General features: G+C 39.9%; 2 long non-coding RNA genes and 1 other non-coding gene across 3 annotated transcripts; 2 read left to right on the top strand and 1 right to left on the bottom strand.

The window, feature by feature from the left end:
- Nucleotides 1-51,052: 51,052 nt before the first annotated feature.
- Nucleotides 51,053-113,983, bottom strand: LOC128097596 (uncharacterized). Its single transcript, XR_008213909.1, has 7 exons — nucleotides 113,870-113,983; nucleotides 112,621-112,764; nucleotides 98,239-98,325; nucleotides 69,432-69,483; nucleotides 65,174-65,421; nucleotides 56,410-56,602; nucleotides 51,053-52,787 (listed from the first exon to the last, which is right to left on the bottom strand). It is a non-coding gene; the product is annotated as an uncharacterized LOC128097596 (long non-coding RNA).
- On the top strand, nucleotides 98,927-110,024 carry LOC128097597 (uncharacterized). The gene is made up of 3 exons (XR_008213910.1): nucleotides 98,927-99,036; nucleotides 109,291-109,323; nucleotides 109,696-110,024. It is a non-coding gene; the product is annotated as an uncharacterized LOC128097597 (long non-coding RNA).
- Nucleotides 113,984-126,688: 12,705 nt separating the features above from the next.
- Trnak-cuu (transfer RNA lysine (anticodon CUU)) lies at nucleotides 126,689-126,761 on the top strand. Its single transcript has one exon. It is a non-coding gene; the product is annotated as a tRNA-Lys (tRNA).
- Nucleotides 126,762-144,179: the final 17,418 nt, after the last annotated feature.

The raw sequence follows: 144,179 nt of genomic DNA on the forward strand, positions 1-144,179 counted from the left end.
GTGACAACAGTGTTTTGGTGCTGTTAAAGGACAGACACTGAGCATGGATGTGGATTCTCAGGAAATTGGCTGATTTGGGTACATTATCTTTTCAGTGCAAAATGGCTCCTGTGCTTGGGCACTTAGCCCACAACTGGCTGTGCTGTTTTGGGAAACTGAAGAACCGTCTGGACATGGGGCCTACCTGACAGATGTAGAGTTGTAGGGGCAGGACTAGAGGATCGTGGACAGAGCTGCTAGGTACAGGTGTGGGTGATAGAATGTGGCCTTTGCTTCCTGATCTGCAGAAATGTAACAGGCCAAGCTGCAGGCTTTGCTACTACAGAAATCCCCCAGATGCTATGCCTCACCTGCCTTTACTCTGTGAGCTAATGTAAATCCTTCTTCCTTAAGTTGCTTCTGTCAGGTCCTTTATGAGGAGAAAAATAACTACCAATATGGATACATAAATGAGTTGAGAGACATTTTAATGAAAATTCCAGCATTTTAAAAGACCCTGGACACAGGGAAAATACTTGGCATTCACTCTGGAGGGAAGAGATTGGAGGAACAGGCTCATTAAAAGCTATTTTAAAGAATTCTCAGCAATGAAAGTTACTTTAATTCATTCATTCATTAATTAAGTTATTCATTCATTCATTGCAGAGTGGGGAATGAAACAGGGTCTGGTACACAACAGACAAGCCATCCACCACTACTGAGTCACAGCCTCATCCACAAAACAAATTATATTTAAATCATCCCCCTGATCTCTACTGTACATTCTGATTTTCTCAAAGGATCAACCTCCTTACTAGAAAATGAGAACATGGTTCATTATAGAACCACATTGCTTCACTGTGAAACTCTCTTCATGATTTGCCATTTAGGGAGAACAGACATGAATTATATCCCCCTTGGTCATCATCTATTTCTTTAACCATGTAATAAGAACCATCTATGTATTTGGAACCCTAAGACACTGCAACATCTTGAACAATACCTTTCAGGGACGTGACATAATGTCAACAGGAGTTAATAGTAAAGTAGTCTGTTCTAATGGGAGGCATCAATAAATGTGTACATAAATCAGGTAAAAAATATAAGGTACGGTGGATTTGATCTTAGGACACACAGTAAAAGCAGTTTCAGAATCAAGGATGTGCATCTGAATGGCATCACAGATTACATATGAAGTGTCCTCTTCTCCGAATTTTTTTGTGTTAAAAGTTTGGTTGCTGGGTATGGGCTTTGAGGGGGTGATTAGAACATAAGGACACTAGCTTTATCTATAGGTAGACCCCACAGAACTCATCAAGTTCATGACTGAATAGGAGATTAAGAGGTAGAACATTTTGGAGGAATCAGGTCACCAGGTGGCATGCTCTTTAAGAGTATGATCTCCCTTCCCCCATCTCCTCACCCCCATCAGTCCTCCCATCTCTTTCCATACACTCTTACCACAGAGAGATTTTGCCTCTCCTCAGGCCCTTTGCTATGGAACCAGCAGTCCATGGATTGGAATCTCTGAAACCATGAGTCAAAATATATCTCTCCCTCATTTAAGCTATTTCCTCAAATATTTTGTTATGGTAACAGAATTTGACTAGCACAAATTGAAGCTGCATTTTCTAGAGAGTACCTCCTCTGGTTGTCTGACCTTATAGGTGTCATTTTATAGTTCTGTAAGATGTGGGCAAGAGCCATGTCTTAGTTTCCAGAAGCCTCTGTAGTTATCCAAAGAAATGTGTTCCCTACTGCTACCAGAAGCCAGCTGTCTGAAACAGAGGTCTCAGCGGGACTGTGATTCTGATGAAGGCTCTCAGAGATGCTATTTTTCTTGCTTTTCACAGCTTTGGGTGGGTTTAGGCGTTTGTCAGCTCTTGGATGCATCGTTTCCACTCCTGCATCTGCAGCTCCATCATCTCTCCCAACTCAGCTGTGACCATGGAGTCTCTCTTATGTGTCTCTGGTAAGCCTCCTGCCGTTGATTCAAGACCCTAAGAATCTATAATGATCTCATAATCCCAAAACCATTGGCTCAATTACTTCTTTTTATTGGTATCATTTTACATACCATCACAGATCCCCTTCTCTTCCCTCCTCCTGCCCACCCCTAGCTCCCCCCCCAAACACCCCCTCCCATTCCCTTCTCTGAAAAGGTCATACAGTGGGGAGTCAGCAGAGCCTGGTTGAGGCAGGTTCAAGCCCCTCCCCCTGCATCTAGGCTGTGCAAGGTGTTCCACCATAGGTAATGGGCTCCAAAAAGCCAACTCATGCACCAGGGTTGGATTCTGATCCTACTGCCAGGGGGCCCCTTAAGTAGATCAAGCTACACAACTGTCTCACTCATGCAGAAATCCTTTTCTTAAGAAGTTGACACTCACAGGTCTAGGAAATATGACAAGGGCATATCTTTTGAGATCAACTACTCAAAGCATTATAATGCAAAGATGTTTGGTCAATTATTTATTTATTCTCTTTGCCCATTAGAGTATAAGTCCCATAGTAACAGGTATTTTTATAAACTTTTTCACTAATGTATTTCTATTGCTGAAAAGTGCTCAATGACATTATGATGACAATTTTTAATGAATGAACCCTCTAGGTTGTTTTATATGTAAAAACACATGGTGAGAGTGAATACACTGAAGCCAGGGTAAAAACCTTGGTGGCTATGAATGGCCATGCCAATATAAACTCATCTTAGTTCATCTGAATGCGTTAGAAGTTGTTTTGGCTGCAAAGACTACTAATGTTTACTTCAGGCTAAAAGGTGATGTTGATGAGTTTCACTTTCAGATCGTAGAAATCCATAAATAAAAAGAACTTAGTGTCAAATCAAGAAATGTAACCCACAGTCTTGGTGACAAATCATTCTTATTTTGAGGGTATTTTCCATGTATTCTCACTATCGAATTATATAAATACATATTCAGATATTTCCCTTGTTACTTAAACTAAAAATTTATTGGGGACAATATTAAAATTACAACCAGAGACTGTCATCTATCCCATCCACAATTTCAAATCAGTTCCAATCTTGGCTAAGCCTCCTCTGATCTACCCATGTGTTGTCCAGCCTGAAGATGGCCATGCTAAACTCACTGCAATTGTGTTTACAAGTTGATACATTTTCATAAACAGCCAAAACTGGGATTGGTGCATCTGGAACTACCCCCTGCTGTGATGCTTTGTCAAATGCAGCACAGAGTAGAGTGGAATAGGTAGCCAAGCTCCTACTTGCCTTGCTCAGAGAGACAGCACAGGCTCAGGGTGTCCCTTGCTGGGGACAGACTCCACTCCCTCTCTCTAATCTGAATCAATGCCTCGACTCTCTGTAGTCAAGGCTACCATGACGCAGTGTGAGGCCAGGGAGGAATACACTCAGCCCTGAAGTTGCTAGAGATAATAGAGATTCATGGGACACAAATTAGTCTACAGAACATGTTATATAATTGGTTGTAAAAAACAAAAAAAACCCTGATTTTATATTTCCGTAACTCAGACCCAAATTATCTTGTGGTTTCAAGCCAAACTTCTTTCTATCTCAAAAAATTGGGTACTCATGGAAGGATAGGCTTTCTAAATATTCATATGGCATTCAAATAGTTTTCAGCAGAAAAATGTAGGGGATAGTCACACTTCAAAGAATATAAAACTATTTCTGTCTTTATAAAACTCATCAAGAATTTATTTCCTTACTGGGCTACCAAATGAATTGAGACTGGGTGGAATAGCAGCCAAGAGACCTTCAAGTGTTTTGTTTCTATGGACTAGGCTGAACTAGGGCTACTCCTGGAGGAATAGCTGTTAGAGCTAGCAAACACTTCTTTTAATTGGTTGAAAACATTATCATAAATTGATCTTAGTTAACAGTGCTTATCTCTGAGCACTGGCCCAAGGTTGCCTTATTAAACAAGGAGTGCTTACTGCTGTCAGAGAGACCCTTAGAGAAATATCTCATACTACTTCGTTACTGTTTTTCATCACACACACACACACACACACACACACACACACACACACACACACAGGAAATGAAGTGACCTTGAGGTTAGGGGACAGAAGTCCTAAATGAAACTGAAACAAGAAACATGAAACTAGGGGAATAGATCAGAAAGAATTGAAATACATTAGCTAATCAACTAGCAAATTTGCAGTTTCCACCCTAGGGATGAGTCTCTGGCTGCTACACATGAGCCAGGGGAAGAGTTCCTGCAGACACAGATGTAAGAACACAAAGATGGCTGAGTTTTTAACACTCGTATATACGAACACAAGCTAGTCTGTAGTCTCCCCTGACAGGTGGGTGCAGGGGTAAATAGGAAGTGTTTCCTGAACCCACAAGAGGATCTGCTTTTCACTAAAATGTTTTTAAATCACAGGAGTAGATTTTTGTTGGAGCCAGCAATGGTGATGAAGGAGTTCCTTTTCTTCTAACACAAGGCAGGCCTGCAGCAGTATTTCTTCTTCTATTCCTCAATGCTGTAAGATATTGGCTTTTAAGGAAATATGACAAGGGCATATCTTTTGAGATCAACTACTCAAAGCATTATAATGCAAAGATGTTTGGTCAATTATTTATTTATTCTCTTTGCCCATTAGAGTGTAAGTCCCATAGTAACAGGTATTTTCATAAACTTTTTCACTAATGTATTTTAAGGAAATTAGTCACACAATTTCTAAGCAAAAAATTGCCCTGTTTTCATGCTTTTTCCCCAAACTTCATGTTGGCTATCAATTTAGAGCAACTCGATGAAGTTTTTAAAAACTTATACTCAGTAAATTTCACCATTTGAGGCAAACATTTCTATAAGTTTTGACAAATGCAGAGAGCTCTAGAATGAGGAGGCCTGTTCCATCATAAACCACACCAGTCTCCAGAGAGTGAAGTCTCTGCCAGTATCTTCAAAAACTAAAGGAGGTCCATGTACTTTCTTAAAATGGAAATAAGTTGAAAATGTCATCCTCATCAGGTCCTGTACACTCGTTATGCTGAGAGTTAATTATTTCAGTAATGAAATACATGAGAGTAGTGTGAAATTGAGACTGTAAGTCTGCTCTTACCCATGAGTTCAGGCAAGCTCATGTCTGGAAGTAAAGGAATTATTGATTCTAAAGAGACTCTGAGCTGTGGCTACCTCTAAAAAGCAACTTGTCATCACTCTCTGAAGGGGGTCTCTTTCTTATTGGCTCTGGTTGAGTCTGGGTGGCACATCTGTAGACGATGTGGCCCATTTGGATTGGATCTGCTCCTGTGGCTTTCTGGAGAGTTTCCAGGATGCACAGACAAATTTGAGACCTCTGAATACCTTCCAAAAACCTTGAAGTAGGTTTGGCTAAAAGCCTCACCATTTTTCCCTCACAGCAAGCTCTTTTGGCAGAAAGACTTTTTTGTTTACTTGGCCAGATTGTCAGTATTGCTGAGAGATTGAAGATGATGCATGGAAGAAAAAAGTACAGGCTAAAATGCTCTTCAGAATCTGTGGGTTCAGTCCACAACACTGATGTGAGAAAGCAGCAGTATGGGTAATATTTACTGTTCTATTGTAGACATTTGTTAAGACTTGGAAATATTATATTAAAATCTTTTTTAAGGATGTCTCTGGCTAGACCTGGCTCCCGAGAGGACTCCAGCAACACCCCTGCCCCACACCATGCGGCTGGTACTGTGGAACTCCTACAGCTGCTGCTGGGGCCCATGTCTGGGTTCAGGTTTTGATGTAGCCGAAGTCTCTGTTGATGTCTGTGGCTCCTGATACCACCAAAGGCAGAGGGCATGGGGCTGTATAGAGTTGATCCCACCCCTCACTGGCTCCAATACTAGGGAGAACTGGTCCTGCCCCTCACTGGCAGAAACACTAAGGAGAGAGGTTCCTACACCTCCCCTGGATAGCACAATAGAGCTGATCATGACCCTGTTCGAAGGGGCATGGGTGAATTAGCCCTGAAAACATCAGAATGGGAGAGCAGGTCATGTCCCTCTCTTGTGCCATGGGGTGGCATGGGTGAAGGAAAGATTCCCTCCTCTGCTCACCTCTCAACACCTACTGCTGGTAGGGGACCTGACCCAACCCCTCACCAGCTGCAGCACTCTGAAGAGCAGACCCTGTACTTCGCCTGGGAAGCACAATAGAGCCAGTCTTGTTGGTCGAGTTGTGAGTGAGCCAGCTCTGAGGTTGTGAGCATGGGAGAGCTGTCCCCATTACTAACCTGTCATGTGGCTGCATGGGCAAAGGAGATATGCTCCCTCCCCATCAACGCCTGAGGCAAGCAGAAGAGCTGGCCCTGAGGTTATAACAGCAGGAGAGCTGTCCCTGCCCCTCATCAGCTGCAGCACTGGGAAGAGTAGCCCCTACACCTTCCCTGGGCAGCACAGTAGAGCCCGCCCTGATGGTCCATGTGTGGGAGAACTGAGGATGTGAAAGCGAGAGAACTGGCCCCGCCCCTTGCTCATGGCTGCAAGGGGTGAACTAGCCAGGACAATGCTGGAGAGCTCACCCTGATGGCGAAGACAAGGGAGAGCTGGCAGTCTGACCAACCCTCAGACTCCCTAGGCCCAGAGCCAGGGTTATGTGTTGCCTATCCCAATACCCACCCCATCTGTGATTTGCTGGTGCAAAGGAGGTGTTGGGAGTCAGTCCCGTGGACTCAGGGCTGCAGGATCTCCACGACATAGGGCAGCAATGAGGTGTCCAGGAAGAGTCCGAGTGAGGGTCCAGCATCTATGGTGCAGCAGACAGACCAGGGACAGAGAACCAGACCAATGATTCTTTTCGATAAACACCTGCATGTAAAAATGTATGGATAAAGGGATTTACTGCATGACTCACTGTGTCACACTGACGCTTCCATAACAAGGTTTCCCCTTCTTCCTTTTTTTCTTTTTCTCTTAAATTTTATTTTTTTTGGGGGGGGAGAAAGGTAGGATTGGGAGGCATGATGTAAAAGACATAAAGAATAAATCTTAAAAAAAACTTATAGAAAAGAAGATGTCCTGAATCCATTAATATTTGGGGATTATAAGTGCATATAAATTATTTAAATTCATGCAGTAAGACAATATCTTGAAAAATTAATGTTAGCTTGATTTCCTCTGTTTATTTATGCATGATCTTTCTTCTATATTAACTCAAGGTGTAGAATTAGGGTCTGAGAACTTAGTTCATGGTATAATGTATGCTTAGCCTATAGTACCCTTCCAATCCTATCAACTCTCCACCTACAGGGAGAGAGAGAGAGAGAGAGAGAGAGAGACAGAGAGACAGAGACAGAGAGACAGAGAGACAGAGAGACAGAGACAGAGACAGAGAGAGACAGAGACAGAGATAGAGAGACAGATACAGAGACAGGCAGAGAGAGGAATAAGATGTTTTATGGGAACAAAAGTTCAAGAAATAGTTATCCCTTCCCCTCCCCTCTCCCTCTTTTTCTCTCTCTCCTCCCCTCTCCCTTCCGTCTGCCTCCCTGTCCACTCCCATTTCCCTTTCTAGTTTTCTAAGCCACAGTCTTGATATTCAAGTTGGGAGAAAGCTTCCAACTACTCTGAATTAACACTTGATCTGAAGATGAATAGGGGACCCAGGCCATCCCACTCACTGTCTTCCCATTGAAGGTTGGAAGCTGGGCTTCTAGAAAGGATGAGGGTTTACAGGGAAATCAGGAACTTCTTTTAAGATCATCTCTAAAGGGGCAGAGGAGGAGAGAATGAGCTCTTCCTAGCCAATGTGAATAACAGGGCATAGCACGGTGGCCCAGAGGACCCTGTAGAAAGGATGTCTTCTTGCAGTGAGAAGGCACCAGGCCTGGCCCCAGGGACTTTGTGAGCACTATACATAGTTTCAATCTCCCAAGACAAATTTAGAATAAATTTAGGACAAAAATAGAGGTTGGGCATCTTTGGTGCCAGAAATGGAATCAGAAAGTATAAAGTACCAATCCTGAGGCTTGACTGACACTGGCTAACACTGACACTAAGAAAGGATGGGAGGTAATCATGCAGCTTTTAAAAATAAGCAGCATAATTAAAATAATTGATAGGTAAGTGACTGAGTATGGGCATCACTAAAGCAACTAGAATCCGAAGGTCATCTCTGGGGCATGCAGCATCCTCCAAATGTGCATTCTCCATGAGGCCTGCCCCTCCACAAATCCAACTCACAACTAGAAGGGACGACTGACCCCTTGCAAAGAGGTCAGCTGAGTCATTTGCATTTGTATAAGGAGCCACTTAGAGACCAAAAACTTTCCTTGACACAAAAAGGATATCTCATGGTGAAATGAAAAGCTTGGGAGGGTTCCTTGAGAAAATTTGACAGAACAAAAGGAACATAATTAGTACACACAACAAGAACAGGTCAAACACAATAATGCTGAGTGAAAAGAGTTAGTTAGAAATGTGTCCACACATTATACAGATGTTAGGAACAGCAGTGAACCCGCAGCAGGGAAGTGCTGATCTGCTGGCTGCTTTGAGATGGAAGAGGCAGGTGAGAGAACACAGAGGAGTGCAGAAAAAAAAAAACCCAAAACATCAGGGTGATGAATGTGCTCAGCATCATAACTATGCAGATAGTTACATTGTTACCAAAGATTAAAATGTACATGTGAAATATGTGCAGTTTACTGTTTATGAGTTACACAGCATCCTTCAGGATCTGAGGGTGTTTTGTTTCAGACATACCATTCATCCCTACATCTACAGATGCTCAAGTTTCGTATATAAAATGCAAATCTGCTCATTTCATAATCGTATCTGGAATAGTGCCAATATACAATACAATGCAAATCTATTTAAATCACTGTTATTTAGAAGGAGAAGAAGATGGGAAGAAGAGTGTTCATATTCAATACAGTTGCCATTTTTTAGAGCAAACATTTTCAATATTTATTACTTTTTAATTTTTAAAATTTATTTTATGTGTATGAGTGTTTTGCCTTCATGTATATCTGGACACCACTTGTTTGCCTGGTGCCTATAAAGATCAGAAGAAAGTGTCCAATTCCCTGGAATTGGAGTTACAAGTGGTTGTAGGCTGCCATGTGGGTGCTGGGAATTAAACCTGGATCCTCTGGAAGAGCAACCCATGCTCTTAATCTCTGAGTCATCTTTCCAGCTACTCAGTTTTTATTTAAATAAGGAACAAAAGGGTATAGTGGGCCAGCTATGTTTAAGTTGCTTAAAAGAAAACAGCAACAACAAACTTGAAGGGATGAGAAACTGGGACTTCCTCCTTTGAAGTAGAGCAGCCCTTTGCCTGCTCCACCCATAAGTCACCCAGAAAGCTTCAGGGTCAAGAGGGGAAGTGTTCCACAAAGGACCATGTGGCTGGAGTGGCATCCTCTCCTGTGTTACCCACAAAGCTGCAGTGCTGAGAGATGCTTCGCTGCACAGCATGTCCAGAGAGCCAGGGCTTCTCCAGCAGTCCTTCCCAGAAGGAAGGAGCCTCAGTCCCTACTGCAATAGAGGTGACTGACTGCTGTTATTGCAATAAGACACTTCCATTTCCTCAGAACACAGCCTCTGATGAAGTAGTAGGTCCTGCTGATTTGTTTTTCATTTCTCTCCTCTTAATCCTGTTTCTGAGCTATTAAATAGGCATCGCTATTTAGCATTGAAGAAAAAATAAAGTTTCCTAACCATGATTTTATGTGTATTTTTATAACTTTGGGACCTTGTTTAAAATGTCAAATTCCCTCACAGATAGTAAAACTTCTTCAGAGCATTTGGGCTTTGGTGATAACACTTCTCTTTTTTTTTTTTTTTTTTTTTTTTGGTTTTTCGAGACAGGGTTTCTCTGTGTAGCTTTGCGCCTTCCCTGGAACTCACTTGGTAGTCCAGGCTGGCCTCGAACTCACAGAGATCCTCCTGGCTCTGCCTCCCGAGTGCTGGGATTAAAGGCGTGCGCCACCACCGCCCGGCCACTTCTCTTTGATATGTTTGCATTTCAAAACTCTAAACATGCCAGTCTGTCATCCGGCCCTTTGTAAGAAAGTATACAGACAAATGATACATAGTAACATTTTGGACAATAATAGACTAAAGATTCTGTAAGGTGGTAATTGAGCTAAAACATTCCTAGACCTAGGGATACTCTAGCTCTCCAAATGTCACATTGCCACTCAAGACTCATGTGTCTATCTATGTATCATCTGAGGTACACAAATGTACTGTGCTGTCAGTCCTATAAAAGTGCAGCACATACAATTATTCATTGTATATAATAATTGAGAGTAAGAAGAAATAACCACGTTACTCTCTTAGGTACTTACTATACTTGTTATTTTAGAATGGACTTCTATTTGTTATTGTAAAAAACATGACTCTAACCTCAAAGGGAATAATAGATGGTCTATTCTAGAAGAAAATACAAATGGCCTATAAGCACAGATTTAAGTTACCACAAAAAAACCATGTTCCATCATGGCGATGTTTTCATGGAGTTTTTACAGTAGCAGGGCAAATCATGTCATAAACCAAAATTCTTTTTTTAAAATACATTAGTAGACACATCATGTAGGCAAGTTAGAGCAAAGCATGAAATCTCTGATGGTGGCCTCAGATGCTGTCTAATGACATTCTTAGCTTTTAAGTTGGTAGACAGTAGAGGTTTCTTGGTACATTCAAAAAGCATTTACCTAAGAGTCATAGGATAGCTTTCAGATTACACACAGATTTGGGCAACAAATGTCTATTTAAGGAGCTAAATGCCCAAGATGATTTGACTCTGTCCCTACAGCGTTAAAACTCTCCACAGTCACTCAAGTTCTAATCAGTTAATCAGCCCTGTTCAATGTTGATGAGACTTCTTTCTGGGAACTTTGGTTAACATACTTATGAAAAAAGGTTTACTGTAAAACAGTGTGCATATCAGACCAGCAACCTCAAACACCTCCTGTACTGCCTCTGTGGATCACATCAGGAGGCCACGTGGAGTGATTGGTCTACACCATCTAGACTTATTAAATATATTCTGTGATAGCCTCATAATGACAAGGTTGGTCAGGAAAACATTTGTCAGGCACAGTCCCATTGTAATGACAGAGTTACTTACGATAAAGCCTATAGGCCAGTAAGTAGAGAGACCAATAGAGAATTAGGCCAGAGAATACACTGCCCAGCACTTTTTCCACCCAGAAACTGCATAGGAAGATGGGAATGGCTTTCAGGGAGAGTCTGGGAGCAAAACACCCTCCCCACAGCCTTCTCCCACCCGTTCCCTGGTGTTAGAGTTTGCTGTCTCTACAAACAAGTCCTTATTTTAAATATTTAGTGTTTCAATATTGTGTCAAACATTCTCTCATTCCATGTATAAATTATGAATTTGGACTGCTTAGGATATTTTTCATTAGCGTTTCCCCATCACTAAGGAATTACTGTATCTTGAGCTGGACTCACAGGGGATGTGTTTTTTCTCCTAGCGATGAGCTCAAAAGGTTCAGTTTATGTAAAAAAAAATAGTTCATTAAATAGAATTTAAATAACTAGAAAAAATTCTACTATCTTTACTTCACAGAAGAGATGAGTCATTTTTCTCCTCATCCCTATATATCTATAGAGAGGGGTGTGTGTGTGTGTGTGTGTGTGTGTCTGTGTGTGTGTGTGTGTGTGTGTGTATAATTCCATCATTGTCTGAGGTACCCTCTTAAGTCTAAGCTCCTAGGCAATTCATTTCTCTCTCTTTTAAATTAATCCACACATGGCTGAAAACATGACCACATGTGTGTTTGTTTTGTTTTGTTCTGCTTACTTTTGTCCCATCTAATCTCTCACTGCCTGTCTGTGTTAATCCTGCTTAGAGTCCTTAACTCTCTGAAGTCAGGCATGGATGTGGCACAGCTCACATTTAAAGTGAGCTGAGATTGTAAAACAACCTAAATCCATTTTAATTATATTTTAATGTGCGTCCTCTCCATTTTACTTATTTATTATTAATTTGAATATGCATTTTGCCTCTCTGTTCCCTGAGGAGAACAAAAGAATTCATTCTGAGGTGACTACACAATCTCATAGAACCCACACAGTCCCAGGGATTGAGGGTGAGTCTTTTGAGGGCCTCTCAGCTTCTGGTGTAGCTGTGCTACAGGTAGGGGATGCTGACTCTTCCAGCTTTGAGTTTCAATCCTCAGAGCAGGGAGCTCTTTTAGAAATGGGAACTTATTCTCCTAAAATGAAAGTCTGGGTGGTATAAGAAATGGGTGACAGACTGTCTTAAGGCAGCCATCTGGGGCAGCTTTGTTGTAGCCCTGGAAACCTGGAGGTGGAAGGAGGATTTAGCTGACATATCCTATAATCCTGGTTACCATGGAGTCAATCAGATAGGGTTTGTGTGTGTGTGTGTGTGTGTGTGTGTGTGTGTGTGTGTGTGTGTGTGTGTGTGTGTATGTCTTTGTGTCTTTTTATTGAGACCGGTAAGATTGATGCTTTGATTTTCAGAGTAAATAGATCACTTTCATCCACTCAGATATGTAATGTTCTGCTTATTATTTATACTAAATATATATTTCACGGGTAAGGCAAATATCCTCTTTGTGTTGCGTGCCAAAGCAAACAATCTGTGAGCTGAGCAGTCAGCTAAGCGTGTTGCCTTTCACAGTGGTGATAGCCAGGCAGTTCACTCCACTATTGCAAAGGGACAGGGCCCTCCAGCCTCAAGCAAGAACAGAAGTAGTTGTAACACCAGCACAATCACCCATTAATAACAAGGACCTCAGCCCCTACCAGTTGAGCCTTGCTGCCCTCATAAAAGAATAGTAAGAAAAAGAAAACATTAAGGTGGTCAACATGTCATAGAAGACATTTCTTAAGCAAGTATTTTAAAAAGTAAGCAAAAGAAGAAAAAAACTCTTATGGTTCATGAGAGTTATTGATAACTGTATTTTAGTAGATTTCATAGCTGAAAGCTTGCTGTGTGTAAAGCCATGGAGAATGCTATAGAACCTAAACACAGGCAAAGTTTTATCAGCTTTCCTAACTCTACCCTTTATGATGAATTTTAGACTTCTCTGACACATTTAATTTCTCTTTTTCTCACTGTCAAAACACTCTCTTTAGTGTTCATGGAAGAAATAATAATTCTCTCAGGAACTTTCATGGCAGAGATTTAGGAAACCAGAAGAATTGCTTAAGATCCTGATGAATGAGTTATGAAAATTCAGATGACAAATGGATAAATTCAGTTTGGAACTATGAGCTGTCCCACTGAGCTAAATCCCCAACCCTTAACTAATTTTCTTGGGTAGGATTTCCAGTACTGTGCGAAACAAAACTGAAAGCTGGCAAAATTGTCTTATTCTAGATCACAGTGTGAATGTTGACAATCTAGAAGCTGAGTATTGTTGAGAAGATTGTGTTGCTTATGCATTCATTATTCATTCATTTCTTCTTTTGAATTCATCAACTGTTTATGGCATGTTTAGTATTTTCCTAGGCATTGTGGTAGGCACTAGAGAAAGACTAGGATTAGGATTTAAACAGATTATAGATATAGCCATGTTGATGTTTTAAAACTCCTAGTTCTGATTAGTCATTGCCTCTCTTGTATTGATGGTTAAATATTGTATCATTTTTGATTGTAAAGGTATGTTTTTGTTTTTTGTTTTTTTTTCAAGACAGAGTTTCTCTGTGTAGCTTTGCGCCTTTCCTGGATCTCGCTCTGTAGCCCAGGCTGGCCTCGAACTCACAGAGATCTGCCTGCCTCTGCCTCCCGAGTGCTGGGATTAAAGGCGTGCGCCACCACCGCCCGGCGATTGTAAAGGTATGTAAGCTGAGTTCTAGGCCATAAGCAGTTTACAATGTGACAGAAAAACTAGTCACAAAAACAAATGGATATGATGATAAAATAACTGCTCTTCTCTGAATGACTGAGTTTTAGTCTGGACTTTAAATTTTGTTTGTTGTTATTTATTTATTGACAGATTTTTGGTGATACTGGGAATTGAATGTAGGACCTTGTGGATATTAGGCAAGCAGCTTACTGCTGGATACTGAAACCAGTGCCTTGTACATCATAAGCAACTGCTTTATTATTGAGCGATGTTCCCAGACCTACATCTCTAATTTTAATTGTTAAAAAATGAATCCATCCAGAAAGAAAACAAAAGTCTACTTGTTGTATGACCAGGACTGGCTAGAGCTCTCTGACCTACAAAAATTTCTTGCTCTAATAAATTCTTGGAAATGATTTCTTTTCCCAGGGCTTCTATATTCCCACATGCTTGACTGAGTAATGAGAAAGAGAAAATGGTAAATGCCTGGATAGGTTTCTTTACTTTTCCAACTATCTACTATAATAAGTTTCCCTGCAACTCTCAAAACAAATGTCTTCTAAGAACCCACTGAGTGCCAGACAAAGTAGAGGCTAGAAATGTAAGAATTACACAGATGTGGGTCCTTTCCAAAAGCACAGAGAGCAAGCATGACTGAGCACAGAGAATGTGGGTTGAGAAATCTGAGTCTTAGTGAACTCCTTACCTCATCAGATTTTCAATGAATCTTTTAGGAGTTTGTTCTCAAAGTGTTATGAGAAAAAGAACATAGCACAGATACTTTAATTTCCCCTCACCTGGCATTTAATTGACACCCTTGCTGATCTGGATTTTTCCAGAAGATAAGGCTGAAATAAGTGATACTCCGTGCAAATCAGTCTCTTTAAATATGATTTTTTTGGTCAGTTAACAAATGAAAGAGGAGGAGGAGAAGGATGAGAAGGAGAAGAAGGAGCTGGGGAGAATGGCGTAAAAAGAAAGATACAGAAAGAGGAAGTAACAGCATTTCTTTGGCCTGCTTTGTTAGATTATTGAATATTTACTTCTCATTTTTTTCACTAACGGTCTTGACTATTCCATATTGCATATGCTTTTCACTACTTAATTAGTTCCATGTTTATTTTATAGGCAACAGTAGCTATAAGCCACCCTGAACATTCTGCACAGGTCCTGCACATTTTTAAGGAGCTTCCAATTCTGTTAGTGTGCACATCAATGAGCACATGAAAGCTACTTAGCAGTCCTGGTGGCCAGATGACAAGCAAAATTGCAAGTGGTGATGTCTGAACAGGAGTTTGGAGGTGACTTTTTCCCATCTCAGACACTCTTGTGAAAGATCGCTTGGGGGACACTGGATTTCTAGTTAAGCCATTTAAAAGAGAAACAGCAGTCCACTGATCACAGGTCGTAAAATGCTTGCAATGAAGTTCCAGGTTAATAGGTTCAGTTTCAAGCACCACAGAAAACTGATTACTGTAAGATCTTTCTTCTATCTCATTCCTAGCCCAGGACTAAAATGCCTGTCTCCGTGATGATAGATGAAGGTAATTGGTGACTTCCCCCAAATGAAACATCTAGAGGCATATCTGCATTGAACAAATAACAAACATTATTGGGTGTACTCATTTAAGTAAATATTTTATATTAACTACTTTCTCTCATAATATATATTACTGATATGAACTAGTGACAGGCAAAATAAACAGGTAACTGTGGCAATGCATTATGATATAAAGATAATCGTACACTCTAAGAGACTAGAATTTTGCTGGACCTCATAGCCAGAGTTAATATTACACCTTGATGTCACTTAAGACTTAAGACTGATGTCCTACTATGTCCTCAGCCTGTTAACAGAACAATGTGACAACCACCATTACTTGTCTTGGATTTCCAGTATAATCAGATTTTACAATCTAAGATAATGTATAGCTGTAACCTTACAATATATAGTCTTTCATGTACCTGAAACAGAGAGCATTGCATGTACATTATATTAATCATTTGCTGGAAACAGAACATAGGCTAAAAGTGGCCTTATAAAATGAATATCCACCATAAATGCTGAAACAGTGTTCAGGTATTGCTTGATTAGTGTTTGTTTCTTATCTGGGTCAGTCGGAGACAATGACTTAATCCCTTGTAAAACTCTGTTAAAGATTTCTGTAAAGTCTCCCTCGTTCCTTCCTCATGCCATGCTTTCTGTGCTGTTCATTAAGAGAGCACAGCCTTTGGTTAGGGGTACTCACACAGAGAGTCACACAGCCACAGCCACAGGGACAGGTTCTCAAGCCAGCATTCAGGCAGGCACAGATTCTGACTCATATAACAGAGAGGTGGGGACAACAGAAGACTCAGGGGGAGGAATTGGAACATTCAAACCGGGACCTGCTCTTGTTTTAAAAAACACCAAGAGGAAGGGCTTTTATTTCTGACCTCAATGTGACACACACACATTATTGGTGATTGGGTTTATTCTTAGTGCAGGATATTATAATGTCAACATGCTCATATTTTAAGTAGACATGAGCAAAAGGCCTTAAGAGCCTATAAAATTACCCTATATCAGTTACTAGAATCCTTCTTGTTTTATCAGCTTCGTTCCTTTAGAATGAAACTTGACAGGTATTTATTTGAAAGCCAGTCACTTTATCCTTAGCTCCTACATGGTCTGATTCAGGCTCCAGCCACCTCGGTTGAGGAGTATTAGTATCTTACATGACCAATGTTCAGCTTCCCATGGACTAGTCACTAATGTTTTATTTGCATTCTTATGCCATGGAGAAAGCTTCTTGCTTGCTTTCATAAGTAACACTTGAGTTCTGCACCCAAAGACTTCCAATGCACCCATGACACAGATTTTTCCAACTCTCTCTATTCCTCAAATTGAACGTGAACAGCCTGCTTTGTCCCCTCACATCCACATCACTCCACCTAGTGTTTTGACATTCTCGGTCAATAAGTACCTGATTCAGGCAGTGAATGAAATTCTGTGGAACTCATACTTGATTTTACTGAAAACAGGTATTTAAAACCCAAGTGATACCAAAGGATTCCAACCGTGAATGTCTAGAAGGGTACTTGTTTCACCCTTGCTCTCAGTGAGTAGGGTGGCTGCATGAAAGGCAGGGAGGCAGACCCCTTGTTCCACTTGTCTCTAGTAGTGTTTTAAGGAAACAACGACACTCACATGTCTGATTCTTAGAAGGTACACTTTCAGCTCTCACAAAGTTTTGAAAATCTTCTCCCTCATTCCTAATGTTTACTACCCAGGTATCTAATGGGTCCTTCAGCCTGAATCTTAGACCCTCAAGTTTTAGGAAGTGTTCCTATGTATTTAAATTATTTGGTAATTTCTTTACATCTCACTTCCTCTTTTCTTGAAGAGCTGGGAAGGAAGGACAATTTGACCTCTCCATCAGGTTATACAACTTTGTCTTTGAGTCCTCCTGTAGAATATTTTAATACATATTTATTTTAAATATTTTAAATTTTTAAATGTTTTCATATATATTTTTAAATTATATATTTAATATAGATACTATTTTCTGAGTTTCTTAGAAACATTTTTTCCCCCTGGTTCAGTATCCAAAATCCCTGTGAGGTCATGCATTTGAACAATGTATCATGGTGTTTCAGTGCCTACATCTAAATGATATGTCTGATGAAGAGCGGATAAACCAAATCACTGGAAATACTAACAATTGTTTAAAACCATCATTAGGCCTTTCTGAGTTGGAGAAAGGAATTTGCAAAGCTAGCATAAGTGTCTGCTTATAGAAGAGAGAGTTTGCTGTCTATAAGGACAGACATGCTGTACTAGCAAGCTGTGGCTTAGAGAGCATGGCAATGTCATGATCTGTCTCAGTCTCTCCTTTGATGAGAATGTGCCTGATGAGCTACATCAGAGATTCATGAGCTTCTGCTTGATTACACAGGTAGGGTTCAGTCCTGCTGCGAATCACTGCATATTGTTAGTGACAAGCTTCCATTTGTAGATAAGATGAAACACAGCTTTGGAGCACTCTGTGAGTTTACCATGGGGCCCACATCAAAGGAAGGTTCATTTGAAAGTGCTTGTCACTGTGACTGTGCAGATAACAGAATGCACCCTGTTCCAGTCTTTGACTTTTTTTCTTTTAAATGATCTGTTATCTCCTAGGACATCTGTATACTTCATTTGCTCAAAGAAACATGCTTTTGTCTGTAAAACGCTTTATATTCCAAATATGGGTGTATTAAAAATGTTTGTTTTAAAAAATTTAACAAAGTTTAGTTAAATGCCTTCTTCTGTATTAATAAAGATCTGCATAAAGATCATCACTTAGTGACTCATCGGATACCTTTGATTTGATTGATTTGTTTGTTTGCACATGCATGTGGAGGTAAAAGGCTGGAGTCTGAAGTCTTCTTTGCTCACTGCCTACATTGTTCATTGAGCAGCATCTTACAGTGAACCCAGACCTTGCCATTGTAGCTAGCCTTGCTAGTCAGCTTGCTTCAGGGACTCTTGTCTCTGCCTTAGGAGTGCTGCAATTACAGGGGAGCCACCATGCCCACCTATCACTTGGATGGCTGCTGGGGATCTGAACCCCACTCATCGTGCTTGGGCAGCACACACTTTACCACTGAGCCTTCTACCTAGTCTTAGGATACTCTGGTTTTTTTTTTTTTTAGCTCCATCTCCCAATATGTAATTTTTTTATTACACATTAACTACTTACTCCATCAAGAATAGCTATTTATATTTTATTCTTGCTTCATTTTAATGGCAAATTTCTTTGCAGATAATTTTATTCTTTTTATTGCTATTTTTTTTTTACTAAACTAAAAAAACCTGAACTGGTCATTTCTCGTTTTGCATGGCTTAAAAACTTTTGTATGTATTTTTTTCTTAATTTTTAAGGCTTACATTTTCTTAAGACAAAATGAATATTCCCTTCACAGCCACACCTGTATTAGTGGCCATTTTGTAGACATATCATATTTCAGAAATGAGGAGGGTATTAGTGGCTACAGCTGGGTGAGTTTGGGAAGGCGGGTACATGTTGGTCATCGATATATAGCCAGAGCTCGTGTTGATCACTAAGTCTCCCGAATGGTATCTTTAGATTAAGATTGCTTCTGAATAGAGTTACATTGTCCATGGCTCTTATGTTTCTCTTTCCATTGAGGTACAAAAGAAATCTGAGCATGAATCTAAGCTGTTTATGAGCATGTCTATAAAATAAAGACATTTATACCTTATGATAATGAGGAGACCCTCTGAAGTGATGTGTTGTGCAAAGTATTTAATACAGCAACCAGAGCATGCATACATTCCCAACAGATGCTCAAAGGTCACATAAGCTTCTTCTAAGCTACTTTTTGGGTACAGCACAACATTGATGAAGAATTTACCATGGTTCCTCATGATGGCGTTCAGAACAGGGAAGGTGTTGATCTGGGTTGTCAGACTGCCAGCTGAAAACTGTCTCTTCTTGGGAAAAAAAAATACAAAATGGAAACAACAAAAATCCTCATTGAGAAATTTTCGTTCTCCATCTCTAGAGCATTCCAAACTTGTTTTCCTCATCTGTCACTAGCAGATCCTTTCACGGGTGTCACATTCACATGACTGATATTCAGCTGACTGGATCCTCATTGTTCAGACAAAGTTAGCTTCTGACCAAATGACCCAGAGTAGCCTTCAGTACTGGTCCGTTCTTTCACTGGTTTGTTGTGTGTTTATGCATCTGTTTCCCTCACCAGACTGTGCCTTCCCTAGAGCAGGGACTTTTTATGCCTCCATAAGTTACATACTTAAATATTTAGTACAGAACAGCATTAAAAATATTTGTTGAGTGTCTATTTAAATGGACAGACTATTCCCTATTTGTGGTTGGAAAACATATTCAATAAAAAATTTTGAGTAAATGAAAGAGCAAAAACCTCATTTAGTGTATGGTTGAGAATAGTCACAAACAATGAGTCTGTGGTTTAGGAAATATTTTCCAACATCAGCTCCAGGATAAGGCAAAATAGAGTGATCAGAAGATATAAGAACCTCCCATACCCAGTGGTTCACTATTAAACGATTACATGTTGCCCTGAAACCTGGATGCCATCTATCAGGACACAGAATTCTTCTAGTCTCTCCTTCTGTCCATCAAATCTGTACTTCTTTCTTGAAAAGACTTGCTCAATTCATTGCTTCCAACAATGATGGATGTGTGCTTCTCAAGAAACCAGTAATTAAAAAAAACCCAACTTATTTTAGTATCTTCTTCCCTGTCCAGATAAAGAGTTGTTAACTTGAACAAGACAGAGCAGCAAAAATCTAAACAGTAGTTCTGTGATTGATCCAGAATAGAACCCCTTAACACTTGAAAGGGAAGCTGGCAGAAATTGAGTCTTCCACCAACTGCTCTTCATGATGGCTGAATCACTAGTAGATTCAGGCCCATATTCGCTCTGGGACTTCCCCAGAGAGTGTGTAAATTCTCTCCTTCCTGGAGCACTCATAGCTAGTAACAGGCCCCAGCTACTAGTTGAACAATTTCTGCTTTTTACTTTGGCTGGATGGAAGAAGAGGGTTACACATTTTAGACATGTTTGTTTCATAACCATCAACGTGCCTAAACAGGTATTATAGTATTGTCAAAGACTTTTAATTCGTGTTTTCTAATTAAAAAAAAAAAAAAAAAAAGACAGTTTCACAGGAAGCCAGATCAGAAACCTTAGGAAATTTTTACCAAAGTTCATTAATCTAGTTATAGGAAGGAGAAGCAGAATTTTGATCCCAACTCAGCTAACTGCATGGTCTGAACAATTAACCCCTGAGGTGCTCTGTTACCAGCAGACCCCAAACTCAATAGGTATTGTCTCCAAATTTTTTAGCTAGAATATGAGACCCAAGAACTGACCTTCCCCTTGTCATAGATAGTCCAGTTGGTAAATGTGGATGGTAAATAAGTCCTTCAAAGTCATAAAATGTACGACAGTTTAATGTTTTAGAAGAATTGGTGCATTTCATCAAGTGGATTTTCGAGGTGAATGCTCTGCTCAGGTCTCCAGGAAGTGCTAGCGTGTTCATTTCCACTTGTTGCCACTAGATGGCGAGTCGGTTATGCAAACACCCTGTGTCCGAGAGGGATTACGAACAGACAGTAAACCGGAATTGGTATTTCATTGAAAGCATGCACAACAGTTATTCACTGTCGGAGACTGACTTTCTAGTCCTGTCCTTTCTTCTTTCAGAGTAAACAGTGATAGCTACCTATCCAAACTAGAGAAAATTTGAGTAATAGACAAAGTCTCAAAAAGTTTGTTTTCTCAGAAATTGTATTATATGTAATTGGAGTTTTAAAACAACACCAAAGAGTAAATAATAAACTCAACAGCTACTTCCTCTAATTGTAAAACATTTTCTCCACCCAACTAGAATCTGAAATGGTTAATTCTTCTTAATTTTCTTCAATTAATCTGTAGTAATCAACTGGCTTTAAATTGCCAGTTACTATCTTCTGTCTATCATTTGATCAGCTAATATCAAGATGTTCTAAAATTCAACAAAGTTCAGTGAACCAGTACAACTCTAAACTATCACATTGTTCAAACCAAGGAGAACCACCAAGTTTTCATGTCCTAGAGAAATCTACAGAGTTGGATTGTGATATCCCAGATAGAGTATGTAATAGAAAAAGGACACTATATAAAAATGAAAAAGAACAAAATTAACCCTAATATAGTAATACTAATGTAATCCATATTGATTTATTAATGATATGAAATGTACCATAATTGTATGTACAATTATACAAGATGTCTAAAATAAAAGATGAATATACAGAAACTAAAACAAAACAAAAAAGAAAGTTTAGTGCATAAAACTAAACAATTCCTGGAAATCCCATGAAAATAAAATTTGAAAAATCAGTAGTTTGGAAACCTAAATTTCTTCTGAAACAAAATAAATTTGAGTCCCTCCAAGACTCTTGGAGGCAACTCTGTGACATCCAAAGAAGAGAACATATGTATACCACACACTGCCTTGTTTGGTGTTAAAAGACTTAGTTAGACTCTGTATTTAAAGTAAAAAGTATCTGGAAACATTGCCTTTGCTGAAGGGGTAAGAAGGGCAGAACTACATTTACGCAAACGGCCTCAGTGACAACTAGAGCAGGTATTAGAACCAGAGTCCAGAAGTAGACTAGCAGAACATTCTTCCTCCCTCCCTCCCTCCCTCCCTCCCTCCCTCCCTCCCTCCCTCCCTCTCTCCTTCCCTCTCTCTCTCTCCCTCCCTCCCTCCCCCCTCCCCCTTTCTTCATTAGGTGGATATATTTGGTAACTTGTAGGCACCAAAACTTAACAAATACCCAGTTACCGGTTTTACCTTGGACTAGGCCCAGATAAAAGGTTCAGGAAACAAAAAGCAGAAGCGGCCATGACACAGACACAAACGTGGATAAAATAAGTAACTTCCACAAGAACAGTCGGGTTCTGGGCGCTCCTTTCCCGGCACAGGTGGAACATTGGGGAGATGGGCACTTATAACCATCCGGAGGGTCTGCTCTGCTTTCTCCTCCCCTCATGTCTTCCTTGTCATGCCCTCAGCGGTTCCACAGCCCTCTGCAGAAGAGGCCTGAGGACAAGGGCCCTGAGCTGAAACAGGACGCCACTAGCCTCTGCATAGATAGAGCTGGAGCCCTTTGAGAAATCCTCTCTACCTCTCTGAAGGGCATTGGAGTCCAAGGGCCTGTCTGTAGATACATCCCTTTTTGGAGTAGGGGTGGGGGGTAAATTTTAAGACCAAATTTGCTTAATCCCTGCTGGATTTTACAGTTGTTACAGGTACTATTTCACTGAGTGTTGGCCTTCTATCTTCCTGATGATTAGGTGTCAGCCACAGTATGTAAAAGTGAAGATCTTGGGAGCTGTTTAAAACAAGCCACCTTCTAAGTGATACAGACTAAGGGTGGGATATAAAGTCCAGTGAGTAGAAATTAATAGGCCATCCTTTTCTCTGAAGTTGTCAGATGTATATAATCACCATCAATTTATGTTCAGCAACTTCAAAGATCCGATAGAGCTACTCACTATTTAGGTAATTATCACTCTCATCTCTCATCTAATTCCATCCAGAAATAGGACAAGAAATGTCCTAACCCCAAATTATACTGAATTATTGGAAGTTTAGTACAGAACATAATGTACATTCCCTACAAATGTTTAAGACATGTTAATGAATGCAGAGCTCATTATGCAGTTCCATGAAAAGTTTTATTCTTAAAAGGAATACATTCTTAGTTGAAAATATAAAGACTAATTGAAGTTTAATTAGTTTCTTGATATCAGATTACAAGACTTCATTTCCAAGACAATGAGCAATGGAAAGGACTGGTTATTTCTTCAAAATAATTTTTCAGGTGATTTTTTTGTTGTTGTTTGTTTCAATTTTTAAAATATTGACACAAAGTTTCAGAGTTAGGAATAGTTTAGTGCCAGTCACCTTGGCATTACAGATAAGAGGCAATGGGAAAGGAGGATCTTTGGATGTTCTCTCAAGTCACTTTTTTTTTATCTTAAATCTTCAAGGAATGCACTTAATCTATAAGTGAAAAACAAATATCCTAGGAGTCTTTGTCAGTTATCCAGCACTCCCTGGCTGTGCTGAAAAAGCCTCTTTTTTGAGGACAAATCCCTGCTAGGTTTTCCAACACGACTAAACACGGTAACGGTTTCTTATGCTTACCTTCTCTTGTAACACCTGACTCTAGTCAAGGCATATCCCACACTCAGTGCAAAAGATTCCTCCCAGTCTGTAGTGCTGATAAGAAGCCTGCAATAGGCTCACCCCAACCTTGACCACCTTTCTGCAGTGTGATGCCTAAGCATTAACACACAAGAGTGATGACAAATAAAACTTACAAGACTCCTAGCAATAGAGGATATGGAGCCTGAACCAGCCATCTCCTGTAACCAGGGAAGTGTTCCAAGAGAGGGACTGGGACATCAACCCAGCCACAAACCCTTCCACCTACAATTCCTCCTGCCTCCAAGATGAGCTGGGGTAAAGGTGGAGAAGAAATTGTGGGAGTGACCAAGTGAGGACCGGCACAGCTGGAGACCCATACCTCTAGAGGGAGCTCAATTCTGAGGGCCAGGACCCAGAGCGGGATAGCCCAGAGACTTAGGGTAGAACCAAAACAAACATGAATGGAAAAAAAAGGTCAATGAAATGATTCCTAATGATAGCCTGCTGTACTCATAGATTGAGACCTATTCCAGCTGTCATCAGAGAGCCTTCACACAGCAACTGATGGAAACAGATGCCGAGACCCACAGCCAAACCTTAGACAGAGCTCAGGGAATCCTGCAGAAGACGGGGAGGGAGGATTGTAGGAGGCAGAGGGGACAAGGACACAACAAGAAAACCCAAAGAATCAACTAACAAGGGCTCACAGGGGTTCACAGAGACTGAAGCTGCTACCAGGGAGCCTGCATGGGACTGACCTAGGCCCTCTTCCTATATAGCTGTGTAGCTTGGGCTTCTTGTGGGGACTCCTAACAGTGGGAGCAGGGGCTGTCTCGGACTCCATTGTCTGCTTTGGGACCCATTCCTCATACAGGATTGCCTTGCCCAGTGTTAATAGAAGAGGAGGTGCTTAGTGTCACTGCAACTTGATATAGCATGGCTGGCTGGTTTCCATGGGAGGCCTGCCTGTATCTGAAAAGAAACAGTGGAGGAGTGGATGGGGAGGGGGGCAGGAGAAGTAGGGGAGAGGAACTGGGAAGAGGGGAGGGAAGGGAAACTTTGGTTAGGATGAAAAAACAAAAACATAAATAAATATACAATACCAAAAATCTCATATATATATATATATATATATATATATATATATATATATATATATATATGAGGAAAATGTGGCATTAATAAGAAAACAAACAGCCAGAGTATTGCCTAGTAAGTCAAGGAAAGTTGAGAGTAAACTCTGGTTACCTGAGACTGGGAGAGCAGGGTTGCAGAAGAGGCTGCTCCTGGTGCTAAAGCAGTTAAGAGCACGGAGTTCATTCCCTGGTGTGACTGCACAGTACTAAGCAGTAATGTATTCCATATTTACAACAGGTAGAAAAGGGATAGTTAGCATTTTTATTACAAATGATAAATGTTAGGAGACAGATTTTTCACCTGATTTAAATTTATATATCAGTGCATATATTGAAACATCACGATAGCTCCCTGAAATGCATTTTATGCACTCGAGTAGCAGTTAAAACAGACTTCATTTTCATGAAAAAGAAAAAGGAAACATTTTAAAGTCATAGGTAAAATTGTAAGTAAGGAAAGGCAGAACATATATATATATATATGTGTGTGTGTGTGTGTGTGTGTGTAAAAAGTCTCAAATCTAGAAACCTTGCTAGCTTTCTTCACAATTAAGGATGTATTTAGCAAGCAACAGAAAGCATAGCAGACAGACAGCAGCGGTTTCCTCCCTCCCTCCAGATGCCGTGGACCAGAGTGTTAATTGTGCAATGGAAGTAGATGTCAGCTCTAGGATTATAGTCATTCACAACTTTGCTTTTCTATTTTCTCTCTGTTAAGGAATTTCCAGAAAGTTCTTTCTTTGTTAATTATCCACTGTGCTCACTGTTTGTTTGAGTATCCTGTACGTTCTTATTGCATGCTTCCTCTCTAAAATGTAGTCTGATGGTCTCCCATCCAGAGATTTCCAGTGGAAAGTTATACATAGAATTCCTTTGAATATTTGTATTAAAAATGTGCTTTATTTATGGGTTGATGATAGTAATGTTTCCCTGGATAGAAAACTTCAAGCAGTTATTTTCCTTTGCCACTTTGATATCTATTTAGCAAATATAAGTCTAAGAATAATCTAGTTATTGTCAATGTCTTTTAGTTATTTGGGAGAATTAAAAGTTGTGCTTATTCTTGATATCAGCCTAATCACTGAACATATGGAACTATAGGTCTATAGACTGACTTTCACTGAAGAATGAATGTCATTTGGCTTTAGCTAACGAGCTATAAGGACCGTTTGAGGATGCCATCCTGCTCTGTTGCCGTCTTTCCCGGTGATCCTGTTTCTGGCAAGGCTGCTCTCTCCTTCACTCCTCTTTCAACCCGAGTGTTTCCTATGATTGCGCTTGTGTTTTACCTCAAGCAATAATCAGTATCAGAGAGCTTACTTTAAATGCAAACAACTGTGTGCATATTACCACTTACTAATTAAATATGCAAATGACTCTATTGCAGGTTTTAGAATGATCTGGAATGTGCCACAGAAATTAATTAAATTTCTTTCACCATAACAAACTACATGATTCGTAAACTCTTACTGGTGATAAATTCTAAATGATTGCTTAAAGAGAAGACCACAAGATCATGTTAAAAATTCAAATGACAAAATTAATGGTGTCTATAATTATTTTGAAATGATTAGTTTGACTGTGACCTTATTTGATTCTATTACTTCTATGAAACTCTTTCCTTGAGAAATCAGATGCAGATGTTTCAACAGAAACTGCAAAGAGACAAAACAGCTTCACTTTTCCAGCATTAATGAAATGAAGTGAATATCCTAGAAGAAAGCCAGCAAAGATGAATATGTTCAGCAACAATGTTCTGAGCATCGTTCAGGATCTAAACTATGATAATGACATGTGTTCAATGAGCTGTGCTTGTGGGTCAGGTTGGAGTCTACCTGCCATGCTGGAGGGTCTGGGTTCAGTCCTCAGGACTTTAGTTTCTCTCACTTACATGGACACACATGAGATGCTTCTAAATAAAAAGAGGGATGATATCCTACTTTCTCACATCCTTCTTACAGCTTAAAAGGCTTCAAAACTTCTGGAATGAAGTCTGTTCATTCAATTATATATGTTTTCATGGGAAAATTTTGGAAAACATGGACTTGAAAGTACATTCAGAAGAAAACGTGCTGGGATGGGATTTTTTTTTTACATGCATGATTTTAATAACATAGGATTAGATATAAATGCATGTTATGTATTACATCTAAAATACAAGTTGAGAAAACATTTAGACCAAATAAGATAAAGAACAATAATTTAGCCGGGCAGTGGTGGCACACGCCTTTAATCCCAGCACTCGGGAGGCAGAGCCAGGCGGATCTTTGTGAGTTCGAGGCCAGCCTGGTCTACAGAGCGAGATCCAGGAAAGGCGCAAAGCTACACAGAGAAACCCTGTCTCAAAAAACCAAAATAAATAAATAAATAAATAAATAATTTAATGATAAGCATTAGAAAAGAACGAGAAAAATGCATAAAGCCAAGTATTATTTTAGCTATATGATTTTAAAAATAAGAATTTATTTTCCAGTTAATATCACTTTGACAAGGGTAATTTCTTAACTTTCTCATTATTTGTATTTATTTTCTCTCCTATTTTTGTCAGTGAACAAAAAATATTTTTAATGTATTTAAAACATTTAAGTTAATCACCCCATATTAGAGCAATGGATGAATCGTGTAAAGCTTGTATTTCCCCCAGTTTAGACATTCCTGTCATAAGAGGTTTGCCACGTAAGAGAAACCGTCTTCATTGACCACTTTCGGTCTTCAATAGTGAACTGACTAAATGAGATTATGTGAATGCAGCCCTTCTTGAGGCAAGTGCTATTAACACTCTTCTGGCTGTATTTGGTCATTTTTACAGTTCTACACAGCGGCATCAGAATGATTCTCTTGTTTCATCTTCCAGAGGTATTCCTGTATCAGCAGAACAAACTAAAGCCCGGACAAACTTTACCTGAGACAAACAAGTGGCAGAGGAGAACATGAGGATTTCCTTCACAGGTTATGTGACGTGGTAGAACTTGCAGGCTAAGCATAAGACACAGTTTCTTCCTTAAAGGAACCTGAACTTTAGTTGGGATGGTGATTGACACTACAAACACAACTTGTGTATGTGTTAGATGGCACGTAGTCTTGGGGTCAAATGGGCTTTGCCACTCAAAAAGCCTGCTTTCTTGAGTTGACTAAAGATGGATGCAATGCCTACAAGAAAAAAATCTTTTGACTGATCAAAGTAGCTGTCACAGACATCTGTTGTCAGATGATGTAAGAGAATTTGACATAGACACCATCTTGTAGTTCGGTGTCTCAGTACAAACACATCACATCCACAGCACAACTGCAAAATGGAAGCAGGCTATGCCCTCTGAGGAATGTATCCAGTTTACCTTGGTGCTGGGTCTCCTAAAGGACCTACTGGATGATGCATCTAAGGCACACAGGCTGACCATGCTGTTCCCAGTGACCTCAAGCTCTATCCTATGTAAAGCCACTACCAGTGATTAATATTCAGCTGGTTTATTAACTAGAGCACTAAACCAGGAGCAGGGTTTGCAATCTGTTAATGTTTTCTTAAAATCTTATTAAGTAAGAATGAAAGCCATCATTAATAGGAGCAATATAAATTAGGCAGTGTAATTAGCATGCAAATGTCTACCTGTGTAAAGGTTATCTTTCACCTCTTGTTCTTTCATTAACATAATTGGGTGCATTAGGTAAACATAGCCAAGGGGGAAAAATTGGAACCTGCACTGTACTACTCCTGACAAGGCACTGTGCTATCAGTTAGAACAGTGCTGGGAGGTAAAGTGGAAAGAGAGAGGCAGATCAAAAGCACGCTGTTGTACCTTGCCCTTGTACATGTAAAGGACCTGGCACATAGTGGGTACTGTAAAACATGCCAACTCCAATGGGAGTAGCAAATGTGATAATGAGAGAAGGTAAACCACCTACACGGCTTCTCTCCTAAGCCCCTTATTCTTCCTGAATCCCCTCCCCTGCTCTATTCCAACCTTGCTTTCCTTAGTCTTCCCCCACTCCCACCCCAGGCTACTAATCTTTTCTACTGGATCCCTGTCAGGGGGCCATAACAAGTGTCAGAATGTGTCTGTTAAAGTCCAAACATTTCGTTTACTCTTTTTAGTAAGTTTCTTATTGACCACCTAATTTTAGTAAATAAGGTGTTAAAATTCAATCTACTTGGAATTGCCTTAAGTTTTATTATCAGAATACTTGGACTCCCCAGGACTTTGCAGCCTAGTGTCCACTGATCCAGTCAGCAGTTACACACCACAGACTCTCTCCTTGTTAACTGTCTAATTATTTCCTTTTGTCCTGTGCCCTCCACCAGTGCCTTCTTTCTGACTCATGAACAACTGCTTTCACTCTGGTCTCTCTGTCTTTATGGCGTTCACGTCTACTACAGTTCACATTTCATACTGAACTCAGGGGCCAGCTTTCATTACAGCCTGACCCAGACATTATCCTTCATTCATTCTGGTCCCTGAAGCTTTTACAGTCAAGCTGAAACTCCCTTTTTCTTCCCAACCCTGGCTGGACAGCCTGCTCCTTTCCCTGCCTGATAGCCCATGATCTTTCCTCCTGCCCTCTTCCCTCACTAAATTCATTTCATTGTGCAAACTAGATTCCAGTTTTGTCTCCACTGGAAGAATACTCTGGTCTCCCTGATAACATGGTTGATCTTCCTCTGGAGTTGTTGCATTCTCATTGGCTCTCAGCATCACCTGTGACAGACACTCCCTACTGTACATACACCGACAGGGTATGCAAAAGACAGCTGCAATTCCTTTCCAAACAAGATAACCTGCTTTAATCCAAGCAGACAGTCTTGGATAGCCCATAATACCTATGACAAACTAGCATGTAGTGTAACTTTACTGAGTGAATGCCCACCTGCTTCTCTGACAAGTCACTTGTTGATGCTCTGGTATTGTTGTGCTTATGACCAGTGAGCAACAGTCACTGGTAAGAGCATTTTCATGTTTCTAGGTTCTCATGCAATCAACGTGTGCTAACTGTACAAGTTGACTTGCTTTGCCGGGATGATTCCATGAACACATTTATCTTGTCTCCCTTCTTGTCCCTATTGCGCCTCTCCAGGGCCTAACAACCCCTCTTCTGTTGTTCAGTCATGTGTCTTAAGTATCACGTGAGAGGAAGCATGATAGTTGTCTTTGTGTATCTACTTATTTCACTCGACGTGATGCCTTGCAATCCCATTATCTTAAAAACAGTGGGATTCTATTCTTATTTATATTTGAGCAATATTCTAATATGACACGTTATGAGTTATATACATATACATGTATATATTCCCTTTATCAATGCAACTGTTAGCAGACATCTAGGCTAACTTCATATCTTGCCTTTGCTGTTTGGTTATTTGGTTTTGCTTTTGTTCATTTTGATTTTTGTATGTGGATTTCATTTCCTTCACATATGGATCCACTGCTGGTATAGGTGGTTACTAGGTAGCTCTATTTTTACTGTTTCTCATAGTCACTGCATTAATTTACATTACCACCTACAATGCATGAATTTTTCCCTCTACATTCACACCTACCTGTCATTTTTCATTCTTTACAATAGCCATACTAACTTGGCTGAGATAGAATCTGGATGTAGGTTTTATTTGCATTTCCCTGATGTAAATGCAGGTTTATTCCTGGCTCATATTCAATGTAATTCAGAAACCGAGTGAATAAGCATATAAAAGCACAAATACATTATTTTCTATCTTAAATTGATTTTGTTGAGTTTTCAGTAGCTAAATAAGCATGTTTATTAAGTAAATGTAGCATATAAACAACGAGATACTAATTTAACAGATTGTGCTCACATGAACTGTAACTGCAGGGCGACTACCATACTGTTGCCTTTGGTCACCTGCCGTCTCCCCTTTACCCACTTTCTTATTGCTCTCAGCAGAATCATTCAATGGCATTTTCATCATTCTCCCACAGTCCTTTGTAGCTAGCCACCTGATGGCTCCAACATAATTTTATACTTTATAAAAAATATGCTGTGTGTATTTTATATGATTAGATATTTTTATTCAACATGACATTCTTTTGATATAATCACATTATCTTTATAATCACATTATATTTCAATGATTTTACTTGTATAGCATGAATTATTATTTTAATATACCACTATTAAGAAAAATGCTTCTGATGGTTGATATGACTCTAGTTTTGTGTTTCTAACTTCTGCTGTTATGAGATGATACTGTGGACATTCTCATATACCTCCTGGCACTGAAGGAGAAGTCCTTATTTTTCACATATGTCACAACTGTATAGAAAATAACACCACTCTGAAGTAAACAATTACCGCCTAAAAACTGTAGTTACATAATGATTATTCATAATTTGGAATTACTCTATAGTTAGAATTTAACTGACCATGTAAGTTGGCATAGCTTCCATGTGTTTCTGATTGCCTTCACAGACAATACATACATAACAAGAGCTGAACAGTGCATCACAACAACTTGTTTCTAGACTGAATGTGTGAAGCTCAGTGACTTTCACATCTTTATCTGCTTCTTTTCTAGTGTCTACATCATAAGAGGTATTTAATAAATATACTTGAGAGAGCAGTTTTTAGGTACATCACAAATGTTGAGTGATGACCACACAAGCAGTGTTTATCAGGTGATATCTATCCTGTATTGATTTACTGGATTTACAATGAATGTTCTATATCTATACCCTCTTCACGTTGCTCCTTCAGAAGATGAGCTAATGAAAACTGGACTCTGCATGAACTTACCTACTTCATTACAGCATTGGAAACAGTATGAATGTGGTGACTTTCTCCCCTGACAATCTGAGAATACAAGCGCAATGCAACAGTTATTTAACAGAAATCAAAACTGAGAATTTTATACATATGCAAATATTCCCTTATTCTATTGTGTTGTGTAGTCTTCTCCAGAATTGAGACATTCCATCCTGCAGGGAAGCTCTTTTTTTTTTTTTTTTTTTTTTTTTTTTGGTTTTTTGAGACAGGGTTTCTCTGTATAGCTTTGCGCCTTTCCTGGAACTCACTTGGTAGCCCAGGCTGGCCTCGAACTCACAGAGATCCGCCGGCCTCTGCCTCCCGAGTGCTGGGATTAAAGGCGTGCGCCACCACCGCCCGGCTAGGGAAGCTCTTTATGACAGGAGATAAACAACTTGAAATAGATTCAGGAAGTCCCTGAACCTGAGCAGATTCATTAAGCCCCTGTCTCCTCAAGAATATATAAGCAGTGAAGACTGCTGAGAGGCATTCTCAGACAAGCCTATTAGCCTGGCAGAAGCCTAGTCCAACTGAGCTGTCTGGAAGAAGCTCAGACCAACTGATCTACCTGGGAAGGACATGCTAACTTGCTGAGCCGTCTTTAGTCTGTGCAATGTGCTCCACGTTTCTAGTTTTTTGAGCTATCTCCAATGCTGGGTGGGCCTTGGTAAAGGGCTCTAGCAGGACCTGAATTGGCCTGGCCCTTCCCTCTCCCCTCCCCCTTGTAAATCATAGATTACAGCCCTAAAGTTAGTCACCAAGGTCTATTTCCTTATTTGGATACTTTCTTAGGCCAGCCTCATTCCTGAGACTGACTGGCAAGGTCCAGCTATCAAAGTATTGAAGTCCAGCGGGCAGAAGCCCACTTTGGCTCACCTAATTAACATGCCCCTTCAAAACATACCACTGCACCCTAATCTATTCTAACACAAGGCTCTCCTTTCTTCCTTTTAAAAACCACACCTACAAGGTCATTTGCCGCTGTTTTCTGCCTGAATTCTGAGTTCTAAATCAGCCACCTTAATTTTCTTTTCTGATAAAGACTCTTTCTGTGAATATAGGTGTTTGGGTGTGGCTTTTGCCTCAACCAGTGTCCAGGAGGGAGTACTCCCCTGTGTATGAGTCCCTTCACTTGGTGATGCAGCTGTCTTTTGAGTCATTTCTATCCCTGTAAGTAACCTCTCACCCATATTCCTGTAAGCAACCCCAAGAAAACACATTGGTTCACCAAGATGGATTTTGGTGGTATCTGGACTTCGATCTGTCATGGGATCCCTCGCCAGGGTGAATAGATGTTTGTTCACAACCCTCCGAGAACAGTATCACATTACAAATGGCTTATGTCATTTTTTTTTCACCAAGATTTTCTACTTCTCGTGGACTTTAATCATCTCCCCCTCTTCTTGGCAATACTTCTAGACTCTACGAAATACAGCTTAACCTATGAGATAGCATTTCTTTGAAGCCTCTCAGATCTTCTTTGATCTTCTTAGATAAAATAACATACTGAAAAGTTCTCACGTGGGAATATTATGAACCATCCCCAGAGTTACTTAGCCATGAATCTGCTTTCCTGGTGCTCAGCCCATCTCCATCTGGATCACTCTGAAGTTTTTGACTCTGATTGACCTGCTGAGTCAGCCTTCCTGAGATCAGGAACCAGAAATCTGCGAATCCAATATGTTCCTCTGGTTGTTCTCACAGCCTTCAAATTCTGAGACCTTACTTACATCTCAGTACGAGTAATAAATCCTGTGGGTGGCACAGGGCAACACATTCTTGAGGAATTTGAGAACAAACATATTTTGTAGATTTGGAATACTCAAAATATGCTGATTTAACCATAGATTTAAGCATAAACTTTGAAACAAATGTATGATAATCTTTATTAGCATGTCACAGTTTGACAGATCGTTTTCTCTCCTGGCAGAATCCCCCCTTTTTAAACTTTCTTGTTCTTACCAGGCTTCCATTGGCACTTTTCTTGGTATCTGATCTCACTTTTTATTTAACCAGAACATTTAGGATCCCAAGAAAGCAGATTCAGCTTCTCCTTTGCCCTGTGACTTTTGTTAGCAGCTTACTCCCTTCCTCTTCTAGCCTTCCTCAGAAGGGAAGCAAACTCTCCACTTGAGTCAATCCCCGCTCAGTGCTTCTGATTGCCATCACTACTGAGGTCAAGCTCCATCAGTCTTCCCTTCCCCTTTGTTTTTCCTGCCCACAGAGACATCTTTGTGTCTTTGTTATACTTCTTACTTCAGAAAATGGAAAGAAAACAAAATACCTGTCTGCTATGCCCATCTTGGTCGGCTTAGCTTATTCCTGAACACTTTTCTTAGCTGTCTATTATTTAAGACAAGAAGTTCCACAGGTTCTGGCCACATCCACCCTGCTGTCCACTCACATCCAACCTGAATTCTTCTGCCCTTTCTAACACACTCAAGACCTGATCCAGCTTCTAACTTGCCTTGCAAACCAGCAACCACCTTCTAGGCCCAAGCTCAGCTGGGTTCCCGGCAGCTGCTGTTTCGTTTGTGCTTTGATGGCATTGCTGGGTGTCCTTTACCTTGGAAGTTTATCCCCTCCTTGTTTTCCAGGATGTGTTCCCCAGTTTTGCTCTTCTGGGTCTTCACTTGTAATGTCTGTACTACCTTCCAAGTTTCCCTTTCAAATATTAGTGCTGTCTGGGCTTCAGACTTTCACTCCTCCTGTATTCAGTATAATTTTTGAGTTCTTACTGTGTGTTAGTGTGAAGAGTTTAGATGTGTTGGCACCTGGCTGTAATCCTAGAACTTGAGAAGATTACAAGTTTGAGTTAAGCCTCAGCTACCTACCATGACTCTGACTTTTAAACTGAAATCAGAAGTAAACAAGAGTTTACATTTCGCTCTGAGTAATGTGAGAATCTGTTAAGAAAAGTTAAGATAGAGTAAAGTGATTTGAATTCATTTTCAAAGGCTCACTCTTGGGTGTTGGATAGATGGTAAACTAGAAGACATTAGCTATGAAAGCAGATGCGCACCTACAAGCTTTTTTTTTTTTTTTTTTTTTGGTTTTTCGAGACAGGGTTTCTCTGTGCAGCTTTGCGCCTTTCCTGGAACTCACTTGGTAGACCAGGCTGGCCTCGAACTCACAGAGATCCGCCTGGCTCTGCCTCCCGAGTGCTGGGATTAAAGGCGTGCGCCACCACCGCCCGGCACCTACAAGCTTTTGAGAAGTCCACATGGGAGGGGATGAATGACTTTGATCCTTGAGAAGAATTATGAGGTTGGCCTAGCCTAGCTGCCTTGAGAGGCATGCGTCATAGGTTTTTCAGGTTAGACTTCATGGCTCCTGAGTATCTTTCAGTTCCTGAGAAACTGAGTCACTTCCTCAAGCAGTGAAGCATTCAGGTTACTTTGTGTTTCTCCATATGTTCTCTAGAAGTCAGTGAGGCATATAGAAGATTGAGATAGGGCAATTGGTCTTAGACATTAATCTTGTGTATCCTACACTGCTCTGCAAACATCATCGTATCCTGGCAACCACAACTGTATTGACCCTGATAATTGCCACTATGTTCTGTTCCTAATAAGGATATAAAAAGTCTGATTGCTTTCAATAAACTTGTCACAGCCTCAGTGGCCTCTTGCTGTGGCCCCTCCAACCTATGCCTGGTTTAATTCCTTGACTGGCCATATCAAGTGATCAGGTAAATTTAGCTGGGTAAATAAGTGCGGGTGCTGACAAATCCTGGTACTGTTTGGAATCAGGATGGTGAGAAAAGGTTATAGTGAGGTATGCTGTACGTTTCGAGCTGCCCTACACATCAAAGGCTCCTTGCCAGTTGGGTCTCACTTGGCATGCAATAGCTACAGGAGACATACTTGTTCAAAAATTAGTGGAGAAATGACTTCAATAGTTGAGACTATGAAGTTTTCCTCATAAAATTAAAAATTACTGAAATCTGGAGATTTGTGAAAATGACTGATGCTCAGGGTCATGGTGGTAAAATCAATAACAAAAAAAATAAAAAATTTAAAAGGCACACGGGGTGTCTAGCATTCAGCTTTATTTCTCACAGGCACATGCACCAGACGTCCTAACCTCCCAACAACCCCCATATTCTGCTTGAAGAAGAGAAGAGCCAAAACAACACGATCCACAGGAAATTTTCAGTGACATGAAAGAATATTGTGAAAGTGGGTATACAGCTGGCGAGATGAACGGGAAACAAACGCAGTGATTTAATATCAACTGTCACTTGCATCTACAGAAGGAAAACATTGTACAGGTGTTCACCAAAAATGCTGTGGCCTATTGGGACTCACATGGGCTTCTGAGAGAAGGAGCTTTACTGGTTCATCTCTGCTTCCAGACATGGCCTGCTGCCAGCGGCATGTCAAGTGGGCATTCATTCCATGGATGTGGAAAGGAGCAATCTCTACAGCTTTCTTAGAGGCGGGCCAAAGTATGAGGAGTATTGCGTTTCCCTAACCTCTGGATTCTGGCCCAGAGGTGAAAGGGGCACTAGACATTCTTTCAGGACAAACCTCTTAAGAAGCTGATAGAATGAAAAGACCACAGCTGCAGACAGTAGCAGGCAGAGAACAACTCTTGGCTCCTCCACGGACACTGAAGGACTTCTTAGTATGGCCAAAGGGGCATGTTTATGAATTTGGTGCCTGGTGTTTGGCTAAGTAGTATTAACTGTGGCTTTAGAATGTAGCAATGGGCAGAGGGTTGAGAATAGTTGAAGCTTTCATCTGCCTCCTACCAAGATCCTATCCATTCTCAGAACTTAAGTTTCTTTTCCCTTTTTTTTTTTTTTTTGGCCTGTCTTTCTCCCATTGAATTAACCCATTTCAATTCTTCTTTTAAAGTTATTTTTAAGTCAGTATACAAAATAATGTGTTTCATCATGACACTTTTATATGTGAAGATCATTTTCCTTTGCTCATATCAGCCCTCCACACTACCCTTTTCTATCCTTCTTACCCCCTTCACAAATGCTTTTCTTATTCTCAAATGGCCTCCTTCTATCTGCGTGTCATATATATGCTTATATATTTGCCTTTATACTCCACATATGACAGAAAACATACAATATTCTATCATCCTTCTTCCCCTCACTATCATCCGTTTTCCACCTTTCTGCTTATATAGCACCTTTCTACTTTGATTCTCTTCTTCTGGAATATTTATTGAATATCCATTTTTGTGTGTTAGGTACCGCACAGGGGGCCCAGAGGGACTCCCTGCCACCTCTACTTCCACTCAGCATGCATTGTGTGCCAGCAAGGGCTAAGAATTATAAGGGTCAGCAAGTGATGATCCCAGAGCTGCTAGAGTAAAGGCTCATTTCCATGGTATGGGCAGAGAGGGCATCTCTGAGGAGGTGACACTTCCTTTCATTTTGTTTCACTTTCTACTTCTATTCATAGGACTGTCACACGGCTTAAACTAGCTGAGTCTAATGCTGTGTGCCCTGTGGTTGTACTTTAAAGCCATTCTCTTCTCAAGCTTTTACTACTTTGTGAAGTTAGGAAGTAGATTTAAGAGCAAAGCAAAAATGTCAGAGTCCCTGTGTACACACACACACACACACACACACACACACACACACACACACACACAGAGAGAGAGAGAGAGAGAGAGAGAGAGAGAGAGAGAGAGAGAGAGAGAGATGCATGCACATATGCACATTGATAGTGAAATTTCTACAAATACATTAAGTGAAATGATATTTAAAAATAATTTGCATTGCCTGAGACATGACTCAATCTTAGCTAGTGTTGTTATAATTAACAGCACTATTACTAGGTCATAACATTGCAAGATATTGATAGATCTTATATTCTTTAAATATTGCCATTCAGACATATTCTTCCTGCCTGGTAAGACAGTTGAAATTTCATAATGTCCGATGTCGAAGAGAGGTATAGGTTCAGGAGGAATGTTTGGGATACGGGTCATAGCGTAGTCAGCTGTAGCCTAACAGGTTAACTGCAGGTCTACTCTAGGCTTCCTAATGGAAGGACAATGGGACTTTCAGCATTAGAAATGGAAATTGGTAATAAGAAGGCAAGAGTATGTAGACCACTGGTCGACCAAACACATAAAGGCAAAGTAACCTTTCTGCTGTCCTCTCATACTGGGATTGAAGCAATATAGCCTTTTTTTCTCTTTCAAATAAAATAAGAAAGTGATTTTTTTCTTTAGAATTAATGGTAAGGTAATTTGTCTGATGAAAAAATAATGAACTCAGATCTTTCTAGTAATTTCAACATTTCAAAGCCTGAAAGTAGGCCTAAAATCAAAGCTGATTCTAATAAATTTTATCCAACTGCCAGAAAGAACAAGTGAAAATCCTCACCATCTTACCTCATGGCCACAGGAGGAGTATGATAAAAACTGCTGCACACAGGGAAGACCACTGGGTGCTGGAACAAGGTGCCTGGCTTATGCTTCCCTCTTTGTAGTTTTAAAAATATGTTGGTTTTGGTTGGCCTAATGAGGAATGTAATGAAAACCTTATTTCCCTGAATTATTGCTTAATATAAGTAGAGTTTTAGACATAAGATTCTATTAACAGACAAGAATTATAATTCAGCTATGAATGTATTTATATTATATATAAACAAATTTTTTAGCTTCTCCAGTAATCATATTCAGGAAGACTGAGAAAACATAACTGTCTGCAACTCAGCTTTATTACTACACTCTTGACCCTGATTTGTGGAGAAATTAGTACTTGTAATTTACTTCTCCCCATTATGCTTGAAAACAGGAACATTTCCTAGCATGAGGTAGAGAGAAGGAAAATGTTTCTGTAACCAGTGCTCCCACTTGAATCCATACCAAGCTTCAATTTGCATCCGGTGTTTAGTGTCATATCTATTCCTGTTTTTCAAAATATGTTTCCTGTGTGACCCTTCTGTGTAATCTTGTATGCATACATGTTCCATTTTCATTTTTTAAAAACATACTTGCAGTGAGACTCACATACCTGTGTATTGACGAAAGCATACATGTGTGCTGAGTGAAGGTAAATATCCCAGATGTGTCAAGTGTATACAAAAACAGGCAGAATATCTTTTTGTTTCATCTACTCTGGCTTCTGAGCAATTGGCCCTTTTATTTTGCATTTGTCAAAGAACACTTTAGTTAGGATCAGAGAATGGATATGTTGCAGATCAATGAAGTAAATTAGTCATTACTGAGGGATCAACAGCTTGGATTGTGTGGCTCTCTTCAGTGCTGATGACCCCACAGCCCATGACACTGGTGAGGAGACGTATGTTAAGTCCCCTAAACCAAGTCCGTAAGTTTAATTAGAAGAAGTTCATTAATTAATACTTAATTATTTTCCTATTCTTGTTTAAACAGACAACACCTAGAGGTTTCTTTCTACATGCCTGAGTGGTCTTCTTTCCTAAGCACTCACAAGACTTAGCACAAGTGGTTTGTGGGATCTTTATTCCTGAAGCCAACGCTGTCAGATGTTTCCTCAAAAAGAAGCTGAGAATAACAGCCGTAGTAATCCTTCATCTTAAATTACTTCAGCTGAGTTATGTGTCAGTCTAGACAATGTCAATTCCAGTTATAGTTAAAGTATCAGGCAGATTGAGAATCAGTTTGTTTCTTTTGCCACAAGACAGTTGCACACTGCAGTTTAACCCTTGCAACGGCTCTTCAGTCCCTGCTTAGTGAGGTGAGCATCCGTGCCTCACTCGACTAGGCTAAACTGGACTGACATGCGGCAACTTTCTTCAAATTGATCTTAAAGGTCAAACGCCACCAAGTAACACCCATTATTCAAACCCAGGGGTCATTTGTAGGGCTTTGCTCTTCACAAATACCTCCATCTTCCCTCCTTCCAGGAGAGAAACCACTTTTTTAGAATTAACTGTTATTAAAAGGTGCTAAGCACAAAACATGAACTAAGGTGACAACAGCAGAGAGCAATAAACGTTATCTTTGGGGACCAGCCTCTGGGCACATTCGGAGCAGCAGTGAGAGATGCGTGCAGAAGAGTCACGTGGTCAAGTGGTGATTAATGGTCAGTGACAATGTCATAGGAGTGTTTCTAACTTCAGGAGCATCAGTACACAGACTTTCAGGATGTTTGCAGGTTTCCAGGCAAACAGACAAAATTAGAACACTCAGGTCAAAGAAGCATCTACAATCTGACTCACTTTCTGTCTAACCCAAATAAAAGGTCAGGACGAAGTGTGGCTTCTATAGAGCTAAATATGGCAACAGGAAACGGAAGTGAATTCTCAATGTTAAAACAGCAGAGTGAGAGGTAATTAGAGCTCCAGTTTTAAGAAAAAATGCTGTTGACTTAGCCATTTGGAAAAGTTATCAAAAGCTGGAGTCCAGAGAAGCTGTGGTGTTCACTACAGAGACTGTGCGGTCAGCAGCGTGTCCTACACAGACTCCTTTGTCACTGTTCTCTTTCATTTGTTCATCTGTAAAATAAAGTCACAAATCGTGTCTACTCCTTGATGTCACTTTTGGTGACTACTCAGAAGACATTAAGAATAAGGATGATAGTAATGGGATGGCATAATGTTTAGAATACATGGAAAGTTCTTACAAAGAATTAAAAAAAACCCAAAAAACCTCAAGAGAGTCAAACAGCCACTGGAAACAGTTTTAATCTCTCACTAGGAAAGCAAAACAAACAGAAATGGATATCGAGTGTTGCAGTGCAGACCGGGAGAATGCAAACTGTTTAAGGACATTTCTGGGCGAGATTTAACAATTTTTAAAAGAATAATCTGTATACTAGAAAAATACTTCTACAGATGCTCAAGATACTATTCATTTGGGAATTATTGGGAAAAATGAAAATTGCTAAGCAAGCACCTGATAAATATATTTTGGAACAATCATGTAAAATTAATGTGCAGCAGTTAAAAGAATGAGGAAGATCTATATTTGGAGATTGGAAAATATCCTCAGGAAATATTAGCTTAAATAAAAATGTTATCCAATACTAAGTGGTAACTCTGAAACTGAATGTACACATACAACAAAAACTCAGCGGGATATATATATATATATACATGTTTGTACACGTATATATATATGTATATATATATACGTGTACAAACATATATGCATGTCACGGTAATAATATAAAAGGAGGCTATCAATTTGAGGGTTGGGGTCATGGGAGAGGTTAGAAGGAGGAAAAGGTAGAGGAATCTGATAAAATTCTATTTTAATTAAAAATAATTATATTAAAGAGGAGGAAAATGCCACTGACTAAGTGAACAGTATGACTCTAGTTTTTCTTACAAAATAAAACTATGTTTTAAAGTATACACCCATATGTCCATAATGCATAGAAAGTGACCCAAGAAGACACAAACCAGAGTGTCAATAGCAGCATTTAACAAAGTGGGAATTATGAAAGTAACAGGGAGATGTGATTATATCTATACTTTTCAATGTTTTCAAGCACAATTGGTCAAGTAAACAAACATGTTTAAAAAGTGGAAGATCAAATTTCATTCTGATTTAGGAACTGTTTGGAACCAGAAGACAAGGTGGAGATCTGAGATAGAGATGCATAGGAGGTGGCCTTCATCTTCCCAGGATACTCTAATGTCAAGTTACTATGTTAAGCATAATATCATACACAATGCCACTTATGCAGCTTGATAAGGTATTTGGCCTATGTGATCTATTAAATAAGATGAAAGAGACATTTCTTAGAGAGGAACCGCAAATTAGTGACTTGGTTGACCTAGAATTTTTAAACTATTAGAAGCAACATGCTGGAAGACAATAGGTAGAGGAGAATCAAATGTGTTAAAAGCACAAGAATCAAACAGGAAGAGTGCTCACAATGGAGGCCTTGTTAGGATTGCTGATGCTGGTGCAGATTTGCTTCACTTCAGTAGAGATTTGTGCATTCCAGGTAATGGGGATGATTCTGTATCATAATTCTTTAGTTTCCTAGATCAAATTGTTTCTCTCTTTGAAAGGGTCCCATGAAATCTGTCAAGGAGATTACTTTTGCAATCTAATCCAACAGCCAGGGGACCTTTTCACCAACTAGCTGGCCCGTGTCAATGAGGCAGTAGGGCACAGAGTGGATGCAGGCCTCACTGGAGATATGTTGATTAAACAGCTGACTTGGGAGGGGGTCAATGACCAAATCCATAATGTGATTGCAACCATGAAAAAATGAGGACATCCATAAATGGGTTTGGGCCACCAGAGACCTCAACCCCAGCACCGGTCCCACCACTGCTCTTACTGCCTCCCTGGATGCTTTCCTCACTGACAGGCAGTGTGCTAATGACACTCCCAAGGGCCCCCAGGTAGATAGAACTTGCTGGGGATATGGCAAACCAGGCCATTTGCAGCAAGACTGCCCCTGGGCAAAACCTAGGACCTGATGCCCCAGAAGCAATAAGGGATTTCATTGGGCAAAGGATTGCAGGTCACAGCCTACTGCAACACCAGCCCCTTTAAACTCCAGGTGGGTCGAGCCCCATCAGTAAGAAGAGGCTCTGGTAATCTAAAAATCTATTGGACAATGCCCATTTTTCCACACTCCCCAATGCTAACCATCTATCTTGATGGACAAGCTGTCAAAGATTTGGTTGACAGGGGTGTGGATGCCACCATTTTAACAGACACTGAGGTGCTTCGTTTCCCTCATTGGAAGTTTAAACCTAGGCTCCCCATCAGTGTTGTGGGAGGCCAACAAGATTCTAAGATGACCATCCATCCAGTCCATTGGAAGGATCTTGATGCAATCAGGGAGTCATTCACCCTGTCATCTCCATTGTACCTAGGAACCTGTGGGGCAGAGATATTTTAGAGGATATGGGTATTGTCCTAACTACAGATGACAGGCCCTTTTTTGATGACATTGAGGTCCATGAAAAGGCGGGTCTTGCAGTCCACAACCCTACATGAGATCCAGTTCTAAAGGCTGTTGTCCCAATATGATGTACCAAGATCAAGCCCCCAGCCCCATTCCATTTATGTGGTTCTCAGATCAAGAAGTATAGGTGGAACAGTGGACTATAACTGAACCCAAGCTGTTAACCCTAAAGGAATTATTTGCACAAGAGCTAAAGATTGGGTACATAGAACTGTCCACAAGTAAACATAATATTCCCATATTTGTTATCCCCAAGAAATTGGGACACTACTGCCTCCTGCAGGATCTTCATGTAGTTAATGGTTTAATGGGAAAAAATGGGATCTACACAGTCAGGCCTCCCCGACCCTCATACTGTTCCTCCATCTTATTATATATTAGTTTTATATATTAAGGATAGCTTTTATCAAATTCTTCTGGAGCCACAGAATCAAGATCTTTCGCCTTTGCTGTGTGGGAACCTAATATGAAATCAGATAAGGGAAGAGGTTATGGCCTTTGCCTCATTAGTTTTTGAAAAAGTTTGACATAATATAAAAAGGCTGTTTGATCCCTCCTGGATTCTCACTTACGTTTTGATTGGCAGGGTGGGGCTTTTAATCTGTCTCCTTTTTAAGTGTCTCCTACAGCACAAGCAGCAACAATGGGTGGCCACTAAGGCAACTCTGCAAGTGTTAATTGCTCTTAGACATACAACTCATAGCCCTCCACAGGAGGTTATGCATGCCTGGCTTTCTGAAATTCAAAAGGCCACTACTGCCTGACCCTCTCCACCCAGGGTGACTCCCCAGAGATGGATGTTCTTTGAGGGCTGATAGTCAATGATGGGTAAGAGCTTGTTTGGCAAACCAACCTAAGACAGGCACAGTCCAGTTGCTGAGCCCTCCTGAGTTGGGGTCAACGAGGCCTGAGCAAAGAACTCCAACTCCCACTGAGTACGCACATAATAAAGGGTGAATATGTAGTAGGACAAGTAAATAGGGTTGAGGAAATTGGCTCAAACCAGTTGCCAAGGCATACACATAATGTACTTCCTTATGAGCCGACCTGCAGTCTGCCTGAGGGCCTAGCAACAGGTGCTGTCAGAGTTCCTGATCATGCCCAGCCAATGAGAAATGACCACGCAATGCCATCAGATTGGGACATGGCCTGTGTGCTATGAGGAGAGTATATAAGGCCTTCCCCATTATTGAATAAACAAGTCTGCTGTTTGCCTTCAACTGACTCCTGGTGTCTGTGTCATTGATACCACACCTTCTCACTCCCTCCCCCAAGGGAGTCATTAGGACCAAGAAACAATTCATTAAGGAAATAACATTCAAATGACATTTAGAAGAGAATATTGACAGAGTCGAGGTGAAGTCCTGAACAAATACTAGCTGTGACATTGTTTACCTGTATCTCTGGGTCAATGGTGGATTTCTCCTTTTTTGTCAGTTTTGATTCTTACCAGTACATCTGAACATATCTGCATGTGGACCATATATAACACAAAAATGCATAGTACATATGATCAGTCATGCTTTCCTTACACACATTCAAAATAAAATAACCCTTTCATAGAATGACCATTTAATGGGGGATATTTGGTCCCCAAATAATATAAATAAATGTGGGTTTTAATTGGGTTGAATAGTTTCCAAGGTAATTATGATGGAGTGAAGTCACAGACATGTTTATTTATTTATTTATTTATTGAAAACACATTGGTAATTTAAAGCAACCCTTTCAAAAATTATATTGCCTTTTGTTTCCCTTAAAAGTTCTAAGAAGATAAATTCTTCAAAAACCAAGGCTTGACTATTTTAAGTAAAATAAATTTAAATGCCTTTTCCTTGTTTCTGGAAATTTGAAATTCACAGTTTATGCCAAAATAATTTTCACTTGGCTGTTGACTTGGTAAATATTTAGAGCACAAATGGAAAATATGGGCACAAAGACTTCTTCTTTTTTTTTTTTTTTTGGTTTTTCGAGACAGGGTTTCTCTGTGTAGCTTTGAGCCTTTCCTGGAACTCACTTGGTAGCCCAGGCTGACCTCGAACTCACAGAGATCTGCCTGGCTCTGCCTCCCGAGTGCTGGGATTAAAGGCGTGTGCCACCACCACCCAGCTGGGCACAAAGACTTCTTAACAGCCCCTGCTCACTGCCACTCTTGAGTTCTCTGCATCATCTGCCTTCTAGAGCATAACATATTGACATGTAAGTGATGACCTAATATGCAATAGAAGATCAAGATTCCATGGACTGTTCCCAAATTTTTACAAACAAGAGTAAAAGAAGGGAAGGAAATGACCCTTAGAGTTACTTACCATGCAAAATGAATATTTGGAACATCCAGTTCTAGTCATACATTTATTTGGGAAGAAAATGTTAATCTTTTATGCATTTTGCCATGCTGCATGGGACAATGGGATAAAATAAAATCAAAATTCAGCTTTCACCCTCTACCATAAGGTTTATCTTTTAGAGGCTACAACTTTGCTTACAAACAGCATCTCCTAGAACTGCTTGTGTTTTAATTTTTTTTCTATTTACATAGTTCATTCTAAAATTTAGAGCACCATTCTGGAAACCTTAGCCAGCTTGGCCCTTTGAGATGCATAGCAGATGCCAAGACAGAATTAAAAATGTAAGAGATATTTTCAGTGGAGGATCCCTATAAGAAGTAGAAGAAAAGGATTCAGGCAAAGCCTTCAAATAGCAAAGCAGGGCTGACCTGTGGAGGGAGAGATGAGGAAGGGGGACAAGGGAATCAGTACAGCTCTAAGAGGGGTCTCATTCTGACCTAGGTGTGGCCTGGAACGAAGTCCACCTAGCTCTGCCATCTGATGCCTGGTCATTGCAGCAGATGATGTGGCCACTGGAGCTGGAGGCCGTTTTTTTCTATCAAAGTAGGGTACCTGAATGTCCAGCTTTAGCTGCCCATTAGGGAAGACCTCATGTCTTGTAGTAGTCATCAAAGTATCTCCGTGGTCAGTGTGGTACAATTTTCAGAGTACCATGCTATATTTTATCTGGTTTTGTTATCCTCATTTCATAAATGAAGAGACTCAGAGAGCTTAAGTAATAGTTTTTCAAGGCCACGACTGCCATCTCTAGACTAGGGCTGCTTCATATTAACACACACACACACACACACACACAGATGTAGTTTCATGTACTTTATCCTGATTTTTCAGAAATATAATATGCCAACACAAAAGTAAATTGCCAGCATGCTTCAGTAAATAATGACTAGGTACACAGCCTTGTTCATATGAAAAAAGTTCCCAGGTGCCTTTTTCCACAGCTTCACCTTTTACTCAGAAGGAAATCATTAACCTTTTATTTTAAACTGTTTTTGTAGGTCTTTATGGCCAAGTCACTTATACATGCAACTCTAAGCAATATCAACCAGTTTTGCTTATCTGAAAAGCATATATGGGAAAATTCCAATTTGTACAGATGTACATTTTGTTTGCTTTCCTTATCAAGATGTTTGTGAAGTTGATCCACGTGGGAACATACGATAGTCTAGTCTACTCAATGGACGTACAATGATTTCTCTTTAGACTCTTTTTTTTTTTTAAAAAAAAAATGTTTTTACCAATTCTTTTATGATTTTATGCAATATACTTTGATTATATTCAGCCCTCCTCTGTTTTAATCCCTCCCAGATCCAGATCCATCTCCCTACATAACCTTCATCTACTTTCATGTTATGTCTCTTTCTCCCTTTTTCCTTTTAATCTAATTGAGTCCAATTTGTGTGCATGAGTCCACTTCTCTTGTGTGTGGTGCCTACCCTGGAATATGGTCAATATACCATTAAAGAAAATAGACTCTTCCTTTCCCAGGAGCTATCACGTATCCTCAGTGAGGAATGGGATTTTATTTCTATTTTTTCCACTCCATGCTAGAATTTTTGTGTTGCTTATGCTTATTCAAGTTTTGGTAGGCTGTTGCAATAGCTGTACATTTATGTGTGCAACTGCCAGAAAAAATTGTGTTGTGGCACAGAAAAACAGCCAATGGAGAACCAAAATTATAATTGGTTCCAGAAAACACTGTTTCCTTATTGTCATCCACCATCTCTGTCTCATTATTGTTTTAGACATTTATCAATAACTCTCTTTTGTAATTGAAACATCTGCTCCATTCTCATTCTTAAAAATATTTTTATTATATGTGATTCTTGGTTGGTAATTATTCTATTTCTTCATGTGGAAATGATTATGCTTTTTTATATATAAAATTCTGCTTGTTGTACTTAAAAACCTCAACTTTTTTTCTGTGTCAAACTTTTCATCACATTTTTACCTTTGTTCTGCAGCTGCTTTCAGAGAGCTGCATTTCCCCCAGTTCCCATGTAGCATCATCTAAGTGTCATTTCATTTACTGTGTTCATTTTCTCTGAGTTCTGGTGATTATCAGCTACAGTCTCTTTAATTTTGCCTGTCTTCCACACTCTTCTGACTCTATCCTCTTGTGTAATTTAGATTAAAACTACATTAGTTCTTTTTTTCCCCAATTTCCTCTTTATTCTCTTCCACGTTTCCTCACCTTTTCTCCGTGCAAGCATTCTGGTTAATTTTATGACCTAACTTCATAAAACCTTCTTCAATTGTACCTAATTTCTTAATGCTAATGAAATTTTATACTCACCTCTATTTTTTGTTTCTTTTATACTACTTTTTAAATTTGTTAATTATATTTTTATGGCTTTCTGTTGTTACAAATTGATTATGTTTCTGATAAACTTAAGGAAAGTAAACAGTATTTTAAAATAAAAAACATTGTTTGTTCTTGTTCAAATATTCTCAATATTTAAATATTTTTAGATTTCTTTTTATAATTTTGGTTCTCCATTGGCTGTTTTTCATGGTGCCTTGCTTTTGCATTCTTTCTTTTTTTTTCTAGAGTTGTACAGAATATAATTTATTGCGTGTGTGCCTGGGAGGCAACTGATTGCCCACAATTTGGGTCAGAAAAGGCATATATTGGTTAAGACAAATTCATCCCACTGGGATTTAGTTAACTTCTCTGAATATCAGAGTAAAGTACATTTTTTGGAGCAAGAGTCTCATTGTAAAGCTCCAGGTATCTCTGATAAATTTGTCTATTTGTGAATTTCAGGAGAAGATATGGGAAAATCTGACTACTATTATTCTGGAGCACTGATGGCAGTTTGGAATCAAGACGTCTGCAGTCAAGTTAACCTGAATATGCACATTCCTTCCTTCACAACTGGCTCTTAACAATCGCACATGCTCCCTCTTCTGAAATGTTCCCTGAGCTCAAGAAGAGTTATAGACAGCAATCAGGAAGCAATTGTCCAACTTGCAAACAGAATCTATAGCAACAGCAAGGCAAGTGTAGTAAAATAAAGTAATTATGCAATGACACAGTAACAAGCAGTGTTTTAAGACACTTTTTGAGATTATAACATAATTATACCATTTTCTCCTCCTGGTTCCTACCTCTAAATTCTCCCATGTACTGCTCGCTCTGCTGCTCTCATTTACATTCATGGTCTTTTTCTCTAATTGTTGTTTTATATATATGTATTGCACATTGCTAAATGCACAAATATAGACTGCTTACTATGTATAGTATTACTTGTATGTGTAGATTTTCAGGGCTGACCATTTGGCATTGGATAACTAATTGGTGTGCTCTTCCCTGGGGAAGACTATTTCTATTGGTCTCAGTATTCCTTAATTGCCTGTAGTTCTTTGTCTAGAGTTGACGCCTCATGAGCTTTCTCCCTTCCACATTAGGATGGCCTTAGTATTGTCCTTATTTAGGCAAATATATTGGTGAGACTTCATGAGTGTAGCTTCTGACATTTCTCACAGCAAACTCCCGATTCCTCTGTCTCTTACAATCTTTTTTACCCCATCTTCCTCAGTGTCTCTGAGCCTAAAGTATAGGAGTTGTGTTGTGCGTGTGTCAGTTGGGACAGGGCTCCACAACTCTACATTTTGATCTTTGTGGATTTCTATATTGGTATCCATCTGTTGCAGAGAGAATCTTCTTTGATGACAGGTGAGAGCTGCACCTATCTGTGAGTATAAGTACAAATATTTAGAACATAGGTATTGTGCTGGGTTATTGAAGTTGTGGCAATAAGCTTTTTCATTGTTGTGGATTACTTGGTGCACTTGCAAATTACTTGTTTCGGTTAATTCTTTGAGTGTGTAGAATAAGATATCTTGTATCAGCATTAGGCTGTGGTGACCACAGCTTCTTGAAGATTGTTTTTGTGTCTTCATTTACTCAAGGCCATAATAGCCTCTCTTATAAATCTATAAGGAGTGTGTGTGTGTGAGTGAGTGTGTGTGTGTGTGTGTGTGTGTGTGTGTGTGTGTGTGTGTGTGGTGCTGTGGGAGCTGTTAGAGTTCTAATGCTGGTTTATTTTTAGCATGAGATGTAGCTGTCTCCTAATCCTGTAAATCATGCTTGCCAAGCTCAGTAAATGCCCCTAAAGCTGTTCTGTTTGTTTCTCTATTCCCATTACCATTTAGGTTTTGGCTTGGTGTTCTCTTACTGTTTGATTAAATAATTTATACCTCAAAAATATTTTTTGTTTTATGTATTATTTTGTTTTCAGTTGGAAATTTGTCCCATATGTAGCTTATTGCTTACTTGAAACAGAAATCCTCAGCCTTCGTTCCTGTGATAGGATTCATAATCTGAAGTTTGATGAGTGGAAATGATTGGGACACATCTATGAATATGGAGGAATAGTGCCATGCAAAACTACAAAAGAACAAAAACTCACCCACACTGTTTGTAGAGCATTTGACTTGGAGCACAAAGCACCTATTTCCCTTTCTAAGATGTACCTCTGCAGCACTAAAAAACTGGACATCTTTAGTCACTCAGTGAAACTGTCTACCTCTTTAACACCATCTTTAGGAGATTCTCATGAATCTCAAGACACAGGGAATTATGGACACCTACAGGTGATGAAATATAGGATGGTGGGCCACACATTGAATGAGAAGTTAGGAAAGGATGACTTGATTCTCACTCAAAGGTCAAGGTCAAAGCTAAGTTCAGCTATGATTAAACAGATTGCTGACTCTGGATTGATCACCATACAGAAGCCTGCTTCACTAGCCGTGTGTCTATGCTGCAACTCTTCAGGTTGGTCAGCCCCTTAGAGTTTAACTTGAACTCTGTTCTGTGAATCACTCAGCAGCTGCCTGTTTATTTCAATTTTCTAGTGCATTCATGCTTTAAAGATAGAACCATAATATATTAAGGGGACTCTTTAAATTTTCTCCCAAAGATTAATTGGACAAATACTAAAATGATGCAAAAATATTAACTCATCTACTTATATCTATTAGCTCCTTGCAATTATTGAAAAGATACATGATTTTGGTTTAAATATTTGTTTTTACTTTTATGTGTTTGGATGTTTTGCCTGTGTGTATGTTTATACACTATAAGTATGACTGAAGCCCACAAAGGCCAGAAGAGGGAGCTGGATCTTCCGGAACTGGAGTTACTGATGGTTGGAAGCTGCCATGTGGGTGCTGGAAACTGAACCAGGACCTTTGTAAGAGCAGTAAGTGCTCTTAACTGCTGAGCCTTCTCTACATCCCGGAGACATGGAATTTTATGGTAAAAGTGGGATTTGAATTTCTTGGTTAATTTTGAGACATGGTATCATTTATGCAATTGTCGAGTCTTGGAGAGTTTAAAGTATGCCATGAAATAACGTGGTCACCAGTAGCTGGAAAACAGACTGCAGAGAGACTGCAAAGGTGCTCCTCCACTTTCATTAAGATTTTAGTAGCAGAGTCTCCTTTACAGAGGCTTATCAACCAGTGATTCTCCAGGCTGATTTGTATTTCTTATGTGAAATACAAATAAAATAAACTTTAGGAGGAATAAAGCATTCACTTTTTCATTATGATAAATACACTGAAGTTTATGAGACCCCTGATTTTTAAGCTCATGAGAAGTAACATTTAGGTTGCTGCTTTCTTGATGTGAGATAAGTGTTAAGCACCAGCAGTTCCAGATGCTCTATTTCTTAAGGCTTACTTGGGGCTTCTCACACTGTATGTATAATTCCCTCTGAGGACGTCAACAGATTCTTTCCAGTGCTTCATACTGAAGGATGCTGTCATTGTGGGCTCTACCAAAGCAAAAGCGAATCTATGAACAAGAGGTTATGGAGCCTGCAACTTCCTGACAGATGAGAAACTTGGTTATTTCCCAATACCAGTCTCTGTTGGGATTAACAAAACTGATTTGGGGAGGTAATTCTGAATAGTCTCTTTTCATGTAAAAGAGCCTTAAAGCATGAACACATTAGAAAATTAAAATAATTGGATAATTGCAAAGTGATTCACAAACATAGTTACATTAAACTCTCCAGGAGACTGGACGGCCTGAAAAGCTGGCTGACTTATTTCTAATGCAGCAGTTTCTATATATTGATTAATGAAAACACATAAGTAATATGTTTAATATTATGTCTATAGTTTGGTAACTCCTTATTCAAGATCTTACAAATCCCCGGGTGGTGGTGGCACACACCTTTAATCCCAGCATGCAGGAGGCAGAGGAAGGTGGATTTTTCTGAGTTTAAGGCCAGCCTGGGCTACAGAGTGAGTTCCAGGAAAGGCACAAAGCTACACAGAGAAACCCTGTCTCGAAAAACCAAAAAAAAAAACAAAACAAAACAAATCCTACAAATCTGCTAGCGGGCCTCATATCCAATGTTAATCTAAAATATCTGACAAATGTTTTTATTAATTGGAAATCATTTTACACAGGCACATTCAGTAGATGGAATTTTCTCTCTTTATATCCATTGGCCAGTTTTAACAGTGGTAGTAGTCATCTGATAGTAGCTTAGAGAGATGCAGCTAGTTCATATAAGTTCTGGCTGCAGCTAGGAAGAACTGAAGAGGTGGTCTTCATCAGCTCAAGAGCATCTCATGAAAATCATCACAGATCTTTATATTTTCTTTCTTCTCCATTCTTTTTCCCCTTTCCTGACAGATATAAATCAGGCTGGATTCTTCACCCACCATCCTGTGCTCTTTTCCTTGACCCCCAGGTCAGCTCACAGTCACATTACTGTTACAGGTGGGAAAAGCTTAAGAGTACAGATGAGTTCTTTGTAGCAGTCTCTCACCATGAGTGTATCAGGATCTCTACATCACTGCCCACTCGGTTACCGGGGTTACAGCCCACATATTCCATCTCTTCACACTCATAAGTGTTCGTCAATAAACTGAAAGCCATTATTACGAAAAGAATTTTTCTTTTGCTTCTTTGTGAAGAGGAACAAATTATTCTAGCACTGAACTTGCTGCCTACTCACTCCCTGTTTCCTGTTATACCTTCCCTCTCCATCAGCCCTTCTTACTCCCTCTGTGATGCGAAACACAACTGACCTCTACTTATGGGACAGGAAAACTGAGGCTAGCAGAATACCATAGACCTGTTTGGGGAAAGACAGAGAAGGACATCTGGTTCCTCTGTGGTTCTCCTGCTTGGATCATCTTCCAGCTCCATATACTCTGTCTGGGCTCCTTCAGAATCATGTATATTTTATAAGGTTATGAACAACAATAATAGACACGCCCTACACAAAGATCTGCAGGCAACTAAGAAATGCTGGGAGCAAGAGAAATAGACTTCCCCAAGGAAAAGCACACCAACTGGTTATCAAATACCAAGAGGTGAGCCCTGAAATCGTATGTACAAGAAATATTATACAGACTGAGCAGATTGTATTTAAATATAGGAATGTAACAACAATTAGTAAGAAAGGGGGGCATGAATTTGAAAGATAGCAAAGAAGGTTCTATGGGAGGGCTTTGAGGGAGGAAAGGGAAGGAACAAATGATGTAATTGTGTTGTAATCTCAAAAACTAAGGGTAGTAATTTTTAAAAAGATAATTGAAGTAGCAGGAAAATATCACTAAGTCAAACTTAGTCCATCTAAAATGAAAGTTTGATGCTAAAAGCAGAAATTATCTATTTGAGGGATTCTAGAAACATCAGTTATTCCGTAACTCCAAAAAGTAATAAATAGTGAATAAAGAAAATGAGAAGACAGAGAAAAAAAAATTCCTTCTTGCCCTCTATAAGAGGTCCAAGTTAATTTTAATGTGGTCAGGAAAAAGTGTTTTTAGAAGATCAGATTCTGCCCCTGAGGCCATGATATTTGCAAATGAATACTTATGTGCACCATATGCAAGACTGGGCTTTACTACTATGTGCTATGCATGTTTATCTGCTTCAGTAATGCATGCAGTCAGCTTCCCAGAAACAATATTTGCACTAGTGTCTCTGCAGCTTCTGCATTCAAATTAACTCTGTAGAAAAGAATGAAGTCTCCATAGCCCCGGAAGCATGTCGCCCCAGGATTCCCCCTCCAAGCAAAGGAGGAGACTGTGCTGTCAGAACAATGCTCTCCATGTGGGTCTGCAGCTTTCCCTAGTGGATAATCCTCTTCTTCCAGGTGCTGCCTTCCTTTGCATACACAGCAGATGGATCCTAAAATCTCCTACAGGGAAAATGAAACAAACAATAACAACAAAACCCAAGGGCATGTCAGTGTTGCTGGAAGGAAGGGAAGAACAGATTATTTCTGTTCTAGTAGCGTTACTAAGAATTCCCAGTGTGCTTAGTTATTTGAGCACAGAAACAAGTTTAGATTTTCACATACATAAATTACATAAATTGGAAAAGCAAGACCATCACCCTAAGCCTTCTTTAAATGCTCCTAAATAGTCTAGTACCACAAGAATGACAACAGTGCTTCCCATCCTTAAAGTAACCAAGTCAAGGAATTTTTGTCAAAAACAGCACCCCCCCCCCCCCCCACACACACACACTAAGACTCCTTTGGGCCACTCTTTATTTTTCCCAAAAGAGGTCAAATAAACAGAAGACTTGGAGATAATATATTTTTTAAAAAAGCCCTGGCCCCCCAAACTCTGGATTTTTCAAAAGAAAATCTCTATCTTGAATGTTCCTGATTTCTATATGGTCTCCCCTATTCTTTCAGTTCATTCATGAAACAAATTATTATAAATCAAAAGACATTTTCCTTCAAAGGTAGAAGAATACACCACCTGCATCCGATCTACTCAGTGGTGGGATGAAAGGTGGCTGGGGAACTTGTCCTTTGTCCTACTTATCATCATTGTTACAAGATTCTGTGAAGGCCAGCACTTCAGCTATTACAGTGTGTGTGTGTGTGTGTGTGTGTGTGTGTGTGTGTGTGTGTGTGTGTGTGTGTGTGTAAGGTGACTTTCACTCAACGCCTTCAGCTCAGGTTGTCTGTGCTACAGGAAAGGATCTTGAATGCTCTTCTTTCTTTCTCTCTTCCACAGCTTCTGAGGAAGAGCTGTTGTTTGTTAGCCTCAAACTCCTTCTTGGTTAGCAAAAGATAATTTCCTTACTGCCTATATTAAAGAAGAAAAAATATTGACACAGGCAAAGTCATTTAAAAATAAAATTTCATGCAATCAGCTCTGAGCATTTAATGGAACAGTGACTCCACATTTATCCCACAAACATAATCAATTCCAATGATGCAATATCTATGTGCTGATGCATCTGACCTTGCAATACTAGTTACTGTTTATGAAATGTCTTCCATATTGACTCATTAAGCCTGGAGACCACTCATGAGGTAGATACTATTTCTTTCATGAACTGGAGTGGGAACATTGAGGTACAATCAGATGGAATACATTGTCCAAAGGGAAAATAGTTAGCAAGTGCCTAAACTAGAGTCGAAACTCAACACTTCACATTTTCTCCTTGGGCATTCCTCAGCCTCAAGTGAAAAGGCGGTCTATGTGCTCCCTCTATAGGCTTCAGACATTCTCCCCTGCCTGCAAAGTGTGGGGTGAGGACATGGATGTTACCAGTCACTGCCACTCGACTTCACTGAGTTACAGGCAAGGCTTTGAGTTTTCCTTCAGGAATAACTGTCTCCATGTAGTAAGACTGAGGAGTTCCAAACCCAAAACACCCCCCAAATGTTTGCTCTCTGTCATTTTTTAGGAAAGTGACTAGTAGTTGATATCTGCATGGACAGAGATTCCCCGGGTGTTAGAAAAGAAAAGGCTGAGTGCATATCTGCAAGAACATCCATCACAATGTGAGTCAACAAAGCTCAGCCTGAGAGTCAGTATTTGGCTTAGGGCTTGTGGACAATCTGTGAGTGCGAAATGCCCTGTGCTGGGGAAGGGAAGGGCTCAGAGGGATGCTCAACATCTGGGTGTGTGCAGGTGCACAGATGGCCACCTCTTTCCTATCTAGCTCCCTAGGAACACAACACAGAGAGGCAGCCCTGCCCTAGCTTCCTGTTTAACTTCTGACCCCATCTCTTATATTACTCTAGTATAACAATAGCCTGATGCTTTCCACAGCCCAGCCTCTCTGAGAAGTTTAGAGTCTCCCTTAAAGTAACAACACTGCTTAAATAACTGTCCCACCAACCAGTAAAAATTGGGAAAGCCACCAGGCGGCGGTGGCGCATACCTTTAATCCCAGCATTTGGGAGGCAGAGCCAGGCGGATCTCTGTGAGTTCGAGGCCAGCCTGGGCTACCAAGTGAGTTCCAAGAAAGGCTCAAAGCTACACAGAGAAACCATATCTCGAAAAAACAAAAACAAAAACAAAAACAAAAAAATGGGAAAGCCAATCAAACAGTCTAAGCAAAAGGAAGCTATTCTTCCTTAGGCCAATGACTCAGTGAGGGGAGGTTGTTAATTCCATGAGTTTAACTGTGAGCATGAAAGTTACCAAACAGATGAGCTGCTGATTACTGATCCCACATGCAAAGCAGTTCACACAGTTCCTGTCCTAGGGAATAGACTGAACAAGTGACTGATGGTTGTAGTCCCAATTCATTGAACTTCTGAAGGTGTTAAGAGAAATGGAGTATATTCAAATGTTGTTTAAATTTAAGATATAAACATACAGTGTTAGTAAGTGTAAGGTTTGTCCCCGGGGCTTCTCCTTGTGACATTGAAAGCAGCCATTTCCCCCCATTCTTCCGTCTCTCTCCTGCCTTGTCCCAGTTATTCCCATCATTGTCTCAATAACCACATTTGTAAGTGGACACACTCTGCTCTGAAGATACTAACTTTCATGCCTGTTGTTCTCTGTCTTCTGAAAGAGTAGACAGAAAGACAGAAACATGTTGGGTTTGCTACAGTTTAGTTTTGGCGAAGTGAAGAGAGGAAGAAGCTGCCCCACCTCCACCACACTTATACTTTGCCTGTGCTACTCTGACAATTTATAGAAAACCATAAGGCAAAAGCCAAAGATATAGAGGCTTACCTGTGAGAAAATTAATTCTTTCCTGAGTAAAGAATTACTCAGCTCCCAGATGCCTTCATCCTTAGCATGGATGATCTGCAATAATAATAGAAAGCCCCCCTTTCCCATTCCACAGCTACTCACTCTATACTCTCAACTGTAAGCATTCTGCCTCTGCCAACATCTCCTTTCTGTCCAGCTTGTGTCTTTAAATGTCCCTATGGTAGTCTACAATCTGTTGGCTCACAAGGATCCAAAGACTTTCTTCTGTGTATGACTTGTGTACCATGAAAAGTCACCAGACAGCATCAACTGAAGCAGGGAATGCTGGCAGCTTGTGGAGAATTAACCGATGGACACAAAAAGAAACCATAAAGAGCAATGAAAGAAAGTGTCAGGGTGTGGATGAGGCAATGAAACATGAAATGGGGAAAAGAGACAGGGTTTTTGCCCAATTTTGATTCATAAATGGCAGGGCTCTGTGGTAATGGGTATGTACCCCATGAAAAAGAAGGTTCTGGTGATAATTTGTTGTACATTTTGTTTGTGCAGCTGTGGTGCCACTTATGGAAATGGCTAACTTAGGGACAAGCATGTCTCTGAGCACATCTAGTTGATGGTTGTTTTGAAGACACAGAAATTCTAAGGTAATTCAGCCTGGAAATAAAAGGCTGAGTATGGGTAGTATACAGAGGGGACTTCCAACAAGAAGAAAAGAGTAAGATGACTTAGAAATAGAGATAGAAAGAAGAGCTCACAGCCCAAGACAAAGCAGTGACCAACACCAACATCCAAAGTTCAAATATGGGAGGAGAAACCACCAGAGGAAGAACAATGGTGAATATATACCTGAGTCCACTTGAGTGATGGGAAGTGGTGTTTGGGTTTCTCTTTGTGAAGAACCAGAGTGATGTGCTCACTTAGGTCTTAGATTTGTTCTCCTTTAGCTTCTCCATGCTCTTTGGCATTGCTCCAGATCTCCTATCTTCACCTCAGACTGTTTGAGGGACTTAGGCTGGCAGATATAGGCCAAGTCCATGGGCTGTAACAGGTGGGGAAGAGAAGCATAAAATTATCAGAAGGCCACAGGTGATTATGAATGTTTACTGTGTTCCCTCTCTGCCTTGACTTCTAATTCATTTGTTAGGAAAAGAAGATTTTTAAGTCTTAATCTTTATGTGATAGAGGAGGGAGGGAGGGAGGGAGGGAGGGAGGGAGAGAGAGAGAGAGAGAGAGAGAGAGAGAGAGAGAGAGAGAAAGATAGAGAGAGATTAAACAATGATGGTTTCTTGATTAGATTAAATATACTGAAGGTGTACATTAAAGTCACATTAAGAAGACTGTCTTTGCATATATATATATATATATATATATATATATATATATATAAAATCTTAGTATAATCATTATACTGAGACTTATTTTAGGGATAAATGAAAGTCTCAGATAAAACTGCAGAAAAATGAATAGCCTCTAAGAAATCCATGAAAGTTCCCGGAGACGATGTCTGCCTTAGCAGCAGCATATACCACCCCAGTGTGACAAGGAACACCAATGATCTCAGCAAGCAGGCAAGTGTTGTCTGTCCCTCAGTGACTTCTTTCTCTCTTTTCCCTTATCCTGCCTGGAGTGATTTTGGCAAAACAATGAGGAATTGGAGATTCCTCTGAGTCTGGGAATCCATCCAGTACTTTTCTATCCAACATCATCACTGATATATTGTGGATCTAAGAACCAAGAGGAGAGGAATAAAAGAAAGATACAACATTGGTGGACCTTGATCCATGGGTAGCTGTCTAAGTGCTGCTGGTCCTAGCTCACTTCTGTGACTCATTTTTGTGGAATTTTGGCAAAGTAGTCAACTGTAAAGGATTCAGGGGCAGCCTAAGAAACATCTTTTGGTTTGTGTCTTGTTTATTGTCTGCCTACTTTGCTTATTACAGACTTTATTTCCAGCTAATCACGTAGTGGTGCCTAACAATCCCTGCATGATATGTACACTTTGGTATAATAGTCTCATGCTGTGTCATGGTGGCTCGTGTGACCAATGGAATATAGCAGAAGTGTTGGCTGGGATGTCTGCAGTTAGAAGATATCAGGACCTGGATTTCTTACATCATCCTGCTCCCTCTTTTGGATGGATTATTCAAATGGAAGCCAGCTGCTATATTGTCAAGTCTGTGGGGTTCTCTGTATGGAGGGGACAGAGAGCCCAAGACAGCAGCTATGTAAAGGAACCTGCTGGGAATTAGATCCTTCAAGCCTTTTGTAAAACTATCAACTAAATTGTGATGCCCTGGGAAGAGTAAGTCAGAACAGACCAAGGAGTTAGTCCCAGGCTCCCAACTCTTAGAAAACATCTCACAGAATAAATGTTTGTTTTGTGTTTCTTTAACAGTGTTAACAAATAGCAATATAAGCTTTCTTTTCTTTTTTTCCACAAAGCTCAAATTAGATGCCAAAAGCTTAGTATCTGCTGGATTTTGTAGGCTCAGCCCTGAAGAAGAGCACAGCAAATAGAGAAAATATAAGGTGACAAGGTCTGAAGTTAGACATTTAGGGGGACATCAGCTGTAGGTACCATGAAAACTTTTATTTAAGTAAGTGAAGTTTTAAGAACAAAAAGTTTTCAACAGGCAGTAGGGACTATCCGTGCTGCTGTCAGTCAGGGAGGACACGAGGGTGTTCTGTATTCATAACAACCTGGCAGCAGGCTGAGTGACAAGCAGGGGTCTATGAGCAACCGAGCTCTTCCAGCCAGGTAGGTAGCCCTAGGAAAGACATTCAACTTCAGTGCTTCCTGATAGAAGGTGGACACAAAGATGGGGATTAGGAACAGAGTTGTCAAGGTGAAGCTCTAGTACAATAAACAGTACAAGGACCCAGGGAGCATCTGTTTGACAACACGAGGTAAGGGCTCAGGGGAAATACCTGTTAGGAAAGGCCTGTGAGCTAAGCCCTGAATGAGGAGGAGGGCTGACTTGTATGGTCCCTCAGCAACTGTCTGGTGCTTCCATGATGGGTGGAATGCGTCTCCCTAACATTGAAAATGGTCACCGAGCTAAGTTAGAGAGAGGTCTGTGGGTACGTTTCAAGTCTTAGGGGTAAACAGAGTTGGAGGAACAGAACTTTAGGCAGATCCTATGAGGCTAGATGATTTCATTAATCTATACATTTTGAAGATGACAGCCAGGCCTTCCTGCCTTATGTAGCCCCAGAATCTCTCATGTGTCCATTTATTCTAAAGGGGAAGTGTTTCCAGTACAGTATTTTCTGCACTGTATGTAGGGTGAATTGAATGGGATAGACAAATAGAATTAGAAGCACCCTCAAGAAGCAAGGATATCCCTGATGAGAAACCTGCAGACTCATGATGATCACATGGTGAGCAACAAGCATGGGTACTGCTGTGAAATACTGTAGATCTCATTTCTGGTTAGCAAATAAGCTTAGTTACAAGCTATCTCAGAAGAAGTAAAGGTGTATATAAAAATTAGAAATGACTAATGGTGGATTGCCCATTCACTAGCTGATAGTCCTAAATCCATATGCATATAGGCAGCACTAATTGTACTCAGTGAGTTATAGAAAAGAAAAGGAGGAAGCTATGAAGCTGGGGTACTGTCTAGAAGGAGTGAGAGGGAAAAAATGGAAGATAGATTGTAGTAGAATATTATTTTAAGGTATGTTTTTTGTTTATGTTACATTAGTTTAACTCTGTGAAGCTGTGTTACTGTGCTTGTCTAAAATACCTGATGGTCTAATAAAGAACTGAATGGCCAATGGCAAGGCAGGAGAAAGGATAGGCAGGGCTGGCAGGCAGAGAGAATATATAGAAGGAGAAATCAGAGAGCGGAGATCTAGGAGCCAGAGAAGGAGGAGGACATCAGGGGCCAGTTACCCAGCTACAAAGCAAGCCACGGAGTAAGAGTAAGATTTACAGAAGTAAGAGAACAGGAAAAGCCCAGAGGCAAAAGATAGATAGGTTAATTTAAGAAAAGCTGGCTAGAAACTAAGCCAAGCTAAAGCCAGGCATTATAAATAAGAATAAGCCTCCATGATGATTTATTTGGGAGCTAGGTGGCAGGCCCCCCAAAAGAGTAAAAACAAGCAACAGTAAGTGTAAACTAAATACATTGCATTCACCAATGTAAATTACCAAAGAATCTATGTTAAAAAGTGTTAATGCCATTATTTTAAAAAATTGTATCTAATTTCAAGTAGCCAAAGGCCTTTGGAACAATATCTAGTGGCCTGACAGACTCAAGTGGGTCGGGTACAAGGAACTAGAAGTCACCCAAGCTGCTACTATAGTGGCTGCCAACTACCACCTCTGTTGTTCCTGCCGGATATGCTGCAAGGAATGGAGACTTTCCTTCATGAAGAGTGGTAATTACTTGGCAGGCCATGGCTCCTTTCACATGTGATTTTAAAATATGCATAAAAGGCAATTTCAAAAATCAGTTTCTAAAATGCTTTTTCATGTATAGCCTGCCAAGTTGTGATTGCTGAACAAGAAAATGGAGGGAGTATATTCTGTCTGTCAGCAGGGGTTTGCTACCCCTGCTTAATGACTTCAGTGTTGAGGAGAAGCGTGGGCAATGTGAAACTCCCAGTCTGAGCTCTTAACTATAATAATCACGAATTAATGGAAGGGAAGGAGTTGGTCTTGAGCTGAGATTGTTTCAGATTCTTTTAAATGTCAGTTTTGCAAAATGATTCTGAAGATTGAATCAGAGGGAAAAACATAGTGAGACTGTTCGGATTTCTGTAGTTGGTAACAGTAAAAGAAAAGTCTGGAAGTTTCTCCAGCCATTGTTTCACACAGAGGTGAGCAGCCCTAGAAGAACAATCCTGAGGAGAACTTGGTGAAGGCTTTTTGCTATTTTGTGGATTAATAATGAGCATTAGGTGCACAAAGTATATGTAAATTGCATAAATTATCTCCTATTTTAAGTTTTTCTCGTTTTCCAAACCCTTGCCATTTTAGTGGTATGCTATGGATCAGATTCCATGAACAAATGGTCTGTGCTTGTGAAACAAGTTATCACTGGCCACAAGGACAACAACGCTCATTGAAGGGAATATTTCCATAGAGTCTTCAGGTCATGAAGAAGAATGGAACTAATCTGTGATAGTTCAGTCTTCATGGAGAAATGTTTTGTAATATAAAATTAAAATTAATAGCTAATTTATATTATCTGCTGATAAGGAAGACAAAACTATTTCTTGGGTAAAATTTTGAACAGTCATTTACATTTTGATTTATGTAAGATCATTATCAAAGAATATTGTAAAATAATTTTTCAACACTTTTGGTGAGTAATAAGAGCTCAGAGCTAAAGTAAGATTGCTTTTTGCAAGTGGTGGGATTATAAAGAAATGAATAAACGCTCTTTACTGGTACCTTTCTGCCTTTCTTACTTACATAGAATTTTATCCTTTGGTTTTGGGAAGGAAATATTCCTCTTTTTTCTTTCCCCAAACGATTCTGATTTTGCTTGTGTTTATTGCTGATGTTTATTGTGTAAACATCAATAGGAAGAGCTCTTAACATAAGGAACTGAAATCTCATTAACTTTTAAGTGTTCACCAATATCCCACTCCCCTCTACTTCAACCATATGAGGGTTCAACACTCTCTTAACGCTGTGGTGGGGCTCTTGACAGGCTTAAGCCAGTGGCAAAGTTCCAAACCCCAGCAGTTACTTGCTGATGCCAGATCCTCCAAAGAATCCTTCTGCAACACCAATAACAGTGGGCACATGTGTAGAGCAGGATTTGCCTTCAGTGTGGCTTTAGTAAGTGACTACGGTGGACAGAACAATGAGGAAAGTTCCTCTGACCCAGGCATACGGTGGAAAGAATTCTTTATAGTTTCAAACAACTGCAAGCTGGGGGTTGCTGGTTACTGAAATATAACCTCTATCATCCTAACTGGTGCAAAGAATGCTTGATAATAGTTGCTGTTAAGAGTGACCCTCATATAACACTTTCTTGATTTTTTTAAAACACTTTTTATCTAAACACAAGATAATATGATTGAGAAACATACTGTGTCCTAGTCAACTTTGTCAACCTGACATAGCCTAGAGTCCTCTGAGAGGAAAACCTTGATTGAGGAATTGCCTAGGTCACTTTGGTCTGAGAACATGTTTGTGGGGGATTGTACTGATTATTAATTATTGCAGGAGGGCCTTGCCTACTATAGGCAGCACTATCCCTAGGCAGGTGCTCCTGAGCTGTATAGGAAAACTAGCTAAACTTGGTCCAGAGTGTGAGCAGAGAGCCGGTCAGAGAGTGACCCAGAAAACAGGGTTCTTCAACGGCTCCTACATTCAGGTCTCTGCTGTGAGTTCCTACTCAGACTTCAGGCAATGATGGACTGTAACCTGGACGTTTAAGATGAAATAAACCCTCTCTTGCCCTAAGTTGCTTTTTGTCAGAGTGTTTTATCACAGCAACAAAATAAAACTAGATCACCATGTGTCAGACATGTAACAAAACAACCAATGAAGGATTGTAGCACGATTCCCACTTTACAAAGGAAACTAAAATAATTTGATTATCTAATATTCCAACAAAGATTTGAAAGCTTATAGTCATTCTCCCTAATTTAACTAGCAACCAGAGTGACATGCTTTTCTCAAAACACAGCATTCAATGAGTCCTGAAGGCTATGATGCTCTAAGTGATGAGCTTAAGCCCAGCTTTTAGTCAATAATTATAGGTGACAGTTAACTGCAGCCCAGCCTTTTATCTCGATCAAAAGGTTCCCAATTTGAATTATCATTCAGAGAATATCTAAAATGAACTAAGTGTTCTGCCATATGAACTTTACATTTTACATTTGTTGCTCTTTATATCCTTTTCTTTTATAATTTTGTTACTTCATTTAATCAAGCCATTAAAGTCAACATATGTCTAACATGCATGTGGAACTGCAGAGCAAGACCTTATGCTCTGTACTATTTGGCTCAGTCTCCATGCTTCTATTAGGAGAGAATTCATGTAAATGAACATAGCAAAACTCTGTTAGACAGAGGCTCTCAGATAGAATGGCCTTAAACAAAGTTGGCTCAGGGACTGTGAGAGTCCTGCCAGCTCTGGGTCGTTGGCAGTCACTGCATATCTCCTCAGGTTGTTTCAGAACACATGCTGTGTGCAGCTAGCAACCCAGCCTCCCTGAGCTGTGAAATGTCTCTCTGCAGCCCTCCAGTGAAACTTCAGAAGGAGTGCCAACAGGCCTGAAAAGCCACAGCTAAAGTGACATGCACATACAGCATCTGCTATGGATTTGAGTTATTCCACAGTCTTTATCTTGAAGTACATATACTTTCTTCCTTCAGAAAAGAACATAGAATAACCAAGAGAATTTTGGTTAACAACTTCCTGGCTTCTAAGATACTATGAACAATGCTTTATTACAGAATCTAACTTGGGTCCTCTGTTGATCTCTTTACTGCAGACCTTTCTTTGTCTTTGTATTTCCTCTGTCTTACAAAAGCATTAAGTAAATCTGTTCATACTTTCCTTTGTAATGATATCACTGACTTGTAGAGCTGCTGGTGTTGTGCCAACTATCCAGTATAATTCCAATTCAAACTCAGAGTCAGTGTAAGTCTGATCCAGCCAAGGGGTAAAACAAAGAAAGCTGAACTCCTGTTACATGCAAGTCTGGAGTAAAATTCCTCAGCAAGCTGGCAGAACCTTGTCCCAGATGTGAAAGGAGCAAAAGGAATTTCATCACAATACAAATAAATGCAGTAAGTGCAAAACCCTGTCCTTTATCCATAGTAGTGTTGGTTCACTTTTTTTTTTAATTTTGCAATACAATTCAGTTCTACATATCAGCCACGGATTCCCTTGTTCTCCCCCCTCCCGCCCCCCTCACCATCCCCCAGCCCACCCCCCATTCCCACCTCCTCCAGGGCAAAGCCTCCCCCTAGGACTGAGATCAACCTGGTAGACTCAGTCCAGTCAGGTCCAGTCCCCTCCTCCCAGGCTGAGCCAAGCGATCCTGCATAGGTCCCAGGTTTCAAACAGCCAACTCATGCAATGAACACAGGACCCGGTCTCACTGACTGGGTGCCTCCCAAACAGATCAAGCCAATCAACTGTCTCACCCATTCAGAGGGCATGATTCAGTTGGTGACCCCTCAGCCATTGGTTCATAGTTCATGTGTTTCCATTCGTTTGGTTATTTGTCCCTGTGCTTTATCCAACCTTGGTCTCAACAATTCTCGCTCATATAAACCCTCCTCATTCTCGCTAATTGGACTCCCAGAGCTCCACCCAGGGCCTAGCCATGGATCTCTGCATCCAGATCCCTCAGTAGTTGGATGGGGTTTCTAGCACGACAGTTAGGGTGTTTGGCCATCCCATCACCAGAGTAGGTCAGTTCTGGATGTATCTCAACCATTGCCAGCAGTCTGTTGTGGGGGTATCTTTGTGGATTTCTGTGGGCCTCTCTAGCACTTTGCTTCTTCCTATTCTTATGTGGTCTTCATTTACCATGGTCTCCTTTTATGTAATGTTCTGGTCCTTCTTTTTGGAGTGAAACTCACCTCAGATTCCTCACATGTAGTTTTATTGAGGTTAAGACTAACCATAAGTCTGAATTTTTTTGTTTGTTTTTTTTAAAAAAACAAAATCCAATAAAAGTGTTCATGTCTTTAAGAATCTTCTGAGAGCGTACTGAATTTCTGTGGGTAGCCACAGAACTGAAATTGTCTGGTAGAAAAGTAACAGCAGTGTTGACAAAATAAAAAGTAGTTGGGACCACTATTTCCCTTTTGGTTTGAAAGTATTACCTAAACGTCTTAGGGTTGTTTGATGGTAGGGGTGCCAGTTTCTCATTGTGTTAGTTGGTCATTCATGCCCATGGGTAGATTACTACTCTTCTGCTCAACTCAGACTCCTCACTCATGAAAACTGAACATGCTGATGCATTCATGTTGAGGAGCATAAAAGAGACTCAAAATCAAAATCATCAAAGAATGTTATGGGAAACCTGGAATTTCCCTTTTGTAATATTCTTTTAAAATATTCAATGGATAGCTCTATCTACATCAGCCAAACTAATTTTCTCACTTTTTGTTGGCAGTCACGAGTCCTCTTGGATCCAAACTGGTGACTTTCCTTGATAATACTGGCATGAGTTCAGGCATCAGTGCAAGTGCACGGAAGGGATGGATCATTTGTCAGGGGAATCAGTAACACAAATACAGTTCTGTAAGTGTGAAACACAGGTGTGTTTCTCTGTAGTATTTTTGTCTTGTTGATTTGTGTTTACACTTTCTGCACTGCCTCTATGCTTCCCAAATTTACATCACAAATTTATAAAAAGAAAAAAATTCAAAAACTTGCCAGTATAGACAGTATTTAAAGCTGGGCCATCAAGTGAAATAATGTAGAGAGTAAGGTATAGCTGAAGTTTTTTTCAATCCTGCCCAGCCCCATGGACCCCACATCCGCTTATAAAATAATCACGTCGAAGCTTATAATAATTAAATGCTCGACCATCAAGTCAGGCCTACCACTGACTAGCTCTTACACTTAAACTCAGCCCCTTTTTGTTAATCTTTATGTAGCCATTTGTTCTGTGGCTTTACCTGTTGCCTTTACATGCTGCTCCCTGGACGGCAGGCTGTCGTCTCCCCTCAGCCTTCCTCTTCCCAGAATTCTCTTCTCTGCTTGTCCCACCTATACTTCCTGTCTGGCTACTGGCCAATCAACACTTTATTTATTAACCAATCAGAGCAACACATTCTCAGCATACAGATATCCACAGCAGTAAGGTTCAAAGCAAAGGACGAGCCAACCAAAGGCCATGCCTTAGATCTGCTTCAGAGCTGGATGTCTGAAAAAAAAAAACAGAGAAATGAGCAATGGGGAGGAGGGAGAAAGAATTATCTGTGACTTAGCAGGCGCTGAAACCAAGGAAAGGGAGGAAAGAAGAAAAGAAGGGAGAGAAGAAGAAAGGGAGAAATGGAAGGGAAGATTGGAGGAGGGAGGGAGGGGTGGACTATGTGAACTGTGTCAAAGGCCATATGCAGGGTAAGGAGTTGAGAATCTAAGCCTGGCTGCTGCACTTAGCGGCATGGAGTTACATGGAGCAACATACCTGACCTGGAGAGGCACATAAAAAAATGCTAACAGAGCAGAGTTCCAGCACTCAGTGCAGGGTGCAGACTCTGCACATGAGAACCAACGTAAAGAATTTCTAAAGCACTGATTCCTGGGCCCTTTTCTCAGAGAATCAGACCTGTAAGAATGGACTGGTGGCTAGGAGGCTTCCTTCTGAAAACATTCCATTTCAGTCAGTTAGATAACTAACTGGCTTCTACCGTCCGGGCGACTTTGGTCAGTAGGAACAGTAATCACGATGATGAGCAGAGTGATATGTGTGCCAGAAAAGCTAAACTTGAATAGGCAAAGAAAGCATAGAGACCTTGCTGTTGCCTTACAAGCAACGCGTCAACTGGATATGGTAAATAAAGAGGTGCTCACATTGGCATTCAGAAGAAGGGATTTTGGAAAAGAGGTTGAGTTGAATGCTACAGCTACAAACTAGGAGACCAGCTAAGACCCATTAGCAATGGTCACACACTGCTTTTGAATTTGAAAGGGCATGACAAAGTTGATGCTTTGTTGTCTATCATAAATGATCGCATTTTTAAAAAGGCATTTATATTTGTTTTCATTTGTGTGAGTGCATGCATGTATGTTTGTGTGTGTGTGTGTGTGTGTGTGTGTGTGTGTGTGTGTGTGTGTGTGTGTGTGTGTGTATTTGCATGTCTGTATGTAAAACATGCTAGAAGAGGGTGTCAGATTCTCTGGAACTGGAGTTACAGGTACTTGTAAGTCTCTGGATGTGGGTGCTGGGAGTCAAACAAGGTCCTCTGTAAGAGCAGCAAAAACAACCTCTCAGCCATGTCTCCAGCCCCAAATGGTTGCATTTTTTCATAAGACATCTATAATAAGGATTATCTTTCATTGCATTTATATTCTTTTTGCTTGTTTCCACACGATCCTCTCATTACCACATCTTTTATTTCTTAATTACCATCATTTTTACATTTATTTTGAAAAGTGATTTTAACTCAGCTTCAAAGCCCAATGAGTACACATAGAGTTTAATATTTATTATTTATTTTATTGTCACTGGACTTATCCACAATGCCAATTGTATTTCTCAGAACACTGAGATAAATATATCTTGCATTAAAACATAATATAGGAGACACGAGAGACAGTAGTGAAATGGCATGGTTTATCATCCAAAGAAGACACTTCTGAGATGCAAGGGGATAGATACCATTGCCACAGTAGGCGTGATCTGGACATACTCATAAAAATGGCCACAACTGAACCCTTGGGAAAGAGGAGACCAGTGTTCAAGAGTATTTTCTCCTTGCCAGACTTAGGAGAAAGTTGCCTTGTGGATAGTAACAGCATATCCAGGGCTAAAATGATATTACTCAAAGGGCTCCTGGAACACTGCTATAGCTTGCATCTGAGAAGCCCCTCAAAAACTTGTGGGATGGTCTGTATGTCAAATGTGTTGCTGATTGGTCAATAAATAAATCACTGATTGGCCCGTGGCCAGGCAGGAAGTATAGGCGGGACAAGGAGGAGAATAGAGCTGGGAAGTGAAAGGCTGAGTCAAGAGACACTGCCAGCCGCCATCAGGACAAGGAAGATGTAAAGTACCGGTAAGCCACAAGCCACGTGGCAAGGTATAGATTAATAGAAATGGATTAATTTAAGCTGTAAGAACAGTTAGCAAGAAGCCTGCCACGGCCATACAGTTTGTAACCAATATAAGTCTCTGTGTTTACTTGGTCGGGTTTGAGCGGCTTGGGACTGGCGGGTGAGAGAGATTTGTCCTGACTGTGGGCCAGGCAGGAAAACTTTAGCAACACAATGGTCTCCAATGCAGCAGTGTGTACACGTGGAACCACTTGGCCATGATTGAATAAGTTCAGTTCTGACATAATCAGAGGATTAATCTATTGATGGATTCATCATTTCGTAGGCTATTTCTCAGTGGTAAAAAATAACAGAAAGTGAAACCTACTCCATGGAAAAAGTAGGAGCCTGACCTTAAAGGAAATGTTTATCACCAGCCATTCAATTATTGAATGAATGTTTCCTGGCCACCATGAGGAGAGCAGCTTTATTTCACAGTTTATTTTTGTTTTGACATTCTGTTTTACTATAGCTCAGAGACAATGGATCCAAGCAACCATTGACTGACTGAAACTCTGTAACTATGAACCCAAATAATGTTTCCACCTTTAAGTTGATTGCCTTAGGTGTTTTGTTACAGTATACAGATGCCTGACTACTACAAATGTTAACTGAAAAAGTTGCATAGGTGAAGCAGATGCTTCTAGATAACATAAAATTCAGGGGCTTTTTTTTTTTTATCGGTATTGTACACTGATTGCTGACATCTGTTCTGAGGTTTTCACTTTGTATGTCTGCATTGTACAGCTGTGGGAAAGACTTCATTGAGCTCTAGATTCTAGAAATGTGTAGTGAGTGCAACTGACATGGAAAGTTCTGCAGCGCTATGACAGCTGTTGCTCTGAAGTTTGATGGAGGCAGAAGAGCTGGCTAAGTTCCCAGGCACTTTAGGGGACTGTCCTGAGTTCTATGAGAAAATGAGTGAGATGGCATTTCTTAAAAAAAAAAAAAGACAACTCTCTTAGGCAATCATTGCATACCTGCTGAATCCAATGCTTTCAATTCTTTTTCTCTGGTGACCCAATGGCATCTAACACTTCAGAGCCCCTGGAAACTTTCTTTGAGACATTACCATCTTAGTTGTTGTGATACATTCTAGCACTGCTTTGCTGATGCTTTTTTCTTCCCCTTCCTGGCCTGTGGACAGTTCTGTGGGTATTCTCAACAGTTCTCTTTGAAAAACTATTTTCACCCTGCCCTGGAGGTTTCACTATCACTGTGTTCATGATCCCAAATCATATCCTGACCCCTTTCTTCTTTTCTGTTTGCAGTACTAAAGTTTTCATCACACATTAATTTTTTGTTATTAGATCTAAGGAAAACACAACATTTCTTTCTTATGACAAGTTCCCACATCCAGCTGCTTTTCAGTTCTATAGAAAAGTTAACACAAGATCATAGCCTTTCACACTCTCATATTGTTTTAACAGCAAGGGGTTGGTGTACAGCTTCCATCTTATGATTATGCTTCCAAAATCGTGTCCCTGAGGCTGGGGTAGCACAGAACTGGAGCAACCTTAACATAAGGTGAATATTGACCCTAATGCTTACATTATAAGTTGCTGAGCAGAATATACGCAGGCAGTGTACACCCAAGAGAAAAGAAGGAAATTGAACTTGTAACTTGAGTTGTTCAGTTTTCTTCTAAGACCTACAGGTCAAGTTAATTTGGAGAAGCCAGGAGAGTTATAAAATAGGTGTATTGTTTGTGTGAAGAAAAAGGTATTGGAAATGGAGTGCCTCTGGAATACTCCCATTTTCAACCCATGAGGGGACTAGTTGGGACAATGATGAAGCTTATCATATAGTCCAACAATAAGATGATTGGAATAGAGTACACACACACACGAATATAAGTGAGATCTGTGTCATCATCAAGTTGACAGGAAAATGAAAGTACAAAAATTAAAATCCATTAACAACTTAAATCCATTATTGACACAGAATGCAAATTCAAGGCTTTTTTGTTTGTTTGCTTCTTGTTGCTTTGATAAAATACTCTGAAAAAAGGAACTTAAGGGAAAAAGGGTTCATTTTAGCTCACAATTCAAATCCAGCATGATGCGGAAGGCAAAACTGCAACTTGAAGCAGAATGATGAATATGTACAGTTGCTTACTTCCATATCTCCATTTATGGAGTCTAGGATCTGGTTCCCACAGCAACAACACCTGCAGAGAGAAGAGGGGTCTACAATTCAGTTAGGGAATAGTACCACTCACAACAAGGGGTCATGGGATCGTCTCATCTCAAGTAACAATGTAATTACTATAATCCTCCACAATTGTGCCAGAGGGCCTTCTTCCTGGTGCTTCTGTGTTCTGTCAGGTTAACAGCACCGAGCATGACACAAATAATTCAAGTTTATAATCACAGAAACTAAATTCCAAACTTCAACTTCTTCATCTTTCTCTGCTGCTTGGTCCTAAGTGGATACTTCTGATGCTAGGCTGTGCTGTGAACCTTGTGAAAGCTACAGCCAAGTCCACCTCAAGCCAAGTGACCTTTCTTAAAAGTCCTCAAACAAGCACTACCCATCCACTAAATTTAAGGAATAAGACAGGAACTGAAGAGATGGGTCAGTGGTTAAGAGCATTTACTCCTCTTGAAGAGGACTTAAGTTCAGTTCCCAGCACCCACATAGTCTCACAACCTCCTGTAACTCTAGTTCCAGGGAATCCATTACCTTTTTCTGACCTCCAAGGTGTCTCTCTCTCTCTCTCTCTCTCTCTCTCTCTCTCTCTCTCTCTCTCTCTCTCTCTCTCTCACACACACACACACACACACACAATTTTAAAAACAAAAAAAGAAAACAAGAAATCTAGGCCTTCAGATCAGTTATTTCAGACAAGGATATAGTCTCAGAAATGAAAGAAAACCCATCTGTAGCACGGCCAAAGTTCTTAGTAAATATTCCTGAATGTTCCTGCATTAGAGTGACAGCAGACAGATGATTGTACTGCCAAGTTGAAAGTGATTCAAAGCCAGTGACCCAAAGACTAGTACTGAATTGAACTTTGGGAGATGATTCTCAACAAAACATCATTTTGACTCTACCATTCATTGCATTTTTATTGTAAACTCAACTATACATTCTTTGTTTCTGGAGAATAGCATATCAGCCATGGCTGGGCTTGCAAGCTTAAAAATTATGTGGTTATTGGTGGCCAGGCTTAGTGAAGTGTTTCTTTTCCATTCTTTCCATTGAAAATCTCATGGCTTCATTTTTCTTTTGGGTCTTTGATTCTGATAACCTGCCTTCAGGTAGGATGTGAGATTCGTTCTGTAAGAAGCAGGCATTTCCAGACTGGAACCACAATGGCTGTTTCTACTACATCTTACAGAAATGCTTCTGATTTAAAACCCTGTCTCGAGGGATATACATAATGTTTGAATATGACTTGGTTTCCTTAAAACTCATGTTGAAGTTTGATCAGCATTGCCTTAAAAGATGGGGAGGTCTTTAATTATGATTAATGCCTTTCTTAATAGGAGTTTGTTCTTACAAAAATGGGTTGTTACAAAGCAAGACTTATCATCAGAATGTTTGTCTCTTCCAAACATATCCAGCTGCCAATTATGCTTTCTTCATCTTTAGAGATAACACGAGATCATCTCTGGGTGTAATGCCCAGTTTTACAGGACTACCTGTGAACTGTGTTCTAAGTAAATCCATCCATCTTTCACAGGGATTTTGTAAGAGCAGCAGAAAATAGACGAGATAATATGTAACCAGACAATCTAAGTCAACTTAAAACCCCTGCATGAGGCCTTAACTCTTGAGTGTGTGTAAACCTCATTGGCTCTAGAAGCACCCTTTGGGAAATAAAAACAAAATGAAACCAAGAACAATAAATTCAGTGCTGTCTAGCATCCGTTGGAACAAAAGTCTACACTGGCTTTTGTAAAATGTTACTGAAACACAACCATGTATGTGTGGTTCATGACTGCTCACAGTGCAACAGTAGAGTTCAATATCTTCAAAGTGCACCAGCTGAGCCATGAAGCCTTAACTAATAATTATATGTACCTTCACAATGGAAGTTTACCAGCCTCTCAACTAGACTAACTCTGACACACAAGAAAGCTAATGTCTCACAGTTAGAGGCAATGTCTTGAATTCTTTCTCCTAATACCAGAATCTAGTCTTATTCTGGGTTATTGGTAACATAAGGGCAAAAATTCAAGGCTAAGGGATAACAATAACCTGTTTCCAGGCTAGTTTTATGGTTAGCCCATGCCTGAATCCTAAGATCTGAGCCTTTCCTAAGATCTATACTCCATTTTTTGTCATGGTTATTACTGATCTTCCTCTCCAAAAAGCAGTCAATAATGTACAGTTTCTGTAATGGGCAAGGTTCTACAGTCTGTACCTAAGCCTAATGCTGCCACATGCATGGGTATAGTTTAAACCAGTTGGATAGGTACAGGAAACTAATTCTAAAGCTAGAAGGCTTTATAAACCACCAAGGCCAACATCTCTTAAACTCACATTCAAATCCAAGGCCCCAAATTACATCTTTGTTCCTCAAAGACTTTGCCCTGAATTATTCAAATTTTCAAAGCTCCTGAACAATGAATGTAATATTGAGGTGCTTTAGGACAACTAATTAATGTCTCCCTGTACTTGACTTGAGGATTGAACAAAATTAATAGATAAGTAAAACATATAGAATAAAATGCAAGCTTCATTTCTGACATTGGTGAATACAACCTATATCTGTAGATACTTTAGTGTCCCAGTGTTGGGCCCAGAACCAAACAGCTGTACCCATCCAGTCCTGCAGACCCTGAATCTTGTAGTATGGAGAAGGAGAACAGTAGATGGTAGAGGAAGAAAGGCGGAGAGGAGAGGGCTGGTCTCCTGCCTTTGTTCCTCACTAACCTGATAAAGAAGGAACATGCTCAAAGGTGGTAGGGGATAGTGGCCTGCATCGCTTCAATTCTGTCCACATGGACAGGAGCATCAGAATCGAGAAGGGAGTTGTCCTTCTCATCGACATAAACTACAATGAAAGCTCAGGGAAGTATGCTGTAGAATTTTCGAGCTGATGAGTAAATTCATATTTCAAGGACTAAGGCATCTTCATGACTAAATTAATGAATGCTACCTTCCAACTGTCAGGTATAATACAATTGTAGAAATCTTATAATTAACATCTTTATTTTTGCATTTGATTTCATGAAAAAAGTGATCAAGTGATATCTGAATGCAAAGGAAAATTCCTATTGTTCAAAAACTACAGAAAAAACTTTCAAGTTATTTGCAAAATTTATGAATCACTAGCCTCCATTTGTGTGCTCTAATTCATAGTAACTTTTGAATCAAAACTGCTGCTTTTGAGATGAATCTGTTTCCCTTATCTAAAGTGATGATACTAAATATACTGTAGTGGGTGGCAACCTCTTTCTGTAAAGGGTCAGATGGAGACATTTTCAGGTCTTATGGTCTCCAGTGCAATTGCTAAATGTCTTTCATGTAAACAAACAAACAAACAAAACAAATAGAGAGAAAATGAGTGACTGTTGATGAAACCTTGCTGCAGTCACACAATCTGGCCTACTGACCATACATAGACTGTTGGAATCCAATCTGTACAGTGTTTGAGACCGTCCTCTAAGAAGATGTCAGACACACAGTAGGGATTTGGTAATACCAATCTCCCATCTTTCTCATCATTAGGAAACACTATTGAATTCTTATAAGTATTCTGTATTTAAAAAAAAAATCTAGTACATAGATTTTATTTTGTAGCTCTTAAGCCACTACTGGTAAAAATGAGTAATTACCATCAGCTCTAAAGGATTTCATAAAGCATCATTATTAAAGCTTATTTCTTAATTATTGTTGTAAAAGGTCAACAGTATGTGGACCCTAAGTACTCAATTAAAGGGAAAACATATATAAGTAAATCTGAGTATATTAAGTAGATCCTGGAGATAAGTCAGAATGTTATTTGCTCCTATTTATGTTACAAACCTAAACACAACATTGGGTCTTCCTAGAATAAAGTATCTAAGCAAACTGAGGAAATAAGCTGGCCTTTAAAAACTGTTTTTCAACTGAAATTAATTTTTCTTCTTTGCTTCTTAGACCAATGACTTTAATCTTTGTTTTTTTCTGTTAGAGGTGTAAGAATCCATACAATGTTTTACAGAAACTTTGATGGAATTCTCTGTATTTAAGTCTAAGTCTAAATGTGCATTCCTAGACAAGTGCTCTATACCTCTGTACTTTTTATCTACGTGAAAAATAAGTCATGTCATTTTCCCTGTTGCAAGGAATACAGTGTGTTCGTTTGCCAGTGAAGAACCTCTCAACCAAAAATAACTGCTCCCAACTCTGTCAGTACATTTGAACCACCTGGGAGCTCATGAAAAATCAGTCAGGGATCCATCTTTGGAGATTCTGATCTAATTCATCATGGGCAGGGCTTGTGCTCATGTTTTTAAGAGATCTGAACCATTTTTTTCTCTTTTGACAACTTTTGTTGCTGGATCTAACTTCATTCTAAAGAGTCAGAAAAGCCGATTGTGTGTGAGAAAGGCTGCTTCTCTGACAGCAGACATTGGATTATTGATTTTGCAGATTAGTGACCAAGTTACTCTCACTGCTTTTAAATGATAACTACAAAAGTATGTGAAATAAAAATGGGGAAATTGAAGAAAGGAGTTCTTGTTTTGATATGTGCACAGCTGGTGTCACTTCCGGCTGTGGGGTAAGCAGAAACGGAACAGGAACAATGCTAATTCTGAGACATCCTGGGGCTCCGGTGGCTCCAGTTAATAACTCAGCACATCATTCTGGTGAGGAAACAGTTTCAGTTTGTTTGTATTTTAATTTCTAAAAATATTTCCTCCTTGTCTGGCTTAAAGTTAACTCACAAACAAGTAGACTTCCTGACATAGAATGAATATTAATGTTTCAGCTTCTCATCTCACAATCGCCTTCAATTGCTGCTTGGTGCATAGATTTTTAGGTGATGAAAACCTTTCAAGCAGAGCCAGGTTAGAAGAGAAAAAGTGAAGAATGACAAAGACAGATGTGTGTGTCTAGAACCTCCCTGGGGTAATTCAATTTTCTGGCCTTGACGTCATACTTGTTTTGGTCACATTCCAGGCAACATCTGCATGGTTTCAGGCTGTTTGCTATCAGACCCTTCCTCAGAATTTTCATTTGAACCTTCCTTCCAGCTTTGAGTCATATATCACTTTAAGTCTGAGGTTTGGGAAAAGAAACTGTTTATATCCTGTTTCCGTGATAGTGACTAAGCCACTGTACTTGTGCCGTCCTCTTGCTGGGTGCTGAGAAGAAGTGGTCATTGCTTTGTTTAAAAACTAACTGTCCATACTGATTTCATAGCTTTGCTCCTGATGAGGCAGATAAACAGATTTTTATATGATGCTCTTTGACAATCCTTCCAGCATAGGCACAATACTCAAATCACAGTCATACCATGGTACATTGTCCTGCACTATTGGACTGCAGTGAAGTTCCCCCATTCAACAAGTGACAAGGATAAAAGTATGCTGTTTGGAGGGTTTGAAAATGTACTGATACCTCTACATAGAAAGATCCCGTAGCAGATGGAGCACCTGAAGTAAAATGAAACACATAGTGAGTAAGTCCTCCTGGCTCTTTCCTTTAGACTTCTGTATTCAGTTTCCGGTAAACAATTTAGGGGCCAGAGAAAGACTGGGGCTTCATTCTGATCCCCTGTTTCTCACATGTATCCTGAGATTTTTTTTGCCTTCCCTTTTTAAATTTCAGTTTTTTCATCCATAAATTATAGTAAAAAGGTGCCTACTTTATTGGATCAGTAAGAATATGAAATGAGATTGTAGTCACAGTTTTCCTGTGTCCCGCCTGGTCCCACAGCTGCTTGGACAAGTAAACACACAGAGGCTTATGTTACTTACAAATTGTATTGCCTAATGGCTCAGGCTTCTCTCCAGCTAGCTCTTATATTTTAAATTAACTCATTTCTATTAATCTGTGTTTTGCCATGTCTTCCCTGGCTTACCACTCTGCTGGCATGTTGTTCCTTTGGTGAAGGCTGGTGTCTTCCCACCTTCTTCCTGTCTCTCTCTGTTTGGATTTCCAGCCTGCCTCTAAGCTACCTTGCCATAGGCCAAACGGCTTTATTTATCAACCAATCAGAGCAACACATACTCACAACATACAGAAAGACATCCCATAGCAGAGATGTTTCCAAACAGCTTGATGCCCATAACAGATGGCTTTCTACGGTTATGATGACAATTGTTCAGTTAATGTGCACTATCACCTCAGCAGCCAAAGGCATTGTTCTCTGTTGTCCATGTGGTTGCCTCATGTTCAAAACAGACACTAAAATTTTCATCGAGGACAAAGACTTTGGTTTGCTTCCCTTTCATCTCTATTTTTTTTAACACCTTGAGGTTTTTAAATAGAGAAACTAGAGTAGTTGTTGTGTAAAGTGGAAAGCTAGATTGCTTTCAAATATAGCAATATAAAATTTATGAGTCTTTTAGAACAAATGGATTTTTACTTTGTGCAAAATCAGCTGAAGCTATTCCATTTTTATCCTGCTTTATATGGAAAGACCATTAACAATTTATGGACAGGACATTAAATGGCCTTGAATTACCAAGTGAGAAAATTCTTCTTCTCAATATTTTTATTCTTTCTGATTATGTCAAGTTCAAGTTAATAAGACACTGTGGTCTGGGTAATAATATATGTTAACAGAATATGGCAGGGTCCAAATAATAGGCAACAGAATATTTAGTGCACACTAAATAATAAAACATTGCATCCACTGATAAAGTTTTTATATTTAACTTTAATAGGTTAAGTTGATGGGTAAAAATCCATTCCTAAAAATTTATTTTTGAATAAAACTTAACATTTGAAGAGAAGTATCTACTAGATAATAGTGCAATTGCTTTCCATATTTGGAGAGAGTGAAGCTGACAGCTTCTACTTGGAAGCCTAGACCAGTTGACCTGCCCTTTTCCTTCCGAGTCAAGATGCTGAACAGCAGAGAGAGGATCTGAATCACTCATTTGCTCAGAGAGCTTGTCTGTACGGTGATGACTCAAAACACCACTTTGGCATGACTACTCTTCCTTTACCTCCCACTCCACCAGCCGTATCCCTGTGGGCTGCGGGGAACGGGAAAGGAACTACAAAACAAGATGAGTAGGAGGACGAATATTGATTCTCAACTGGTCTCAAATGGTACTTTTTAAAGTTTTTTTTTGTGTGAAAATCAAAGATTTCTGTAGTCTGAACACAAGTCTCACATAGTTTTAACCTAGCAATCAAAATATCAAAGAGTAACAGATCTTGTATTATTTATGGGTTTTCAACTATTTGTCTCCCTGGTTATGTTGCTATTTTCCCACATCCAGATGAGGCATTTTTCACTTTATGAACTCTCTCTCTCTCTCTCTCTCTCTCTCTCACACACACACACACACACACACACACACACACACACACACACATCTATCTAATCTATCATCTATCTCTCTATCATCTATCAATCTATCTATCTACCTATATATCTATCATCTATTTATCTATAATCTATCTATCTATCTATCTATCTATCTATCTATCTATCTATCTATCTGCCTGTCTATCTATCTTTCTGTCTATCATCTATCTATCTATCCATCTATCTGTCTGTCTGACTGTCTATCTATCTATCTACCATCTGTATCATCTTTTATCACCTATCTACTACCATCTTCATCTTTCTTTCTTTTCATCTAACTTTGTTTTACTACTTGTTCTGCTCTGTGTTGTATTTTTTTTATAATATCCTAATAACATCATCTAGAGAATTTGAAATAATCACTGAATTTAAGAAAACATTTTATGGGAAACAACCCTGTCAAATGCAAAAGCACTAATTAGAACATTTTTACTTGATAAAATTATTCCCAGATAATCTGCAGTTGTAGACCACTTATGCAAATACCAAAAGTCTACTGAAAATTGTTATTTGTGCCCTTATATACAATGTCCACTGAATGAAGGGGCTGTGAATTCTGTGTAATTCTTACTATTAATTCTTGTTTGTTTGACTAGTTGGCTTGTTTTGTTTGTTTGTTTTTTGAAACATGGTTTCTCTGTGTAACCCTGACTTTCTTGGAACTTACTCTGTAGACCAGGATGGCCTCAAACTTGGAGATTTGTCTGCTTCTGCCTCATTCTTTTTCTTGAAGCATCAGGCTGACTTTAGGTGTATTTGCTGAAGTGTAAATTTGGCTTACTTTATAATAGCAAAGGAACAGGTCACTGTGACAGAAGGGAATCAAAGAGTTGGCCTCTTTCCCATTCTCTTTATTCTTCAGGAGACTGAGAGCCAAAGGTAAATGAACTTTGCCAAGGTTCCTCTGGATGCCACAGCTAGAAATGGAACTCAGCCCAGGCATCTTTAGTGAGGGCTGCAGTGTGTCATTTACCCACCAAAGCACACATGTCTAGAAATCACTTGCTTTAATCTCCTGTGACATGTCAATATTCACAGGCTTCATGGATGCTTTTAAAAATAGGCATTTCTTTCAAATTATTACTACAAAGCTATTCATTATATGCTCCTCCACTTTTTATTAAACACTTTATAGTGTGTCATTTGGAAGGTTTGAAGCTGGTTTACCACTGAATGAAAACACCCACCCACCACTGAAACAAGACAGGAATCAAAGCCTTCCCACAGTAGGCTCTATTTCTTCTTCTTCCCTCCTTCCCTCCCTCCCTCCCTCCCTCCCTCCCTCCCTCCCTCCCTCCCTCCCTTCCTTCCTTCCTTCCTTTTTCAGGCATTAGGAGTTTAGGAAGCTGCATCTCAAGCTGCACTTTACTTGGAAATCTATCCATCTTCTCTTCAAAGCAATGTCTTCTCTTTTATATATTACTTTGATAAACAATGTTGGAACATTTATTGCTTAAGGGAAGATACAAAAAATGCTATTATCTAAGTATACTATTTCTCCCTCAGAAATATTTTGAGACACATCAAGAAGTGTTTTATCAGCTGTGATGTTTGTTTTACATGTAGACATAGACATCATTTCCCAAAATGATTGATGGCTACAAATCACTGGGTGGATGTACCCTATGCCATATACATATAACATGTTATATACATTGAAGTATATAATGCTCTGACACATAATGACAATTTAGAACAGACTAGATATATCACAATGGTCCAATAATATTATAATGGATGTATAAAATAGCACATCTGTGATAGCTCCAGCATATAAAAGTTTATTGAGCTCCCACATATATAAAAGTATAACATGTACAATTATATACAGAAATAATAACAGTTCCTGGTAAATAACTCACTGTTTTATGTGATCACTACAGATAAATTTTACTTTAAGTTTTATTTTACAGAAGACTCCTTTTGATTAGTCAATGTGACTCAGTCCAGAGCACAATCTCAGTTCACTTCATCTGCTGTTTGCATTGGGAGCCTGTGCTGTGACTGACCTGCACCATCAAGGTTTGTGTAAATTCAGTGCTGCTTGCACAATGTGGAAATTACATAAGAATGAGTATTGCAGAATGTATCACCATCAATGAGCTGTGCAAGACAACCTCAGGCTAAAAAGAATATGCACACACTAATATCACAGTTCAAATATATCCAAATTATGCTCTGGTACCATAGGTGTATCAAACATTCCCTGAGCAGTTGTGTTTTAAGCCACAGCTCAGCAGTCAGTCCACTTGGGTAGTGGATATGCTAATTCCGATAATTACATCCATGTTATAAAGACATGATGAAAAATCATTTGGTGTTCCATAAATATGCAACAACTGATTTGTCAATTAAAACTAAAGCCAAAAGCTGTAAAGATGATTCAGTAGGTAAAAAGTCTTCCTGTGCAAGCCTAATGACCTTAGTTCAATGCAAAGAACCTGTGGCCTTCTGCCAAGACAGAACCCTCACTTGAAAGTTATCTTCTAACCTCCATATGTACATCTTGACATTTGAGTACCAGGACACATGCATACATGCATGCACGTATGTGCGCGTGTGCGCGTGCGCACAGACACACACACGCACGCACACACACACACTAAAATAATTAATAAGAATGAAATTAAAATAATAAAGCTAAAATTGTCAATCTCTAAGCAAAACATTTAAGAATTTTCGTTGGTAATAAGACTCTACTTGGCAAACCTGAAATTGATGTTTCATGGTAAACCTGAAACATCAATGACTATCTTGAGTTCTGAAATAGTTTCACTGAGAAAAAAGATGTCTGATAGAGAGCAAAAGTCGTTTTAAGATTAAATTTTAGGATTCAAAACTAGTTCAAGTCTTTCCTCAGTGTTAGAAAGCAAAATAAAAAGGTACATTTGTACACACACACACACACACACACACACACACACACACACACACACATACAGTATAGAAAAAAATGAAGCCCCAAAGCAAACATTTTCTTTTGAGTGTTTTGGAGCTGCCTGTAACACCTATGGGAATGTACACTTGTGCCTTTCATTGAGGCTCTGTGAGCATAACATACTAACCGCAGAGTTCCAATTGTCTTGTGGTTTCAAAGGAAGGCTGAAGTAAGCCTCACTCCTGCCCTGAAAGGATTCATATGAAGGATTCCTTTTACATCAAATTCTACAAACACAAACCAAATGATAGTGACGGAAGCTGATTGCTGTTTGGCTGGGGTTGGAAGGAAGGAACAGTGGAGAAGGATGATATAGATGGTTCCAAGCTTTTTCTCTTAAACGTTGGACTTCTAACATTGAATGAATTCTTATTTTAGGAAGAAAGGAAACTCCTACAGATCTCATTTCCTCCCAGTAGGTGGTGAGAAAAAAAGTTGTCAAGCTTGAATGTTCCTTTTGTGGTATTAAACTACATATACATAATTTTGGTTCAGTACAATGATTTTTCTTACTGGCAATTCTAGGCAGGATGTTCTTTCATGATTCACAAAGATGCACAACTAGCTGACTCTGCTTCTGGGATAGCCTGGGATAACCTCATTTTTTTCACTATGTTCACTCACAAAACAAGCCTCTCATTCAAATCTAACAGTGAATGGCATGTGGAGTTGTCCATGGTGCAACAGTCATGGCTGTCAGTGATCAGTGAGGACTGCAATGAGGAACATCCTAGAGCACAAGCAAATAATAGAAATAGTAATGACTTCCATTACTGTATTGGTTGTGCGAAAGAGATTGTGCCTTCAGGGTATTATGAAATGACCCCAAGGTCCCTCTCTGAGGAGCTACTGAAAAATGACAGCTGCTGAGGGAGAAGAATCACTCTTCTTTTGGAATATGGACACTAGTAGGTTGCTCATGTCCTAGTGGATGGCCACACACCCATGTGAATATAGGCAGCATGGAACATTCTCAGGGGGTTATAAATAACAACAGATAAGGATCCAACATTGGGTGAGAAATAGAGTAAGGGTTCTACTGGAAGTTGAAGGGATGAATACAATAAATATACGCTGTACAAATTAATGACTCAATAAACTATATCATTTAAAAATAAAAATTTTAAATATATTATAAATGAATTCCTACACAATTCTACATTACCTGGTATTCTCATTACTGGCTGAAAAAAATTATGTAATTTAATTGAGGTTACATCAAACAAAAGGGAAAGCTTGGAACAAGAAGACCTGATTCTACAGGCAATGCATTTATTTCACCTCAGTCCAATGATTCCTCAGATAATAACTAGTGTTAGATATTATAGTTGAAAAACTTGCATGACCTAAGTTTTTTTCTTATGATAGAACAAACTGACGAGGATGTAAAGAAAGACAACAACAAAAGCTGGGCTCACCCCATCACCTCAAACAACACAGGACAGATTTCTTTTTCATTAAGAATGTTCACCAAGCCGGGCGGTGGTGGCGCACGCCTTTAATCCCAGCACTCGGGAGGCAGAGCCAGGCGGATCTCTGTGAGTTCGAGGCCAGCCTGGTCTCCAAAGCGAGTTCCAGGAAAGGCGCAAAGCTACACAGAGAAACCCTGTCTCGAAAAACCAAAAAAAAAAAAAAAAAGAATGTTCACCAAGATGAAGAGTAGTTAAAAGCCAGTTCTTCAAGGAGCATGATTGCCATTCCTTGATAAACAAAATCATCAAAAACCACTTAAAGATGCATTAGGTATCATTTCCATGTCTACTTTTCTTGGGCATTTTATTGGAAGGGAAGTGTTATTTGATGGTGGTAGGTTAATGGGGATACCTTTCATGAAAATAAGGAGTGGTAATATTCCTCAGCTAATTAGTTTAATATTGTTTCAATATATTACTGCAGTACGACAGTATTCTTCTACCTTTTCCAATGCAGGGACAAGGACAAAGTGTGTGGCGTTGATTTTTTACCCATAGCTTCATGTGGGCTAGACAATTGTTCTACCAGTGAGTGAGCTACGTCCTAACCCAGTATTGATTTTTAAAACAAAACCATTTGTGCTCCTAACTAGTGTTGTAGGCTAACAGAACTTTTTATGACTCTGTCTCCCAGTGGTCTACGAGTTTCTCCCAGCACTGTGGTCCGACTGTGCCTTTACTGGGAATTTGACAAGATGTAGCTCTGAAAGACTTTGTAAACTCTCTACAATATATATTTTCAATATTTTTTATTTCTATTTCAAATCGACCATTGCCCATTATTTTATTTATGTGTGTAATTTGGGGGCACTTGGTTCTATACATCCCTGTAGCTAGTATTCATTTGGCCTAGTTAGTGGAAAGTTTTGTGAGCACACAAAGTCAGAAAGTTGTCTTTCCTGCCTGCCCTCATGCTCCTTTTTTTTTTTATTTATATCTCCTGTTCAGTGCAAATCTTCAAGCAACAGACATATCACTGTTTACATGTCTGTTCCTTTTGAATTACACTGGGTTATCCGGTGTTTGGTTTATAATTCAAAATTCAAAGGGGTAGAGAGTGCTGGCAAAGACAATTCCTTTAACCTAATGTCTTTTCCTGTTAGAATAACACTTAATTTGTACATTCCTTTTCCTGTACTCTTCTTCCTGGGTTTATTCAAAAGAATTTGTATAAAGTAACTTAAGACAGAAACAGGTTGAGAACTCAACCAATCTGTTCAAAATAAAGTTGTTGATGTAAAATATTAAATTTCCATAAATTTTCCCCCTCACAATTATAAAATATATTTATGAGCTAGATATATTTATGAGATAAATTAAGTTTGTTTTTAGTAGGGGTTTTATTTTATAATCTATAATTGAATTTTGCCCTATTCAATTGTTTTTTACACAAATGTATCGAGAAAACACATTTAGCAGTATTTCCAGACAGGCCACATCATAGCTACTATCATCTGTGATCTTCATTCACCAAGATAAAAATTGTTCCTAATTTGACTGATGATTTGGGATCATTATCCATTCATCAGAGTTGTGCCACTGAGTCCGGCTCCTTTTGAGAGAAAGGGTGCTTGAAGGATGGAAGGAAAAGCCTGACTGGAGCAGTGGCACTGATCTCTCTCCCCCAGCACTGCTGTGTGCCCACTTGCTGTCTTGTAGTGAATGAAGTCTCGCTACGACAGCGATGCTGAAAGTTAACCACAGAAAGGGCTATTGTCTGAAAAGCTTGTCTGTGGCACCATGTGTCCAGCCAGCAGCACACTCGCCTGCCCTCTGCAAGTGAGCTGGCCTGCTCCAAGGCTATAGTGGTGTAAAAGAGAATGCCCCCATAGGCTTATTTATTAGAATATTTGGTCCACAGTTGGTGAAACTGTTTAGGAAGGATTCGGAAGTGTGGTCTTGTTGGAAAAGGTGTGTCACTGGGGGCATCATTTGAAGTTTCAGAAGTCCAGTCATCCCCAGTTAATGCTCTCAGACTCATGCTTGTGGCTCAAGATGTAAGCGCTCAATTACTGCTTGAGTGCCATACCTGCCTGCTTGTTGCCATGCTCTTTAACTCGATGGTTATGGACTCTTAACACTCAGAAACTTTAAACCCCAAATAAATGACTCTTTTGTAAGTTGTCTTGGTCATGTTTACACATGTTCTATTGTTTACACAGCAATAGAACAGTATGACGGAGGCCATCCCTCTCTCAGTCTCGCTTCATCTCCCAGACTGGAACAGCTGTTGATTCAACATGAACTTGGCTTGGGCTAAGCAGATGAGATAAGATCAAAGTCCCAACAGAAACAGAATAAGGGTAGCCTGCCCTTGGAGACTTTGGGCAGCAACACACTGACAGGTGTTTAAGGATTTCAACAATTCTCAAAGGAGACACGGGAATGGAAAAAAATCTCACAAAAAGTCCAGGTTTATCCATATTTTAGCCTCAGGAGAAGTCAGCTACATATCTCAGAATCTGGTTTTTCTTTTCGTAGCTCTTCATACCTGGCCATGTCAAAATTAGGCTGAAGTACTCCATTTGCTTTATAGGGATATGGTCAGCTGAGTGTTTTATAAATGCAATTACTTAAAAGTAAGAAATAAAACAAGGTGAAAGCCCTCATCTGGAGGCTGGACAAGGCAACCCAATGGGAGGAAATGAGTCCCAAGACCATGCAAGAGAGTCAGACCCACACCTGCTCCCACTGTTAGGAGTCCTCCTACCTTATTGTATCTTGTTTGGACCTGTTTGGCCGTCTTCTCTTGGAGGCTTGCTCTTTCTGAAGAGGAAGCAGAGGACAGTGGATATCATGGACAGGGGAGGTGGGGTGGGAACTGGGAGAAGTGGAGAGAGGTGAAACTGTGGTTGGGATTTATTGTATGAGAGAAGAATCTATTTTCAATGAAAAAAATGAAGAAATTTCTACTTCTAAAAAGACAAATAATCAGAAAAATTCACAGACTTAAGATTTTGTAGTGGCCAGGCATGGTGACACACGCCTTTAATCCCAGCACTCTGGAGGCAGAGGCAGGCCTATTCTACAAAGTGAGGTCCAGGACAGCCAGGACTGTTACACAGAGAAACCCAGTTTCAAAAAACCAGAATATAAAAAAAAGAAAGAAAAGATTTCGTAGATCTGCCATCCTGCTATGAGGTAAAATACTACTATCTCTAAAACTTCCCTTCCCAGTGATCTTCCCTTCAGTCGAATTCTCAGAACTGCTGATCCTTTTTTCCTAAATCTATGGCCTCCAAAAATGCCTCCTCCCTTCATCCCCTCCACCTTCCCTTCCTTTTTTCTTCCATCCTTCCCTCTCCTTCATTCTCCTTCCTGTTTCTCTTCCCTTCTTCTCTTCCTTCTTTCCATATTCTTTTAATGAAAATTCTATAATAAGTAAATTTCTTGAAATGGAGACCTATTCAAAGTTTTTTTCCTGTTTTTTTTCTAGATTTAATAAAACAAACTGTATAATTCAAATATTGTGTGATCACATGAGCATTCAATTATGATCATGTAGTTAGAAATCTGCATACATACATGCATACATACATACATACATATATACATACACACCCGCACCCACCCACCCCCCCCCCCCCCCCCCCCCACACACATATATAACACACATATATATATATGTATATTAAACTAACAACTAGTGAGCTAGGAGGGCCCAGGTTTAATATCTAGAAAACAAACCTAATTTTCTTCCACATTAAAATCTCATTTGTTCATTTTTCATCTTATTAGGTAATTGTATATCTGAGAATTTATAAAAATACAATGCAGTTTTCTAATTACTAGTGGTTTTGTTTTTAATGCTTTAGTAAAACTCTCAGGTTTAAACTTCAAGACTTTCGTATCGTTGTTCCAAAATACTTATGTGTACGTCAGAATTTTAGGAAGGAGGCCAATATCTCAAGAGTGATTTTGAACCATCACAACCCATGCAAACAGTGACTTTCCCACAGATATCATCAAACCCAGGAGGAAAAAGAGCAACTTGGTGTGCAGGGTTTTCCCCAGGTCCACACTCAGTTCATAAAGATTTCAACACTGTTCTCAACTTCTCAAAGTCACTGGCAAACACATGGTTAAAAAGACTTAGGCATAGAGGCAATCAATCTTATTTTCACCATTGGGCTAGCACCCAGGTAACTGAACACGACTTTGTTAGTCTCAGAGCAACCATGGTTATTTTTTAGTACAGGAAGGTCATCAGCCATAATCACAGAGCCACTGCCCACTGACTGTCCTGCAGTGCGGCCCATTACCTCTTTGTGGCAGGATTTCTTTGCTTCTGACACATTCAAGGCCAAACAGTCGTGCGTGAGTACCACTCCCTGGCACTGACCCACTCTCTCTGGATAAATCTGGGCTCCCCTCATGCCAATAGACTCTGCCACCCTGCCTGTGACTCAGAATAGCTAAAAATGACTTAGGGAAAAACGATAGATGAATGATAGTACCTTATTCCTGAAACACATTATTATTAGCTTGAGCCAGTTAAATATTAAAGCACACATACAGAACTATTAAATCACTTTCTTTATTCATTCTATCTAGTATCTCACTGGAGTTGAATTTCTGGAGTGATACTTTGGAAGGTACTGATGAAAAAGCCATGTCATGGATTAGGATTTGGGGTTGGGGAGATAGCTCAGTCTGCACAGTGCTTGTTGCTGGAACATGAGGACTTGAGTTTTATCACCAGCATCCAGGTAAAAACCCAGGCATGGTGGTGCACACCTGTAATCCCAGTACTGGGCAGGCAGAGGCACAGGAATACTTGAAGGTCACTGGCCACCCCACCTAACCCAACCAGTGAGCCCTAGCCCAATGAGGGACCTTGTGTCAAAAATACTAGATGGCTCTCCAGACCCGAGGCACAATACCCAAGACTGATCTCCAGCCTCTACCTGCACACATGTGCATGCACACACACACCAAACACATGGGAGGGGGACAAATTAAGATTTTTCTCAAAACTGCCATTTACCTAACAGACAATCAGTTGTCTGTAACTGCAAAAAGTCTGCCTAACAGCATTGTTTACAGTCTTAACAGCAGAGAAGTTCACTGTGCAAGAGAGTCAACTCTGGGATACTAAAGAAATTGCATTCCATTTATTTTCCTGAGTCTCACAATGTGTGAGGAGTTGGAAATCAAGAAAAGATTAAATAAGATGGTTTAGGTTTTCACAGAGCAGTACTCTGTAAGGAGTTCACAGGTTTAGGTCATTTATGCACATAGTCAACTCACAAAAGTTAACCTTCTCGACTGTACTACATTGTGATCACGACACACTCAGAGGGACAAGCAAGCTGTAACAGGTACAAGATTTCACAAAGAGGTGACCACAGTGGTCTTAAGATCTCAGGACCCCATGGAGGAGTTGTTCTGAATGCAGTGAGAGCTGGTGACGATGCATAGTGCATCTAGGGTCAAAGGGACAACCAGATGGCAGGAGTGAGGAAACCATGAAGGGAAACTGGGGACAGTGGAAACAAACCAAATGACACCATGTTTTTCTCAAATCAGTGGTATCTGAGGTATGAAGGACAGAGAGACTGGAACTGAGAGAGTGTGCTGGTTACCGCTTTCCCTTTAAAAAATCTATGTTAAAAGTACAGCTTATAGAACACTGCATGGGTGTCTTATACCAGTCAATACACAGCTACTGTGAATCCATGGTTGACCGTCACCAGTAGTATGAGGACCACTACAAAAAGCACAAAATTTCAGATAGACAAAGAGTAAGTTCAGAGGACCTACTATAGTGTTATAGTGAATAACAATGTGGTAGACATGTGAAAATTATTATGGATGGTAGGGCAGAGAAGGAGAGATAAACTGACACTAAGGATCTTTTTCTAAGTTATATGGAAATATATATTATAAGATTCCTGAATACATATGTGTGTGAATTTACATAGCACACATACACATAAACATGTATATACTTACATATAATAATTTAATCAGAGTTGTTCTACACAGGGAATAATGTTCTACTCAGAAGCCCTAGGCTGAAAAGTATGAAGTCCCTATAGGTGTAGGATATCTCCCCTCTAGTTGTTGGTCAGGATTATCCTAGAGACAATCCCCCTTCCCGCCAATAATACAGGATTTTGCCATTGTTCTTGGTAAGAGTCTGTTACTGAAGACGTGTCATATTTTGGTCACAGGACATGGAGAAATCAATTTGGTGTTGACCAGGATGCTTCCTCTCCGGTGTCCCAGCTCTCCTAGGACTAGCTGGTGTGATATAGGCTGTTGGACATAAAAATCAACAACAGCCGTACCCAGCTGTGAACATATGAACTACAATAATGCCTGGTATGACAAGACATGCTCATGGGTGCAGCAGTGGCAAAAATACCATAGAGGCAGCCACCTGCTTTCTGATTCAACTAAAGATCTGTTCCAAAGACAGAAACGTAGGCCTGGTATTGTTTATTTGGCCATGAACCTACAATTGAGGAGCTCCCAGGCTTGTGGGGTGAACCTCCTACTATTATTCTGCTTAATGGACATAGTATCAAACTGCCATCTCAATTTGTATCTCTACACCCTTGGGCTAGTATAGCTCTCAGACCTTATTAGAGAGGTTTCTTTGTGCATAGATGGTGGTTAATGTAGAAATTCACAACTAAACAAAATGCCAAGAATACGTGTCAGTGGAGTGTTCAGCCACAAACAAGAAGTCCATATCACACTCCTCTTATTGTGATTTGGGTTGGCATTTTTCTATTTATTTCCTGTCCAGAAGCAGGGTTTCTCTGTGTAGCCCTGACTGTCCTGGAACTTGATTTGTAGACCAGGCTAACCTCATGGAGATCTCCCTGCCTCTGGCTCCCAAGCACTGGGATTAAAGGCGTGTGCCACCACGGCTGACTGCATCTTTCTAATAGTGATGTGAGGTTTTCTTTTTATGTGCTAATTGGTCATTTGTGTATTTTTATAGAGAAATTTTTAGACGAGTACTTTGCCCACATTTGAATTAGATTGGTTTTGTTGCTGTTGTTAATCGAGTTTTAGGAGTTCTCCTTTATATTCTAAATATTAATCACTTATCATAGATGCTGAATATGTAATGTGTAGTTCTTTTATCCCATTCTGTGCTTTACTTTTTGCTCTGTGTCATTTTATTATTCATAGACTTTTAGTTCCATTAAGTCCAAGTTACCTATTTTTTTCCTTTTTTCTAATACTTCTGAAGAAGTCATTGCCAAACTCATCTTTGCAAGGATTTTTTCTGAACTTTTATTCTAAAAGCTTTGTAATGTTAACACTGCTACTTAGGTCTTTGATCTGTTTTGAGTTTGTATCTGGAATCAAATATGGTTCCAACTCTTTCTTTTGCATATGACTATCCAGTTTTCTTACTGCCATTAAAAAACAAAAAGTTTATTTTTTCTGCATTGAATGTCCTTAAGGTAAAAAATCTGACCATATAAGAGTTTATTTTATGGTGTTCACTTTCAACTAGGTGCAATAACCAAACATGTTTCTTATCATATACTTGTAGATATTTCAAAGAAGAATCATGCCTTTTTCTTTGTTTTGTTTTGTTTTTGTTTTTTTTGTGATGAAAAGTAGAGAAACAGTAATTGGGGTGGGGGAATAGGTTGAAAGGGGAAAAACAAGAGTGGGAAGCTCGTAGAGGTTTTAAATGGAGGAAAGTGAAGGGCAGCATTGGTGTTTTAGGTGACTATTTTCACTCTTACAGCACTTCACAGGTTTGGAATTTATTCAAGAATGGAACTGGTATCAACTCTGAATGCTTGACATGATAAAAGTTCTGGTCATTTCTGATTACTTCTCTTTTGATAACAGTGATGGCGATGTTTGTGGTGATGAAGGTTGATTTTTGGTTCCGCAGGTCTGTCTGTCCTCAGCAGCCACCCCATTGGCTTGGTTATTGTAGCCTTGTGGCATGTTTTGGAGTCAGGAAGCATGAACCCTACACTTTTTTTTTCAGGATTGTTTTAGGTATTCATTCTCCCTTGAAATTCCAAATGAACTTCAGAATGAGTTTTTCTGCTTTTAAAGAAAAAGACATTATGATTGTAATAGGTGTTTCACTGAAAATATGTATCACTGTGTGGTAATGACATCTTAATGATGCCAGCTCTTTTATGAATGTGGGAATGTTTTGCATTTATGTGATTCCTGATAATTTCTCTCAGTAATGCCCTGTTGTTCTCACTGTACAATGGCCACCCATCTTCTGCTCTCTCAATCTACAATCTACAAGCAGCACTAAAAATAGCTACATAAATTCAAAAACAAAATGCCAGATGAGAGGAAATCAGTATTTATTTGCTCTCAGTTTTGTAATTTTTATTTAACACTGAAATCTATGTAGCATTATTTTTATGTTTATCTATTTTTCTACTTATCTTTCATAATATTGTTCTGCTTATATTTATTGTGCCCAATCAATATTGTTGAATAGAATGACTCTGGGTGTTTATTGAAAATATACTATGTCTGAGTCTTCTCAGTGACTCATAAACTGGCTGGTCGCAAAAGGCATTTAAACCTTTTAACCATTGAAACAATATTTCAAATTATTTAATAAAACACTTTAGATACTTTGGATTTGCTAAAAAATACACAATTTAAGTTTCATCCCAGTGCACAACTTTACAAAATCTTGTGTTTTTATATAAATGAGCATATATGCACATATATCCCACATACACATACATGTACACACACACACACACACACACACACACACACACACACACACACTCACACACACACTCCATCTCCCCTGCTCTCCTCAGAGAAGTTTCCGTTCATCTCCCAGTCCTCTCACATACAGTATTTTCTCAAAGCATCTCCAACTCTCCTCATAATTTATTAATTTCCATCTGCAATTTATATTTTGCTATCTGACATTTCCCCCACATGAAGTGATGGAGCTTTATCTGTAACCTAAGATGATCTATCTTCTCAGCTAAGGTAATAGCAAATTGATTAAATAATCAATTGCAATAATTATGTTCTTGCTTTCAAATAAAGTAGAAAGAAAGAGCAACATGAAAAACAAAAATTTGTGAGGAAATTGAAGGGGGAAACAAGAATAGAAGGCTTGCAGAGATGGAAGAGCTAAGTGGAAGAGAGAAGGCAACTGTCTTTACCCTCACAGTGTCCCACAGGCTGAGGCGGAATTAATTTAGAGCTTGAACTGGCATCAACTGAGTGTTGGTTGTGATAAAAAGTTCTGGTTATTTCTAATTATTTGTCTCAATAATGATGATGGCAATAATCATGGTTTTAAAGGTCATGATGGTGATGATATTCGATTATACTACTGAAAGACAGCATCCTTTTAAGTTTGTGTACTGTTCAGATGTATTGTAAATATACCAGAAACTTTAATGATTAAACCTTTTCATATATGTATGGTAAATTTCCTTTAACTATGAATATATTTCCAAGGAGTTTTGAATACTACAAGAAAACACAAGCCAGTAAATGTCCATCACATTGATTATCCAGGAACCACATTTATAAGATAATTATTACAAGGAAGTTTATCTATGATGATTATTCACCAATTTTTGAATGGCTCAGTTACATTTTCTGTGAAAAATGTGTTACAAGAGTCATATTACTGGTCAATTAAGCAGAGAAAACCTGCCTCATGTTGGCTGGTCAAGTATTTAGTTCAATAAGGAAATGTCATCTTAAAGTGTGGACAGTAACTTCAGGCTAAATCCCCAGATGCAAGAAGAATGAAAACCAAAGTAGCTTTTCTAGTTTGAAGAAAACTAGTTATTTTTCGGAGCTTGAGCATCTACTGTACGAGTGTGGGAGCCCACAAAGATTCCAACTTGCAGTTTGACTCAAGGTCAGAGAGTCAGAGTTTATCCAAGGCTGCATAATAGGATGCAAAGACATGGTTACCAGGTGTCTTATACTTTAAGGCCTAATAAAAAAAGATACTTTGCTGTGGGGTGTGGTTATCAGGTGTTTTGAAGGGTCTACACTTGGTTGTACTTTGTGCTTTGATCTTGAAAGGGGGAGATCTTTTGCCTCTTCCCTTTCTACTGTATAAAAGCCCATTAGAAATAAACTCAAGGCTGCTGGATATTGACCCAGGGCCCTCCTGAAGCTATCCTGTGTCTCTGTCTTTCTCTCTCTGTCTACATCTATATTTCTTCCCGTTACTTCTCAATTCCTCACTCCCCCCTTCAAGGGACCCTTCAATAGGTAGGGGCTGGACCCCAACACTAGGCCCCAACATATGAGTGAATACTGGACAATGTTCCTCAGGAAAATTATTTGTTTTTAAAAATTATTTCTTAATTTATTTTACATACTAACCACAGTTTCCCCATTCCCTCCCCCCACCCCTTTTCTACCCTCCCCCCATTCCAGAAGGGTAAGGCCTCCCATGGAAGTCAACAAAGCATGACACATCAAGTTGAGGCAGGACCAAACTCTTCCCCTCTGCATCAAGGCTGAGCGAGGCCTCCCACAATAGGGAATAGGTTCCAAAAAGCCATCTCACTCACCAGGGATAGATCCTGGTCCTATTGCTAGGATCCCCACAAACAGACGAAGCTACACAACTGCCACACACATTCAGAGGTTGGTCCCATGCAGGCTCCCCAGCTGTCGGTCTAGAGTTCGTAACCTTCTGCAAGCTCAGGCCAGCTGTCTCTATGGGTTTCCTGTCATGATCTTGACTCCCCCTTGTTTATATAATACCCCCTCCCTCTCTTCAACTGGACTCCTGCAGCTAGACCCTGTGTTTGGTTATGGATCTCCATATCTTCTTCCATCAGTTACTGGAGGAAGGCTCTATGACAGTTAGGGTAGTCACCAATCTGATTACAGGAGAAGGACAGTTCAGACACCCTCTCTACTACTGCTAAGAGTCTTAGCTGGGGTCATCCTGTAGATTCCTAGTAGTTTCCCTGGCACCAAGTTTCTTCCTAACCCCGTAATGGCCCTCTCTATCAAGATATCTCTTTCAGCAAATCCTACTGGTGTGTGCCACCACAACACAGAGCGAGATCCAGGAAAGGCACAAATCTACACAGAGAAACCCTGTCTTGAAAATCCAAAAAAAAAAAAAAAAAAGATATCTCTTTCATTTCTCTCTCTCTCCCTCTCCCTCCTTCTCCCTCTCTCTCTCTCTCTCTCTCTCTCTCTCTCTCTCTCTCTCTCTCTCTCTCTCTCTCCTCCCCTAATTTAACCATCCAGATCCCTCATGTTCCCATCCCTCATCTCCTCCCCTTAGCCCCTGCCCCACACCCTCAGTTTACCTGGGATATTTCATCTATTTCCCCTTCCCAGGGCTATCCATGTGTCCCTCTTGGGATCCTCCTTGTTACCTAGTTCCTCTAGGGCTATGGATTTTAGCCTAGTTATCCTTTGCTTTACATCTACTATCCACTTATGAGTGAGTACATACCATGTTTGTTTTTCTGGGCCTGGGTTACCTCACTCAGGATAATTTAGGAAAATTATTTGTAAAGAAAACCTTTGTGATTTTACAGCTTTGAATGTTATGCTTATTGTCTCAGTAATCTTACTCATACTCGGAACATAATTCTAAGATATTCAACTGACATTGGTTTATTGCTAAAGTATTCAAAGGTTATAATTGCATTTTATATTCTAGAGATGCCTTCTGTTCAGTTTTAAGATGACTTAAAAGTGGCACTGTTGAACAATTCTGTCACGGTTTTCTTAAAGGCCACTCACTGTGAAATACCAAGCAGTGTAAAGACCTCTTGCATAAAGCTTATGACTTCTCTTACTTTGTACATGCATACACACATGTACGTACATATAGACACATAGCACTTGATTGAAGAAGGCTTGAATTTATGTCAGTATGTTGCAGATCAGAAGGGGCATCAGTAAGAAGAGACACAATAATAACACCTCACAGAACAACCACACAAAGCAAGGACAATCTCTCCCAGTTAAGGAGTAGATTGTAGACCTCAGGCAGGACATGACTCTTTCTTAGCATTATCTGCCTCACTGAGAATTGATATAGCCATAGTCTCAATGTGAACATAGAAGTTTCCATGCATTTTCTTTATTTCATTTTATAAAACTTAGAAGGAATTTGCCTTTTTTTCTTGGCATTTAGAAATGAACTAGCCTTTAAGGAAGTCTCACATGTCTACTTTTTTCTAAAATACATCTTCTTCACACTAGTCTCTATTCTCCTGTTCTCTGTCTTTTAGAATTTACCAGACATCTCTACAAAAGTTTCTCCTTCAAGGGTCTATGTTAGTCCAATAGTCTTCCACATATTTGTAAATTGTGTATGAGAAAACATGTTGATTTCCTTCTCCCAGACTCTAAAATTTTGTGGATACAGGTTAACTATTATAATAATTAATTCTGACCTTCAAATTCACCAGAGGAAGAAATACCTAGATTAGGGAAGCATACGTCTCATGTGTCTGTGCAGGTGCTTCAGGCGTGATTCTAGCCTGAGGGCTCTAACTTGCCGAGTGCATTAATCCCTTGTTGGATTCATAATATGGTAATATTATTAGGATATGGTGGAAGGCAGAGAGGGAGCCTAGTTGGAGGAAGGAGGTCATGAGCCGTATTTGCTCTGGGATATAGCCACCCTGGCTCCTTCCTACTTTCTTGCTTCTGGGCTGCCAGGGTATGAACTTCTGTACCCTACTGACTCATTGACTCCTGCAAGATGAGCAGAAACTCTGAAACCATGACCCCAAATACATCCTTTTTCTCTTAAACTAGTAACATCAAGAAACACGGTTTCAGTGAAGTAGTCTGTCTTGCCACAGCCACATTACATATTTATATTCATAACCATAATGTTCTGATAATAGCTACAAAGTCAAATTGATTAATCAATTTGCACATGAAAACTACTTAAACATGACCACCTAACAATGACTTGCAATTATTATAAGAGAGACTTTGCATTTCTGTATTTAAATTTTGTCTATGCTTTATTAAAAATTTTACATATTTGTGCTATTTTATCAATGCAATTTATTTATTTTAATTCAGTGTGTAACATGAAAGATAGAAGTATAGTTGGTGGGGTTTTTTGGTTTGCTTTTCTTTTAGTTTTGTCGTTTATTAAGGAATTTTATTCATTTACATAGCAACCACAGGTCCCCTCTCTTCCCTCCTCCTCCCCTCCAACCTCTCCCCAACCCACCCCCATTCCCTCCTCCAACAATTTTGTGTTTTCTTACATATTTCCCTGTTTCTTTATATTTATTTCATTAAATTGATTTTATTAAATCTTTTATCATAATCTTAAAGTCATCTTGGTATATTTTCATTCCTTCTACTTTCATATCACCATAGTACTTTGCCAGTGCCATGTGTAGTGTTTATGTCTTCTTTGAAGTCATAACTGGTGACTTTGATTTCACGACTGGCAAACATTTTTTATACATACACATACACCTGTAAGATACACCCACACCATACACCACACTCTTAGATAGAGTGCCAGGTTTGTTAATGAATAGTTTGCTTGCATTGTTGTATTTATGACAGATTTTTTTTGTCAGTCACTTGGATAAGCCCTTTGTGGAAGAAACAGGAGCTTCCTTGTTAACTAGAACTAGTATTAACGATCCCTCCCTCACTGCATATTCTAAAGGTACTTGTCCATGAGGTTTGTGAGGGAGACTGATGCTAAGGTCACCTGTCTGTGGTTCAACCTTTCTTTATCCAAATTTGGAGCAGCAGTCACCTTGCTCCTATCTCTGTCTCCATATCTTTTATGCAATCAACAGTTCCTTGATACAAGCAATGGCCCAGTTGCAAATTCTCACTGTGTCATGGGAAAGGATTCACCCAGAAAATGTAATCTCTTTTAGAATAAACAGTTGGCATTCTTACCATTTCCTGTCCTAGTTTCTGTTACTTAGTGAATTGGCAACCTTTTTCTAACAACATGATGAGATCATCCATTTCCTTGACAGAGAAGAAAAGGTGGGAAAGTTTATTTTGTCATTTCCCATTCTATCATTTCTCCACACGACACTATTTATTCCAGCCATCACATCTGCTCCTTATTTCCCCCAGGCTGTATTTATAGCAAAATGTTTGTTGTTGTTGGTTTTGTTCTTAATACTTTTTCTAAGCCATGGTTCTTCCTTATCTTGAACCTTTGGTAGTCTGTTCTTTTTTTTCCTTGTTTTTATTTAAAAATTTTTTTTTATTCATTTTACATACCAATCACAGACCCCAGTCTCATCCCTCCTCCTGCTCCCCCACCTTCCTCCCTGACCCACTCCCCCTTCCCACCTCCTTCCTCTCCTTCAAAAGGATAAGTCCTCCCATGGGGGGTCAGCAAAGCCTCATAGTTCAGTTGAGGCAGGACCAAGCCCCTTCCCCATCCATGAAGGGTGAGCAAGGTGTCCCACAGACCATAGGTAATGGGCTCCAGAAAGCCAGCTCATGCACCAGGAAGAGATCCTGATCCCTCTGCCAGGGGCCCCTCAAACAGACACAGCTACACAATTGTTTCAGTGTCATTTAATTAACTCTGTAAGTCACAGAAAGCAAATCTGACTTTGACTAAGGTTCCCATCTTTGATGTCCTCCATTTAAGGAGCACATTCACTGAAGTTCTTGTATTAAACATTTACTAGCATATTTGTTTTGTAATTTGTAATTTGGAACTTGGAATTTAGAGGGCTATATTCTGTCAATTTCCTTCATTTACAGAGTTTCAAGAAGACCAAGCCTGTCTCTAACTCAGTGTCATTTAATAAAGAAAAAAAAAGGCCTATCAAAAATCCAATTTTCATAGAAAAGGTATTTTCAATTTATCTAGTGGGGATTTAAATATGGAGGTAAAAGGAAAGAACTAGGCTAGATTATAAGGCAATGATATAAAATACAGTAGTTGACCAAATTAAAACACTGAGGTGGGAAAGAGCTTTGGAAATCTCTACATTGAGAGTTCAGCTTCAGCCAAGCAGGAACAGACGTGGAAGGGGAAAGTATAGATGATCTACAGCTACCAAGATCTCCGACATTAAAAATGTGCTTGCTAGAAGAATAATTTCTAAAGACAAGTTGGAGAATATAGTCAGGGAAATCTAGAAAATGAAGCAAAATATAGTTAACACACATAGTGGGAAAAGAAAATATGTAAGAAAAGAGAGTGTCTATCCAAGAGAATGGGAATACTAAAAGAATACACACACACACACACACACACACACACACACACACACACACACACTTAATAACTGTTACTGAGTTTAGTTGTAGCTATCAGAAGAAACAGCTGAAAGTGTAAAAAAATAGTTGATGGTTATTGGAAATGCGAGGATTTATGAGATACAGTACAATGATTTCTCATTTTAAGCTATCAAACTGTTTTAATCAAATGTGTTTATATCAGTTAAGGCAGAGGAGGTTTTGATTTAGTAATAGATGATGTTTGAATCTTTTGTTTTAAAACAACGAACACTGTGCCTCACTGCAGAGACAATGTCTATCAATAGTAATGGTGAGAACTGTGCTCTACCATAATGTTTCCGGGCTCCAGACAGGTAGATGCTCAGTTTTGCAATGTTCCTCTCTTTGGGAAGGCAGGGAAGGCCAGGAAGGCAGAGAAGGCAGGGAGGGCAGGAAAGGCAGAGAAGGCAGAAGGAGCTGTGGTCACTTAGCCTTTCTGAATTCCTGTGCTAGTGGGTTACATATGGTCCATTCTTTCATTTCAAATCCCATAGAATTGCAGCAAATACTTGAGAAAAGCAATATGCAGCATAACAGCCAGTAACACTTTGAAAATAAGTGAATGTAGATGCGATGAACACACAATGTTATTTGAACTACCCATTTCAAATTAATGGTAATTCTTTTTAAACTGATTGCCATTTTTAAAAAATGACATACTGTTGAATATTAACCAATGAATCAAAATGATTTCTTTGGTACTTTCACTTTTATTGTAGCAAAATGTTACTTAATATAAAATTTACCCTCCCAGTATCAATCACAGTTTGCTGATCACACAGTTATTTGAATAGAACTCTAGAATCTCCCACCTTTATCCTGCATAACTGAACTTCAGTGCACACTGAGTAATTCCTACCCTATTTCATCTAATCTTGTGGCAATCACCCTTCTATTTTTTGTTTCTATGAACTTGGAACAAAATGTAGGGCATTAGATATGGCATGTGAAGTAGAATCATGCAATAGAAATTGATTTGGTGTATACTTATTAATATATCAACAATAGAGCTAATTTATGAAGTCAACACTAAGTAATTCTCTAATCCTAGAAAGAAAACCATCATCTTCCCACACTTACTCCCTGATGGTCACATTCTTAGCAACTGGGGAGATTAATTTAAGTTTAAAGTGCTCTTCAAAATAGTTCTATCCATTCCTTTAAGAAAACTTCTAAGGTTGAAATGAACAGAACCTTTATACCTAGCAATTGGAACAATATGTGTGCTTAATGTGCAATCAGTGAAGTGGAGTATGCAAGGGAAGTTTATATCACTTTAGTAAATGAAACTGAAATGGGACAGTTCCACAGGAAATTCCCATGAGGGACAAAGGGAGTTCTTGACAGGCAATGTTCAGCCTCATAGTTTTCTAGTCACACTACTTGACTACTTGGCCTTGCTCAATGGTAACTTTCTTCTTATCACATTTCATTTCCATTCATTTGCCTAAGCAGTGCTGTTGTTGAGAGCTATTTAATTTCCTGCTGTCTGTATTTCCTTAATAGGTGCACCTGTAAGGGCCATATACTTCAACAAAAACTGAATCAACCTTTCTTCTGGATTCATTGTCTTGACTGTTTGCAAGTGAACTCAGTAGAAAGCTCTTGGCTTTCAGATCACATAAGAAGAAAAAAATAGGTGGAAAAAAAAAACAACCTTCCCCTTCCATGAAGGAACAAGAGTTCCTGGCCCACTGGTCTTAATTAAAGTCATTGTTCTGGACAGTGAAAAGCTAGCATCACCTGGGAACATGATAAGTTTAACAAGTGTAATGTATTGACACTCAGGAAGAGGTGCATGCTCACCCTGAAACATAGGAGGAGAAGACTCTTCAGTTTGGTAAAATCTGGTATTTCCCCCTTAGAAAGCTGACTCCACAGATTCAGTTTTGCCTGGAAGTAGAAATCAATAAATACTTGTAATTACAAGTTCAAGTTGAGAAAGAGGATTAAAAAAATGTCTCAAAATAAATCCCAAAGAATTCTTCTAGTCTTGATTCCCAATTAGGCACAGATTGAATTCATTTGATTTTAAAACTAGTTTTCAGAATAATCAAGCCACTTATATACAATAAATTAACTATTAGATAAGAACTGAAATGTTGATTCTGTATTTTGTGCACCCCTCAATCATCCTATGCTTCTTCCATAGACAGGACAACCAAAGAGCTTTTATTGCCATGGATTTTATCTACGGCCCAACTATAGTTCACACTAATTCTTTCTCATGTTTTCTCAAAATGTGCTAATACTAAATTTCAAGTCTGAACTCAGATATAAAGCCTTTAAATATTTTCTTGAGATTAAAGTTTAAATAGAAATAATATTATAAAAAGAAGTTTCCAAGACAAACATCCTTTTCAGTAAACAGTCTCTTGGTAATTATACTGTGAGCATTTAAACACTGTGATTAGAGTTTTCAAATGACCAGAAGCTGTCACTCAAAAGCTTCTTCACCACCCAATTACTGGGTCATGTGCCTCTCTTGTGATTCTGGCATGATTCGACTTTTGTTTGGGAGGAGGGATAGACGCTGTTTGTGTCATCAGCAGCAACAACAACAACAAAAAAATCACTCTTTTGTGGGAATCTAGAAAGGAGAAGGTAAGCATTACATTCTTCTTGTGAAATCAAGCAGGTGGACTAGAGGTGTCAGGAAAATGTTTCTGAAGGTTCAAGTTAAACCTATTATAGGGACCGTCTTCTGCTTTGTAATCCCTTTTTGAAGAGAAATGAAGTATTTAGTAACAATTCCTGTGTCATCCAGAGCTACAAAACAAGTATGCTGGACATTAAAACATACTTTCTGGAAAGATCATGAGTGTTCCAATAACAGTTGTGAGACTAGAGAGCAGGAAGCCTATAATGGAAGACAAGGAATAAACTGAAAGGAAAGTTGTTGATGGCCATGGAAAGGCACCAAAAAAAACACAGAGTCATTTCTAAATTTCCATGAAGTCAGTATCTGCTCATCAATGGAGCTGTTTGGGGCTGTTACTTCCAGCAAATCTCTCCAGACTCCCTGCTAGATTGTAAGGACATCTGGTGGGCACATAAAACTCCTCTTTCTTATTTCCTTAATCAAAGTAGAATCCAAAGAAGGAGGTTCCTCTTGAAATGAGCACTCACTACCCCTGGGAGCTTAAGAAGTGGGTGAAACAGAGCGGAAGAGTTTGCAGGTCTGGTAGACCAGGGATGACCAGCTGGAGTCAGTCACTCCTGTCTGTGCTATGTCATCAGCACAGGCTCCGTTCCAAGCTTAAAACACTTCCCAGTCAGCCAGACTGGCAAACCAAACTAACATCTATAAACAGTTTCTGGGTTTTATTTGACTTTAAAACTCAAGGTTAGGGAAGACTAGATTGTTAATGGGTTACAATTTTGAATTGTGTCTCCGGATAGAAATCACAAAGGATTTCTTGTCTTTTGTTCTCTGCCAGTGTTGCTAGACTCTGGTCTTTGCACTATTGTTAATCTTGGTCACTAGACTTTCCATATCTCGTTACAAAAGCTCCAAGCTGCCTGTGTACAAAGCAAACAATAGCCAGAGAGGACAAAAGTTCACTCATGAGACGGGATCGCAGTTCCAATAGAATACTCAAGTTTTTTTTTTTTTCTTTTTAATAGGAAGAAAGTCCATAGGACAGATGACTGTCATTATCATGAGGACAGATAGTGATCCTTACAGCTTAAAATTCATTCCTTCATTCTTGCTGATAAACATCCAATCGGGCCATTCAGTTCAAAGCAGAAAAAAACATGATTTTACTTGATCATGTGTAGAAAGCATCAGCAGATTCCCAATAGATTTTGGAACTTAGTATACTTAAAACAGGTCCTTCCTAGTTACCATTTAATAATCAATATTAATTAATTAAATTAATAAAGCAAAACAATGCTTAAACATTAAAGTTGACTTTTATGGTATTTAGAGTTTCATAAATATTAATATAGCATGGAAGTCACCTTTAATAATGTGAAATGATTATATACAGGAATTCTGAGCAAGAGCTGAAGAGAAGGAAATAGGCTCAGTTTGATATGATGGGTGAGTGTTTAAACTCTCTTCCTCTTTCTGTTAGGGTAAATAAGCAGATCCTGATTTTAATCTTGATTTCAGATGCATGTAGCGGAATATCTCAGAAATCATGAACATTTTGATGTAAATTTAGATTTGCCTGTCTCAAAATGTGATTCACTTATTTCATTGCTGTATTTTACTGCCATTTATCAAATATGTTTTACCTTGAGCAGCCATGCAATTCGAATTGTCAATGGGAAAACAAGCCATAGCTTCCATTGATTTCTTCATCCATGCTTGCGTTCGTTTGTTCATAAAATGCTTTCTCTCATTGACTATGTGTCAGGTACCATGATAAGGTATGGCGAACAAAAAGGAGTAAATCATTATCTTTAGCTGTAGGAGCTCAGAAGTATTTCCAACATTTTAATAATAGAGATAATCATAGTAGTAGCTAATATGACGTGGGTGTGCCTGAATTTTCTAAGAATTTTACACGTACAATCTTTCTTGATGTAACATATCCTTTTACATGTAGACATATTATTATTCCTATTTCATATGTGCAGGCATGGAGGGATTAAGTTACTTGCCCAAAGTTACACAGAGTAAACAAAGGGTAAAGATTGACTTCATGTTAGCAATGTGATTCACAGCACCATGGAAGCCATGAAATGGGTGTCTTACTTTCAGCATCCAAGAGGCTGGAGATAAAGACCAAAAGATGAGGACCCTTGCTCTATGGCTGATTGTTGACTCTCTTAGATTCCTTTTAAAAAGGAGAGTGATCACCATTACAGTGTGACTGGAGAAGGTTAGTAGGAAACTGTCAGGGTGAACTTTGTGGGTTTCCTTGAGTGATTTGTGTCTTATCCTATTCCCGACTCTTATCTATGCCTTGGGTGGCGGGGAGGGGGCATATTGGATGTGTGTTGCTCTGTTTTACTGTTTATTTAAACTTTTATGAGCTATAATTCTTGAACTAAAAAACTGTAAATTCATTTTCCTGGTATAGTTTATAGAGTCTGGGTTCTGTAGCTAACCCTTGAATCTCTTCTAGCACTGACACTGATGGCTGCCCACCTTAGTTAGTCCTTTAGTTTCGTGTTTGTGTGATTACATTTACCACAAAAAAATGCCAAAGACTCTGTATCTCGACCTCAGCCTAACAGAGAGCAAAGACTGTTGAAAATCAGGCAAGTGGTGTTGAGAGGAGTAACATTCCATTTGCACATTCCCATGGGGAAGCTGGACACAATGCTGGGCAATGACATAGGACGAGCGAGTACAAGGTGTACACAGTGTATGTGAGTGTATCCAAGTAATACACGAGCAAGGAGTGGTTCTCATCAAATGTCACCCATGTTTGTACTGCATCCCCCTCGTTTGTTCTTAGCTTTCCTGATTCAATGACTCTGATCCACAGAGCCAGCTCTGTCTTTTCAGTTCTTCCATGCTCTGCCTCATTGTCCAATTGCTTTATGTTGTGGTTCAGTCATCTCTGGCCTCAGCCTCAGTATCTGTGAGTCTTTTCGGACTTTCTGTGAAATATCTTCTTCATTCTGCCTTGTGGACAGCTGTCTGTTCTTTCTTCTCACAAGCAGTGAGCTTAGCTTCCCACCCCTCCTTAAGATCCTTGGTGATCATGGGTCAAATTCAATTTTGCTGCAGGTTTCTTGAAAACTATTTGATCATAAAAACTTTTCAGCACAGAAGAATGGGTGGGCAGGACCCATAGGTACACACAAGGGGAGATATTTTTCCTTCCTTCCTCTTTTTTCTAATTACTTCATTTTTCTCCAATTTTGTCCATTGCTGAACACCCAGAAAAGTTATAAAACAACTTTTAACGGGACCACAATAGAATGTAGCTACTTTTATTAGAGTAAAATATTTCGATTGAGGAAATCAAAGAATCCTGGACAAACAGAGCAGTTAGAAATGAAGTTACACTAAAACAATATAAATTCTTGCTCCAAATTGGTAAGATACAAATCACAAAATTGGCTCAAACTAGTTTAGCAACAGATGTTTGGGGGAAAATCTGATTATCTGCTTCTGAGAGACAGAAACAGAAGCAGCAATGAGGTACAGCACATTTCTTAGGACTGAGAATTGAAACAATTTTTTCTTAACAGTTCCCCCTCCACCTCTGCCAGGAGAAGGACCATTAGGGACTGAGGATAGAGCTCACAGTTGGTGGAGTGTTTTCCTAGCGTACTTGAAGGCCTGAGTTTGATCTCCAATACCATACAAATTGGGTGTGATAATACCCTCCTGGGAATCCTGGTACTCAGGAGATAGAAGCAAACTGATCAGAAGTTCAAATCCATCTCTGGCTATATAGGAAGGACCTCAGCTAGTTAGTGATCCCAGAGTAGCTTGTTCATTTCATGTGAGTGGAGAGAGAAGAATGCGGGAAATAAGAGACTATTGTGAAGGCACTTCAACGTGGAGAGAAGAAATCCCAACATGACACACACAGCTCATTCATGGAATCCTGACACATGCAGTTCATTCATGGATACTTCCATGATAGTCTGAGGTCATCCTAGGATGCAGGAGACCCTGTCTCAGAAAACAAGCAAGTAAACAAAAAGAGCTACAATAAAAAATGAAGGATCTTTAGTACAGAACCAAGAAGCACATAAAAGATTTTAAAGGTCTGTGCTTTGGCAAATTATCTTGCTGAAGCAGATGACACCATTTGATTCTGGTGGACAATCTCTTCCAGTCTCTTCAGGGTAGATTTGGGAAGCTGGAGAACAGTGATCTATGTTTTCTGGCTTGGTATTCACCAGAGATAGTCAGGAGAAAAAAATGCTCACATGAACAAATTGTGTCTGATTACTCACTGGAGGTTTAAAATGTGTGTTAGCATGTAAGGACTCTGAAAAGTCCCACAGTTAAAAATGGTCCTTACCCTGTTACACTTCACATTTCTGTCAAACATATGAGCCACAGATACAGTCAACGGCTATATACTACTGTCTCCTAGCTCATTACTTGAGCTTTTTTTGTATGCAAGGAGTAAATGAACAGTTGATGAGTTAATTAAAACAAAATGTATGAGAGGTGATATCAGCTCCTATGATGGATGATACAGAGTCATGGCAGAAATTAGGTGAAATAAAACTAAACTCTAGAAAAGACTTCCATAATGTTTTACTTTAGGTCAAACAAATGATCTTTCCTTTAAATTCCGAGACATATTCATTTCAAGAGTTTTTTTTCCTTAAAAATGACTACTGTAAATAGCACTGTTGTCAGCTTCTTCAGACTTATAGTTTCTCAAACGTACTGAACACAACTGGCAATGAAACTATTCACCTGCTGGGATGAAGTCTTTTGGGAAAAAAAAACCTCCATCATTTTTAGTATCAGATCCACACCACAATTACATGTATGAGATAAATATTTTTTTAAGAATTCAGAAAAAAATTTCTCAGCAACACCTGCACATTCAATAGCTCAGTAAAGATAAACAATTTATAATAATTCTTTCTTTGGTTTATATTTTAGCACAAAGACACAAAAAAATCGATGAAATATATGTAAGTAACAACTCTGGCAAGCATTCTGATTTAAAGTCTTCAATGAAACTGTTTTCTTCTAAGCAAAATGCCAATTGAGGAAGTATCCATGAATGAGCTGCATGTGTCAGGATTCTGTGAATGAGCTGCATGCGTCATGTTGGGATTTCTTCTCTCCACGTTATTGAAGTGCCTTCACAATAGTCTCTTATTTCCCGCATTCTTCTCTCTCCACTCACATGAAATGAACAGGCTACTCTGGGATCACTAACTAGCTATAAATTTTAACCTATTCTCGTTTTTAGAACTGAAATATCAACTAAGTTCTTTCCATAAAAAAATTACTATGGAGAGAGAAGAAATCTTCACTTACTGCATTATATTCTGATGTGCAAGGAGAGGTTTCCCACATGGACATTTTTAAAGGGGGATAAATTACCAGGTGAAACAGCCAATAAAACAGATGTCTCCCCACTGAAAGTTATAGTCAGCACAAAATACCACAACTTGAAGAGACGCCATCTCATGATTTTATCATTGCAGAGATGGAAAATTACAAATAGAAAGGAATTTTCCTATGATCATGTACAAATAAGTGACAAAAATTTCGATTTTAAGTTTTTTTTTCATTCATAGACCAGTAGTTACATTCATAGCTCTCTGTAGACAAATCACATTTTTTCGGTTGATCAAATTAATTTACAAAAATATGAAAAATGAAGTTTGTATATTCTCATTAATTAAGGGATTGGGACTTTAGTTTGGTGGGAAAGAGTTGGCTTAGCAAGGGTGTAGTCCCCAGCAATAAAACAAACAAACAAACAAATGAGTAAATCATAAATATTGATTAAGCACTGACTGTATTTGTGAATAGCACAGTAGCAATACACTGAGGCAGAATACCTTGAGAGGTCTGTAGCAACTACTGTTAGATGAAATCTTGCCCATACTCAGCTACTTATTGGGCTGAGGAAATAACACAGAGCATGTTTCTAACACATGATTAATACTTGAACTTCTTATTTTCTAGAGTCCAGTCATTTACACTCTGGTACTATTGAAATATGCATCTGTTGTGAATCGTAGCATCTTAAATCCCATTGCATCTGGAACACCTGTTCTCTTAAGTACCTTAAGTAGGACATTGAAATTTGAACTTGTGTCTCAAGCCATCACAGGAAAGTCCTCATCAACCCTACAACTTCCTAACCTAGAATCTGGGCTCTTCCTTGAACATCTTCCTCTCCTCAGTCTTTACATTCAATCAGTCCCAAGTCCAAGACAGACACTTCTGTGGGTTGTGCAGCCATATTCTCCTTTCCATCTGTCCATCATTCCTGCTTCTGTGTCACCTCCTCCTAACTGACTTCCTGCAGCTCCTGTCACTCTCTCTCTGGCCACTGACCAAACTTTCTGTTGCTGGAGCAGCAGAATATGTTTACTTGAGTATCAGAACCTTTTCTAATTCAATGTATAGTGGTCTCCATGGATCCTTACTTAAACAATGCTAAATTGAGCAAATGCTAAAGCTCATTGGTTCAAGCTGCTGCTTGGGCTCCCTCTAACAAATACAATGAGCAATGCTGTTTCCTTCCTGTTCCATCAAATATCAAAGGGTTATACAAAGGGATGAATGCCAGGCTTAGAGTGGTCTTTTGTGACACATAACTAAATAGGTTTTTAATAATTTTTGTTAGTTATACTTATTTCAATAAGTAATTTTTTACTGGAGATTATATAGGTAAGTATCAATATAGAAATCGATTTGTGGTTTTTCTTCTTTTCAAAGATTTTTAGGTCACATAAAGGCAGGGAGTTTGCAATGTTTATAAATGTTAAGAGACATATGGTGGATGATAAAAAGATACAGAACACATGCATATAATTTCTAGGGTGTGTGTGTGTGTGTGTGTGTGTGTGTGTGTGTGTGTGTGTGTGTGTTTGTGTGTTACCATGTTTGTGCAACTCCTCAGTTCTGCCATTCCTGACTGAAAGAAAATTTGAACTATGGCTTTATATTCAGCTTTATTGTCAAGAAAGTAGCTACAGCTCTTACTTGTCTCTGTGTGTGTGAGAAACATGGGGATGGTATTCAAAGATTCTCTGCCAAAAATGGCCTTGAATTCATGCCCCACACTCCTAAACACCAGCATTGCAGGTAGGTGCCATTGTGACTGACTTTACAGCTCCAAAATTTAAAAACAGCTATTTATACATTCTTTGGGTTACAATGGAAGATGAGTTGGATATTAACTTTAATCTCTTTACTGTATAAGTTGAGTATTCTTTTAAATCTTTTTACTGTATGTTTACTTACAAGCTCACGAACTTCATCAGTTTTCCTAATTTCTTTTGGCACTATTTTAATAGCATCTGTACTTCCCTTTTATTTTGAAGGAGTTAAAGAGTCCAGTTAATGACATAATCATCAGGTAGCCAAGCTGACTAATGCATTTCACACCTCTGTCATAACAAGCACATGAGATCGAAAAATCTGTGCATTCTTTATTTTTTTCTACTCAATATGTTTGGCTGAATAATGTGTGTGATTCTCACTCAAAATAGCAATACTCAAAAGGGGAAGGGGTTGAAGATGTAGCTCAGAGATAGAGTGCTTGTCTAGTACATATGAAGCACTGGGTTCAATATCCAATATAAAAACAATACCAATTTAATTAGTTGTTCTAATATAGACAGTTAACCCTCCTAAACCCATCCAGAAAGCCTATCTTTATTTCCATTCCTTTCTCCAAATGGTTAGTGTACCTGGGAAGGTCCAAGAAACTCATTTAAAATTATGCTTAAGTCCAGCTATACCACTCTTGGGCATATACCCAAGGAATGCTCAATCATACCACAAGATCACTTGTTCAGCTATGTTCATATCAGCATTGTTTGTAATAGTCAGAACATGGAAACAACCTAGATGCCCTTCAACTGAAGAATGGATAAACAAAATGTGGTACATATACACAACGGAATACTACTCAGCAGAGAAAAACAATGACATCATGAGGTTTGCAGGCAAATGGATGGCTCTAGAAAAAATCATCCTGAGTGAGGTAACCCAGACTCAGAAAGACAAACATGGTATGTACTCACTCATAGGAGGATACTAGATGTAAAACAAAGATGACTAGACTGCTACTCACATCACCAGGGAGGCTACCTGGAAAACAGGACCCCAAGAAAGACACGGGGATCGTCCAATGACGGAGAAATGGAAGAGATCTAGAGGAACAGCCAGGACATGAGTGGGGGTAATGAAGGGCGAGGGTCGAGGGAAAGAGAGCTTGGGGGAGCAGGAGATCCCAGCTGGATCAACAACAGAGAGGGAGAACAAGGCATAAGAGACCATGGTAAATGAAGACCACATGAGAATAGGAAGAAGCAAAGTGCTAGAGAGGTCCACAGAAATCCAAAAAGATACCCCCACAACAGACTGATGACAATGGTCGAGAGACAGCCCGAACTGACCTACTCTGGGATGGGATGGCCAAATACCCTAATTGTCGTGCTAGAAACCCCATCCAACGACTGAGGGATCTGGATGCAGAGATCCATGGCTAGGCCCCGGGTGGAGCTCTGGGAGTCCAATTAGCGAGAAAGAGGAGGGTTTATATGAGTGAGAATTGTTGAGACCAAGGTTGGATAAAGCACAGGGACAAATAACCAAATGAATGGAAACACATGAACTATGAACCAATAGCTGAGGGGTCCCCAACTGGATCTGGTCCTCTGAATGGGTGAGACAGTTGATTGGCTTGATCTGTTTGGGAGGCATCTAGGCAGTGGGACCGGGTCCTGTGCTCATTGCATGAGTTGGCTGTTTGAAACCTGGGGCCTATGCAGGGTCGCTTGGCTCGGCCTGGGAGGAGGGGACTGGACCTGCCTGAACTGAATCTACCAGGTTGATCTCAGTCCGAGGGGGAGGCTTTGCCCTGGAGGAGGTGGGAATGGGGGGTGGGCTGGGGGAAGGTGAGGGGGGCGGGAGGGGGGAGAACAAGGGAATCTGTGGCTGATATGTAGAACTGAATTGTATTGCAAAATAAAAAAAAAAGCAGAAAGAAAAAAAAATGTCAAGAATAGACATATGGCATAAATGATTATGAAATTCTATGAAAATAAACAAGCCTTGCTGTGGGATGTTCTGTATGGCAAATGTGTTGCTGATTGGTCAATAAATAAAACACTGATTGGCCATTGGCTAGGCAGGAAGTGTAGGCGGGACAAGGAGGAGAATAAAGCTGGGAAGTGGAAGGCTGAGTCAGAGAGACACTGCCAGCCGCCATGATGAGAAACAGCATGTGAAGATGCCGGTAAGCCACGAGCCACGTGGCAAGGTATAGATTAATGGAAATGGATTAACTTAAGATGTAAGAACAGTTAGCAAGAAGCCTGCCACCGCCATACAGTTTTTAACCAATATAAGTTTCTGCATTTACTTGGTCGGGTCTGAGCAGCTGTGGGACTGGCAGGTGAGAGAGATTTGTCCTGACTGTGGGCCAGGCAGGAAAACTCAAGCTACAAAGCCTGATATCTTAAAAAATACTATATAACCTTATGGTATTTATTGTCAGTGAATAAATAATTAAGCAATTATTATAAAAAAAATTATGCTTAAGAAAACACCTCAGCAGATGGGTGCCTAACCAATGGAAACCAGATCCTCAAGTCCATAGGACTCCCAGAGTCAGACAAGTGCACATAATCTTCTTGATTCTATAGATGAAGACACTGATTTTGCTCCTGAAATCAGACAGACATAGTGTACATAGCTTATAAAAAGACAAACTGAGCCGGGCGGTGGTGGCGCATGCCTTTAATCCCAGCACTCGGGAGGCAGAGGCAGGCGGATTTCTGTGAGTTCGAGGCCAGCCTGGTCTACAGCGCGAGATCCAGGAAAGGCGCAAAGCTACACAGAGAAACCCTGTCTCAAAAAACCTAAAAAAAAAAAAAACCTAAAAAAAAAAAAAAAAAAAAAAAAAGACAAACTGATGTTATATTTGACATTATTTTCCTGTCCAGAGGGCGCTGGTGATGGGAGAGGTGATTTGAGCTGCTGATTTAGAACACAGCATTTCAGTAATGCCTACTCTCAAGCCCATTTCATCAGGTTGCTTCTCTCTTTTAACTTTCTTTCCCTCTCTTCTTTCTCCACTTGTATTTATCACATGTTGCCTCATGCCAGGCAGTGTTATAAACACCTCAAAGAGAATGATTTAAAAAGCTGACAGTGCCTGTCTACAATGAGCTCAGAGTCCAATAGCAGCTGTTAGATAACCATGTCTTTTCTGATTTCAGTGTGAAAGGAATGAAGACAGAGATGAGCATATGGTAAGTGGGGAACCACAGAAGGTGATGTGAGCACCAAAGAGGATGGGTTTAAATGTGAAGAGAAGGTAGAAATAGAGAAAAGGGCTTCCATGAGAAACAGAGTAGAGACCAGAGAGGCTCAAATACATATGAAACAATATGGTAGTCAGACAATCAGAGTGAATCAGGGGATAACCTCACAGGTTACCAGGCAATGGTGGAGATGAGATTCAAGAAAAAGGCTTTGCATCTCTGCCATGGAGTTTAAAATTTACCTTCTAAGCACTGGAGGGAGGCAATGTTAGACATAAGAGTTGTATGAAGATAAGGATAAGAATTATAAGCTATTGGGTGCTTTATCATATCATGAACAATGTTGTATTTTCCTTTCAGGCTGGTATGGCTTGAATCTTAAACATCTCCACACAGGCTCCTGTGTTTGAACACCTGGTTCTAAGATAGTGGTACTGTTTTATGATGCTGTGGAATCTTCAGTTGTACTTGGCTGCTTGAGAGGGGACACCGGGGACAGATTTTTGAATGTCATTGTGCAGCCTTGTTTCTGGACTGTCTGTATGCTTCCTGGTCCGTTGGACATGTGAGGAACTCTGTGATGTGCTCCTGTCTCCAAGGTCAGAGGTGCTTCAGTCATTGGTGCTCCCATGATGAGAAACTGAAATCCTTCTAGACCTGTGAGACAAAATAAACCTCTCCTCCCTTGAGATGCTTCTATCGGGTGTTTTATCAGAATAACAAGAACGGTAACTAAGAACGAGGCATTGTAGCATCTGATTCTCAACACAGCTCTGTAATATAGGCACTAGGTAACTCACATTTCACAGAAATGGAAACATTTTAGTACTGAGAGTATGGGAGCTTAAAAACTTAACCCAAGTCACTCAGGTATAATTAAAGGCTACATCTGAGTTTCATTTCTAAGCAGCCTAACTGAGAGAATCCTTATCCTCATATCGCAGAGAACAAAGTCTATCTGTGGGAAAAAACCAACCTTGCACACTCTTCTACCACCTCCAAGTTAACTATAGTCTTCATGTTTCACACATGTGAAACAAATCATAAAAGTTTTTGAACTTCACATTTTAGTGTCTGTGAATTGGTTTTTTGAATGTAGCCACTTCTCTTTGGCTTTATATTGCCCATGGTTATCTTCACTCTGTGAGGGATATGTTAGCTCTCTGTGATAAAGACTAAATAATATAGACAGACAAAACAGAAAAGACTGCAGATCCTTGGTGGATGACATGCTGGAGAAAATCCAAACATGGACAGGATGAGAAGTGAGAAAGCAGTTTGTAGCATGAGTCTTAAATGGTGTTATTTATAAAAGCAAACCTGGAGCCAGGTATTGGGTTAAGGCTGGAAGATCAGAGAAGCAGAACAAGTTACAGCCACCTCACCTTGCCAATTCCTCAGCTGATCCTGTTTCCTCAGACTGGAAGCCTCTGTGTCTTCATCCGAATGGATCTCAGCTGAACTGCTTCTCAAAAGCCTAAAGCTTAACCAGGCTAGTTCCTGGTTTTCACACCTTATATATCTTTCTGCTTTCTGCCATCACTTCCTGGGATTAAAGGCTCTTGTTACCACTCCTGGCTGTTTCCAGTGTGGCCTTGAACTCACAGAGATCCAGGCAGATCTCTGCCTCTGGAATGCTAGGATTAAAGGTGTGTGTGCCACCATTTTCTGGCCTCTATATCTAGTGGCTGTTCTGTTCTCTGACCCCAGATAAGTTTATTAGGTGCACAATATTTTGGGGAACATAATATCACCACAGCAGTTGACATTCTTCATTCCCGTGGCTTTAGCATAATGGAAAGGACATATCCATGCAGGCCTGTGACAGTTTGGAGATGTGTGAGACAGTGGAAACAACCATCACCAGGCCAGCATTAATCTAGTCCTAATGTGTAATATGGCTCTGGGTAGCAGTGGACCCCTCATAGGGAATATGGCTTTTCTAAGTCATTTCATTTAAGGTCCTAGGTTAGAAATTTATCCCTACTATACCTCTGGCTGTACAGTGGCCTGCTTGTGTGACTCTCCTTGTTGGGGGGCTATGGTTATAGGAGACACCAAGGAATTTCAAAACTGGTGAGAAAGGAAAAAAGGAAAGTTCACACTTTTTCAAGTTGCAGGCAGAGGTCTTGGAGCGTTTAGAGACTAATCCAAGGACCTGCAGCTGGAAGCAGAGGGTCCCGCTCTTCCTGTGTTATTGTCAAGAGTCAAGATGAAGCTTCTGTACCCATCTCTCTCAAGACTTCCTGTGGGGCTCGGAATGCTTTGAGAATTTGAATGAGCCAGTTGTTGTTTTGCCAGCTCTAAAGGAATTCAGGGGACAGTTCCAGCGAGGGGATGACCACAGCTGTAGCACAATCCTGCACATGCCAGTCCCATCATTTTTCTCTAAACATCTGCACCACTGTAGGAAGAAGGTAAGGCTTCCCCATTTCATCAATTGTTTTCTAAGTGCACCATGGAGAGTTTTAAAAATGGGTAAGCCAGTAAACGGTGCTAGTTTGCCCAAGGTTTTTCTTGTTTTAGACATAAGGTCTCAAATCCTAGGAACCCCTTTTAGTCCTGGGCCAGGTATAATGATTTTTTTTCCTACCAGGATAGAGAAACACATGAGATTAACAGTTTTTGTGTGCCTGAGGTCAAAGCTCAAGGATATTCCAGTCTAGCAGGGGAACACACTGAACAGACAAAGTTTTGTTTTCATACATGATTATTTAATTTTTTATAATTCTGTGATAGTCTATTTAGTATTTATAATATATAACACAAATCTTAAAAGTTCTTATTAATAAAATCAAACCTGAAGCCAGGTATTGGGGCTGAAAGGTCAGAGAAGCAGAACAAGCCACAGCTACCTCACCTTGCCATTTCCTCAGCTGATCCTGTTTTCTCAGACTGGAAGCCTCTGCGTCCTCATCGGAATGGATCTCAGCTGGACTGTGCTGCTCAAAAGCCTGAAAGCTTAATAGGCTCTAGTTCCTGGTTTTCACACCTTATATACCTTTCTGCTTCCTGTCATCACTTCCTCAGATTAAAGGTGTGAGTCACCATGCCTGGCTGTTTCTAGTGTGGCTTTGAACTCACAGAGATCCAGGTGGATCTCTGCCTTCAGAATGCTAGGATTAAAGGTGTATGTGCCACCATTTTCTGGCCTCTATATCTAGTGGTTGTTCTGTTCTCTGACCCCAGATAAGTTTATTAGGGTGCAATATATTGGGAACACAATATCACCACAATAATATTTTTGTCACCAACTGCTAGTCTTTCTATTACTATGACAAATACCTGAGCAAAATCAACTTGAGGATATATTTATTTTGACTCTTGGTTCATAGGCTTTGGTCCATGCTTCATGGTTTCATTGATGTGGTCTTGAGGCAAACTGATCACATGGCAGGGAGTGTATGATAGAATAAAATAGCTGGTATCCTGGAAGATAAGAAGCAGAGAAGGGAAGTGACTGGGGATGAGATTTAAGGCCTGAGAGTATCCTGCCCTGTGACCTTTTTTTCTTCAAACCAGACCTTAACTTCCAAAATCTCCACTTCCCAATATAAGGTCATGAGGTGGGTACATACCAAGTTTCAATATTTCAGTCTGCAGAAAATAGTGAATATTCAAACAATAAAATCTTTTTAAAGAAAAGTAGCTTCAGTAAACATTTCTCTCAACGTAATGCTTGCCTAAACATGAAGTAGGTGCTACTCAAATAAATAGAAGCAGCAAGAGGAGAAAGCAAAGGCCAACACTGGAAACTCTGTACATTTGGAAAATAGACAGGAAGCCAGATGGTGTTTGATATGAGTTATGAGTAAATTGATTCCCTGATGACTAAAGTTAGTGTTTCAGTTTGATGACAATGACAGTGATTGTGAGGCAATGTCACCATCTACTCTCCTCTGTTATAAGGATTTGTAATTAGTATGATGAGTATGTACAGTGTAGTTGGGAAAACACTTAGTGAATCTGAATTGCGAAGTCAATAAATCACATGATACTAGAGTTGAGGAGAGCAAGGGCATCTCCAGGGGCTGTGGAGATGGCTCAGTGTATAAGAGCATGTGCTGTGAAAATATGATGACCTGAGTTTCACGCCCCAACATCCACGTAAAAGTCCAGGAATAGCGATGCATACTTGTAACCCCCAGCACTGGGAGGCAGAGACAGGTAGGTCCCAAAAGCTCACTGGGTAGTCAGCCTGTGTGGAAAGATGAGCATTGGGTTCAGCGAAAAACCCTGTCTCAAGGCAATAAGGCAGAGAGTGACACTGATTTATTTCTCTGGTCTCTTTTGCATGCTCTCCCCATGTGTATGCATAACACACACACACACACACACACACACACACACACACAGAGGAAAAAAATATAAAAATTAAAAATAAATTTAAACTAGAGAGGGTATCTCCACAGCCATGCTTCCAAAAGGAAACTGACTTCTGCCTTCCCTCTGGCCATCTTATGGCATGTGTTAAATTTACATCTAATAGAAAATCTATAAATAATTGTAAATATCCTATTCTGTAAGGCCTTACCTACACGTTTGTGGCTGTTGGTCTTATTGATGAAAGATCCAGTACACAATTAATTGATTTTAGAATCTTCTCTTTCCATGCAGCAGAGGGAAAACCTTTCAGACACTGAGGTTTTCTGATCTCATTCTCAGGGAGCTAATCTGGGCTCTTCAATATTTTTAGCTCCTAATTTGTCCAAACACTGACTTTCCACAGCAGTGGGTCTAAGAAGACTCTGACCTTGGTTCGTCTTTCCTTAACCTCACGCTCATCTGTTTTGCTTTACTATTTTGCTTTGCAGCTGTGTTTGCCAGATGATAACAACTACTTTGTATTTATCAACCTCTGGTTTCCCATTTCCTTCAATATCTGCTTTGGTGTTTAGAAATGTTTATCTCCTTCTCACCTCAGCGTGGTTCACCTGACTCTATTGTCTCTCTGGACAGCCTCCAACAACCTCATTGCAATATAAAAGGTGGAACCTATGAAATTTCCTTACACAGTACCTACCTGGGGAAAAACGAACACTAGCGTGCCAAGAGTAAAGGTTACTTTTGATATTTTTGTTGGCTGCTTCCTTCATGCTGTGAAGTTTGTAGACTGCCCTCGTTATTTGACAGATATGGAATGTAGAACCCTGATAGTAGGTAATAGTTTCACCATGGACACAGAAGTCAAAATTAAGAGTATCGTGTTGTGATTACCATCTCCCGTGCACCAGAAGCACACAGCACATGGTGTTTATCCCTAAGGGTGAAATGATTCAGCCTGGTCAATTAGCACTGTCAGGATATCCCGGTGCCTCTGGTCTGTGAATGACGTAACGTTTGCTCCTTGGCCTAGTAACAGATAGGCCAGAGGGATGCAGCTGTTACGGAATTCACATACAAGGGCTTCTGCTTCAGTTGCTTGACCTTTTACATTAAGGTCCATAGAGAAGCTAGGCAGTTTTCTGTTTAGATTACCAACAGCTGCCTTGAGCCTTGTTGCCTACTTAAGAAAGGCTGGGGAAGTTTCCTAAGTGAAGAACACAACCCTTATTCCTTGCTCTGGATTAATAAAGTGAACAATAAATGCAGTTGTGCTGTGTACTCCTATGAATGAATAGAGCCTGGGCTCCAGGCTCAGGATTCCTGGGCCCCTGTTTGAGCCTTTGCCCGTTGTGAATGAACCTGATTCTCCTAAACAGCCCCAGATGAGTCTTTTACAGATGGTCACCACTCACAACACTCCAGAGCTAGTTTCCCCAAACTGTCTACAGACTCATTTGTGAACCATTTAAGAAAATACGGTTCATTGGCTGAGTGTACTATGTTGATTTTAGTAGAAGCAAAACAAAACAATACAACCTGCGCTATTTTCTAATTCAGTGATCCCCCCTTATTTATAATTAATTCTTAATGAATTTTGAGATTTTTCCCAAATACCAAATGTTTCCCCAGGTGGTAACTTTCCATTTTTGAAGATATCGGTATAGTCACACAAACACACCACACACACACAAAAACAGAATTTGGGGATAGATGTTGAGAGTTGATGTTCTTACATTCAAGAGGCTGACCTTGTAAAAGCCCTTAACTTCTTCCAGTGTCCATTTCTTTAGTGTTAAGTGTGGTTGATTATCATTCTTTACAGTGTATTAATGTAATGTACTGTAATGTGCTATGATGATCCTCTGGCTCTTGTAAGGATCACATTAAGCAGTACACTGGCTCCAAGAGTGAAAATGTTTTTAGCAAATTACACACATGTGGGCCTAAAAGTAATAATAAAAATATTCTTGTAATGCTTTGATTTCTGGCAGCTTTATCAGAGTAAATATCTGGCTCATCAGAGTGACTGAAACTGTGAATATTTATCAAATACATTTCATGAGTGCTAAGACTACGAGAAAAGAATAGACAGGGCTACTCATAGCTTGATGAAAAACATGAATAAATGAATCCAGGGAAAATACTGTAAGATGTACATCCTTGTACATCAAATTATCTGGTTGAACTTTGGATCTTAAGGGAACTTGTACCTAAGTTTGATTTTGTAGTAACATAGTTCCAATGATTAATCTCCTAAAAAAAAAACTACATGAAATACATCTCTGATTCTTTCCTGGACTACTACTGACTCTTGGCTTCACTGGGGAATATAACATCATCCCTTCATTTATTACTTAAAGTAATCACTTTGTAGAGCAACTTGGTGTAGTGCATGCTGGGTATATCAAGACTGAGATATCCTTCTATCCCATGTGAAGCTCACATTTGTGTCTTGCAACTAAGTTTCCTAAATATAAAAGCTTCCATTAGGCAGATAATGGTAGCCACCTTCAAGGGTGAATACCACAAACGCTGACTATTTCTGCAATAGCTGGATTGCCTTAGTGTTATGTTCCCTGGAAGGGGCTCTACAGGTAAATAGAAAAAGCATGTGTCTCTACTTGGATATTGAGAACATATTAGAACAGCTTCCCCCAGAGCATTTATAAACTCCAGTATCTAGGCTAATTTCTCACTGTCGTGTCTCAGTGTTAATAGTAATAACAACAACAGCATAGCAGTGTAATGTTCTGGTATTATCCTCACTCAGCATATAAAAGTTGCCTGGTGGTGGTGGCACATGCCTTTAATCCCAGCTCTTCGGAGGCAGAGCCAGGCAGGTAGATCTCTGTGAGCTAGAGGTCAGCCTGGTCTACAGAGTGAGATCCAGGACAGGCACCAAACTATGCAGAGAAACCCTGTCTCGAAAAAAAGAAAAAAGTTGCAGCTTTCAGAACCTACTGAGCATAGAGTCACAGCTCTGAGAGGATTTCAGATCTACTAATTTCCAGGCCAAATGCATCCAAATATTCTACGATGTTCTGCTTCTAGTCATTTTCCCCTTTCATTCTTTAAAATTTCAGCATCATTAGATATAATGGAGAAGAAAATTGTGATCATTCTTTTATTAAGATGTGGCTGGGAGATACAAGAGTGAAGATTGCAGACTGAAGAGCATACACTGACAAACATGGTTACTATCAGGACATAGAATGCTTTATCCGGCCTCTCGATAACAGCCAGAGGTATTTTGTGTATGCTTACATAGGTTTTACTTTATCTGAAAATAGAGCATTTATAGATGTCATTTTGGAGAACTGGTATTATATTCTTGTCCCAATGAACTTATCAGTATAATTAGGAATTGATTCACAAAAGGTGGGTTTTACACAAACTAGCATCAATAAGGACAACAGAATTTATACTGATGACATGTGGCTGTGGTGGGCAGCAGAGTAGGCTGATAGAGAAGGTCCCTGAGGACTGATGCTATGCAGCATATGAGCCATTCAGGTGAAGCACATTGTAAGAATGCCAGTAGAGAGTACAGACTTCCTGGGATTCTCGAAGTTAAGTAGTGGGCTTTAATTTGAAGCAGGGACCTACAAGTCAGAAAGACCAGTTTGGTCCTCACTTCTCTTTATCAGTTATGTGCCTTGAAGAGATTCTGCCTTTAGAATTATGTGCCTCAGTTGACTTACCTGTAACATGGAAATAACACGGCTAGCATACAAAAGATTCAATAAGAGATTATTTGAAAAACAGCTAGTGTAACTGGGGTATGGTTGTAAGTTAAAAAGTAATGTTTTCAAGAGTTACAGGAAGAAGGGCTATTATGTGTGAACCAATAGAATAAAGACATTTGCTCTATTGTGAAGGAAAAAAATTGTAAATCCTAAGTGATGTGTATACCCTGAAGTACAAGAGAGTCTATAGAAATGAGTACTATGCCTGAATATAGATCAGGTATCAAACTGAGGCTAAGAGGGCTGAAGAGATGGCCCAGTGGTTAAAAGTACTTGTTTCATAATCATTAGGACCAGAGTTTAGATCCCATCACCCATATAACAAGTCAGATATCCAGAAGACAACTATAACTCCATGTCTGAAGGATGTTAGATCCTTTTTTGGTCTCTGTGTATACCTACAAGCACATATACCAGCACACACATACATTCACAGAGACACAAACACACATGTACACATAATAAAAGTTTAAAACAATTAAAACATGGGACTAAGCATGGGCAGTGAGTGAGTCCATCCTTAAGTCCTGTAGGCCTTCTCCTGGGTAGCATTATACACACCTGACTATATCAACTACAAATCAGTGTACACAAGCTATCTCGTCCCAATGTAACCTGAAGTAGAGTCAGTTCTGGAAAACATGATGGAATCCTACCCAAAACTTTCACCTAAGGGATAAAGTAGCCTTCTGGAAACTTCTTAAAGAGGAATCAATGCATTTGGTCTAATTACAAAATATTGATCATGAGTTGGAGAAATTCGTATGGGATTGGCTAGTCAATATAGCTGGGATACCAGGGGTGTGAATTTAAAGTCCAATTATCTCTCCATTATCTAAAAAAATTTTACCTTTATATATTCCACTATTAGCTACAATGGCCCAAAAGTAATAAATAGAAAATTTCAGAAACGAATCCTAAGTTTTAAATTGTGCACCATTATGAATGACATAACAAACCCCTGTGCATCCTTTTCTGTTTTGCAAGAGCGTGAGTTGCTACCCAGTCCCATATACATATTCTATTTATCGCCTTATGGCTGGTATATGCATACTGTAACTCACCCCCTTGGTCCTACATATATATATTGAAAGTCACCGTGGGTGCCTGAATTGGCTTACTCCAGTAATCAGATCAGTGAATACCCTAACTGTCATCATAGAGCTTTCATCCAGTAACTGATGGAAGCAGATACAGAGCTCCCCAGCCAAACACCAGACCAAGCTCCAGGAGTCTAGTCAAAGAGAGAGAAAAGGGATTCTATGAGCAAGGGGTATCAAGATCATGATGGGAAAGCTATTTAGATCAACAGCTGTGGAGCCTGCATAGGACTGGACTAGGCCTTCTGCATAAGTGAGACATTTGTGTAGCTTGACCTGTTTAAGGGGCCCTCTGGCAGTAGGATCAGGATCTATCCCTGGTGCATGAGCTCACTTTTTTGGAACCCACTCCCTATGGTGGGACACCTTACACAGCCTTGATGTAGGGAGAGGGGCTTGGTCCTGCCTCAACTGAATGTACCAGGCCCTGCTGACTCCCCATGGGAGGCCTTACCTCGTCTGAGGAGGGAATGGAGGGTGGGTTGGGCAGAGAAGACTGGAGGGTGGGAGGAGGGAAGGGAAGCTGATCTGTGATTGGTATATAAAATGAATAAAACAATTTAAAAAAAGAGTCACCCTGTGATCTGGCATATGCACTCTGCATGTATGCATTGCCTCTAGTCACTTTATAGATGTCCAAGCAAGCAAACTGACTGTCACTGTGTTGTGGGGCTTGTGTTAAAGTAATACTTGTTTTATTTGGTCCCATGATGTAAAAGTAGTGATGGTAGCAATTCAGATCTGCCTAAGAGAATCCATTGAGTACTTCCTGTTAGATGAGATAGTGAAGAAAGTTCTCAATGGAAGGTAACAATGCTAATTATATTTAAAACTGTGGAGAGTATGATCCGTGAAATCATAAACAAGGGGAAATTGTGCTAATTTTGCTGTTGCATTTTAAATTGACAACATTATAGCCACAGAGTGTGATGAATGCTTAGTGAAGGTCCTAAACTTGAGTAAATATGTATAGAAAAAACGAGCATAGTCGGTAGTTTCATAGCATAGATGTGGTTTAGACGTTCAGTGGAAGTGTCTGAGCCGTGGACAAGGGGCCTTACTGTAGTCTACAAGAGTTATTGGCCTACCCTGTTTGCACTTTAGTCTTGGTTTTCTTGCTTTCTCTGTACTAATTTGGTGCTAGTTATCAATGTGAAGTTTCTATTGCTGTGTAACAAATTTCCATGAGGTTAGCCCCTTACCATACCTTCTGTGTGTCAGCTGACAGCTCTGTAGATGGAAGTCTACGTGACATCTTGGTGTCTCTGTTCTCTGGGTAGTTTAGAGCCAAGGTCCAGGTAGGCTGGCTTCTAATCTGGAGGTTCTGGGGAAGCTTGGACTTTCAAGTCCACTCACTGTGCTGACAGAATACTGTCTCTTGTGGCTATACATCTGAGGGCACTTTTGTCACTCACTGTAAGTCATGGTATCAGCCTTTTCTTTGAGGCCACCTGCATTCCATGTCACATGTCCTCTCACACACTCAAAGCCAACAACAGCACAGGGAGTCTCTTCATATTTGTAACATCTTTGTGCTAACTAGAGAAATTCTCCACTTTTGAAGGACCCAGACTGGATCTCACCTACCTCTAGCTCTTTCAGTCTTTAACACTGTAAGTACATGTGTAAAATTCCTTCCCAGTTCTGTGCTCCACAGAAAGGGGGTGGGAATCTTGGAGCGTCTTCTGTTCCTGTGTCACCTATCATCCTGGGCTAATATTATGTATACTTTGTAAGACAGGGGTAAGGATGCAATGCTGTAGTATATATAACATTCCCTCAACACTTTGAGCAGTACTAAAGACATTGTTACTTGTTTTAGGGATGTAGACCTGGATCCACGTAGCCACACCTAGGTGACTTCATGATGAATCCTGCAGCAAGGATTCTGTTGTGTGGGGTCAGTGTGCATAAAGCATTTGCTCCTGGTGAGAGCCTACAGGGACAGGGCAGAGAGAGGGGGTACTCAAGGGAAAGAAACAGGACAGGAAAAGAAAGGGAAGCGGGGGGGGGGGGGGGGGGGGGGGGGGGGGGGGTGGAAATGGAAGAGAAAAAAGGGAGGGGAAGTCCAAAGAATGCTCACATTAGAATCTCCTGACAGTTTTTTTTTCAAAATCACTTAGCCAAATTTAACCACAGACCAAGTTGAATTAAAATTTCAGGCCAGTGTCTTTAAAGCTCTGCAAGCATTCAGATACTCTGGGGGAATTTAAAACTGCAAGACTGGAAGCCTAGGAACCCACAAAATACTCACAGATCTGACACCTAACTTCTAGATACTTTCTAGGGTGGAGTAGCAAGCAGTCCTTGGAGTCAGATCTCTGTCTAATAAAAAATAGAAGCTGCTCCAACTTCCAGTAGAACAAATGGAGGTGCATTCCAGTCTTGCTTTCTCCAGTCCACAGTATGGGGGCAGGTCACCCCAGCTGGGCTCATGGGGGATGCAGCAGGATAAGGAGACACAGCCTGCAGAAGGAGCAGTGTTCCAGAGAGCTTACTCCTCCCGGTCCAACCAGTGAGTTCCAACTGGCAAACTCCACCGTAAGTGTGGGCTTAAGGCAGGGTAGGATTGGATGAGGGAAAGACACAGACTTAAACACATGGAGGCCCACAGTCGTTTATAACTCCAAACTCAGGGCTCCAACCTCCTCTCTGGCTTCCACTATCGCTAAGCTTTCACATGGTGGATGCACAGACATGATGAGTGCAGGCAAAACACTCATATACATAAGGTAAAAATAATTTTCTTAAAAATGCCTTGGCAATCTATGAAAACATATAGTTATTTTATAATTTAAATAACTTAAATAATTTAAAATAACTATAATAACATATAGTTATTTTAGAATTTCCTTCAAAAGTTGTATATAAATTATTTAATACTTCTTAGAATTGAAAAAATATTTAATCACTAGCATCACACTTCTTGCTAAACAATTGAAAATAAATTATTATTCCATTTTTAAATTCCTAGGTCAATTTATAAAATGCTAAAAGTGCCTTTTGCACTTCAGAACAATAATACCATCATCTTCATTTATAATGTTGTCTAGTAAAAGTTTAACTCTGAAGCATGAACTTTAATGAAAATATTGCCACTAAAATTCCATGAAGTGCTTTTATTTTGAAAGCACTTTGCAGAAAAGTTCATTTCCAGGCTCCTTTTACTGTTCTACTTAATGTCAAGGCCTTTGACTGACCCAGATGTTGGTGGGAGAAGCTGCATGAATGCAGGACCTTGAGTTCTTTCAATTCTCTTCTTGGTAAAGTCCAAACTGGAGACAGCTGTTCAATGTTCTTCACCATCTTTGAAGTGTTTCTCCTGTCTTCATTGTGCCAGCTCGACACACCTGCCTGTCTTAGGGCTCAAGGCTGAAGTGGACTGTTCACGATAAGACTAGTAGACTGATCAAGTAGGAAAACTAGGTTACAGGCTCCAGAGACCTGCCCCAAGTGGGGGTGGGGGACATTGGGCCTGAGGGCAAAACTCCTAAATGGCAGCTATTTAGACATACACCAGCAGATAGAAATTGGTAGCTCTGGTTGAAAGAAGTATCTTTGCACCTAAGTTGTTTTCTAAATTAATTTTTGTTGAAAAAATTTCCATACAATATATTTTGATCATATTCTTTCCCCTCCCTCTACTCCACCACCCAACTCAGCTTCATGTTCTCGTGCTCTCTCTCTCTCTCTCTCTCTCTCTCTCTCTCTCTCTCTCTCTCTCTCTCTCTCTCTCCCCCTCCCTCCCTTTCTGTGCCTTTCTCCCTCCAAATAACAATAAATGTAAAAAAAAAAACCACTAGCTTCAGCTTTAATAAAAGGAGACACCAAGTCTCAAAAGACACATAGCAATTTTAATAAAGGGGAAACAGAAGCTCAGAAGACTAACATATTTACCTATTGGGGATGAGTTCTATCCTGTATTCTGTGTAACCTGGCTAGCCACAACCTCTCTGATCCTAATCTCACCAAGGGGCTTATATTTCTAGAACTGAAAAGCTGAGGGTCAATGGGATCATGACAATGTGAGGGTGCCCAGAGACAGGCCATAAACAAAGCAGATGGAAACATATAACCAGGCTATTCCAACTGATATGTCCTTGAATCTAAATTGGTACTGAAGTTAAATATATATATATGTGCTCTCTAAATTGCATGGGAGGGGGCTGGAGACATGGCTTAGCAGATAGGAGTGCATACTCCTCCTGCAGAATCCAGTTTCCAGCACTAAGCTGTTCACAACTACCCATAATTCCAGCTCCAGAAGACCCAAATCCCCTCTACTCTGAACACACACACACACACACACACACACACACACAATTTTAAACATAAAACTCAATCTACTCTAACCTAAGTTATTTGGGAAAATGGGAACTCTGTTTTGATGTGTTGATTCACTTATTTATTTTATAATTTTGACTTAATTGGCTTCACTTCATTTTGTTTGGATTTTTAATCTTTTTTTTTTCAGGAAGAATTTTTTAAATACTTTTAATGTGAACAGACCAAGGGTTGGGTGTCTTCTTGTTGGCCATCAAATACAGATGCTCTGAGTTGCTTTTCAGCTACTAACATGGGGTACAGATCAGAAGACGCCTGAAATATCTCACTGTGTTCTGAACACAGCCACTTCTCTGTGAACACCATCTCTAGCCTTAAAATATGAATTATGGCCTTGTATAAAACAAATCAGTGAACTAAACAGTATGTGGTCTAGTGGAGGCGTTCCATCCTTTATTTTAATTTTGAAATTGCAAAATTGCCTGAGAACGCTGAAGTCCCAGGCTGAGAAGGCCAGTGCTATTTTAAGCTTGTCTCTGAAGACTATCCCAGAGGAGGGCAGTAGACACATCTGGGAAGCTATTTTCAGGCTCTTGGATTGAAGAAAGACTCTGGAAAGTTGGGAGGGAACCAGAAGTGTGACAGGAAGTGATTTATGAGTGAAATTAGGGCAGGAGTACAGGATGACTAACCCAAGGGCAACTGGGGTAGGCACAGAAGATGCCCTCACCTGTACCTCCCCACAAGGGAATCACACATTATAAGAACTGGTGCTAAAGTATCCAGGACCATGAAGTCTAGAAGCAAAAATTCTAGAGACAGAATTCTCAGTCCCTGCTGGTGCCAGCTTCCCTTTGGGACCTTATTCCTAGTGTCCTTGTGCAGTTGGCACTCCCATACTATAAACACCTGTCTGCAGATCACTTGAAAACCTTTCTTAAAGGACTATTCAGGGCACAGACTCTTCTAAATAGCAGCATAATAGTTATAGAGAACATCTCAGTTAATGGCTAAATATGGAAACTATTTCAACTGAAAACTATTTGATTAATAGTTATGAAATAAATTATTGTGGTATCTTTTACTAATGATTATTTTCTTTAAAGAATGGCAACTTTTGCACTCTATATACCAGCATTTCTCCACTTCAATGAGCATAAGAATCACTTTATGACATTTATTAAAATGCAGGTTCTGACCTTGTATATCTGGGTGGGGATTAATACTTGTCTTTAATAATGAACTATCAAACAGGCCTGAACTGTTATTTTATGTGCACACAGGATCTGGGGGAATAGAGAAAGATGATGCCCCAACTAAACATCTTATCCTACCAAGTAAAACCCCCAATACCAGGAAAGGATTACATCTTGTTGAGTCGTTGGTCACAGGGGTCCCCTAGGCACCCCCCAAACATTGCAGGATATAGCTAATGCCATTTGTTATCCTTCACAATGTAAGGATAAGGCCCTACTGTTGAAGATACCACTTACTTATGTCATCAAAATGAAAAATTGAGCTGATGCCCAACTAGAAACTTCATCCCTACTGACTAGCATTCATTATGCTGGAAGGTGTTATGTATATTACCAGAAGAGAAAAGTAATTATCAATGTCACACAGCTATGAACTCTGTGACTTAGAATAACTGCCTGTCTACAAGATACATAGGTACAATGATGGTACAAATGCTTTGGGAGTATCCAGCCATTTTTTAAAAATATGGATTTAAAGCCCACTCTATAAGGTAGAGCCCATACCTAACACTGATAAACTGGTCAAGAACCTGAGACTAGATAGGTCATGGACCTAGGAGAAAATCTTCTACTATTGCTTTGCTAACGGGACATAGCAATGTAATGACTCTTTTTATTTTATTTTATAATTTAATTTAATTTTACATATCAGCCACTGATTCCCTTGCTCTCCCCCCTCCTGCCCCCTCAAGTTTCCCCCCAGCCCACCCCCCATTCCCATCTCCTCCAGGGCAAAGATTCCCCTGAGGATTGAGTTCAACCTGGTAGATTCAGTCCAGGCAGGTCCAGTCCCCTCCTCCCAGGCTGAGCCAAGTATCCCTGTATAAGCCCCAGGTTCCAAACAGCCAGCTCATGCACTGAGGACAGGACCCGGTCCCACTGCCTGGATGCCTCCCAAACAGATCAAGCTAATCAACTGTCTCACTTATCCAGAGGGCCTGATCCAGTTGGGGACTCCTCAGCTATTGGTTCATAGTTCATGTGTTTCGATTTGTTTGGCTATTTGTCCCTATGCTTTATCCAACCTTGGTCTCAACAATTCTTGCTCATATAAACCCTCCTCATTCTCGCTAATTGGACTCCCAGAGCTCCACCCGGGGCCTAGCCATGGGTCTCTGCATCTGGTTCCCTCAGTCATTGAGTGGGGTTTCTAGCACAATAATTAGGGTGTTTGGCCATCCCATCACCAGAGTAGGTCAGTTCGGGCTGTCTCTCAACCATTGCCAGTAGTCTATTGTGGGGGTATCTTTGTGGATTTCTGTGGACCTCTCTAGCACTTTGCTTCTTCCTATTCTCATGTGGTCTTCATTTACCATGGTCTCCTATTTCTTGTTCTCCCTCTCTGTTGTTGATACAGCTGGGATCTCCCGCTCCCCCAAGCTCTCTTTCCCTCAACCCTCGCCCTTCACTACCCCCACGCATGTCCAGGCTGTTCATGTAGATCTCATCCATTTCTCTGTCATTGGGTGATCCCTGTGTCTTTCTTGGGGTCCTGTTTTCTAGGTAGCCTCCCTGGAGTTGTAAGTAGCAGTCCAGTCATCTTTGTTTTACATCTAGTATCCTCCTGTGAGTGAGTACATACCATGTTTGTCTTTCTGAGTCTGGGTTACCTCACTCAGGATGATTTTTTCTAGATCCATCCATTTGCCTGCAAACCTCATGATGTCATTGTTTTTCTCTGCTGAGTAGTATTCCATTGTGTATATGTACCACATTTTATTTATCCATTCTTCAGTTGAAGGGCATCTAGGTTGTTTCCAGGTTCTGACTATTAAAAACAATGCTGATATGAACATAGCTGAGCAAGTGCCCTTGTGGTATGATTGAGCATTCCTTGGGTATATGCCCAAGAGTGGTATAGCTGGATCTTGGGGGAGATTGATTCCCAGTTTTCTAAGAAAGTGCCATATTGATTTCCAAAGTGGTTGTACAAGCTTGCATTCCCACCAGCAGTGGAGGAGAGTTCCCCTAGTTCCACATCCTCTCCAGTAAAAGCTGTCTTCAGTGTTTTTGATCTTAGCCATGCTGACAGGCATAACGTGGTATCTCAGAGTTGTTTTGATTTGCATTTCCCTGATAATTAGGGATGTTGAGCAATTCCTTAAATGTCTTTCAGCCATTTGAGTTTCCTCTGTTGAGAATTCTCTGTTTAGTTCTATATCCCATTTCTTAATTGGACTGTTGGGCATTTTGATGTCTAATTTCTTGAGTTCTTTATATATTCTGGATATCAGTCCTCTGTCAGATGTGGGGTTGGAGAAGACCTTTTCCCATTCTGTAGGCTGTCACCCTAATTGTCGTGCTAGAAACCCCATCCAATGACTGAGGGAACCAGATGCAGAGATCCACGGCCAGGCCCCGGGTGGAGCTCCAGGAGTCCAATTGGCGAGAAAGAGGAGGGTTTATATGAGCGAGAATTGTTGAGACCAAGGTTGGATAAAGCACAGGGACAAATAGCCAAACAAATCGAAACACATGAACTATGAACCAATAGCTGAGGAGCCCCCAACTGGATCAGGCCCTCTGAATGGGTGAGACAGTTGATTAGCTTGATCTGTTTGGGAGGCATTCAGGCAGTGGGACCGGGTCCTGTGCTCAGTGCATGAGTTGGCTCTTTGAAACTTGGGACTTATACACGCCAGCCCGGCTAGCTCAGTCGGTAGAGCATGAGACTCTTAATCTCAGGGTCGTGGGTTCGTGCCCCACGTTGGGCGCCAGATATTGGTGAAATTATTAAGGCCACTCCACGTAGTTAAAAGGAGATTTATTTAATGGCGTAACTTACAAATTAAGGAATAGGTAGGTCGCGGAGTCTGGGGAAGGTGTATCACAGTCCAGCGGTGTTCTCTGGAGCTCTGCTCAGTCCACCTCTCCAGTCCAGGGTCCCGCAACAGAGAGAGCGCCCGCCGATCCAGATCTCGGGTCCCCCGGCGCCTCCCTTGGCCCCGCCTTGTAGGCGTGGCAGTTGCCGAAGTCTCAATGGGGGTTGGAACTTCCAGATCAAAGCTGGAATGGCTACCCACTACACCGGGTGGAGCTCCAGGAGTCCAATTGGCGAGAAAGAGGAGGGTTTGTATGAGCGGGAATTGTTGAGACCAAGGTTGGATAAAGCACAGGGACAAATAGCCAAACAAATCGAAACACATGAACTATGAACCAATAGCTGAGGAGCCCCCAACTGGATCAGGCCCTCTGAATGGGTGAGACAGTTGATTAGCTTGATCTGTTTGGGAGGCATCCAGGCAGTGGGACCGGGTCCTGTGCTCAGTGCATGAGTTGGCTCTTTGAAACTTGGGACTTATACAGGGACACTTGGCTCAGCCTGGGAGGAGGGGACTAGACCTGCCTGGACTGAGTCTACCGGGTTGAACCCAATCCTCGGGGGAATCTTTGCCCTGGAGGAGATGGGAATGGGGGGTGAGCTGGGGGGAAGGGGGGGGAGCTGAGGGGGCTCGGGAGGGGGGAGAGCAAGGGAATCAGTGGCTGATATGTAAAATTAAATTAAATTATAAAATAAAAAAAGATTTAAAAAAACATTTTTTTTTAAAAAAAAGTAAATTAAATGATTGTGTGTGACATTCAAATGTTTATCAGTAGCTTACAATTGAAGGGATTTAAATCCCTGGCTACTGATCTCATAAACCACATTAGAAAGTATTTTAGAATCCAATAGAAATCAAATAAAAGTATGAGAGATTTTTCACAAGCAGAAGCGACGTGATAAATCAATAGACATGAAGGAAATAACTTATTCTTTGGAATGGTTTATTTTCCAGCTGTGTTCCCAAACAATCATTTCTCACTATGTGAGAGAATTCTACAAGGATGGCAGAAACTGTTGTGGACTTGGAGTCTCTGGTCTTTTTCAAGCGGTTTGGTTTTTCTTTTTCCAATAAAAGGTTAAAAAATACCTTCTCTTTCCTATGTAATAGCCCAGTGAATCACTCTTCTAATGATCTGAACATGCCATAGCAAAAGGCACCATCAACTGCTTGAGATCATTGAACACCTGGGAGGGATTGTGTGCAAACTGAGAAGTGAATTACAAAATATGCAATTCCAGAACTTAGCATAAAATTCAAATAAACCGTTAATAATCAGTATGGATTGCACACTAAATAATATTTCAGATATGTTTGGTTTAATGAAATTGTTATACAGTTGTGTAGCTTAGTCTGCTTAAGGGGTCCCTGGCAGTGGGATCAGGATCTATCCCTGGTACATGAGCTGGCTTTGAGGAGCCCATTACCTATGTTGGGACACCTTCCACAGCCTTGACACAGGGGAAGGGCCTTGGACCTGCCTCAACTGAATGTACCAGGCTTTGCTGACTCCCCATGGGAGGCCTTACCTTTTTGGAGGAGGGAATGGGAGGTGGGTTGGGGGAAAAGGCTGGGGGACAGAGTGGGAGGAGGGAAGAGAGGGGGATCAGTGGCTGGTAGGTAAAATGAATAAAAAAATGTAATAAAGAAAAAATGGTAAAAGAAAACAATTCTAAAAAACAGTTATGATTAATTTTATCATTTACTTTTCCATGTCTTAAAAATAGCTATTTTAAAATGCACTGTGGGTTGGTATTCAGTGTCTACTGGACAGTGCTGTTGTATAGTGTATATGTAGATTACCTGCTTTGTCTTGAAATGATACTCAACTTATGACTATATTCCTAAGTATTTTATCTGCATTAACTTACTTATTTGATTGTCTCCACTTGACAAATGAGGAAGAGTGAGGAAGTCACACATCCAGTCCAGCCTAGTCAAATGTAGTTCTAAGCTGTCCAGGGCTACATAGTGGGGTCCTGCCTAATAACAACAACAAAAATTAGTATATGAAAAATCTTGGTGACTAAAACATTACTTTAAATAAAAATCAGGATTGATCCCATAGGCTATCATGCAGCTTTACAATACTTCTCCCTAGCACTTAGTCCATCATTCCACCTTGTGTTATGATTTTTTTTAATATATTAATAGCATGACAAGATGATCTCTCAACCACACAACAGCTACTTTTTATGGGGTCCAAGCCTGTAAAGTACAAAGCACCAATAGGGTATTAATAAAACACAAATAGGAAAAGATGGAAAGAAAATATATTAATGTTTAGAGAGGCTTACCTGTACACTGAAACAAATTGCTCTCTCTCTCTCTCTCTCTCTCTCTCTCTCTCTCTCTCTCTCTCTCTCTCTCTTTCTCTGTGTGTGTGTGTGTGTCAGTATGTGTGTGTGTGCATGTGTGTGTGTGTGTGTGTGTGTGTGTGTTAAAAACAGACAAAGTTTTGCTAGATAAATTATAAACCCATTCTAAACCAGAGAGCAAGCACATCTCACTAAGGAAGTTACTGGAAATATAATCTTGTGCAAGCAACTAAAATTCTTGCATATCTAGCTCAACCCTGTATTGTTGCTAATCTATACATATAATTCCCATTATTCATTATATGAATCACAGGGTGGACCCTTTAAAACAGGCTGATATGCAAATGTAATAAAGGTTTCAAGAGTCTGCCTACCACTTCTGTGTTAGAGATCCTTAAACTGGGAAGAAAAACAAACTGTGAGACTTTTGTATCCTCCCTCTCCTACCCAATACACAAATCTTCCATACTCTCCTGTGTCTTTCCATGCTATGTTTCTTGAGAAAATATGAAAACCCTGTATTTCCCCATTTACCTTATTCCCTACTAATGTACTCTTCTATGATGAAATGCTTTTGCCCTAGTTAGCACTGAGCGGCAATCTAATGGCCTCAAATCTAATGGACAATTTATAGTGCATGTCCTTCTCCACCCCTTGGCTACTTTTCAAAGTGTTGACCATTGCCCCTTTTAAATACATTCTTCATGCCCTCCCCCACTTTTGACAAGTCTCACTTCAAAGTACTGACTTTGTAGGGAGTAGGCAAGCCTCATACCTCAGACTTGTAGCCACCTACCTTCCCACTTCTGCCTCCTGAGTTCTGAGACTACAGATCTGCCCCTCTATTCCTAGCCTGATTCTATACTTTTCTCGGCTTCTGCATTCTCAGACACTTCTTGGTCTGCTTCAAGGGAGGTCCTTTGGTGGGAGCTCCTTGCCATCTCTTTGACCATAGCATTCACCTATTCCCAGTGTTCTCCATACCGTTCCTCACATAAACCCCCATTCCACTAGTACAAGTCTTAACTCTTCCTCTGGATTTGCCATTGTTTGCCTGACAGCTGCTGCTTTTCCTAAATTAAAGTCATTCTCTCAATAAGAGCATCAAACTGAGGAATAATAGCTGTCATAGGTTCTTCTATGAAAATCACGTTTTCATTTCTGCTCCAGTTCTACTTTGTCCATCACAAATTCACTACCATCTTAGTGTTTGGAGGGAGACCTGACACATAACAATGTGTATTAGTATAACTTTGAAGTTTCTGCCATCATCACCACTCAGTCATTCTCTGGGTCATCCTTATGCCCGAAGCAGATGCCACTCTTATGTTCGCATGGGAGCCGGTGGGAAAGCAGGGAGGGGAGATAATCCCTCTGGAGAGCAAGTTCCCACCCTTGTAATCTTTGCACCTCTCATGCACAGTGGATAAGCAGCAGCAATAGTTGAACAGTCATTCTGTTTGCAGGGATCACGAGGGAGGAACACCCATTTGGAGTTCTTTACCCAGAGGAAAGATTTATGGGTAAATTATTTATAAAGCCAATTAGATTTAATGTACTACATATTAGCATATATGGCATGACTATAGGAAACAAGCTTACCTACTTTAAGACAAAAAACAAAACAGAAAAAAAAAGAAAGAAAAGTGAAAAATTTTGCAATTTTCCCATGTATGAATCTTTCTGTTCCTGATAATCTTTGGGTGTTAGTTTCCAGACTTTGCTCCTAGAAATGTGCTTCTGCTTTGTCTCACAAACCACATTCTTTTTTTCAGGACTGAATTTCTGAAATTAAGTACTTCTGAACACCTTGAAATCTTGAGTGTTCTCTCTCTCTCTCTCTCTCTCTCTCTCTCTCTCTCAACCTCAGATATATAAACCTCAGTAGCATCTTGACGCTCTACTTTGGTTAGCCTTCTCAGCACCATCAGGTTCTTCTGACTGATTCACATCAGCTAATTCTAAATGAGAGCCATTTGTGAAAACTGTCCTCCCTTTCTTTGTGAAGAATGAAGATGTTTCCTGTCACTCTTCTTGTTGCTCAATTTCAAGTCCATGCTCCATTTCTCTTGGCCTATGCACTGTTTTTAGCCAGAGCCTTCCCTATGCATCTGTCAGATACATTTAGCCCAGATTAAACCTTCCACAGTTCCTCAAAGCTTTGCTTGAACTCTCCTAGCTGCTGTTCCTTCCGGCTTTAACTCTCAGGTCTCAATATGCTGAATCTCTCCAGTTGCCTTGGGCAGGGATCTTTCCTTCTTTCCTCATAACCACTCTGCTAGTTTCATCTTTAAATTAGGCTTTTGTTTTGTTTTGTTTTTTGTTTTTTTGAGACAGGGTTTCTCTGTGTAGCTTTGCACCCTTCCTGGAACTCACTCTGTAGCCCAGGCAGGCCTGGAACTCACAGAGTTCTACCTGCCTCTGTCTCCCAAGTGCTGGGATTAAAGGTGTGAGCCACCACCACCCTGCTAAATTAGGCTTTTAAAATCAATTCTTATCAGTGCTGGGCAGTCTAAATACTAATTTCCTTTACAGAACAGCTTACAGCTGAAGGCATTGTGTTTGCCTTACATCACACACCTTTGTCCTTGAGCTGGGTGGGGTTGGTACAGCAGGTTCAGGTGAACAGGCCTATCCCTGTGTGGCTTACTCTTCATGATGTTAGTGTGTATAACTAAGATCTGGCTCATGCCTGAGATCACAATATCTGATAGTTACCTGGAGCCATCTGGCTCAAGCTTGCCAGGTTTCTAAGATCTGAAGGGTCTTATTACACAAGAACTCAGAAAAGTAATAGCATCAATTATTAGGAATAAGCAACAAGGTCATCTACATCAGAGTAGGCAAGCATTTCCTACTACAAAAATAAAAGGACTATCATGAGGGAACAGCCAAGAGGCCACTGAGGAAACTGTACTCAGGGGTACATATCAGCTGCTTTTGGGATGCAAATGTGGCACCACTCATCCACTGACTTCAGGTATCTGAGGACTATAATCGCATTGTGCCTGTAACTGCAGAGTGATCGAGAGTTTACTGGGCCTTGTTTTATGGATATTTTATCCACATCTACACATTCGTTTATATGCCTTTTATTGTTTACAGGTCCTCTGTCACACAGAAACTGTCCTCAACTCCCACAGGTTTCCCTACCAAGAACTTTTACTGCTTTGTAATAAATCAACACTGCTCACTCATATAAGCTCTGCCTTCCCTGCATTCCTTAGTACAGTGACTTAGCACTATCTTAACCTGTACTTCCCAAATCACAAGACAACCCCTCTTCCGCAATAAAATTCTTTGAGCTTTGCAGTTTCCATTTGGATTAATTAGCTCTGTGAAGCTATAGATAGTAAATACCTTTGGCTTGTAGGCCCTATAGCCTCTGTAGCAACTTCATAATTCTTCCCTTTTAGTGTGAAAACTGCCACAGACAACCCGAATGTTGATATAGCTCTGCTCAGATAGTGTTCTTTACAGAAAGACAGTAAGCCAACCTTGCTCCTGGGCAATAGTTGCAAACCTCTTATACAGCCAGTATATACATGATCTAAGGTCCAGGTAAGTAACCCTCCAGGTGGTACCTGATATACACTAGGAAGATGAAAAGAAATGAGTTCTTGTTGCTAAGACTCCATTTTCCCTGGTGGTAAGTCCAATGAAAGGTTTTAAGACAAACCTAGATACTTCACAGCATAAAATATTTATATGACTTGAAAGTGAAAAATTGCTACATCATAGGACTGGACTTTGTTAAGACAGACTCTTGGGGATTCATCTTTGGATTCTCTCTGCTCTTAGGGAAATTTCAGTGAGAAAGTCTGAGAATGACTGATGTAGAGCCACTCACACAACCAGCTGCCACACAGAACACCATTGTAGCTTCGTTTAACCATGCTTAATATCGGAACCAATGCAAATGTTGGCCCTTCTACCTTGTGCTGTGGCTAACATACTTTGTACTCTTCTAGGATTTCAAAGGGAACCAGTTGTTTCAGTCCTGAAGTTTTCTGCTGTTCCTTTGCAGAAGTTTGCTGCGACTGTTACATCCTTTCTGGCCCATCTCTGTTAAACATCATTCCTTGCACTGAGCACTCTGTATCTTGTGTACCAATGCCAGCCAATATTAGGGAGATGTAACCATTTGGGGGCATCTGCTTCCCTTATATGGACCACCAAAGGTCTTGCTATTCATACTTCAGACCAGTATCAACAGGTCCTCAAAGAAACAGAATTTCAGGTTCTACTTTCAGCATAATAGATGAGAATCTATTTATTAAAGATCCCCAAGTGATTCATGGATACATGGAACTTGGTGAAGAACTGTGAAAATGTGCCCTCCTCATGTCCACAATGACCTTACTAGACCCTGGTTTTACATCTAGTAATGGTTTTGGAAACACCATTCAATTTCTATGTGCTATGATCATCTGTTTTATGTGGCTACTTGGCTGTACTGTGCTGCCCAATAGTCTGGTCAAACATTAGTTGAGATTGTGCTGTAAAGGGTTTTTGTAAATGTGATTAACATTCACGGCTCACTAACCATAAGGAAATGTGGGTGGGCCTCATCCAAGTAGCTGAGCCTGAAGTTTATTGGAGAAGGTTTCTGCCCCAAGACTATAAAATAGAAACCCCTTGAGTTTATAATCAGCTAGCTTGCCCCATATAGTATAGACTCAAGTCTGCAGCAATGACTTCTACTTGTGTTTTTAGTTTGCCTAACTGGCCCATGAATTTTTGACTTGCTAGTCCCTAATTATATAAGCCAATTCATTAAAATATCTCTTCTCTACACACATACACACAGAGAGACAGAGACAGAGAGGACAGACAGACACACACAGAGACACACACACATACACAGAGCACTCAATAGTCCATTAATTTGGTTAATGAGTGTTCTAAAGTTTGCCATTATGAGATATAATACTGATAGTGAGAGTACACAGGAAAAAATGAGTTCTCAAAGAACTTCCTTGTTGGTAAAAGAGATAGTCTACAAATCTAAGCTGTAACCTATCTACCAAAGGGCTCTCATGGGTCCAAGAAGTAAACATATACACAGCCCAAAGAGAAACAGTAGCTGGAGGTATCTGTAAGTACTTTCTGGAGAAAGTGCTTTGAACACCAACTACTGCAATCCCTGTCAAATGGTTCAGCAGAAAAGGGTATTTGTAAACAGTCATTGATGACCTAAAAGCCGCTCTAACACTCACTCTCTGTGCACTTAGAATGCCACTCGATTACAGGAGTTCTCCAACCTGCCAACAGAGACTACCATGAACACGCACGCACTTAAGAACTTACACACTTCTGCCACCTTCACTTGTCAAGGACTTTGACATAGAATAATTCAATTCATTCCCTTTTTTCCATTATAGTTTCTAACACTGCTGCAAAATGAGAAAATTCTGGTCATGTGCCCACTCTCCTTTAACCTAATATGATCCTGTTCTGGTCAGAACTCAACATGAGATGCTTCACTTTTTTTCCCTGTATTTTTTTTAAATGAGTCACAAGTTACTTTCCCTTCCTATATTACATGATAAAATTATAACATTTAAGCATAAGAAATTGAACTGAGATGGACTGTTGAAACGAACAGAGTGTCTAGATATTTGAGCACATGAAAGGTGCAGTTTAGCTTGTATTATTTCAAGGCTTGTCATAAAACTGATTCCAAGTTGGCCTGTAGTAGCAGCTCAAGTTTACTGATGAGAACCTTGAGGCAATTTTATTCCATGGGCCAGAACAACCAGGAAGGCCAGGAGAAAATATGAGCTTCAGGTAACTGGGGTAAGATGGTTCTTAAGTCAGTGAGCAACTTTATGAAGAAGTAATTCAAAATCAAAAGCTGTAATTAACTCTCTAAGCTGCATCTTTGTTGTGTCTTATTCATTATAGGATAATGAAAACATTCTCTGTGACTCTGAGAAGTAAGCACAAGGAGGGTGGTTGGAAATGGAAACCTCTCCAAGTAGTACATTTGTAAGGAAGCCTGGAAAATGATGCTACTGATTCCATGATATGTTCACTGTGGGGCTGATGTTAGTGCATCAGACATGGATGTTCTATGCAAACTATGAGCAATTAATCACATATTGATGTACTTCCGTGTAAAGGGACTCTGAGTCACCCAGGAAAAATACCTAAATTAAAAAAATCTTCAGGACTCCTCACCATTGCCTTCTGTAGTTGGTAAGAAGTTAGCACATATGACTTAAGTGGTGGAGTTTGAAGTGTGAACCAAAGATAACAACATACATGGGCAACTCAGGGAGATGTAGACGGGTAAAGTTATAGAAACTCTGCCTTGAGCTGCTACCTGTCCATGTACAGTCCCTCTTTGGTCTGTAGTTCCTCTGTTGTGATAGAGAAGACACTTTCTGCCCTGTTCCTACTGACTCCTGAGTAACAGAAAGTGTGCAGCCATCATCTGCAGGGCCACCTTCAGACAAGCACATAAATGAATAGCCAGCTTGGCATCCTGATTCCTTTCTCTTTTTTGGGATAGTGACCACTCCTTCTGAGAGGTGCTGTTTCCTAACTGGGAAAAAGGCTTAGCAAGCTCTCCCACGGTATAATGGAATGTGTCAAGAATTCAAAGTCTAAAAAAGTCACATGCCACTTTCCCTATTTTCTTATTGTTGGTAGACTATCTGTGCTTCAGACGGGACCTGAAGATCTTTCTAAGCCTCAGTTTCTTCATCTATAATATATGTGAAATAGTAATTAATGTGTATTTCAGACTTAGCTTGTATGGATTAAGCAAATAAGATAATATCAAGTGACTCTATGTAAAGAATACCTGAACACAATAGATTTCAAAATCAATGGCTCCTTCCCCACTGCCTCGACACTATGCCTCCTTAATGCTTGAAGATAAATAGACCTTCAAAAGCAAATTTTAGACAGCAGGAAGGCAGCCTTGGCCTCTCACCCTTGAAACTCCATTAGGTACACAGTTGCACATTCTGCTTAAACAGCAGATTGAAGCATTTACATTCAATAAAGACAGCATGGACCTAAGCCAGCAACATGCTAAAGACTGAGTGAGAGTAAGTAGATGCATGGAAGCTTTCTTCACAAGTCTGATGTTCCTTTTTCTGTCTACCTGTGGGGCTGAGGAGCTAGAACAGAATGTAGAGACTCTTGCCATGCAGGCAGCAGGTCAATGTTATAGACGTTGATGGAATGCCTGATGAGCTGCAAGAAGTTGATGCAGTGAAACTACTACAGAAACAGCAGAAAGCACAATCACAGTTCATTGGTGGACCATACACTGTGCTTCTATTTTGTGTATTTAAAGACAACCAGAGCAAGAAACAGGCAAAAGAATTTATCCCCCGAATTCAGACTTCCTATAACAATTTTCATATATATACACATATATATATAGCCAATCTTAAGATAGGCGTGGCTGTGTGCACCTGTAATACCATTGCTGTGTAGGGAAGAGATAGGAGGAAGCTGGCTGCCAACCAGTCTAGCTCCAGGTTCAGTGAGAGACTTACAGGAATTAAGTGGGGGGTAATATAGCAGAACATCCCACATTCTTTTCCAGACTCTGTGCACATGCACGGGTACTCACAACCCCCCCCAACACACATACATACATACACATACACCACACACACACACACACACACACACACACACACACACACACACACACACACACACACCCCTATTCTTTCTCTTCATCTGTTCTAGACCTGAAGACTAGCAGCTGAGAACAAGGAATGACTGTGAACCATAGCAAACTTTTCTTAAGGCTCCCACCATCCTATATCCATGGACTGAGGTCCTAACTTCCACATGATAGCAGTTTTAGTTTGCTTCCTATTGCTGTGATAAAACGTCTTGGCCAAAAGCAGCTTGTGGAGAAAAGGATTTGAATTACAATTCTGATCACAGTCCATGACTGAGGGAAGTAAGGGAAGGAACTCAAGACAGGGACCTGGGGGTCAGATGCTGTGGAAGAAGGCTGCTTGTTAACTTACTCCCTATGGCATGCTCAGCCTGCTTTCATATACAACTCGGCATCATGTACCTAGGGACGGTGCCACCCACAGTCAGCTAGGCCCTTTCACATCAATCATTTGTAAAGAAAATATCCCACAGATTAGGTTACAGGTCAGTCTCATAGAACCATTTTCTCAATTTTCATTCTCTCTTCCCTAATAATCATACCTTGTATCAAGTGGACAAAAAAACTTATCAATATAGCATTGTAAATCTCCACATACAGCTATATTGTCTGGATATCACTTAGATTCTTTAAAGATAACATGTATCTGAGCTAATGAAGTATCTTTAAAAAGAAAAAAAAGAGAAAGGAAATCAAAGTATTCTGTTAGTTTCATTGGGTGTTCTAAAATCTCGAGAGGTAGAACACATGCAGCACTAGTTTCTGCTCTCCTTGGGCAGGCATTTTTACAGACTCTACATATCATGATTGTCATCCAAATGCTTTCATTTTTCAATTCAAATAAAACATGGCTCTGGGTTTCCTGACATGATTCAACATGAGCTTGGGCTTTCAAAGCAGGTTTCATGCCTTAGGAATTCTTAACTTTAATCCTATAAAATTAAGGAGATTATTTTTGCAAGCACTTCTTCACTTCTAAGTGTGAGTGTCAAACAGTGCTACCGGAATGATTTCCTGCCTTGGTATGTTTAACCTATGCATACTTTCTCACATTACCTCAACTGTGGACAGATGTTTTGTTGTCCAGATGAGTGGACGCTATCACTAGTTAAGTAGAATCCAACTCTGATACTAAACCAGTGTAACAAAGTGGTCCTGAAAATTGAGGAAACTTGTATGATAAGACTTCTGCAGGCACACAAAAGCCCCAGAGCCTGGTAAGCTCAATAGAGTGTTAAAAGGTTGGCAGACAAACAGCAGGGTCTTTTGGAGGAAGCTAGACGTGATAGATTCTTTATATTTGGATCCTTGATTCTTTTCATATCCATGAAAATGAGCATTAAGGCTTTCAACTTCCCTGAGAAAAAGACGACTTTGAATGAAAGAACTATCATTAATATCATATTCTTTATTTGTCTCCAACAAGATGTATTACAATAGAAGAAAAGAAGACCCAAGGATAGTAACAGGGGTTGAGGGTGAACGCATTCCTATGAAGGTAAACACGGAAAGTCAATACTTAGGATATCCAGATGAGAATGAGTCAGAATGAAACTATTAACTGCTAGGTGTACAATGTGTTGAACATTTTTATGTTGTTTTCATTAATATGAAATTAGAGACCAGGGTCCTCCTTCCCCTCCTGTACATGCTCTTTCACTGGACATGACTCCACAAGTCTGACAGCATGAGGAATCTGTGCAAAAGATTCGTAGATTTGCTTGGGCGGTTAAATCCAGGGTGTGTTATGAGGGTGCTCTACCACTGAACGGTATCTCATCTGTATGTTCTGAAGATAGTTTTGCTAAAATAATCTTAAACTTGCGATCTTCCTGCCTCAGCCTCCCGGGTAGCTAGGATTACAGGCCTGTGCCATCAGGCCTGACTGCAATTCAACTTCTTGATATTTACATGTATTTTTAACTTACTGTTTTTTTGTATAACAAAAAGAAATCGACTTAATTGAGAGGAGTTAAATACATTGTTTTATTTATATGAACACCATGCAACTGTTCACACAGAAGTATGTTAACATGGGAAGGTTCTATGGTTTGTTGATAGGGAGAAAGGAGAAAATCTATGATGTTTAACACTCTCTTTGAGCGGTGAGGTAAAGAGATGGTCTTTACTCACATCCATGGTGTATTCAGAAAGAAACTTCAGAAATGAAGAACATTTTAGGATTTTCTAGTAGTAGTTACCTGTGAAGAAGTGGGGCATAAAGATGGTGAAGACATTGGTCTTCCAAAGAATGAGCTTCCAAACTATTGCTGCATGGAATTAGGGTTGGGATTCATAAGCAAATGCCCCCGCCCCCAGCATCAGATCCATGACTTTGATCTCAATGTCCCCAATTCTTGCCAGCAGCACCCAACAGTCTCAATCAAACAGAACTCTGCATTCCAGAATTGAAGGGATTTAGACAAGCAGAGAATCTTTGGAAGACACCTTGAGCTTCGGTCCTCTGAGTCGTCCTTTACTAATTTCCTCTTCCACTAGACCCGCAATTCTCAACTGGGGATAATGTCCCCAGAAGACATCCTTGGCTGTCAAAAAAAAAAGGAGAAGAGGAAGTATCTCATTAGCATCTAGGATACAAACTAAGGAAATGGCTGACCAACTATCTCACAATCACATGAGCACCTTCTGAAAACAAAGGAAACAATAAAGAGGTACTTTGAATAAAATGTCAGAATGTGAAATTAAGAAATTTTGCACTATGGTAAAATACCTCCGGCAACAGGAGGAGGGAGAAGCATCTATGGAATCTATTAATAGTTAACTGGACTCCTGTGAAGGGTCAGGAGATGGCTGACTTATCGCCACCCTGGCCTGACAGACAATAGACTTAATGCTGGGCAGAGCATGAAGGTGATCTAACAGCAAAGGTAATAGCTAAACAACCCAAATTCCTGCATGCTTTGAATTGTTTTTCTTTTTTCTCCAGTGTTAGCACCTTTCAGCATTTCCCACTTCATCTACAATCACAAGGTTTGGTTTACATGAGATCCCCTGTTTAGAAGCCAGGCAGAAACCAAATCACTGCTCCCACTGCAGAAAGGCTGCATTTCTGCCCTTCTCTGCCAGCAGTTAGGGGAAGAAGAATGCTGTGCCGACTCACTAATAGCCATGCACCCAGGCGGGTACAGAAAAGAAGAGAGGGACTCTGGGCAGCTGAGGAAGCCCAACATGGTAATCACTGATGGGAGTGAAGCCAGCATACTAAAACTCAGAAGATGATGTTCTGAAAAGCAGAGAACCATTGGCAGAAACAAAACAACAGAATCCTCCCTGGTGCCAAGGACAGCATAATCAGAAAGGATGACACCAAGTAACAAAAATAGGCAACCAGTAGAGAAGAGAGGCAACATCTTCCTCAAAGGAGCACTGATGCCCCTAGTCTCCCACCAGCTTTCCAGTGCAAACAGTAGAATCTCTCAAAGGGCAGGAAAGGCTCCAGGCACTCAGGAATTGGACATACAATGTTGGTAGGATATATACGATTTATCCAGTGTTTGTGGGAAATGTGCTTCTTATGTTTATAAGAAGTTTTCAAAAACAAGGAGAGGAGAGAAAGGAAGAGCACCTCAGTTCCCTCTGCCTTGTGGAACACAGCTGTGAAACTTGGCTTCATCGAGTTATACCTGATTTCTTTATTGAGCTTTCCTTATTGAGCTAATCCCATTCCCTATAAATGATGATGACGGCCTTCATGGGCAACACCACTCTGAGTCATTGTGTCATAATTCCTTTTTTAACATGTTCTTTCTTGTGCTGGCTCCAGGTATTTTCCCCCTAATCCAATTTGTGAAACCATGCTTGGTGCTGAAGGATGTGGAATTCATGAGCTCAGACAAATCCTAGTCAATTTAAGGAAGACGAGAGGTAGTCATATGCAGTGCCCCCCCCCCCATCAGCATTAGATCCACGGCTTTGATCTCAGTCTTATGTGGCTTTTCCAGGGGAGATGTAAACAAGTGTCCATTAACTTCAGAAAGGAAACAATGACAGACCAAAAACAAACAAACAAACAAACAAAAAATACACAAACAAAAACCCCACTCTAATCTACCAGAGTAAACCAATACATTTATTGAGGTTACTTACAGAAACATTGATGACTCAAAGGAAGCTATGTCGCTGGAAAGTCCACCTAAACATGGGTGTTAACTCACTATAGCTGCACCCACCCAAAGCTCTCAGCTCCACCAAAGACAAACTCCCATTTCCCAATACTTGCTCACTGCTTTTGTAACCTTAGGTATCATGAGCCTTGGAACTGTCTGAGCTTCCTGAGACTTAGCCTCCCACCTCCATACAGGCATGAAGGTTTTAATTCAGAGGTAATAGCTACAAAAAATATTTTGTTAGCCAGCTTACTGCTGCTGCAATAAATACCTGAGCTAGTCAGTAAGGGAAATACTATTGAGGATCTATCTTCATTGTTTTTGGGTCTGTGGTAAGGAAGTACATGATATCAGGAATACATTGTAGAGCAAGATCAATTCACTACAGGACCAGGATATAACCTAGGGGAAGTGGAATGAGCTGGGTTCTACTGCATTCCTCAAGGCCATGTCTTTGGTGGCTTAAGGACCTCCTAATAGGCCCCTCTTTTAAAGATTCTATTACTTTATTGGCTAAGACTAAGCCTTTAACCACAGACTTTTGGAAGACACTTCCCCATACCACAAAAGATTCATAAGTTAAAGTAGCTTGAGCAATATTCACCAGTTGTGATTGACCATTGATTAAACCAAAACACAGGCAACAAAAATCAATGCCCTCTAGAAAGAGAGAACAAGAACACATCCCAGATCATTCTCTTCTTTGAAGGATTGACTGGAAAAATTATGTCTTGCAGAGATAAAAATTCAGGATTAGATACTAAAATATTTAGTGCATTTGGGTCTGCTATTTCTTCAGTGTGAGACTGAAATTCAGAAGACCTTCAGGGTTTATGACCTAACTACTTCAGACTGTTGCCCTATGTCTTCTGATTACTCCTCCACCATCTGCTATGAGATTGTGAGATGCTATACTTTATCCTGAAGACTAAAGATTGAGCTTCAGAAAGATGACTATAAAATGCTTGAGTCAACAATACAGACTGTTTTGGTCTTGACATGATGCAAAAGAAAAGAAATTGTCCCTTGGTGTTTGTCATTTAGCCAAGAGTGGGTCTGATTCATCCAGAAGAGTACTGATTTCTTTCAGTCTCATTTCTCCAACAAACATTGTCCTCTCTGTTTATAGAACAGCATGGTAAATAGAAAAGGATAGAAAAGTTATTTTCTTAATCAATCTTTTACAGGAGTCTCACAAGGGAGGAAATTGGTTTTTGGTTCTCTTGACTCAGAAGAGTACGCAAAACCACAGTTAGATGTTGTCAGTCTGTGTCCTCTTAAAATTTTTCTTGTAAGGAACATAGTTTTCAATGCCTTGATGTTTTTAGCAAAGAGTACACAGACTTAGTTCTAATCACTACATCTTATGCACACACATACATTTTTCTGAGTCAGGGGAATGGATAAGTTACAAAGAAAAAAAAACAGGAAACATGCTACATCAAAGCTGTACATTCTGCTGAGTTTGTAGGTTAATTACATTGGAGGTCAAAGATATAGTAAGATTGAGCACAATGTTTTTCTTAAAGGCCAGTTAATTTTAAACAGACTGAGTATACAGTGTGTAATCAGAATAAGTACATATTTATAAATGATCTCATAGCACATTATTAGCTTGGTCACAAACTGGGTGAAAGGTATTTGTAAAGGCAAGCCATAAGCAACATTTCTCAAAAAAAGTCATTTCCACAGATTTTTTTCTACCCTAATATTAACTGTAAGACTTGTGCATCATCCAGAAATAAATTAGGACAAAGCACAGATGTCTTTGCTCACCACGTATGAAACACTACTAAATACTTTATACTTTACCTTCTCTAAACCTATTAACAGTTCTGGAATGTACATGTAATGTTTTTTGCACTGACTTCTGTTGGATTGTCTAAAACACGTGCATCAATAAAAATTGATAGTTTCAGCCTGCTTTATCAGCTGAAAATATGGACATTTCTCTCTTTATTTATTAATTAGCATTCACATGTGCTCATTTCTAGAACACGTAGGGTTGTATTCTTAGGGCATCAATATTCATGCTTTCTCTTTGACACTATTTAAGAACCTCTGGCTGGTTTACTCATGCCGTTGTTTCTGATGTACTTCTATAGCTTCTTTTATCATCCTTTTGAATATCTCCAGGTTCTAACAGCCCCAACATTCATGGAATAATTACTCTGTTCTTGATGCTACAGCTGATTCTTCCTGCTCAAAAATACACCTATTTGACCTATTTACTTTGCACTCACATGTTTAACCATGGATCCCTAGACCATGCCAGCATGCTTGAAAGACTTGAATCCACAAGAGGTTCAGCCTTGTCTGCCCACTGTGTAGGAATCATTTCTATATGAGTCTCCAAACCCAAATACATACAGTATGGAGTGTGCATTTGACCAGGGCCTGCTGCCCTTCGTGGTTCTTTGCCACCAGACAGTGTCTGATATTTGCCATTCCAACAAGTAGAGAGGCTTTTATTTGATGCTGAAACACAGAAGGAAAAGAAAAGGATCTTGGTATCAAAGAAGTTCCTTGGAGAGTGTATAATTTTTCATACCATCTCCGTAAGTCCAGTTCCCATTAGAAATGATGCTGGTATGGCCATCTCCAGTAGCATATATGTGGTCTACTTCGATTTGGATATGTATCATATTTAAATTGCCATAAGAAATGTAGGCGTAAGAGAAATTCTCCCATAGCAATACCATTTTTCTTCAAGTAATAAAAAAAAAAAACTGGCACAATTTTCAGAGTTCCATCTCACCAGACTCCATGAAAGATCCATCCTTTGAACCACATTGTTAATCACATTACTGCTATCTATTCCCTGAAACATATCCAACAAAACAGTTTGGATTGAGATCTAAGCTACACATTTCTCAAACAACTGACATTAAGCAGAAGCAAAACATCTAAATAACTCCAGAATATCTTACTAACTAACCCTTCCTTGTGGAAGTTGCAGCTCATAAACATCTTGATCCCATCAACATACGGTTACGTGATGTTAGACTTCATGCTGCAGATGGTGTGTTTCCTTGTGACAACAGGACGGGCAAGATAAAAATGTACAAACACCTCCAAAAGAACAGCAACAGAAGAATTAGCTCCAAACTGCAGGAATTAGACTAGAACTACTTTGCGAAGCCATGGGCCATGCTGTACATTGTAAAAGAGCTTCCAATACTGTGAGGGTAACACTAAGCATTTAAAGAAA

Source organism: Peromyscus californicus, unplaced genomic scaffold (assembly GCF_007827085.1).
Source record: "Peromyscus californicus insignis strain IS unplaced genomic scaffold, ASM782708v3 Scaffold_5__1_contigs__length_169319896, whole genome shotgun sequence".
In the NCBI taxonomy this organism is placed as follows: Eukaryota; Metazoa; Chordata; class Mammalia; order Rodentia; family Cricetidae; genus Peromyscus; species Peromyscus californicus.